Below are 144179 nucleotides of genomic sequence, written 5' to 3' on the forward strand. Positions count from 1 at the left end.
TTGGTGGGGGGGGGCATCAATGCTTTATTGAATTTGTCGGGAAATTCAATTTCGACACCTCCAACACCTCAGAGTGGGTCCCACTAAATATTTCCCGTATACATTCTCCGGCGCGGGTGCACTCTATATTATGCTGGATGTCTGCATCCAGATATCTGTCAAACAAGTGAGATATGATAATAGAATAGAGGGCATGTGCTTCAAGATAAAAGCAAGCCGAGTGTGACTGCCTCCATCTTGCTCAAGTAATGAAGAGGATTCATGATTGGCATCGCGGATAAAAGCTATGGATCACATAAGCACTCACACATTTTACACACACAAACACTTCAGAGACGTTCTTTCTTCTTTTTCTTCCTGTGCTTCAGTGCAATGAATCACCATGTTTCCTATTATATTCTCTCAGAAGAACACAAACACACACACACACATACACACACACACACCGATGCTGTTATCTGTCATCATCACCACGGTTGCCGCTCCACCACCGAAAAACAGTCGATACTGATGCAGCACCCACTCATTGTGTGTGTGTGTGTGTGTGTGTGTGTGTGTGTGTGTGTGTGTGTGTGTGTTTTGTTCAGATGGTCTTTTGTGATTAAATGGGGACTGCAGCAACGAGGGAAGTTTGGTGTTTTTGCACTTCCAGTGCTTTTTGTCAAATTAAATGGCTTGATTACAAAAGTGTCCTATTTCATGTAGGCTACCTATTCAGATGCATCACTTCAGTAAAGCATTATCAGCACTTCTATCTAGTTTTTTTACTCCAATGTCTAATGTGTCCTGAACTGTGAGTCTACCAAACTCTCTCTCTCTGAGCAAAGTCTATTGAATGTGCCTATAAATAGTTTTTTCAATATAGAACATTACGTTTTGTAATCATGATGATCATAAAGAAATAATAATAATAATGATAATAATAACAATTATTATTATTATTATTATAAACATAAACATACTATGGGAAATGCCATTAACTTCGCTGGTGTAACTACAGTGCATCTAACATTTAATGTGTACATGGCTATCTACTATAGAATGTGAGTGTGTCTCATCACACTTGCTAATATTATCGGCTTATTTCCACACTTCTAACTGACTTCTTTGACAAACTGCGTTGTTTAGCATTGTTTCAGCATTGTTTCATCTAATATCACTTTATTGCGTTAAAATGTATTGGCATTCATAAAATAAAGGTTCCATTGCCTATTGTCATTCTTTCTCATATATCAACAGTCCGTCTCTAGACCTTCACAAATCACGAACCCAGCCGACAAGTATGTGACGCTTTTCATCTGTTAGCAGTTGCAACTTGCGGTGTCTTGTTTTGAATTGTACTACGCCCTACGGCTTGATACCAACCAATCACAGCACGCGGCTGAATTTCTGGAACCAATCCCAATGCACGTAAACACAGAGCGGGACGCTGTGAATTTAGTTACAGCGTAGTTACTGGTAGAGGTGTTTACATTTGTTTATCGACCATAAATAATCAAACTTCGTTGAATATGGCGCGAGACGGTTTGCCCAACAAGTAGATTCAAGTCTATTCACTGCTGGTAATGAAAGGGGAAGTCTTTGTGGGTAAGTTTGAAGTCAAAATAACGAGAGCCTATCTAACGTAAGAGCTTTGTGTATCGCTTCCCCTTTAAACTAACACACTCGTGCGGCTACAGACAGCGCAATGTATTCAGTAACTTCCTTCACATGTTCTCGTGGCCACTGAAAATGTAGTCATTTGTACAGTACATTGTGTCTTGTTAACATTGACTTGAATACAAACAGAGGAAAGCCAGCTTAATTTATTTTAGGAGTAAACGGCTCTATTACAGAACGTTACAGTAACGTTAGCGTTAGTAATCCCAGCTGCCCCAGCTGAGTTTAATTAACGTTAAGTATCCGGGGCTTAATTTTGAAAACGTAAACTTCAAAATCAGCCTGGTTAAGGGTTTGCTGCTATTTTACAGTTAATGTTACACTGTTGTTAATACAAACACTCATTGTATAGCGTTAGTTGTATACCTTAACTCTAGCTACATGTCATTCTGTATCATGCTAACCATCGTTTTTTAAAATGTTTGTATTATTTGTCTTAGCATGCAGCTCCAGCCCCTGTGAGAGATGGAGGAGCTCTACACTTTAGAGAGGGAGGTAGGACGAGGCAGCTATGGTGTGGTCTTTGAGGGCCATATGGCCAAAACAGGACAGCGGGTGGCTATCAAGCGGCTGCCCTGTAGCAACCCGGAGTGCATTGAACTCTACCTGCAAGAGCTGTGGGCCATGAGAGCCACTGCCAAGAACCATGTCAATGTCATTGCACTGCACAGCTGCCTCCTGCAGACCGGGCCGAGGAGCCTGAAGCCCCTAAAACCAGGGAAAGTGCCTCCACGTCTGGTCGAGAGCGTGCTGAAGGGCAGTGTAGTCACAGCAGCACAAAGTCAGGAGAGGAATGACACCCAGCGGAGGAGCAGCTCTGTCTCAAGACTTCAGGACAGGACAAACTCTCTTCAGGACAAGACTAAATCAAGTGCATTTGATTCTCCAACCCCACACAGGCCTCAGAACAAAGCCAGGAAGAGACCGGCCCCGAGGGAGGAAGAGCAGCCGCCGACACCCCTGTGCTGCTTCGCCCTGTGGCTGGTGATGGAATACTGTGATGGGGGCGACTTGAATCAGTACCTGCTCTCCAGGCCACCGGACTGCCAGTGTAACCACAGCGTGGTGCGACAGCTCTGCAGTGCCGTGGCCTTCCTGCATAGTCTGGGTATCACCCACCGAGACCTGAAGCCCGACAACGTGCTGGTCTGCATGTCACAGAGGGGTCCAGTCGTCAAGGTAGGCGGCCTGTTGTGACGCTGACAGTGTTTACGTCAGCTCCAGTGGTGTTATCCCAGTCAGTACACACCTTTGAACAAATAATTACTTTTCTTTTGGGGTCTTCACAGTAGCAATGAACTTGAGACAATAAACAATATAATAAAGAGTAATTAAAAATAAAAATGCTGTCAGTATCCAAACGTTTGTACCAAAAACAATTGAAACACAAAATACTGAGACAAACCGTTATCTGGTTTTGTCAGAAGTTATACAACTTTACCACACCATCTCTAAATAGTGTATGATTAGGAATATATTGCACAACAGTGTAGTCGGTAAGTAAAATGAATTGTTTGTGAGGTAAATCCTTTATTATAGGGCTAAATGTAATACAAAAATACACCAAATGTATGTCTACCCCCGCAAGCCTTCATCTTAGACATCCTCGCATGCATTTGTCTGTTTTTTAGCTCTTAATAGTCGTGCATTTTTACTCTCCAGTCCACAGGTGCACTAATTTGGAATTGAATATTGTAGTCACAACATCAGGTCCATTTTCTTCCTTTTTCCTGTCCCCATGTCCTTTTGCTAATGGTGCACATGAAATGATGTTGTACTCTGTGTAGAATAGAAAGATGTGCTATAGGGCTGCAACTTGAAAAATAAACAATGTATCCGTCAATTGATTTCTGGTTTTAATAATGTCAGAAAACACACAAAAAAAAGCCTTTCCCATATGACCAAAGCCCAAATTGACATTGCAAATGTGTTGTCTGTTCTACCATCAGTCCAGAACCCAAACATATTCAGTTTCCTGTCATAGAAGACAATGAAAACCAGCAAACATTCACAGTTAAGAAGCTGGAATCAGAAACTATTTTGCTTTTTTTTTTAAACTTAAAATTATGGAAGCGATAATCAAACTATGCTGGTCGCTGATTGATTCTCTCTCATTTAAATTATCTATTTGTTGACTTTGTTTCGGCTCTACTGAGTGAACACTTCCATGTATTGCAATATACCTCCATACCTCAGCCCTCATTTACAAATCTTTACACAGCTTTTATCCAAAGGGAAAATGAAGCTTCGCGTTTCATCTCTTTTGTGTTTTAGCATTTCATTTTCAGTGAATCTGCCCGTCCAACCTCTAGGTGGCGGACTTCGGTCTGAGCAAGATGAGTGAGGGTCCGGTGGACGGTGAGCTGGCCAGACAGCACTTCTCCTCCACCTGCGGCTCTGACTTCTACATGGCTCCAGAGGTGTGGGGTGGACTGACCTACACAGCCCAGGCAGACATCTTCTCCCTGGGTGTGATGTTCTGGGCCGTCCTGGAGAGAATCACCTTTCTGGAAGAAGGGGCCACACAGGAACAACTGGGTGAGTACACAGTCGGTGGAAAAGACTAAATGCAAAGAGATGGAGAATACCTGATGCAGTGGTGGTATAGACTTACACATCATGTAAATATGTGAATACAGACTGGGACAGTGTTAACATCATGGGTCATAAAGTCATAGTGTGTCATTCAAATGTCATGTTGCATCCCCCCCTTCACCAGCTCACGGGAAGGTTGGAGAGCTCGAGTGTGTGGTCAGGCGGCTTGATGACGCATCGCGCCGAATCAAATCTGACTTAATTAACTGGCACATATTAAAAATGTCACATACCATACATCATATATTCATCAACCACAGATGGTACAATCATAGATCTAAATGGCAAAGAGATGGATGATTTATGCTGTGTACATTTTGATGTGGATGATAGTAGCTCCGCTTCTTGTAATACGAGCGGACAGCGTGTAATACAGCCTGCTCTACTAAAACGTGCTGTCGTTGGCAGCATGAGTACCAGTTTCTTTCATTTTAAATCTTTTCAAAAAACATGACAACATTGGTCCTGACCCAGTGCTTTTGATGACATGTCCATGGCAATGCAAAGATGCAGCTGTGTTCTCGTCAACTTCGTCAGTGTTTGATGTAATGAATTGGGCCCACAAAGCCTGCAGAACTCTGGCCAATTCAACATGAGCCAGGCGAGGCACTGTGCCAGCATTCCAGTATAGCTGTGAGCTTTAATCTCTTTTCTTTTTTCTATTTTCCTGTCAGGACCCATGTGGCCATAGGATGAGGGAGCGTCTTAATGGATGCAGGGCCCAGTTCTGCTCTGCGCTCCACTGTCAGAGTAATGAAATGGCTGTTTTACAGTTGTGTCATTTTATTCACAAAAATGGGCAGGGGAGATATGAACCATTATCCCCAAGTTTAGTGCCTGAGAACCTCCCTGAGTCATTGATACTCCATGAGACGGAATGAAACGCTTATGATTGGAGGGTGAGAGGGGGTTTCAGTGGATTCAAATTTTTAAAAAAAGGAAGGCAAAATGGGATTTAGCAGCCCAGATCACGATCCTCTTTGTCAGTGTGAAAATGGGTAGAGGCAGCTGGAGGCTTTTCACAGACCGATAAAATGGTCCATTATTTTACTTTATCTTCTCTGAAGACCCACACCCCCGCACAGTTATTTGAGGAGGCAGGGGAGCCGAGTCGAGGAGCAAGACACAACCTCCTGTGTTTGTCCTTGAAGCCCGGCGCCGCTTGTTAGCTTTTTGCTCCGTGAGGTTAGGAAGTCACTGCTGGCCTTTTACCAGGCCGGTCCTGCACTTGACTTGATGCACCGATCACACTTTTTCAGTCCCATACTGATACTGAGAGTACCGATCCGTTACCAGTGTTTAAATGATGAGCTGTGTGCCTCACTGTGTGGAGGTGAGTGGGATCATTCTTTTATGTGGAAGGCAACACCAGGCTTGACTTACACATTGTTCTCCTAACATGTAAAACAAAATGTAACAAATACAAATATATGAATGAGTGTAAACCTTTTTAATGCAACAACTAGTTGGTCAAAACTTAGACAGGAATTAAAATTCCAGGATAAATGTATTTACATATAGAATAGTTGTCACAGATACCAGATCCAGCTCTATGAGGCTACATCCACACTAATACGTTTCCAATCTTAAAACGGGGTTTTAAAGCGAAAACGATCTAACACGCCTGAAAACGAATATCACAAGACTGTTTACGTGCACTGGGCATTCGAGTGCCAGTGTAAACAGGAAGTACATTGGTTGCTTACTTATTTCCATTGAAGTATATCCAAGAGACATTGAGATTAAGTAACGATTAATGCATTTTAATTACTTTCAAGGATAATCGTCTGTCATTTTTTAGGGAGTTTCTACTAATGATTTTTTTCGATTAATCATTTAATCTAGAAAACGCTGAATGAAGACAAATGACCGATTCAAGTTTTATCTTTCTTAATTTCTGATCAGCAGCCAAACCCTGAATTATTCATGTCTTAACAGTATGACAGAAAGAAGAGGAAGCTAATGTTGGTACTTCAGCTTTGCCCAACTTCTGAGGTCGAATCAACCCGATGGGTTTCAAACAGCGGTGTGGTCGTCCCGCTGTAAAAGGTCCCTAATCCATACTATATGCCAACTCTATACAGACTAAGACTATTTTAATCATCAACTGCCACTATTGGTTTCATTTTTCCTGTAAAGGCTCCTCTGTTTCCTTTGTGCTCTGCAACACAACATACTCCTAACCTGCTTAGAATGGTATGGAATTGGGACCCAGCTTTAGGCTTTAACAATATTTGTCAGTTTTCAAATTGAACTGGATGAGTTCTATTATAAACCTACTCTAATAATAGATAATAAAAAAGCTTTTTCTCTCATTTCAGGTAAAATAAGAGATGCTTTAAGAATACAAAACATAACAGAAAGCTTTTGAAAGATGTCCATCTTGAAATAAAGTACTTCATTTTAGAAGAATAAATATAACTGAATTGTCCTGCAGCTTTAAATTCAGGTCTGATGTGATGTCAATTAAAAAGTAGATTATATCTTTCTCATCTTATAAAAAGCTAATTTATTTTTGTGCAGGTTATTTGCGGTTATTAAACCACTTGTTTCAGCTCGATTCCTCTCTAGTTACATCATTGTTGGCCAGTGAATGCATGTTAGGATTCTGATCACATTGGGCTCTTAGGTTTATTTTTCTGTGCTCTTCCCTCTGTGTGTCCTAGGATGCATGACAACAGGGACACAAATGACCGTTTAACCCTTCTGGATCACATCCCCAGTCACAGCGTGCACCTATTTAACAATATATTCAAACAACATCCAGCCGACGATCATTTTGCAACTTTTAGCGATGACGGCGGTGTGTGTGGAGCCACAGCCCTCTGTAGCTCTGTATCTTGCTATAAGCCCGCCCCCTTGTAAGCAGTCCAATCAAAAGCAAAGGATTTGATTTTAAATCCCTCTTGTAACTGTACACCACTCAAATATTCTGTGCCGCTGGGGAATACGGCACAGTAGAGAAGATGAAGATGCTCTAACTTCCGCTGTGACTGCTACAGTTGTTAAAGTTTAGCTCAACACTCCACATCCAGACTGAGTCAGTTCAACTGCAAACTGGTAAAGCGGAGAACTGTTTCTTATTAACAATAGCAACATGCCACTTAGCACACGATCCATTTAGAAAACACATCTGGTCCTATTTTGAATGTCTCTTGAAGTACTCAAGTTTTCAGAAGTTTTCTGAAAACTTTTAATACAAAAATATCATTGTCTTAATGTAAGTAATCTACTGGGGAAATCTCCTGGTGGTATTCATTAGTTCAAATGTGATTCAGCTGGAGTGTCTCCCCTTAACATCCACCAAGGCCTACTGCAGGAGACCAGTCCAGTGTGTGGCTGCTACACAACTAGAAGCAGCTCAGCCGTCTGACCACGTTTAAGGCACAGAGAGGCTTGTGGTGAGCTACTGATCACTGGCTGTTGCTCACTCTGGCTCTATTCTGCATTTCTTTTTATTGTGGTGACGGTTCGGCCCTCAGGCACTGATTATGTAGCCACACGCCAGTCACACAGCTGATGGTGATTAGACAATCATGCTCCACCACGGGGTGGAGGAAATCAATCCAGAGGCCTACAGTGAGCTGCAGACTCCTACCAGACATACACGTTCAATATTTGTTGTATAGATACACACATAGCTATATAGATATATATATCCACAAGAGCAAGTGAAATGATGTTTTTGTACAAAAACGTTGTGATGACACACAGTTTAATCTAACTTTTAAAGAAAGAAGGCTGCCCTCACACTGCAGTATTTCTAAATACTGCAGTCCGAGTCTTTTACATTTCCAGGTCAAACTCTCTTTGTCTTTAGAAAAGTACTTCACACACCAGAAGGCACTTACTTGACTGCTTGCAAAAACGAGCGTGGCCCACAATCACTGGCATGAAGTGGCCCCCCGCGGTCTCTGCTGCTGTGAAGCAGGACCCTCGTTCACCACGACTTAACGCCGTCTGCCCTCGTGTTCCCTCTTTAGGTGCCTACGTGTGCCGGGGTCGCTGGTTGATGCCGCTGGGGGAGGCTCTGTGGGAGAACGCCGACCTCCAGCTGTGCATCCCCATGAAGTTTAAGAGAGCGCCCCCGCTGCCCCCACCTCCCGGTCCCGCCATGAGCTCCCTGCTTTTAGACATGCTCGCCTCAAACCCGGACGCTCGGCCGCCGGCCGACCAGCTGGAGGCCAGAGTGAGCTCCGCTCTCGAAGAGGACACCCACTGACAAAGTGCACTTAAGAGACCACAATGGCTTTAACCACCGAAGCCACTACATGGAAATATTGACAGTGGACCCCTGACTGCGGTGCTTTCCTACATGTGTAAGCAATAGCCACTTTGCTGCCACGGGGAGGTGGGGATAAGAAATATGTATGATTACATGGGATTGCAGGTGCTTTTCTTTTTGCTGAAACAGCTCAATTTCTAAACTGTAGGAAACCACATAATGGGAAAAATACAAAATATGCAAAGATATTCAAGTGCATATAGAGATCTAGTGGGACTTTGTCGAGCTGTGTTTTGACGTAAGAGCCTTGAATGCTCAACATAGAAACTGTATTTAAGCGTGTACATATGGCTGAAGTGGAATGTAAGGGCTTACTGCTGCTGCTGCTTGTCTGGGGACTCCCCATTATCTCAGCGTCCTTTCTGCTGTTGATTTGCGAACATTAAGCTTTTTACTTAAAAAGAAAATATATATTTTGTGATTATTATCTGACTCAAATATTTCCACCACACAGTGATTCAAATGGATCTTCCAGGTGTCTTAAATATGGACAGTGAGTGGGGAAAAACAACTTGTAATGCAGTACAGTGACACAAAAGGTCTTCATTGTTGAAAGGTGTCAATTTATTTATTTATTTCCCACTGATATTGTTTGTTTTTCCTCCAAATATGTTATGTGTAAATAAACGAGTACAGCCTCAAAACGTGTGATGGTTTTAAGTCAACATACAAAAGTCTCACAAACGCTTTTCATACTAAAAACTTTTAAGCTTTCTACAAATTGAAATACAACTTGTGATAATGTTAGTGTTTTAATGTGTTATATTATGACCTCGTCATTTCACTAATTTGTTTTGAGTCCACAACATTTTAGTGCTATGAAGGACGTAGAGGGTTTTGACAGTGAGGTGAAACTGCTGCTGTGTGAGCATCTTTGTGAAAAGTCAGGCGGGCCAGCAGCACGACGGTGACTAACGATCACTAATGGACCGGCCCCGAACCAACAGGAAATGAAAGGCTCGCTGATCATATCCAGGCCCAGTTCACAGAATTTATTACTGGTCATCAGTCTTGCTCATTGACTGTCCATATCTTTGATGACTTATTTTTTGCTCTTATGCCTGAAAAGAATAGTGTCCAGAAATGCTTTTTAAATTGAGTGTCATTTAAATGAACCTGAACCTGTAACTTTATATGATGAGTAGTGACATATTATGTAAAACTCATGCTTTGCAGTTGTGCTGAAGTGAGGATAGTGACCCACAAAGAAGACCCTCCTAATAAATGCAGCATTAACATAAAGGTAACCATCCTCCCCCCTGTTCTCTCAGCCATCCTTGTGATAAGACTGAGCTCAGTGGCGTGGAGGTTTAAGCTAGGGAGGCTAGCTCAGCTAACCTCTGTGCTCCCAGCTCAATGACTGACCTCCTCAGGTGAGAGTGCTGGCCAGCCGGTAGCTCACTCAGACGACCTTTGACCTCCCTACTTCTCAAGTGAGTTTAGAGGAGTTGATGCAACCTTCGGGGTTGAATGTGTTACACGTACGTACGGTGGGAAATCGTCTTCATAATTAAAGGGCCAGTGTGCACGATGTGGCGCCATCTAGCGAGTGAGGTTGAAAGATGGCAGCCAACTGAAACTTCTCCCGTGTGACAAGCGTGTCGGAGGACTACGGTGCTAACGTGAAAACGGTACATACACAAAGATTCTTTTCAGCTGATTATACACTAAAGAAAACAAACATTATTATTGCATTCTGCCAATAAAGCCTCCTAAATGCTTCACACTGCTCCTTTAATCATGATTGGTACATTTGGGTCTGATGAGTGATTCGTGGATTTTATTTTTTATTTTTCCCCCCAGTCTGTCTCAATACAAAACTTGCATGCCCATGTGTGCATTTCAAGAATTTCTTTTAATCATTCCCTCCTGTCAATATTGTCTGTGAAGTTGTGCCCTGTTGGTGTGACTTCATTGTAAGAGATAAGGAACACAATCGGCATTCTGAACCTACAGTAGGAAGAGGCTTCAGCACTGTGAGCACCTGACAGAGTCACAGCTCTGTAGTAATGACTTCATGAACTTCTTTCATGATAAGATTATAACTATTAGAGAGAACATTAATAGTTTCCTGCCCTCAACCAGTACCGGTCTAGCCTCGAATCGAGTAACCTTAGAAACAGCTGTAAACCCTGATATACGTATGTTTAGATGACTTTACCCCCAACAACCTTCACCAATTGACTTCAAGAGTTTCTACATCTAAACCTTCTACCTGTCTCTTAGACCCTATACCGACTAGGCTGCTTAAAGAAGTTTTACCATTAATAAGCACGTCTTTACTAGATATGATCAACCTGTCTTTACTAACAGGCCATGTACCACAGTCCTTCAAAGTAGCTGAAATTAAACCTCTTCTTAAGAAGCCCACTCTCGATCCAGAGGTGTTGGCTAACTATAGACCGATCTCTAACCTTCCCTTCCTCTCTAAGATCCTTGAGAAAGCAGTCGCTAATCAGTTGTGTGACTTTCTACATAATTTATTTGAGGATTATTTTCAGTCAGGATTTAGAAAGCATCATAGCACAGAGACAGCTCTGGTGAAAATAACTAATGACCTTCTAATTGCATCAGACAAAGGACTCGTCTCTGTTCTGGTCTTGTTAGACCGTAGTGCTGCGTTTCGACACCATAGACCATTACATCCTGCTGCAGAGACTAGAACATTATATTGGCATCAAAGGAACCGCACTGAACCGGTTTGGATCCTATTTATTGGATCGATCACACTTTGTATATGTAAACGATGAAGCCTCGATGAAGACCAACGTTAGTCATGGAGTTCCACAAGGTTCTGTGCTTGGACCAATCTTGTTCACCTTATATCTGCTTCCTTTAGGCAATATTAACAGAAAACACTCTATAAACTTTCATTGTTATGCAGATGACACACAATTATCAATCAAACCAGATGAAACCAACCAGCTCACTGGACCACTTAACACAGTACCAATACGGATATTAAAAGGTGCAATATTGCAGCAAACAACTAACTATGTAAAGATATAGTGTAGTAATGTGCTTTGTGTACATAGCCACGCATGCTTTCAGTGCATGTTAGCGTGCCCCACTGGTTAGCTTACAACGGTCGCTAAGCAAATGCGCTCATGAGGCTCTACAGCTGATAACGCGGCCGGTCAGACGCTCCAACCCTCCGGTTCCCCCTCAGGTAAACACTGTTAGCAATGTTAGCACCGTTAGCTGCTAGCCGCTGGCTCAGCCAGTGAGAGGAAATAGATATTGTCCCCATCTTGTATATAGCACTTTTTTGAGGAACAGCTCTATGGTAACGCCACTATTTTGAGCTCTGAATATTTTTTCCGGTCTGTGTATTGAATGTATATTAAAAAGTGGTGACTCGTAGTGATATCAGGCCACCATTTCAGTCTTTTACTAGTAAGTCTAAGACTGCTGATGCATTACACTACATTATTCATAATGAATTGAAATTAAATAATGCATGCCTATGGGGAGCAGAATATGTACAGCATCACACTTTTTTTCTTCTTCTACTTGTAATTTTTGTAGACCAGTCCGTCATCCTTCACTAGAGGTTAACTGAACTTGCTATACTCCTGCTCTTGTTGCAGTGAAGATTAGACCAAACTCTTCCTCCTCTAGAGCACAAATCAGCTCGGCATAGTGTCTGAGCGGTGGGGGGGGGGGGGGGGGGGGGGGGGGGGAGTGGAGTCCTTTCACATTTCACAGCTGATAGCAGGAGTGAGCAAGCACAGAGAGAGAGAGAGAGAGAGAGAGAGAGAGAGAGAGAGAGAGAGAGAGAGAGAGAGAGAGAGAGAGAAAGCCCAAATGTGGGCCTGTTCCACAATGCGTCAGGACTGCAACACCAACACACAGCGCAGTCACGACGCAATAGCGATGGGTGGGGGGGGCATCCAGGAAATTCTGCGTGGCCGTTCAGCTTCAGTCACCCCACGCAGTTGGAATCCATAAGAGACACAGGTCACCGCATGGGCCCTCGGTGCTTTATAGCTCGCTATTTCTTTTTCTCTCAAATGATAAAAGGCGTTTCCAGTAACGGCGTGGCAGAACGTGGCGTTCAGTCATTGTTCAAGAGACGGGTAACCGATGGAGATGTAATTGGAAAGGCTGCGTCAAATGAGCCAGTAAAACACTCTCATAGGGCAATCATCAGGGGTCTCCTGCAGGGGCTGGCACCCTTGACATTGAGGAATACATTAAAGGAGCCTCTCTCACGATGTGACATTTCTTTGGGAGGCTTAAACCTTTTTGTCTTTTAGGTGGAATTCTTCAAAACGTCTTCACTCACAAAGCAGGACACCCAACAGTAACTGAAATATACTTTATTCCTTGAGAAAAAAAAACTATTATGTGATGTGTCTTAACATCTGGAATATACCAGAATACATGAAGCGTGCGTCAGGAACACAAGTAATAGGATTAACTGTCGGCGCTTTGAAAAGCAATTTATGTCACGCTAATATTCAATTTCCTGCCCTGTAAATCAAAATTGCACGATTCACAACATCTGCCCAGCGAGGACACTTCCCGCAGTTCATTCATCCACCGTCAGCCATTCAGGAAACGCTCGACTCGTGATGGTTTTCTATTCAGTCGCAGCACAAAACGTGATTAACTGCTAATCCTGGACGAAGACACAGGAACTATTTCAGGGACACCCAGACATTCGGGTGTTTCTTTACCAGACACATGTAAATAGAATTATTTCTTAAAATCGTCTCAGCGGGATAGTTCTCATTTCTTGTCAAACAATCATTGACAGGGAGCCGGTTTAGCAGACTCAAATTTGACCTTTCTTTTACTGCAGTAAAGAATGTTTGCATCTTAAATTGCACTCGTCCACAACACGCTCTGGCTTCCTCCCGAATAACTTTACTCCTCGCGCCCTCTCACGTCGTCTCCTTATCTAAATAAAGCAGCAGCAGGTCCCGGTGTGTAAACAAAAAGCACCCCCAACCATTATCTCCTTTAGCTTCACTAAAACACACTGCAGCAACCGTGTCCCTGGAATATTGTCTTGATAAATACGATCGTGTGTCTCCACTGTCCAGAATAAAAACACTGTCCAGGTTCAGTCGGTTCCAGGTCCGTAGAGGTCCTTCAACATGTACGGCCCCTCCAACTCGTAGCCCATCTTCCTGTAATAGTTCCTTGTTCCTACGCCTGCAAAAAAAAAAAAAAGGAGAAGTGAAACAGCCACCAGTGGAAAAAACACTGCTGATTCACATTAAACATGCATTGATCCTTGTGGAAACTTCAAGAAAGTATACAGATGTGTCTGTATTTTCTTAATTAATCCACCGCGTCGCAGCAAAAAGTGGCGTTTCATATTTATTTTCATGTCATTAAACTGTAAAACGCAGGCTGAATTGTGACGGGCTGGGATTACGCCGACGGGATCACGTGGACAGCCTCACCAAACGACGCATTTCCTCATTATTCGTGCCTCTATCATCATTGTACTAATTATCTGCCCACACCATCTGCCTCCGACTGCAGCTTCGTTCCACCATCCAGACAAGGATTGTCTGAGGAGAGGATAAACGATGCTCCCCCGTGCCGTTTGTGTTCTTACCTGAGATAACGGCCATTTTGCTGGAACCGTGTTCATCTCTGGCAATCCTCTCTGCCTCCTCCATCAGCATCATGCCAAAACCCTGACGCAGGAAGGAAGGAGGAAACGTTTGAGCTGCTTGTGCCTTATTTTGTGGTGAATCAGGCCGGGGTTGTTTGGGTGTCTTCTCTAGTGCCCGTGTACCTGGTGCTGGAACTTGCTGGGGTCCCGGCTGCTGACGGGGACGACGCTGCCGTAAACGTGCAGCTCGCGGACGATGGACACGCCCCCTTTAAGCTCCGGGCGGAAGGACTGCGGGGAGCAGCGGCGCAGGCGCAGCAGGCCAATCAGGATGTCCTGCTCCGGGTCCTCGTAGGAGAGGAAGGTCTCCCAGCCGCCGTTGGCCATGTAGTCCCTCCGCACCAGCTCCACCTGGACACACACACACACACACACACACACACACACACACACACACACACACACACACACACACACACACACACACACACACACACACACACACACACACACACACACACACACACACACACACACACTTTGTTAGGGAATGGAGCGGTTGTGCAGCAAACACACAGCATTTGGTAAATGTAAGCCTTCTTTTATGATCAGTGTGTTGAGCAATACGACTCCCTCTCCAGGATGCTGTCCGTTACCTGGTACGGTCTGACTTTGTGGTGGATCTCCTGAATGCCCACCTCTCGTGTTCTCACGTCTCGACACTGCACACAGAGAAAAGACACTCAAAATCTAACTCTATTTATGCTGGTTATTTTTCAGCAATAGCCATTCAGGGGATTTACATTCTGTAAACACCTCTTAAAGCAGTAGTTTTTCATTGTTCGTGGCAGGGTCTGCCATTCCTCCCTTCCATATTGCCTCCACATGCATGACAGGTTCACCAGAAATGATGCGACATGCAGTCTTCCAATGTTTTATAATTGTATGTCATTTACTCGCGTTCACACTCCTTGTTGACCCAACATCTCCTTCTGCCACTCCTTCACATTAAAAGCATTCAACTGGAAGAAAAACACTTTTATTGTGAAGCAGTCAAAAATGCGTGTAGAAAACACGACAATGGCCGTTTTAACCTTTTTATTCCTCCATCTAACTCCTCAGCAACGTTGCTTGTGGCATGATGGAAAAACACAGTTTAGTGACTGATGTCTCCAGTGGAACAATGTGAATTTGTTTGGCTGCACTGACAACAGAAACACCAGTTGCTCTTCTGTTGTATTTCAGATGTGAATGTAGCTGCTCACGGAGTATTTGCCGCCCTCAGAATTCTGGAAACCTGTAGCATTAAACCGAACTTGCCGTTGCCGTTAGAATCAACCAGGACTGACATCGTAAGGACTATTAGGCCTCGGTCTTTTCACGGAAAAATGACATTCTCAAAGCTCCACAAAATTCTCTGACCATTTGCATCCGCGTGGTTAGAAAACGTTGGAGGTGCACGTGAAGGCGAATACCCGCAACAAGGACCTCAATGTGAAGGGATGTATCTGATGGTGTGACGTCACTGTGACACAAAGCATAAATTACGCTTTACTTTAAAGGCTTTCAGATCATGGATGGACTGCAATACCCTGAAATAAAAGTGAAATCATGGCAAAATAGACCAGAATTCTGGTCTGTAAAAACAAACAAAGACTCTGTAAAAAGAGATTTTGCAAGTGATCATGAATTCATTAATAATTAGATAATAAAGCATAACGTTTTACCAGTGGGGGTGGTGGGAAAAGAGCAGAAGTTGCCACTGATCTTGATGTGGTCTTATTTCAGCCTGACGGTCAATAAGCGCCCTGCTTGTTTCTAACAGAACTCTTTACCCCATACGTGTTTTCTGATGAGCAGTCTTTTTGTGATGGGAGTTGGTACGGGGTCCTCTGCTCCATGCGCTGTGCTGGTTGGTTAGGTGCACCCCTCCCTGGTCATTTTCAGGCTGGATGAACTCCTAAAGTTGTCATCTACTTTTTACTTTCCAACATAAAGTCAATAAATGTCGTGGAAGAGAGGGTGCTCCAATTCTACGCTCCAACAGTTTGAAACTCTACTTCACTCATCTTATTCGATCAGATGTAAATGATTCTGACAGTCAAAGTTCTACGGTACCCGTTTGGATCGCGTCCCAGATGGATAAGTCTATAGTTTATTGGCTTCCTCACTCAAAAGTGAGCTGACACAGAGTCTTAGTTTGAGTCTCACCTCAGTGCCCATGTCTTTCATCCGGGCCAGGGCCAACTCTCTCAGGTTGCCGTGCTCCACTCCGGAGCTCACCAGCGGCATGGGGATGTCCCTGATAGGTGGTACAAGAGCAAGGAAAAGACAAGAGGATACATACAATGATGGAAGCTTTCAAATTGTATTTTACAAATGCAACCACAGAAACATAAATATATCCCTGAGGCTGTATTCACAAAATATCTTAAAGGGAACATAATGCTCATTTTCGGTTTAACACTTTTTTTATTTTGTGTTTCAACAAGCGCATCTTTACCTACTTTAATGTAAGTTCTTTCTGAATGTACCTGTAATCACTATGTTTGAAACGCTTTGTTTTACCGCCTGTCTCTTTAAGAGCCCCCTCCCAAAAAAAGTCCAGTGTGCTCTGATTGGTCAGTGTTTCCTGGTCTTCCAAATTCTGCGCTGTCACCCGCATCGCGGTGTCACTGCAGCCGAAGACTCACTGGTTGTACCAACTACACTAGTTTAGCATCTTTTCTACCGGTGACTGTGTCGTTGTGACGTCACATCCTTACAAACGTCCTGGCGGCTTGTTTAAAAGGCACAATGTCTCCATACGGGCTGGGTGCATTTCTCTGTGGATTGAGTGTATTGATATTTTCACAGTATGTATGTATATATATATATATATATATATATATATATATATATATGTATATATATATATATATATGTATATATATATATATGTATATATATATATGTATATATATATATATATATATATATATATATATATATATATATATATATATATATATATATATATATAGCACCTAGACCTGATTCATAATCAAATCAAAATCTCACTTTCTACAATATGGGACATTTAAGTCTATAAGTAGCTCCTTTCTGGCAACGTTTGAAGAAAAACAACAGGCTTGTCAGTTTTAACTTCTGTACTTCCTACATTTTTGGCTTAAAGGCCTTACATGTGTGTGTATATATAAGTGTATATGTCTAGGGCTTTTATTGTGAAAGGTAAGAACAGAAGGAGCGGATCTGGTCTGCCCTGCCTTCGTAAAGGTTGAACGGAGTAGTGAGGTTTCCCGTCTTGGTTTCAGACTACGGAACCTCTGTGTTCCGCACAACATGATTGGTTGATGCATTTATTAAAGCTCAGAAAAATCAGCCTCGCTCCAGAAAAAAATGAGGTTACCTTTTTGCCGTATGATAATTGCATTATGTGTTAAAGAACTTAAAAAACAACCATTTGATGTGCAATAAAAAAAATAAAAAAAATGTCTAAAGAGTAATTCTCAAAGCATTTAGAAGTATTCCAGAGGACTCCTGTCACTAAGACCTTTGTTGTCTCACCTCTGCACCCGGTAGACCCTTGTCCAGGGGGGCACCAGTGCCAGGATGCGGGCCACCAGGTCCACCAGGGCACTAGGCGTGTAGCTCTTGTACCGGCCCGTCTTCCACAGCTCATACAGGCCCGTACCTCGGATCACCAGCGTCGGGTACAGCTTCAAGCCATCGGGCCTGAACGCTGGGTTCTCGAAAAACTCCTGCAAGAAAACACGTAGATCCATGTGACGTGTTAAAGCCTAAAGCGAATGGCATTGCTCTGCATCCACATTGGTCTGGAGACATTACGGCTGAACAAAAAAAAATCACAAAGTCAGTTTGTTTCTCATTAACCTTCTGACACAATCTGAAATGAATTTAACACACTGAAGTACTTCAACATGAAGAACAGCAACGCATACATTTATTTGACATCATCTGTTTTACCTCACGGTATGGACCGACATTTACTGTCTGCAGGGTTGAATTTGAGACGTACGCAGCTTATTCTTTAAATTAACACAGCGAAAAAGAATGAAGAGGAAATGAATAAAGGTGGTTCGAAAAGAAAGCCTGAGTTTATTTTATTCATGGGGAAGAAAAGAAAGAAAAGGTCAATAAAAAGACTCCATTCGCAAAGGCACCGCCTCCTAAAATGTGAAGGAGGGCATCCACAGAGCTTGTGTAAAGCAGATATCAACCACGAAACAGCGTTGCGTTATTCAATTGCAGGGCCTTTTTCTGGGTCTGGTTTATCACGGCGAAGAGGAATCAGTGTGCTTTCCAGTCATCCTCCTCCCCTCTCTGCTCCGCTATCATGATCAGAACCGTGAAGATCTGGAATCGAGGCGCATTCTCCAAAATAGGCCGCATTATCGGTATCTCATGATCTCTCTCTCTCTCGTCACAGCTCATAATCACACGGGGACATGTCCCACATGGCCCTGCACTAAACCCCTAAAGGGAGGGATCGGGGAGCCAATCTGACAAATAACAATTCTTCCATACCCAAAAAAAGAAGAGATGAGACACTATTTTGATTCTGCACCTGCTCCTTTTTTTTTTTTTGGATCACATATCAGAGCTCCTTTGGTCGGTGGAGAGGAACCCTTTAAAGGGATGCCTCCCCCGGGACACGGAGCATCTGTATACGGGAGATAAGTGCGGGAGCATCTAAGGCCGGGAGGAAGTTGTAATCGAATTTCTTTATCAGGACAGCCATGATAGACGCGAGGAGGATGCAAAGCTCTCCTGCTGCTGCTCACTGCTGCTCCTGAAACGGGTCTGTGGTCCCGGCCGACATTAGGAATTCAGCTGGGATATGATCAGAACAACACACGCAAGAAAGATAACGGCTGAAGGAAGAACGCATGTGAACGAATGGGATTAATGCAAACTCAAAAACATTTTAAGAGATCCTTCCTATAGCTGGCAACCAGCCCTGAAGAGCTCTGTGTCTGAATTAAATAATTATTAACAATTTTTCATGGTTTTTATTTTCGAGTAAACATCCCTCCACTGAAACCTCAGCAGCTATTTGCATCATATTTGCAGCATTTGCTTCCCTTTCTTATCAAATTGGATACGGCAAGCAAACAAAACCTATAAGCTGGATTTTTTTATTCATCTGTCCACTTATTATATTCCCATGCTTAATCCTTTTAAGGGTCATGGGGCAGCTGCAGTCTTAGTGCAGGACGGGCTGCACAATTATAGCTAAAATTATTACCACAGATGAATTGCTCAGTCTTGAGATAAAAAAAATATTCATCCAGATTTTTTTTATCCATTCAACAAAATAGTTTTATTCCCCTGAAATAGTGTGTAGGATTGAGGTGGCTCTATGTTTTCATTAGTGTTTGCGTCACCTTATAGTAAGACTCGTCACATTTTCGTTAGCTTGGAATTAGCCATTTATATCTACATAAGCAGCGGGTCCTCTTCACGTAGTCCGCCATGTTGCACACAGGTGGCAACATTCTCTCTTGATTTATTACCTCAGTAAACATTGTAAACTTTGTCTCAATCTCTAGTTTCAAGTCTTCTTCAATACAGCATGATGTTCATTTAGTAAATTAAATTAACCCTTTCACAGTGAGTTTTCAGTTCAAAGTAAATTGTAAAATTTTTGTTGGCTAAAAATGTCTCATTCAGTCTTCGCTTGTACTTAGGTCCACCCTCTTGTGTCAAAAAACAAAATGGCAAAGGCCAAAAACCAAGACGGCAATGTCCAAAATGCCGAACTCTAGCTTCACAACCGTAGTCCACAAACCAATGGGTGACGTTGCGGTGACTACGTCTATGTTTGAACCAAACACTGGCTCTAGAAAGGGCCTTTTATGATTTTACATTCCCTGTAGGCCACCGTAGTTATCCGACACGCTTGGAAAGGGAAGTGTGAGCGGAGGCTTGTTCAGTTTATTGCAATCTGCAACCTCACCACTCGATGCCACTAAATCCTATACACTGCTTAATGAATGCATTCAAATTTCGCTAACATTATTAGTTTGTAAGATAGATATTTTAGTGGAACAATGTAGCTAACGTTAGCTAGCTAGCCTACAGATAACGTTAGTTCTCACTGGCCGAACAATCCTTTTAGCTAATGATACTTTTTCCGCCCAACACACAGAGTTAGCACACAGTTGTGTTAGCGTTAGCTTTATCTCAAGCCGTGTTTTTGTGTTGTTCGCTCCTCTTGCGCTTGTGTAGATTCATTGTCCTCAAACTAGCAACCAGCGTGAGCTTTGAGTCTTCGACGCTTCAGTACAGGGGGAAACAACCACCTCAACTAATTAGAATTTGGATGGCAGTATCCATTTTAAAAGATAGTTGTCACTATTGCATATTGTTCCTTTGACATCTAAAGTTAATTTTTGCTTAAAATGCAAGTTGCACACATCTGGATCCATTTCCTTTTTTATGTAAAATACGGTCTAGTTGAGGGTAACCGGTAAAGATGCTGTTGATTGTAAAGAAACAAGTTATCTTCACATCTTGACAAACCAAAATGCACTATGTGTATCATTGAGGTCCAACAATTATGTTAAATCCATTTCCTTTTTCAATTTTCAGAATATTTTAAGTCCTGCATTGTTTACATTATGGTGTACTTATGCATGTGCCTGATGCAAACAAAACAGGGGCCCACTCATAACAACATTGCTCCATAGCGCAACCAGTGGTCAAAACTCAATTAGGAACTTTAAATTGAGCCAACCTGAATATAATTAATTCTGTGGAAAACCTGTCATATTTTTTTTAATCTATTTTCCACTTCCCGTCTGACTATTACTAGACTCAACCTGTGTTCGAAGTGCAGCAGGGAAGTTTATGGATTCCGCTAAAAGAATCCTGAGATGCTTAGTTTGGATCCCGGAGTGAAGATGTTCAGGAAGCTGTGTATTTTCCCCGCTCACTGACACGGTTGCATGTCATGGGAGATTAGATGTGACAAGGAAGAGCAAAAGGGGAGACACACACAAGCTGTATGATCTGAAAGTGTCGGCGTGATAAGAGAGGAGGGAGGGAGGGGGAGGGGGGCCTGGAAGAGACAGACGAGACACAGACGAGGCGACGGGCGAGATGGGGGAGAAGAGAGACCGTCCGACAGAAGAGGAGTGAAAGCGTCGAGTGGAAAGTTACGATTGGAGAGGAGAGTGGAGGAAAAAGATGAAGCGAAAGATAATGGAGACGACAGAAAGAGACAAAAACAAGGAGACGGGAGAGAGAACACGCTGGAGAGACGAGAGACAGCAGAGACGAAGGAAGAAATGAAGTTCAGCAGGAGAAGTGACAGAGGAAGTGTAACAGGAAAGCAAAGAAAGAGACTCAGTCGGCCGAATACACATTTATTGCCAACCTGCTGCTGCCCCAACATTACACACACACACACACACACACACACACACACACACACACACACACACACACACACACACACACACACACACACACACACACACACACACACACACACACACACACACACAGGAACAAATCTGCAGGAAGACACAGACTCTCTTCAATATTTTCTTGTGAAAAATGAAGCACTCCGAGCTGTTGCTGCTCAGAAGATTGGAGATGTCCTGAGTGCTTGAATATTCCCATTTTCCTCAGTCAGTATTAACAACACACAAAAAATAACCTCGAAAAATGGTGCTTTGCTTTCGCACAACTACGACTTTTTTAGTTACAGCCCGACCGAAAGATGATCTTATCGTAGATCAGCATCAGCATACGTGTATATATACACACAGTAGTTTTTTTCCCACCAGTATTAACAAAAAAATAACAATCTGGATGGTCGTCTGTGAGTCGGACGGTCCATCACTTTGGTCCAGACTGAAATATGTTGGATGGATTCCCATCAAATGAATAGATTTATGGTCCCCAGAGGATGAATCCGAAGAACTATAGTCACTCAAATCACCGCTGTGTCAGAGTATAACCTCTCAGTACGGCTAGCATTGCTGCAGACTCAAGTTGTTATGCTAAGCTAACGTCTCCCGCCTCTATCTTCATACTTAATCTTCTCATCTTATTTCCAGCGAGAAAGTGCATCAACGTATTTCTGAAAATGTCACGCTACATTTTAAACTTTACTCTCACAAAGTGCCAAAACCCCAAATCCCCCCCCCCCCCCCCAAAAAAAAAAGCAACAACAAAACACAGAAACAGTTCAACTCACAGTCAAATAGAGAGGGATGTTGTTGCTATTGTTGGATCCGAGACAATGAGTGACATGTTTTGGTAAGAGTTACCGGTGTGCGTCAGATTCTCGCCTGCACCAATTAGTGAAAATATTTTCTTTTCCTTCTTTGTGTTGCTAATCACTTCATTTCTGTTTTCATCAGTGTAAAAAAAAAGAGAAAAGAAGCCAAATGAGCCTCAAACAGAGTCTTCATTTACATCCTACAGTCAGGCGTTTGTCTGGTCCCACACACTCACATTACAGCTGTGTTTCCAATCAGAGCTGTGAAGAGAGCCTGCTGCTGAGCCACATCTGACGGGATTCTCTACTGAGTCGCGCCACAGTTGAGACCGCGAGTCGACTGTCGCAGCTCTTCCGTTTTTCTATTTTGAAGACGCTACATGTAGGACTTACTTGTTGCTACACCACTGTGAAATAAGTAGCGGTGACGCACGCTGATGCCGAGCAAAGGAAGGAGATATGATTGCTAATGTCACAAACGCAATCATTGACTTGTTGCATGACATTTATAGTAACATTTGAAGTCTGTAGCCAGGCAGCAACCTCCCTAAAGTCTACCTGAACCAAATGACTCTAGAACTTTCTAGCGCTTAGCCCAATGCTACTGTACGCACAACATGTCTTGTGGTTTATTTTGTTACTCTGTTGGCTCACATATGGTATTATTTCTACGAAGGATTTCCTTCTCTAAATTCAAATCAAGATAGGGTGACGGTATAATTATGTATTTAAATAATCTGTTAAAATTAACAACAAATCATATTTCTGAAAGCTTACGATAAACTGCTCCACGTCCCTCTCCATGCCCACGTTGGGCAGGTCTGGCATCATGTGGGCGACCACCTTGAAGCCGGCGTCCTTGGAGAGCTGGAAAGACTCGCATACGGCCCGCACCGTGTGGCCTCTGGAAGAAACAAGCCCGGAAGGTAACAGAAAGAAAAGCACGTTCTCTCCATCACACGCCATCGGACCGGCTCCTATAATGGCCACGTCTGCTCATTCACTCATCCCTGTGACGTACTGACCTGTTGGTGTCTCGGGCCACGTCTTCAAACACACTCTGGACTCCTATCTCCAGCCGGGTGCAGCCGTAGCCCAGCATGTCGCTGAGGTGTCTCTTCAGGCAGTAGTCGGGCCGCGTCTCGATGGTGATCCCCACACACTTGGTGTTACTGCGCTCAGAGTACCTGCATGAGGAAACTGTCTCAGTCATTCCTGTCATAGATTAGTTCTGCTCTTAATAGTCTTATATCTTATAATATAATTCTTGCTTTGATATAATAACCTCTTTATTCTATTTATTTTAGTCCCACTGAGTATGTTGGAGTGTGTTTTATGCTGGGATCATTAAGCAACATCAATTTACAAGCTGGGAGTTTGCACGGCTCATTATCCAGACTCTGGCCCCACATTATGGACACACTAAAATGCAATAAAGGAAGCAGAGGATGGGGAAAAAAAAGATCATGTTTGCAATGCAAATGTGAAATGAGACATTAATGAGTGTTTACTCTGTGTCAAAAGCAAGTTCAATTCTGAGATTGTTCAGTTATTTAGAAGTCCTGAAGGGGTTTGGAGTTGTTCTCCTGCTGTGTTTACAGGTTGGTATCAGTGTCCGGCTAGACATGAGGAAAACAAACCAAAAAAAGATTGCTCTAATAACAATAGTTTGCTTACAATGGTTGTATGGGTTAGGGTTGGTAATAATAATAATTGAAGAGTCATCTCCCACATCACTTTTTCATTCCAAAAAAATGATCCATTTTGTGTCTTTTAGATGTGAACATAACTAGCTTTGTACACAACCAAAACATGACATCTTTAATGGAATCTAACTAGTTGGCAGTACCTCCACAGCTGGATGAAACGACTGTGTGCACTGTTCACCACATTAACTTCATGAGGTGATAATAGGTTTCCTCCAAAAGGGAGAAAAAAACAGTTCATGTAGGTTTTAATTAATCAATCAGTTCGTGCCGGTTGGACCTCAAGGGGCCGAGGGGCCCCTGAGCAGCAGGAGACCGCTGTAGCATTAATTGAACAAGCTATCCAACGATTTCCCATGAAGACTTTCAGTGAGTTTTCAATGACTAGTAATCCTCACGTTCATCTTCGTTTTCAACCAAACTTTTAAAGCGAGACTAAAATGAAACATGCACACACATTACGGGCGGGAGCACCAACTCATTTTACAAATGGGAAACAATGGCATCTGTATATTTGTCTGACTGAGAACACGATATTCTTACAAAAGCAAACGCGTCCAATTATCGGGCCGAATAAACTATAGCCCTCCCCAACTCTTCACTGTCTTATCTTTTACTTCTATACTACTTTTATCTCACTTCCCCAACCGATTCCCCAACACTAGGCCAGCTTTGCGACCGATCACAGAATGAGTTTTGCCTGCATGCCGTGGGACCATTAGCTCCCCTCATGGCGCCGCATATTCCTCCCGATTCTGTATCTGCCGGCGATAAATGTCCATCTTTTACAGTCTGCTGGCTGATTTACACCAATTACAGGAGTGTGTGCTCTGGAGAGGGTGATCAGATTGTGTTGGGTGAATCAATAAAAAGTCTATTATCTCGGCCGATTATCTCACAGTACCTCGCTGTTGGGATCAGATCGGGAGCGTGGTGACAAAAAACGCTCACCCCCGCACACATGCGAGATGTGAGACATCACAAACATCACAAACATCTCACACACACACACACACACACACACACACACACACACACACACACACACACACACACACACACACACACACACACACACACACACACACACACACACACACACGAGCTGTCCCCAGTCAACCGAACCAAGTTTCCTCCTTCACAAACTGAGCAGCAGCCACCGCAATTACCCCAATCACAGCATCTTAACGAAGGCTGCTGATAGCAGACACACACGGTGACAAACACATACGGGAAGGGAACACACTCACACACACTGGCCTCTCTGGTCTTATCGGACTTGAGAGAATTAAATAGCCCGCCCCCGCTGACAAACAAACACACAGCCTCGGTCCTGAGGAAAATGTCATTATTTGGTCAAATGGTCTGTATGACGTCTTTTCGACGAATGGGTATTTCTACTTTGTCTTTGAATTGTCTCCAAGTCATCTAAAAAGAAAGTTGCTGCTCATCCATACTGAGCAGACGTGCGGCTGAATTCACCTGGAGATCGATCGGAGGGAACCGAAGAGGACTCATTGAGAGAGGCCTCGCTTATCTTCCTGAGCGGGTTCATTCAGCAGCCTAATCTGTGGAGATGATCCTCACGCCGTGGCTTCCCACAGAATGTCTGGTGTTTAGCTGTGTTAAGTTTGATGGGAGGGGGGGTCAAGGGGATGTAAAACACATCACGGTGGAAAATGTTCAGGGAGATACGGTGCAATCTTTCCCGTGTTGTATAGCACACACAGAAAAGAGTTTTTCTTTTTGCACTGGGAACGGACGGGAGGAGAGGGATGTAGTGCTTATTCTTATAGTCGCTGTTTTTTATTTATGTTTAAAAAAATATATTTATGTTAAAAAAATGTCAACTTCATGATGACAAAGTGGAATTATGGATTATATGAGACAGAAAGATTAGCTGATATTTTTTATAATTAGTTCATTATTTAAGGAAATAAATCCTAATATTTTCTGGTTCCATCTTCTTACTGCAAATTCAATATCTTTCAGGTCCGAACTAAATAAATGACATTTGCAAAATGCAACCTTTAAGTTTCTGTCCATAAAACAGGATGATGTCACATAGTCATATGTCAGTGGGAAGGAAATCTCCAGCAGTGGAAAAACGCTAAATGAATGACTGTCCAGGAAATTCTACAAATGGTGGAGAAGCTCCCTCTGCTGGAGACGACTGTTAAATATTCTCAGACATGCTTCTTTGCAGTTGCAATAAACACAGAATGAGGTTAACCTTTTATTAAGAGGAAGAATAAGAACACTATACAAATATCAAAATTGCCAGAAATGTTGCTCCAGAACTGTATCATAGTAACTGACTCATCCATAGATAAAACCTGCAGGTGCGTCACAAGCATGAAACACTGGGGGGGTGGGGGGGTGTTACCTGACGGCCTCGGCCACATTGTTGGAGGTGTGTCCTGACAGGGCGTCGTGCAGGTTCCTGATGAAGTAGTCTCTGTACTCCTCGGGCAGAGCCATGAAGGTCCCGCCCATCACGATGAACTCCACCTTGTCCACGCTGTGACCCAGCTGCTTCAGCTGCAGGTCGACACACACACACACACACACACACACACACACACACACACACACACACACACACACACACACACACACACACACACACACACACACACACACACACACACACACACACACACACACACACACACACACACACACAATATATTATTGTATTGATATATATATATATATATATATATATATATATATATATATATATATATATATATATATATAGTATTGAGACATTTTACAGGCTCCTAATTAGGAGTACAATAAAGTAAAATAATGTTCATAATATCAATAGTAGTTATTAGGATTGAGCATAGTATCTTGAGAGATCAAGACTCTCTTGAAACTTGAAACAGGATTGCACATCAAGCTGACTTCCAACTGTCTGAACTCAATGGAAACAGAGGAGGACTGTGGCAAAGTGAGATTCGCAGATTGCTCCGCTGCATTAGACTAATGTGGCCATAAATTTAAATAAGGGCGTAATTGGGGTCGGGTCTTGGCAGGCGGGGGGGCAAAGCCATGACACTCATTACTGTGAACTAGATATATTATCAATGCTTATGATTTATACACGTGCAAGCATCGACGGTCACTGCACAGAAGCTGATTTGGGGAATTTGTTTTATGGTTTTTAGTTTTAGCACCTTGTGACTATATAAAAGACGTTCCACAGCTAAACTAAACAGAGGCAGATGTGTCGACATTATATATATATATATATATATATATATATAAATATTGTTGTGTAAAAGGTAACAGCCAAGCCTGGATTGAAAAGACACTGCAGGGCTACACTGACCTGCTCCACCCGGTGTCTGGTCTGAAGGTAGGGGTCGTAACGTGCTCGGATCGCTCTCATGGACGTTGGCTGTCAGAGAGAGAGAAACACAAATTATCAAAAAAAACATGGTAAAAATGAATATCTTAAAGTCAAAATTCAACCCAAAACAAAGACTTGATGAAACTACCTTACCTCGTAGCCGGTGTAAGACTGTGTGGAGTACTCGAAGTCTGAGTCCGGTCCACCGGGACAGTAGCTGCCAGAGAACAGATTGAGGGATGATTTAAAAAAGGGACAGTTCACCCCAAAATACTATAATAATAATTCATCCTCTTACCTGTGGCTGAATGTATCAATCTAGATTGATTGGATGCGAGTTGATGTCTCTATCCAGAAATCATGACACGGTTATTATGGTCGTTTCAACTATGGTTGAAAGAAAATAGTCCCTCCATAAAATGGCTCACAACAATATCTGTGGATTGTTTTGAGTAAACGGCTCATGATTTCTGGAAAGAGACACTACTCTCTAGTTTTTCAAATGGAATTGTTTTTGTAGTGCTTTGAGCACCACAAGCCGAGTGCCATATAGTGCCATTATATTGTAGAGGAGACTTCTATAGAGACATCTATACGGCCGATATCTCCAACACTCTGTAACTCACACCAAAACTATTTATATTGATAGATAGCACTACAGGTAAGAGGGGAAATATGGATTTTGGGTTGAACTGTCTGCTTGGAAGAATAAATGAATAAACATGTGATTAAAAAAAACAACTAATTGTTCTAAATGAGCCATAACAACTGGAACCCCTATCGGTGGTTTTATCAACATATCAACAAGTTCTTTGACCTGAACTTGTGCATGAGTAAATGAACATAATCATGCTCTGCTAACATCTGCAGTGCACAATTTTCAAATAAAAAATGTAAATGTTTCCACAACAGGATTAAGTAAACCTTAAAAATGCTGGTGAGGAGGACACCTGTTACTCACACACAGATGTTGCCCGTGAAGCTGATGTGCGGACATCTGTGCGGTTTGCACATCACAGCCACCACCGCGATCTGGAGAGGAGACGCAAAATAAGTCAATCAGACTACACATATTGCAGTGATGTGGCATTGTCTGTGACAAGTTATTGTATTTCTTTGGCTAAATGCAGCCAATGCCTTTCAGCTGTTTGGTTACAGCCCTACAGAGCTCAGCATTAAACTGCTGACCCCAGGTCAGGGCGCTTTGCAGGCTACTTACCCCGCTGGCAGTGCGGATGGGTTTGGCCTTTAGTTTGGGCACCAGAGCATGGCGGTAGTGTTGTGGAACGGCAGCAATGATGTCGACCAATCGAGGCTGGGCTTCAAGTCCATATTTCGCTGAAGTCTTAGTCTTCACTCTTTTGAAAAGAGAATCATAAAAATAAATATATATATATATAGCATAGTCTAGTGTACATGGTAGTAGGAGAGCATCGTTTTAGTCTTTTGTAATCCTCACGTTAATATGTAAAAGTACAAGTCCATGAACAGACACTCAAGTACAATTCAAAACGAGTCTGCCGCAAAGTTCCAATCAACGGGTCACAAACAACAATGCTTCCTTCTAATAACTCTTCCTGACACTTTACATTTAAGGGCTCTTTCTAAAAAAAGACAATGAAACATTAATTACATTGTTAATTAAACAGTTGTATTGTCATACTGCCAGGAGAAAATAGATAGAATTGCTATCAAAAGTAAAAACAATAATGACTGACGGTTGCTTCTTAAAGCTGATGTCAGCCTTTACACAGGCCCTGTTTCATACTCTTCAGCACTGAGACTTAAATCACAGGAGGAATCTACTGTAATCTGTACACATCCAGACAGCTTGCAGAGAACTGCAATAAAAGGCTTATGTGTTGTGTAGTGTACTTCTGATCACTCTGTGTGTATACATCTTGAGCACTTACTTGTTGAGATTGATGTCTTTGCCCTCTTCATGGGCTTCAACCAGCTGCGCGATAACATCAGCAATGGTCATCATCATCAGCTCAGCCCGGCTGAGATCACCTATCAAAGATAATCAACATAGTGTGACCACAATGTCTTTAGTGTTTCCATGCAGAGACGAAACACGGAATCTACAAGCTTCGGGTACAGCTAGTGTTAGCTCTTGCAGTTTGTAAAACCCGTTCTCAGGAACTGGATGAATTCAGGCTTAAGCACGAAGGATTTTCAAAAGATGTACGACTCGTTTTTAAGACTAAAAGTTAAAGTTGTATCGCTGTCATCGTGTTGTGAGACTTGGAAAGACAAGTTAGCACTAGCAACAAGCTAAAGCCAGCCAGACCGGTTTAGGAAGTCCTTTCAGATCATTTTAACACATTGTAACACACTCACTCTTTTTCTTTGGCTTTCCCATTTCTTCCTTTAGTCACACAGTCAAACTTCCAACGGATAGATGCTGGTTTGCAGGATTACAACTGTTTTTATCCAGTGGGGGCTGTCATAAATAGTAAACAACTCCACGTTGCGTCTAAACACGGCTTCTGTCGTAAGGCAGTCGACACTGCCGTAAAATGATGAAAAACACGCCTCTCAACGAAAGTAACTGCTGTTTTTTAAAGGTTTTAAAAGGTTCCGAGGCTAAAACAGTGCAACGGTTTTACCACTGTGTTGTATCGGGTTAATTAGCATTGACTGAGAATATTTGTTCTTATCATGTCTTCACGTGTTTTGGATAAATAACGAAAAGCACAGACTTGTAATGCACGTGGAGCCACACTGTGGCGCTGAAAACCCTCTCAACCCAACCGTGCGAGCGCGTGCATAGCAGAGCGCGACTGGGGAACCTGGGAAGCTCACTAAGTCTCACAGCAAATCCCTTTAGCTGAGAGTTGACATGGCTTGACTGATCTCCGGAGGAAGTTTCAGGAAATGCAACAGGTGGAGGAGCCGAGGGAATGAACAGCGTACTGTCGTGAGTGTTGTTTTAGACGTACACATTGAAACCAGGGTGTCATAGTACACTGTACTGGGGTTACGGTTACATGTATCGGCGGTCATTATGAAAGCATTTGACCCTTCTCTCTATGTGTGCTGTTCTCCAGCTCTCGTTAGCGTCCCGGGCTAGCTGCTGGGTGTTCTTCAAGGTGCCTGCGAGAGTCGGACAGCGAAACTACTGCGCACTCTTTTCCACACGGTTTGTTCACTTCTCTTTTAAATACACTTTGTACTTTAGCTTGTTATCTCTTCTTGTTCGTTTTTACAAGCTGCTTGGAGTTGGCTTTAAGTAATAATAGTGTTACAAGTAGCAGGAGTTACTAGTTTATTGGGTTTATTTATAGATGTTCGTATCTGGCGCAATGACGAGCTGTGTTCAGGCCTATGTGTATGTTCAGATTTAGTTTGAATTAACTCTACATACAGAGTGTAACTTGTATCTCTTGTGTCCATTCATATATATATACAAGTCAGGTGGCATCATGGATGACAACAGCCTGAACGACTCCAATGTAAAGGTCGCTGTTCGTGTGCGACCAATGAACAGGAGAGGTGAGTAACATGTCAGAGAAACACTTTTATCAGGTAGGAGTTGGACCGTACGGCCACTTATTAGTCTGTTTTTCACGGGACAAACAGTTATTTTTAACAACGATGCCCAGCTCCAAAAGGGCTGTTTTGGTTTGTGAAGCCAGGATTATTTTAGAGGTTTCATTCCTATGTGTTACACAGCTTGGTTCTCCAGGTCGGGCTCTGAAAAGCTCCATTCTGCCCCTCTTGTGGAAAAGAGTTCTGGCTGCAGTGCTGTGAGAGTAGAAATGGAAAGAAATATGGAAGGAACAGTGACATCACATCCTGACACAAAGGGCACCGTGTACAGTGTTGTGTTCAGTGCTGAGGACTGACAGGCCAGCTGACAAACGTTTTGTGTTGCTGAACAGCAGCTGCATCCTTTAACTTTCCTTTTCATTTCATGTAATAAATCTCTTTTCCAAGTGAGTTTCTGCAAAAGCTTTTAAAACTACAAATATGCCTAATTAAAGGTGCAGTGTGTAGAGTTTGACGGCATCTAGTGATAAGGTCGCAGAAGGCAGCACACTGAGAACTACGCTGGCCGACCGTAGACTGTATATAAGAAGTGGACGTATCATCGTGAGGTCGTTTTGAAGCCTCAGATTCAGCGTTTTGGCTTTCGCTATCTTGGATTACGGCCGTCACCATCTTGGCTTTTTTGCAACCGGTGAACGGAAGTGTCCATATTTGGACGATGGAGATGTGACGTGGAGACACCGTATACGGCTCTGATAGGGTAGTGACCTGTCACTCACACGGTAGCCCCGCCCTAAAGCATACTCTGCTTTACTGAAATTACTCTAAAATGAACCATCATTTTATATGAACATCATGCTGTATTGAAGAAGAGATTGAGACCATAAACTCATGTTCCCAATGTTTACTGAGGGAATAAATCAAGTGAGAAGTAGAGTCATTTTCTCATAGACTTCCATTCAATCAGACTTATTTTTGCAACCGGAGGAGTCGCTCCCTGCTGGTCAGAAGAGAGATGCAAGTTTTTAAGACACTTATGCGGCTTCACTCTTCAGAACCGGAGGTTGCCTCCTGTGGCCGAAGCAAAAAACGCAAATGCCACAACTTAGAGCCGGTTTGTCCGATCTGGGCTACTGTAGAAACATGGCGGCTGGCTCCGCAAAGAGAACCCGCTTTGTATGTAAATATATTAAAGGCTCATTCAAAGGCAACAAAAACACGATTCCTATTTTTAGGGAATTATAAACTAAATAAAACATACTTATTCATATTACATTCCATTTCTGCCAATATACCCGCTAAATGCTACACACTGGCCCTTTATGTGTAATAATGGAACATCTTACAACACACGTGCACCAAATCCTGCTCTGACAGGAAGTTTATCCGCCTTTTAAAACCTTATACAGTAGGTAGGAATGAGGAAGAGTAGCCCTGACTCTGCTTTTCCTTACTATCTGCTCTTGGAGTAGTAAAGTGGTTTTAGTGTTTGCACAGGCAAGTCCTGGGATGAATCACCAACAATAAAACAATTTCCTGCCTCTCCACGTTGTGCTGTTTGTGTTACGATCACGAGGACCTGTTATCCTGTGATGGCTGTTGTGTCAGTGACTACTACAGAAAGTCAGAATCACCAGTTAATTCAGTACACGGTCTTTAAACTGTTCAAACAGTACATTTTGGTGATTGGACAGCCCTTTTGCAAAAGCGACTTAGCACACTGTACAGTTCACTTTTTTCTTGTTGGCCTATTTACTTGTCAACAGTCTGGTTCTGTTTGTACTGCAGGGAAAATATGTTTACTGTTATCATTGACAATACAACTTTTTTCCTCCATTGACTTCTGTTTCGATCCAGAAAAAGACCTAAAGACCAAATGTGTGGTGGAGATGGAGGGGAACCAGACAGTCCTGAATCCGGCCATCACCAACGTTAGCAAAGGAGACCCCCGGTAAGCCGCAGTGTCACACACACGTTACCATCAGTTTAATGCAAAACCATTCAACTGTTGAAAGCTGGGTTATTTAGCAGTTATTTGGCTTTGTCTCTTACTCGTGACATTTTTTGATTGTTACAGAAGCGTTTGTGGCTTGAGTCACATAACTTGGACTCAAGTCAGATTCAAGTCATAAATCTGATGACTGAAGACCGGACTTAACAAAATAATGAAACTTCTTCTGGTGAGGAGCGTATAATCACTTCAACTTGTTTTAGACACCAACAAAAGTTTAGGACTTATTAGTCTTAACTGGGGACTTGACTCGGGACTTGTTGGTCTTGACTGGGGGCTTGACTCGGGACTTGTTGGTCTTGACTGGGGACTTGACTCGGGACTTGTTGGTCTTGACTGGGGACTTGACTGGGGACTTGTTGGTCTTGACTTGGGACTTGACTGGGGGACTTGTTGGTCTTGAGCGGGGACTTGACTGGGGGACTTGTTGGTCTTGAGCGGGGACTTGACTCGGGACTTTTTGGTCTTGACTCAGGACTTGACTTGGACTTGTTGGTATTGACTGGGGACTTGACTCAGGACTTGTTGGTCTTGAGTTGGGACTTGACTGGGGTCTTGTTGGTCTTGACATGGGACTTGTTGGTCTTGACTTGGGACTTGTTGGTCTTGACTTGGGACTATTTGGTCTTGACTTGGGACTTCACTGGGGGACTGGTTGGTCTTGAGCGGGGACTTGACTGGGGGACTTGTTGGTCTTGAGCGGGGACTTGACTCTGGACTTGTTGGTCTTGAGCGGGGACTTGACTCGGGACTTTTTGGTCTTGACTCAGGACTTGTTGGTCTTGACTTGGGACTTGTTGGTCTTGACTTGGGACTTGTTGGTCTTGACTTGGGACTTGACTGGGGGACTTGTTGGTCTTGAGCGGGGACTTGACTCGGGACTTGTTGGTCTTGACTTGGGATTTGACTAGGGACTTGTTGGTCTTGACTTAGGACTTGTTGGTCTTGAGCGGGGACTTGACTCTGGACTTTTTGGTCTTGACTGGGTACTTGACTCGGGACTTGTTGGTCTTGACTTGGGACTTGACTCAGGACTTGTTGGTCTTGACTTGGGACTTGTTGGTCTTGACTTGGGACTTGTCTCCAGACTTTTTGGTCCTGCCTTGGGACTAAAAATAGTATTGGATGTTTCTACTGGAAGCTTTCTTTATGCCATTATTTTGAACAAAATAATACCAAATCAGGGTCCACCTACTAGCTTTTTTTCAGGAGCTTTCAACCGTATCACAGAAGCTGATAGAAAGTGCTCAGATGGATCTGTTGACATGTGAGCGTAGCAGCTGTTTCGCCTCATTCAAGAGTATAAACATACAGTAATTACAGTATATGGGTTCCACTAGTTTCGTTCCCTCAGGATTGCTGCCAGAGAGTTTAGAGAGTCTGTAACCAGCCCGTCAAGTTAGCACCCAGTTGCTTAAAGAAGCTCGGCTCCAAACCTCACCCCACCCATCCTCCCTCTATTACTCCTTCCATTCTTCCTTCTCCCTCTGTGTCCTTCCTGAATCATTCCTCTCTTTACAAAGGGCGTGTCTGTTCCAGCTCAATCCTGCTCAGGTAGCCAAGCCACGATTTAAAAGGAATAAGAACAAAGTAGAACAACATTTAAGATCTCAGATGTTACATTAGAATGTATGCATCCAGTCTGGAAGGTTTGTCTTTGGTTTAATATTACAATATCACAGCTTTCATCTGTGTAATGCATCAGATGTCAGATGTTGTGGGTGCAAAATTTGCACTCATTGTGTTAAATTAAAGAATGTGCCACGGGGCACAGTGTTAGCTGTTGACAAAGAGTCAACAGCCAACGTCTTTCCTCCTCGCCGTGAGTCAGAGCAGCGCAGGTAGATGCTCTCTGGAGGTTCTGGTCCCCCTTCTCACGTTACCTTGTTCAGCAAAAATGCCTCAGGGCAATCCCCCCCAGTAACGGAGAGTATGAATCTTCCCCTTTGTAGAAAGAGAATGTCTCATATTCCATAGTTATGCTTTGTGTGTGCGTGTGTGAGTGTGTGTGTACCTGTGTCTCTTCTGCCCTGACATGCTTCAGCGGCGGTATGCTTCCCCTTTGGGGCTCAACGTGAACAGGTTTAACAGGCTCGGTGCAGCAAGTAAGCAAGTATTTTGAACTGGATCACATCGGTTTCTGCATCGAAGCATTCCTGATTAGTTTCCCAGTCGATTGTATTCTATTATGAGCACGGCCTGTTTTACAGAAAAGCTTTGTTTTTTGTCGGGGGGGGAGTTGGAGTCACTCGCCAGCCAATTCCAACAAGGTTTTGCTTAGTCAGCTCACTGCCTGACAGGTTTAACTGAACTGCCGCATGAGCCTCAGGGGGTGTTAATATGTAACGGCACCCTGGGTAGATGCAACCAGGCGGGGATACAGCGGGGGCTTGTCAGACCCTCAAGATGGTAGAGATTAATAAAGCACAAACTTTAGAACCCATCATTATTCAGCAGGCCTGTAAAACCATAGTTTACTGCATATGTTGTAAACAGACCTTGAACTGTAGCAGGAATATTTATCAGCGCCTGCAGAATAATGTTTAGAAAGTAAAACACCAACTGAGAGCCTTTCTTATCTGAGCTTTACTGCGATAAGAGCCCCACTTTGAAGAGTTTTTTGTATCCGTTTATGGCATCACAAATGTTTCTTGTTTTATATATCCTCCAGATTGTCGATGTGCAGAATTTGTAATATGTACCGAATCCACCCAATAGCATTATCAAAGCCCTAAGGCCTGTATGTTGTTGGTCCTAGACTTGCTGACCCTCCTCCCTCTCCTTCAGTGACTCCCGGGAGCTGCGAGGCTCTGCCAGTTATCTCAGGAATGTCCTTGCCAGCCCAGGAGAGGACAGGACTCAGTGTTGCTCTTTCATGGCCCAGCCAAGTCTCGCATAGGGAGGCCTTGTTTCTTTACAGCCCCCAGTGTGTGTGGCCATGGCTTAATTTACAGGCTTTCTTTTTCTTTTTTTTTACCCCAAATTGATATTTCTGCCTGAGTGAATACTGTGTGTTTTTGAGATATGTATGGTAGCACACTTCAAAAGGGGGCTTAAAATCTTCGAATACACGAATCACGAATACAATGTCAACTTGTAGGATGGCCATTAGAGAGAACGCCAGTTTAAGACACTTGCACATTCTCTTCCCTTTACATGACCAGAGGTTGCCACCTGGCTCATCACCAGAAGGGACCCTTTCCACATACAAGTACTCACGTGATCTGTTGTAAATATAGAGTTTTTGATCATAGCTGCTTTAAACACCAGTTACAAGTATAAGAATCCTATTTTTACGGACACGGAGTGACTCGTGCTGGTGTTATGAATGCTTCATTGCTGATGGAGAACACCATGAAGCTGCACCGGAGCATGTTTGGTAATTAAATTTGACGTTTGCTTGCTGGAATGTGGTGATGTGTTTGCTGACTGACGCAATGCGGATCTATTGTTTTTCTGCACTAAAACGCAGCGCCTGTGTTTTGAAAGTGCTCCGGTAAGAACGGAGAGCCTGTTGTCTCGGGGACCCTGGAAGCCTCTGAGGTTCTTTAGTGCTGCGTCACATTCTCCACTTGATTCACAATGAGCCAAAGAGGATTAGTCAACCTTGACAGATATTTAATCTTCGCCACCATTAAAACACCTTTGACTTTGTGTTCTTGAAACTCTCCCTTCTTACTCGGGGGTCGTGTCAGGTTTTGCGGTATTTGCTTGCTCTGCTGTTTCCTGCACTGCAGTGTTGTCCGCTGTACTTTTCTCTACAGAATGCATCTGTTAACACGGAGCAGGTCACAGCATGGACATGTCGTTCATTTGAATGAGTTAGCACTCATCCAGTGGTTAGTATTTAAGGGGAAAACACGATCATGATATCTTCACTCTTTGCCTTTTCAACAACAAATGTCCCTTCATTCATCTGGCTTAAGGGCCACTTCACCCCTCTGCCTGAGAGGGCCCACTTGGTAACGCATCCATGCAGCTAAGAACAGGTGTTTCTTTGCATTTGTTAGCCTTTTTATTTGTTGCCGTTTTTCAGCTAGATCATCCGTCCGGTCCACTCTCGTGGAACACCTGGAGGGAATTTCTTCAAAATGTGCACAAACTCAAGGATGAACTGGTTTAGGTTTTGGTGAACAAAGTTCACTGTGACCTCACTAAAAAACACGGTGTTGGCCATAGCTTGAGAATTCCTATGCTTATTATGACCATTTCACACAAATGTCCAATAGGATAAAATGATGCAGTGAGTTTACATCGACATTTTGGAGAAACGTGGATGTAAACTGCAACATGACGAGTTGGTGATTGTAGTTATTCATTATCCATGAAAAGTGCTGCCTCATCGCAGCCCTCAGGACGTGCTGCCTCTGCAGAGTGGTAAACAGCTTTTCTCCTCTCCAATTGCTTCATTTCAATGAATTATAAGAGAATAACTAGAGGCAGGTAACTATTTGGAAAAAAGATAGCGATGAATCTGAAAAGTAGACATTATAATACCTTTTTTAAGTTTATTTTCCCAGAGGCATCAAACAACCAACTAAAATTAGCTGCTGACCCAAGTGGGAACCTCTGGCCTGCAGGTTAGAGAAGCAGTCTTGTGAGCAAAGGGTCGATGGTCCAAGACTCCCCAGACCGGCTGGGAAGATGTTGGTGGGAAAGAGGAAGAAGAGGCGCATACCCTTCGTTTAACTACGACTACCTGGGCAGCTCCCAGGTGTGACTGTGTCTAATGTGGACTCAGCTGACTTTGAATGTTAAAAAGTGCCTCTTACCAGGACCCAGAATGTCAGATGACTGTGTGTTGTGTGTTGAAGGTGTTGCCATGTCAGAAGTATTTTTCACATGCTCTTGCCGGCGAGGTATCTCCTCTGGTATCCACAAGCCTGGGGGAGACTGACAATGAGACTTAAAGTAGTTTGTTCATGTTTTATTCAAGCACCGATTGTCAACTGAAATAGTTTTTTTCTTCTCTCTGTTGCCCTTTAGAAATCAGCCAAAGGTGAGTTTTAAACTAAACTCATGATGAATAAGTTTATATTTTATATTTTTCTTTGCACAAATGTCTTCTTTTCACTGTAGACATTAGGTGACTGAATGCTCATTCTGCCCGCTATCCATGCATGAGTTGTTCTGAATGCGTGTGTTCTCCTCAGGTGTTTGCCTATGACCACTGCTTCTGGTCGATAGATGAATCTCAGAAAGACAAGTTTGCAGGTCAGTTCACATCAGCCTTTTTGACCTTTTTGGTTCTGTTTTTAGCTTGAGCGTAACTCCGCTGCTTGGTGACTCACTTGTTAAACTTATCTCCTGACAGAATGTTTCCTCATCTTTTCTGAACTATTTATAGAGTCGAAGAAAGGGACCGTTCTGGTGTTGACCTCTAGATTAGTCCTGCGTATTGTAAAGGGGTCAAACTAAACCGTTGCCAGGGAGTTTCTTAACAATGCGGGGGGCATTAATTCACCGGCCTGTGTCGGATGTATTGGATGTGAACAAAATGCCCACCATGCCTCTTCTTTTTCCCTTGTATGCTTTGTTGCTAAGCGTTGAAAGTAGAGGTTCTGTTGCAGATCTTCCAGTGTGTTTTGTGCTGTCTGCAGGTCAGGACGTGGTGTTCCAGTGCCTTGGGGAGAGTCTGCTGGACAACGCCTTCATGGGCTACAACGCCTGCATCTTTGCTTACGGACAGACGGGTAATTCACTTCAAACCTGCTACCATCAGACTTAGGGGCCCTCGTTAATATTAATACAAGTCTGCCGTTGGCTCGTGGGTCTATGACAGAATCTCTATCTTTATATCCATAAACTTCATGGGAACTTCTTTGTTCATGGGGTCTTTCTCTGACTTTGGATTTACTGTCATCACATTTTCATAGTCTCAAAAAGCCACTTCATTTGCTTTTTATTCGAGTGTGTCTCATTTTGTGACGCTAACTCATCAGAATCTCTGCCTCTCAGACACGCATTTCTTAATCTCATCCTGGAGCTGGTACATCTGTTTAATCGTGTTGATTTCTTCCAGAATCATTAGCACTGCTCTCCAGATTACTTTATCATTAAGCCTTTTTATTATCTCTTACTTGCTTCCACAACTCCAAATCACTGAGATCTGTCATGTCTTGACAGAGAAGCATGTACATTAATGTTTCCTTTTTTAATATATATTTTAAACTGTTGTTAAATGGGCCCTATGGAGCTCTATTCATTGCACTGTTTACAGACGAAACACTGAATCGGATTCTATTTCCTCCTTCCCTCCTATTTTCCTCTTTGACGTTGCTTGGTTCTTTTTCCCGCTTGATGTCTGGATTTGTAAACTCCAGGCTCTGGGAAGTCGTACACCATGATGGGCTCGGCGGAGCAGCCCGGTCTGATCCCTCGGCTCTGCAGCACCCTGTTCAGCAGGACCGTGCGGGAGGCCCGGGAGGGAGAGTGCTTCACCGTGGAGGTCTCCTTCATGGAGATTTACAACGAGAAGGTCCGAGACCTGCTCGACCCCAAAGGGTGAGGAACCGTTTGTTCTAGCTGACTTCAAAACAGGGAGTCACATACATTACATATTCTTCTTAGGAAATATTCTTTAAGGAAATACCAGTAGATTTGTGAGTCTATGCTGTAAACTGTGGAATGTCATACGAGCCGTCATATTTCAGTCTGATACTGTTCTATCTTAACATATCAAATGGCTCTTAGTCTTGATCTTAAAGGGACAGTTCACACCAAAGTCAAAACTACATATTTGTCTTCTTTCATGTAGAGCTGTTTATCAGCCTACATTGTTTTGGTGTGAGTTGCCTAGTTTTGGAGATTTTGGCCGTAGAGATGTCTCTTTCTAGAAATCATGACCCGGTGACTCAAGATAATCCACAGACCTTGTTGAGAGCAGTTTCATGGAGGAATTATTATTATATTGAACATTTCAAATTCCATCTAGTCTGGCCAAAACCAATTTTGTCTTTTTTAGTTAAACCTATTTCCCGTATGATTTTATCTTCCCGTCATGTGATGGAAAAGCAGGTTGAATGATTGGGTGACCCTCAGTCCTCCTGCTCGTTAGTGATTCAGTCACACCCACTGAGCTCGCTATGAGAGCCGATCTACCATGTGAGATGCAAAGAGAGTGATGGAGAGAGGAGACGGTGGAAGGTGACGGAAAAAAAGAGACTTTGGTTATTTTTCAAGCTACATTTTAGCCTCGTGACCGTCTCGTCTTAGTCGTGGGAAAAAAAGGTTGTTGACGTACACAGTCATAGTTTTTATTAACACTGATCTCAAGTAACCGGGTGTTTATTATTAGAATAAGAAAATGCTGCTGAGTTTTTCAAACCACAAGTTGAGTGCCATCTAGTAAAATATGTATTTATTTTTATTTTGGGGTGAACTGTCCCTTTAAGACTGGTTGGTTGTACTGTTTCATTTGTTTGTTGACAAGGGAGGATTTCCTAATATTTACAAATGGATGATGGTTAGGTCTGAAGGATAAAGGATTAGTAACCGTCTCTTCTCTGTAGAAATCGACAAGCGCTGAGGGTGAGAGAGCACAAAGTCCTGGGGCCTTATGTTGACGGCCTGTCTCGCCTGGCTGTGGCCTGCTACAAGGTACTTTATGAACGATGTCGAGTGTCCGCTCTGATTTCATTTTGCTTTCATCACATTGTGTTGCCCGGGGTAACCAGTTATTTCATAAAGTCCAGGCACAGACAACAGACGTGTGTGTTTGTGTCTCTGACAGGACATAGAGTCCCTGATGTCGGAGGGAAATAAATCTCGCACGGTGGCAGCCACGAATATGAATGAAGAGAGCAGCAGATCCCACGCTGTGTTCAACATCATCCTCACACACACACTCACAGACCTAAAGTCTGAGGTACGACACCGGCACACACACACACACACACACACACACACACACACACACACACACACACACACACACACACACACACACACACACACACACACACACACACACACACACACTCGCTCAGCATCAACTAGTGATACAGAACAGGATCAGAACAATCCTCTCGTGTGCAATGTCTTTTGACACCCTCTATTATAATCGTGCATGTGATGATTCAGAATGTTGCCGTCACATGTTTTCAGAAGCCCAGGAAACAGGGAAACTTGTTTTTTATGTCCAAACAACCGCGTGGACCCTGAGACATTCAATTAGCTACGACAGAAAACTGAGACAAGCAGCAAAGAGGCTTGAAAGAGCGCATAGAAAACAGCTTCACTTGCCTGTTAGAAAGGGCTGTCTGAGTAGTGAAAATATTAAATATAGCGTTCACTTAAACTGATATCGATTCTTTTAGGTGTCTAAAATACGCCCACAGCAGTACATTAGTTTGGTCCCGTGCTGGTATTCCTGTTTTTTTTCTCTAAACTCTATCCACTGTAGTAATACACTGACTGTGGAGAAGTACCTCATACAAACTATCCTTTTAACGTCACCTTTTAAATCTCCAGATTTGCAACTGGCCTTGAGTGAAGCTTCTCGGCTGTTTTAAGATAAAGGGCTTTTAGAAACAAAGTTTAACGTCATGTTCATTCCTTTGTGCTGCCGCGTGTCCGCTCCAGACGAGCGGAGAGAAGGTGAGCAAGCTGAGTCTGGTGGATCTGGCCGGCAGCGAGCGGGCGGCGAAGACCGGAGCGGCGGGGGAACGTCTGAAAGAAGGGAGCAACATCAATAAGTGAGTCAACAGAAAATAGATATATCACACGACTTGTAACCCTCGCTGATCCAGATCCTTCTTCCATGAAGCGACCGGGCTGTATTCCTCAAAGCGGATTGCTGGCTGGGATTGTGTTTTTAAATTTGCGTCTATTTATACTGCACCGAGGCCAAGATTTCTTTGATGATTTTTTGTCTTTTTGTTCCTCTCTGTGCCATTCTGCCCACTAAATATCCCCCCCCCCTCACTGTGTCCCTCCCTCCAGGTCCCTCAGTACTCTGGGTTTAGTTATCTCTGCCTTGGCTGACCAGGGAGCAGGGAAGTACAAGAGCAAGTTTGTTCCCTACAGAGACTCTGTGCTCACCTGGCTGCTCAAGGTACACAGAGAAACCTTCATACCAACTTCAATACACGACAGGGTGCATTTCCTTAAACTGGACTTTAAAGTCCCTGAGTGATTCATTTTCTAGTGTGCTTTTTGTTGTTTTGCCCGTAGAGTTTCAAGGCTCTGCTGATTATTTTCATTAGCTCTGCTCAGTTGGAAAAGTGCTCCTTTTGCCAGCTTTGAGTCTTTAATGTGGGGGTTTTAAACGAGTCTTTCATTTGGCTCCTTTCAAAATTGTAATTGTGTTAAATGTAGCTTTCTAAAACTTGAATAAACACAGCACGACCATGAATCATTTGCTTTTCACACATTTAGTAATTCTTCCTCCTGGCTAAAGCGGTGGACTTTGTTTATTTTGCTATGTTTAAGGTTTTTTTGTGCACTCAAAGGTTTGAAATTGTTTTTACCTGCAGGACAGCCTGGGAGGGAACAGCCGCACGGCCATGGTCGCCACCATCAGCCCCTCCGCGGACAACTACGACGAGACGCTGTCCACCCTGCGCTACGCCGACAGGGCCAAGAGCATCGTCAACCACGCCGTCGTCAACGAGGACCCCAACGCTAGGATCATCCGAGAGCTCCGGGAGGAAGTGGAGAAACTGAGGGAGCAGCTCACGGAGGCCGAGGTTCGGATTGCTTCGGCCCGCCCGAGTATTTAGAATTTTGAGCAAACGACACGGTCAATTTGTGGAGTGTTGATGCTGCTTCTGTCCCTCTCAGTCTATGAAGGCCCCCGATCTCAAGGACAGGCTGGAGGAGTCTGAGAAACTGATCCAAGAGATGACAGTCACCTGGGAGGATAAACTCACCAAGACTGAGGCGATTGCACAGGTAACACACACACACACACAAACACACACACACACACACACACACACACACACACACACACACACACACACACACACACACACACACACACATTCACTCCCCTTGTATCAATAGAAAAGAATAGTTTAACTAATTCTTGTTACACTTAAACACAACTTAATTAACATTTCTGTCAATTTCTTGCACTCAAACAAATGCAACGGATAAGTTTAATCAAACGGAGGAGATACAATTACAATGTGAGTCGTTGCCGATTGATTTGTTTTCTGTTCATTCAGTGTGACTTAATTCAGGTTCAAAGGGTAACTTCTGTATTGTTCAACCTGGACCTTATTTACCCATGTTGTGACTAAAGGGGACAACAGTTCTGGAGATCGGTCCAGTATTGAGGGAGAAGGCTGTGGACGGCAGCCGCTAAGCGGGCTGCAATGTAATCCCGTCTGGGATCAATTTTAAATCAATTTCTGATTCGGAAAGCTCGCGAGATGTCACTTGTTGCCGGGAGACAACGGTGGAAATGTGTGGGAGAGTTGGAGAGAGGAGTGCTGGTGTTGTCAGTTTGTTGTGTTGCTGAACAGAAAGCATAGCTTAGTGTTAGCTAAACGATGTTTAAAGTCACCGCTCAATATCCAGATGATTTGACAATGTGGATGCTACGAGGCTTCTCTGAGCAAACAGACAGACGGGAAGTGAAAGAAAAAGGTTTTTATTTCTCCGTAGGGTTCGCTCCATAATGTTGTCCGACACTTCTATTAACAAGCTGAGCCTGTCGGTGGTTTCAGATGACCTACATTGACTGTGAGGAGTTGCACCGAGCGACTACATTGCAGCCCGTTTAGCTGCAGCGTTCTCCCTCAATGCTGGACCAAAACCCATTCTCCCCATCAGTCAGCTAGACACAGAAACATGAGTAAGTAGGGTCCACTCCAGGTTGAAGAATACAGAAGTTTTAATCAGTGTGGAGGTTATTTTCCCAGCATTCTCAGCTCCGCTCCTTCTCTTTTCACCCTCACGTTTCTTACATCAAGCAGCAGCTAAAGAATAGAATAAGCAATCGATCCATTCATGTATTAAATATGTATGAAATATGTTCCCTGCAGGAGCGTCAGAGGCAGCTGGAGAGTCTGGGCATTTCCCTGCAGTCCTCTGGAATCAGAGTGGTGGATGACAAGTGTTTCCTGGTCAACCTTAACGCTGACCCCGCCCTCAACGAGCTGCTGGTCTACTATCTGAAGGTAACACACACACACACACACACACACACACACACACACACACACACACACACACACACACACACACACACACACACTGCCTGACAATCGCAGGGCTGCTCAGATTCATAAATGCACACACATTAGTGACTGTGTCTCCTCCGTGTTGTCACAGGAGCACACGCGCGTGGGCTCGGCCGACTCTCAGGACATCCAGCTGTGCGGGATGGCCATCCAAGCGGAGCACTGCGTCATCGACATCAGCGAGGACGACGGCGTGGTGCTCAGTCCTCACCGCAACGCTCGGTAGGCTCTCGACCTCAATCAGCGACGCCGCAAGCCTCGCTTGATGGATCTGTGACTTCACAGGGGACCTCTCTGTGCACCGCCGGTTTTACCTTCTCATATATTATTAACAGATACTATACACCGCTGCATGTTCCATCACTTTGTTTGACAACGGAGAGGCTCTAAAATCACGTCTTTGGGTAGTTTTACTTTAAAGCTGCTTTTATGGGTATGTTATGTTAACAGTGGATCAAATAAGGACATACCATGTGAAAGGAGTCACCTTATTTTACTAACCCACTGAGAATTATCACCAGTCTCTGCGGCTCCCGTTTTAGGTCATTGTTATGGTTTTACACCCCGCAACTGTACAGTTTTGGTTCAGTCTGAAGGCTCTCAACACTCAATAACATCTAGTCTTTGAGGCAAATTATATCATTGGTGCAGGCTTTGTAATGTAAAAAAGATTCTTATCTATTCTTAAAATAATCTTTTTTATTTTTAATGAGTCGTTTGATTTTTTTTCTGGCGACCCCAGAAATGATTTTGCAACCCCTTGTTGTGAGTCATTGCACTAGTAACTGTTTGCTACCAGGTTTGTCATAAAAGTGTTTAATGATGATTAGGGCTGCAACTAACGATTATTTTAATAATCGATTAATCTGTCGATTATTTGTTCGATTAATCGATGAATCGGATAAAAAAACAAAAAAGCATTAATTTCCAACCCTTTATTCAAGAACAGAGCTGACTTCACAGTGCAAAAGATCTTCAGAAAGTGCACAAACAGGTTGCTCAAACATCCCTGAGCTGTTAAAGTAATAATTAAAAAAAATAAATGGACTAATATCAGGAGTGGGGTTCAGCAGGTTACCCACGCCTCTCGGTGAAGGGTAGACACACGCTGATCCACTCAGTGTGGCGCGCGTGCAGCCCCGGACATCTAAGGGCATCACAGACCTGTTATTGCTCAATCTCGTGCGGCTGAACGCCACTCGTCCCTCTGAGAAGCTGGACGCCGACCGCACGGGGCCGCGTAACTAGTTAGCATGCTGGAGTCTTGTTCGTTATCGGAATTAACCAGACAAATTGCTCCACCAACTAAGAATGGCCATGCACCACCACCCACAGAATGGAGAAAGAGCATCAATCTGTCAATCCTTGCCGTGTCCGGGCCGGGTGAGGTTTCCCCGGCCGTCCCTCTTAATCATGGCCCCAGTTCAGAGAAAAACCCACAAAATAGAACCTGTAGCCACACTGGTCATAAAAGAGTCCACGCTTCTTACTGATTCTCTCTCATGGAATACCGGGAAAACTAGAAGTAACAAAACAGCTTCATGTACAAACAACAAAGAAACAAATACTCTGTCTCTCATCACCTACAAGTATAACAGTACTTTAATGAGTTAACTGAATAAACTTTACCATGTTCGCCTGGTAGACCAGCTGTAGAATAACAGACGGGGAAGAAACAGTTCGCTGTTTTCACCGCCATTTCTCATCTTTCTGAGCTCCGCTTAACTTCCGGTTTAATGGTCATGTTACAAAAACAAAAGCTTGTCTATCATAAGTAAAACAACGGCAAAACGGTTACGAGTTTAACACAAGGTACCCAAAATGGCAGTAAATGTAATGTATTATAATTGCAGAAATAAACTAAAAAGAATAGAAATCGCGTAAATCAACTTCCGGTGTTGTCATGGCAACGTTTATACGCCGGTCAGCGGCAGCTACAGAACCGGAGTCCTGTTCCATTATTCCTAGCTGCGGTACTCAGGCGACCGGGCTGCTGTGAACACTCAAACATCTCCGCGACTTATTGAGTGGCGTAATAATCGCGCGACACAACGAATCGATAATGAAATTCGTTGCCAACTCTTTTGATAATCGATTTTTATCGATTTTATCGATTCGTTGTTGCAGCCCTAATGATGATACAATACATTGAGTGTTTGTACAAATATCTAAAGGATTTTGATTGTAATACCTTACATCAAGGAATAATCACTAAACTAACTAACTCAATTCAATCTGGCGTTATCGGCATGAAAGTTTAATAAAAACAACAATGTTGCCAAAGCATGAAAATACAAAAGTACACAATAATGATAATATGAATATTAACACTGAGTGGAATTAGTTTCAGTAACTGTTTTACATTTAATGAGGAGGTGCGTCTCCGTCTCAGCCTGTCCAACAGTGACCACATACTCAGTTTTTAGTGTCTCCCTATTTGGATTTCTACTTTGTGGTCACTGAGTCTGTACGTGGTTAGGATCTGTCTCTGTATTTTATCTAGGAAAAAATACCATCAGAAAATAAGAAGACTACCGATTCAATGCCACGTTTTTAAAGATTTGATGAACAAAATGTTTTCAGCTCCAGCAGCTGAGATGACCTGTTTTTCACTTGTATTGGTTCTATTCTCCGTACAGTGACTACAGTATCATCATTTCTCATCTCATATGTTCTCTCATGTGTTGTTTAAATCTTTTTTTTTTCCACCTGTAGAACATGTGTGAATGGTGCTGCAGTCTCCAGTCCAGTGCAGCTTCACCACGGCGACCGCATCCTGTGGGGAAACAACCACTTCTTCAGGTCGGTCCCTTTGAATCAGTACCCGTGGGGTGTTTTTTTATTTATTTTAATTTCTAACACAAACATGTCTCGACTGCATTTATTTACATGTGATCACAAACTATTCATTGTGCCTCTTCCTTTTTTCTCCGCTACATCACACTTCTTCCTCTTTTCCGTCTGTCTCACATCACATCTAACCACGCACAGGATCAACCTGCCGAGGCATATGGTCCACGCAGGGGGTGAGGACGAGGAGGGCCGCGCTGCGATGAAGACGTGTTTGAGCACAGACCAGCTGGAGGCGGACTTCGACACGGCCAGCGACGTGTCGAGTGAGCTGAGCTTCGGCTACGAGTTTGCTCAGGCCGAAGTCATGATGAAAGGCATGGGCAACAACGGTGAGTCTGACTTCCTCAGAGCATGTTCTTAGTGGTGCAGTGGTGGTAAATAAAGTGACTCAGCATTACTCAGCGTTTTTACACAGTTAAAATTCTCTCTTAGAGGATATAGAGACATTTTATATTACTTTGGACTTATTTGACTAAGATTTATTTAGTCGATAAGTAGTTTTTTATGCTTTTTTGTTTTTTTTGCTGAATGACCTATTTCCAAGAAACATATGAGCACATCTCTGGTAAACACAAGGTTTAAAGTGGTGCTTTTCTGTTTTTCTTTGTGGAGAAACTCAGTTTAACATATCTGTCGATTAAATCAACTAAGCGGTGAGCTGAATTTCTGTTCGAGGACAGCCCTACTATTTTGGTTGGATTGTCCTGTAAACTAGTCCTCTGTAACATCTTAAACTCTGTTCACAGATCAGACTGACAGACAGGATAAATGCTGAACACTGTGAATGTTTAGATTTGGATCTAAAAATACCTGACATGGGAGTGAAGACCTCTAAGGCAGAGTGTCCCCCTCGTGTTTATTCTGACCTCCTCACCTGTCTACGTCATGTCTACGTCATGTCTCTCTGTGGGCAGCAAAACAAATTCTAGTTCTGTCAGCATTGTCACAAATCACCAAAAGATAACAACTGTTCTAGGAAAAGACCAAAAGTAACAATCCGTTCCCTGCCATGTATCCTGGCTCTCAGCCCAAAGCACATTTGTTCCTGAGGATATAAATCCTTAAAAATGGGTCACAGAAAATATTATAGTTCTTTAACTAGACCTATAATCTACAGCCATGACTCATTGATGTGCTATTAATATGTTTTGGACAACAATGGAGCTCACAGGCACAGAGGAAGAAGATATATTGGGCTCTTGAAACACACAATAATACATTTGTTACCCGGTACTTTTTGGTCATTAAAATAGCTTTATTCTTTAAGCAGTTTTTACAGCTTTATCAAAAGGATGAAGTTACTCCAAACAGCTTGTGTGCTCTATAATCCAAATATTTAGACCCCAAATGATTCTGATGTGGATCCACGCAGTTCACTTACCCTTTAATCTGTCTTTTCCACAATGTTCGTCATGTTATGTTATGTTAAGCCTGCAATGCCCTGACGGAAGACAAAATAGAGATAATGAGTTAATATTAGATTTTTGGATCAACAGTGAGTGCAGTCCTGTGAAGCAGTTCCAACTTGTTTGGGGTTGACAGAGTTTTAATTTTAGGATGAACAGTTCTGATAGAAGCTAATTTTCTTTTGCTAAGAAAGGATGGTAAACTATAAAAGTCCTCACACTCTCTCCTCCTCTTTCTCTCGTCCTGCTCTGGCGGCTCCTCCTCAGACCCTTTGCAGTCGGTGTTACAGACCCTGGAGAGGCAGCACGAGGAGGAGAAGCGCTGCGCCCTGGAGCGGCAGAGGCAGATGTACGAACAGGAGCTGCAGCAGCTTCGCCGGAGGCTCACCCCGGAGAAACCCTCCCACCTCCTGGACCCAACGGGCCCGCCGAGCGGTGCGGCTGCTGCTGCGGCGGCGGCGTCACCCAGCCCCCAAAAGCGCGTGCGGCGCTGGAGCGAGGACAGGTGAGCTAAACGCGTAGGATGTGAGACCTTTACTGACCCCTGTTGGCAGTCAGCTCTTCGAAAGAAGAAAAAGAAAAAACTTGTTCTGTGTTTGCGGTTCAGAGAGGCAATGATGACTCGCAGCCTGCGGCGCCTGAGGGAGCAGATAGTCCGGGCCAACCTGCTGGCACAGGAGGCCGGCTTCATAGCCGAGGAGCTGAGCAAGAGGACGGAGTACCTGGTCACTCTGCAGATACCTGCTGCCAACCTGGATGCCAACAGGAAGGTAGGCTGTGAGTCTAACAGAGAGACAAAGTCCACAAAAAAGCCACTTACAGAAACCTCTATTTAATTAACAGAACAGCCACCAGAGGAACAAGACGTCAAAGCACCAAACACTTTCTTTGATTGACATGTTGTACATGCAAGTTCAGCTCAGAAGCAAGTTTAATAATGTCTTATTGATTTTCATACTGTACGTAGTGCAGAGAGTCTGACGCTGTGGGTGAATGCTGAGTGTAGTGATAAAGCGCTTTACAAGTACAAGTCCATTTACCAAAATGGCAACATTCAAAAATATGCTGAATAGGCTATTAGCTATTACTGTTTGCAATCGATGCAGAGACATCCACGAGTGGGGGACTTTGATGCTGAAGAAAACTTCCAAACGTGATGATTTTCAAACAAGTTCTGGCATGTTTCTTTTATTCCAAATATAAAAGATGTAATACTATTAAGAAATACAAAGAAAAAGTCATAGTGTAGTGTTTCTGAAAAAGTAAGAAATGTCATTGTATAGGAAGCCAAAACAAGTTGTTGCATAGTATGATAAAAACAGTAAAAAAAAGAAAGTGGTTTCAGTGACTACAGGTAATTAACATACAGAAAATATTACATTATAGAATAAGAGAACAAGGTTATGTTGTGTGTGTGTCCGTGTGTGTCCGTCCGTCCCCATAGGATGGATATCATGTGAAAGGGAAAAAGATATATGTATAGATAATATGAATTAATAGATAAATACATTAATTTACAGTTACTGCTCTGTTCTGGCAAGTTATAAAGAAGTTTTTTTTTGTAGGAGTTGTTTATCTTTGAGAGTGATATCCTCGGGTAGTGAGGACAGGAGGCAAATCACACTGCAGCTAGACTATTTGTGTCGTGTCAGATTTGAGTTTTGACTCTAACAAGGAGTACAAACGGCTGCTATTAGACACTAAGGGTTTTAAAGTCTCATAGCTGCCTTCTCAGCTGCTGCACACTGTTCCTGTCCTGGTAAACGGGGCTAATAGCAGCCAGGCTAATTAGCTGTTTTCTGTTCCCTCTTCATAGCGTGATGTAGTGTTGAGTGAGCCGGCCATCCAGGTTCGCCGTAAAGGTAAAGGGAAGCAGATCTGGGCTCTGGAAAAGATGGAGAACAGACTGGTGGACATGAGGGAGCTCTACCAGGAGTTGAAGGACTTTGATGAAGACAACCCTGTGAGTGAATAGAGATGAGTCAGCTTGATGCGCAGACTCAGACACATTTATTCCAGTATAATTTAGTGTTTTATTCAGTTTTGTATGTGTAGATATGTCTGTTGGTATCTGTCAGAATTAGCCTGCTTGCTTTTGTGTATGCCATTTTGCAACTCTGATTGATGAAACGCTTAAAAGAAGGGACACAGAACAAACCCAGTGAACAAAGAATATGCAGATAAAACATGGGCAAATATGCTTACCTCAGTTAAAGAGAAGAAAATTGAGATTTGCTCCAAAAAGTCCTGATGGATCTTTAGATCTAGTTGTGATTTATTTATTCTGTCCCTCCCCGTTCTTCCTCTTTCTCTCTAACCCAGGTGATGCGGTCCTATTTCAAACGCGCCGACCCGTTCTTCGATGAACAGGAGAACCACAGTCTGATCGGTGTGGCCAACGTTTTCCTGGCCTGCCTGTTCCACGACGTCAAGCTGCAATACGCTGTGCCCATCATCAACCAGACGGGAGAGGTAGGAGCCCACTGGGAGCCGGGGATCAGTTTGTTCTTCAACATGGATGATTCACACATGGACAGTTTAGATGATAATGTCTTAGTCAGCGTTTGGTTGTACTTCACTCCAGCCTTTCGTGTCACTTTGGTTGTAAAAATACTAAGATGGCGACGGCTAAAATGCCAAAGTCAAGGCTTTAAAAATGTACAAACACTTTAAATCATTAGATCCTATACGTTTGGATTCGGCCATTAGAGCATTTTTCTAGAGTTATTTCCTTCCTCCATTAATGTGAATGAGAACAATGAACGAGGCTGGACTGAGGGCGGGGAGGCGGGGTTAAAATAAATGTTACTGCGCATGCTCTCTGGGCCCCATTATGCAGAAGATCACTAGAAGATCAGGGTGTTATTGTCTGAATTTTATACTTGGAAGTCAAACTTTTTTTGCTTCATGCGCCACAGAGAAACTTTCATTACGAATGAACGGGGCGCTGCCTCCCTCACTGTATCCAGTTCAGTGTGAAATGTTAGAGTTCTGGTCTTCCTGTTGTCCCCAAGTGGGTCAAGAATTCGATTAGTTCACGCAGGTGTGAATGCAGAACTTTGGGACCAAAACAGGGCTAAAAGTGGACAAAACCTCCATTAATGCAGGTTTAATGTTAAGTGACAAATGTTAAGCAAGCTCATATTGACCCTTTGTAAAGCTGTAACCAGGATGCTTAGTAGATCATTTTTTTACTTGATAGAGTTGCAACGTTGTTTCTGTCTACTAATCATGCGAGTGGTAATCATCAATTTTGTGATGCCTTTTTAATTGTAGGCCGACAGTACGACTATCTTCATGGACATTTGGAAAGTTGAACAGTAAACAATTTCTTAGTGAACAAAACTAAACCGTAGAAAAGGCAAAAGAATGAAAGACACGCTGGCTCACTGCCAATGTGACGAACAGAATTGAGACCCTGCTGCTCTGCGTGTGCGTCAGGTGGCCGGTCGGCTCCATGTGGAGCTGTGGCGGGGAACAGAGGGCTCCGAGGAGGAAGGTCCAGGACAGTCTGACACCCAGCACAGCAACACGGACGGAGACCCGCAAGAGCGCAGACTGGACTGTGTGGTGAGAACGTGCAGATGTAGCGTCATTAACAGGCCTGTCGGTCACGTGATTTTAGTGAGAAATGAGCCAAAAATCCAGGAAACACCCCAACTGATAATGTGAATCCTGTATCTCCTCTCACTGATATACAAGTCAGGATCCTACATGCACTAGCTGCTCAGCATAAGTGAGTGTTGCCAGTGTTGCCAGTGGGGAAATGGCTCCAGATTAATAATGTATCTGGCAGACAGTCACATTGTTGTGTCTTCCTCTCTGTTCCTCCAGCTCACTGTGCTGTGAAATGCGACAAGTGTAATTACCTCTGGCTGTGCTTCTGCTTTTCTTATGATGAAATGAAATATCAGGAGGTCTTTGCTTCAAATTCTTACATATTGACCTCAGGCTTTTTTTGTGTATAAAGAACATGTCTTGGCTTCAGGAGAGAGACGAACTAAGATTTCCCAGACAGTTCAAAAGCAACAATGTTAGGCACTTCTATACATTCAAAGCTCTGTTTATGTCTGGTCTGCATGTGTCCTTTAAACCACGAGATTAAACCAACAGAAAGGTGAGAGCATTTCCTCGTCTCCTCTCCCCCAGGTTAAAATCCTCCACGCCAACGGTCTGCCTCGCCACCTCTCCAACTTCGTCTTCTGTCAGTACCACTTCTGGGGGGAGGAGGAGTCTGTGTTCATCGCTCCTGAGATGCAGCCGTCCAGCTTGTCCTCCTCCTCCAGAGACCCTCAGTGCACTGTGGTCTTCGACAGCGCCAAGGTGACATTCTCATTCTCACAGTGTCACAAATACTCCACCTTTTGAGAAAGAAACAATTCAATGAACAAAGCAAATTCATCACCAACACTGCAAGTAAACAACAACAATAAACAATTTTCATTATAAGAAGATGTAAATCTGAATAAATGACCTTTTTATAACTTTTGAAGGAGTTGTCGGTGCCAGTGTCCGAGGACTTTCTGGAATATTTGGCAGATGGGGCGGTGGCCATTGAAGTGTACGGCCACAAGCAGGCCAACCATCGCAGGAACCTGGCACTGTGGGACCTGGGAGTGATCCAGGCCAAGACCCGAACCCTCAGAGAAAGGTGAGGTGACCCGAACCATGCAGCCATCAACAATTATTCAATAAAGCTCACAAGTCCACTCCACTCAAAAGTGACATTTTCCAAGAAATGAAGGTTAGTTGTGTAACTTAACGTAAGTCTAGTTTCAGTCATCTGAACTATTGACATGATGTTAGTTTCACCCTCTAATGGTTCATTTAACCAGTAGACCTATCCTCAAAAACACCAATATCTACAAAACTGTCATAACGTATTCATATGATGTCAAAGGGATAGTTCGATAGGGATTAGAAGTGTGCTTTAATGAGGTTCTTCTCCATAGTGTATTACTACAGTAGATGGAGTTTGGAGAACCAGACAGAAGTACCAGCACAGGAGCAAAGTAATGTACTGCTGTGGACGTATTTTAGACCCCTAAAAGAAGCAACATCAGTTTGAATATTATACTATAATATTTTCACTGCTTCACCTTCCCGTCAGACAGCACAGTAACTGAACCTATGCTCTCTCTGAAGCCACGAGACGTCTTTGACAAAAACTGTAATTCTACCTGCTGGATCGGTTAGTTAGTTAGTTTTCTTGTGTGACTTTGGTGTTTTTTTTAAAGGGTTAGTTAGGATTCACCAAGTGTTACACCAGCAACTAACTGTTCTGTGAGGTAAAACAACTGGTGTTGTCAAAGAAGTCTTGTGGCTTTGAAGAGAGCATAGATTAGCATACATTGCTTTACTCCTGTCTGGTTCTCCAAACTCCATCTACTGCAGTAATACACTGACTGTGGAGAAGTACCTCATACAAGCACACTTCTAAACGTCCCTTTAAGCTTTGATCTGATGTGTCCATGCTGTGCCTGCAGGTGGAGTGAGGTGACCCGCCACCTGGAGTTGTGGGTGCAGCTGATGGAGCTGAACGAGGCAGGAGACTTCACAGCTGTGGAGGTTCTTCCTGCTAAAGATGTTTGCACAGGAGGAGTCTTCCAGCTCAGACAGGTATCGTGGATAGGTTTACTTTTATTTGTGGTTTGTACATTTGAACGGGGACACTGGTTGAAGGTTATTTTCTAATATTAAGCTGGAGTTTTCCATCTCCACTTCCTGTCTGCATTTTAAGAAAGAACCACGATTAACTGACGAATGTACTTGTTGCTTTTTGTGTGGCTTCATGGACATGTGGCTTCCATTGTCCTGTCACAAAAGTGAGCCTATTTCTTTCCCCTCATGTGAATCTGTTCGTCCAGGGTCAGTCCCGTCGGGTCCAGGTGGAGGTCCGTTCAGTACCGGACTCGGGCACCATGCCCCTCATCGCTGCCTCAATCCTCTCTGTGTCCATCGGAGACGTCAAGGTCCGACAGATCTCCAAAGGCAGCGGATCACAATGGGTGAGCAGGAAATACAATCAGCTGTTTGTATTAGTTCAAAGTATGTTGGACGAGGGATTTGTTTTTGGGAAATTGAATTACCTTGATCTTTGGTTTTCATGCCTAATTTGTGTATGTGTGAGAATGATTCATTTTGATTTCCTCAGACTCTCCCATCTGACTTAAATAGCATCTTTTTTTATCTATTGCTTGACTCTAATTGGTTCTCTCATTTTAAATGTCAGGGTGGGGATGACGAAATGGACAGCTACCAAGTAAGTAGATCAATTACAAAGAGCAAGATGTGTGATAGTTTGCTCGTAACAGAGAAAAGACATGCGGTAAATCAAACCGTCAGTACAACTGACACGTATGTGTATCTGTGTAGGAGGTAGACCTGGAGCGGATGAGGGAACACTGGCTGCACACGCTCACTCAGAGACAGGAGTATCTGGACCAGCAGCTACAGAAGATAGTTAGCAAACCAGGTACAGCGTTGGAACTCATACAACCCAAAAACACAGATTATCTGAATCCCACAGAAGCTCTGAGAGGAAAGTGAGAAAACAATATTTGTGAGGATCCATTTTCTAAGTCTAAGATCTGAATTGTTTCCTCTTCAGAACATTTGGGGGGAAAAAGGGTTTTGCTAGGATAATCTTTAAGTTTCTTTTTTTCCATCTGTGAAGCAGGTGGGAAAATACACTTGATAATACTGCAAATACATAAATATTGCAATACTTTCATCAGTGGGTTAAACGCTCAATCACCACAGTGTAAGGACTTATCCATATGAAATGATAATGGACAAATACTAAAAGTAATCTGTCTAATAATATCAGTTTAATGATGGGAGATATTTGAACGTATTCCATGAAATGAAAATCTTCACTTGTTAAAAACAACAACTTGAATAAATCATTTGTTCAGGTTTTGATTTGTGTGAATTCATTGATTTGGAGAACATAACACAGTATAATGGTATCACAGTACGGTCCCAATGAATGTCAATAGACCGTAATAATGAACTAGAATATTTAATATTGAAGTAACAGAAAATGTATCACATTGTTTGTATGTAATCTCAGTCTGACTGCGTTCAATGCAACACCCTCCACCTTTAAGATCAGTGCATCGGTGTGTGTTTGAGGTCTTTACTTCTTTGTGTGTGTGTGTGTGTGTGTGTGTATGTAGATAAGTCCGAGGATGATGTAGAAAGGGAGTCCCAGCTGCTGGAGTGTCGCCTGACGCTAACCGAAGAACGCAACGCTGTGCTGGTGCCGTCGGCTGGCAGCGGCATCCCCGGAGCGCCGGTGGAGAGGTGAGTTTGAAGGGAAATGAATTGATCCAGCAATTATTTCATTTTATTTTCCAGCAAAGATTTGCTTTAAGGACACAACGCTTCCTGTTCACCCTTTGGAACGAACCTCTAAAAATCGACAAAGATACTAGTGCTTCATTTCCATTTCATGCTACTTTATACTTGGAATCCATCACGTTTCTGAGGTGACTTTTGTACTTTTTACTCCACCCCAGAAAAAAAGCGACAGCTACAGTTACCTGCTACTTTACATATGAAGGTTTCCAATACAGAATACGTGGCATACTTATAAGATAATATATTTGTAGATTAAAGTGGCAAAAAAGTTTAAAAAGACCAGCTATGACATTAAAATACAACCACATGTGATATATAATACTACAAACTCTGAAAGAGGCTACTCTGCATAATCACACTTTTACTTTGGATACTTAAGTACATTTTGCTGATAATACTCACGTACTCTTACTTCAGTAACATTTAAAGGAAAGCAAGCAAACTTTACTTGTAATATATATATTTTTTTCTCCGTGGTAAAAACTTTTGCTTAAATACATAAATCTGAAAACCACTAAAATTCAACTTAATTTCCCATCACAGTTGTGTGAGTTGATCATAATCCCAAAACATCACATAATCCATCAGTACCTCATTTTGTACTCTCACTGAACTGGACTAGGCAGCTTTGTGAAGGCTGAATCTGTCGATGGTCATAATTATTGGGTAAAAGTCCAGTCTGGGTTAACTTTAACCTGAGCTCTTATTCCATGATTTATCTCACACCGCCACTGTGTTCATCAGATCCACTCAGTTCCAAAGTCGCTGTCCTCAAGCGACGCCGAGCACTTAAACCTCAACTCGGGATGAGTCCCGTCAGCTGTCAGCCCCTCTGTGTCCTGGACGAGGAGCGCTGACTGTGCTGTTTCTCCACAGGGTTCCTGTCCCCGGTATGGAAACACACATCCCCGTCCTGTTCCTGGATCTCAGCGGTGCGTCGCTCCTCGCCGTTCTCTCCGTCTCCACGAGCGTCCAATCGGCTTCTTATGCGCCGGTCTCACTCTTCCGTCTTGTCTCCCCTCCAGCTGATGATTTCCAGTCCAGTCTGTCGGGCCCGTTGGCGGTGGGGCTGGATGCTCTGCTCAGCGGGGAGGACGACGACGACTTCTTTGACCTTCATGTTGTGAAACACTATGATCCAGAGGTAATATGATTATAATATCAATGGCTTCATTTGGGTAGCACTTATCTCAAGAAGGTTACAAAGTGCTTCACAGAAGTATATACATATTTAAAAAACCTAACGATACAAAAGTGAGCTACAGTGATACATAATGACACAAAGTGCTCAGAAAGACAGGAGGATGACGACTTGTTTGACCGTTATATTGTGAAACATTAAGATCCAGAGGTCATTTATTAATAATAATATAGCACTTATCTAAACAAGGTTACTGAGTTCTTCACAAAAATATAAAAAAAATAGAAACAATAAGTAACAACACAAAATAAAGTTACAATGAAACATAATGACAAAAGAACAATAAAAACACACAAAAGCTACAAATCCAGTCCAGTCTAAATGAAGTCCCTATGAAGACACGTTTTAAGATCCGGTGACGGTTGATATTCAGGGTGGATTTGTGAGTTTCCCTCTCTTATATCTCATCTCTGCAAATCCCAACTGTGCCGCTGCAGTAGCATCCTTTAGCCGTTCATGTTCCATGCTTGTCGATGTGCTCCTCCAGGTGAAGGCGGAGGCCTCCTGGGACTCGACGGTCCACGAGTGCCCTCAGCTGAGCCGCGTGGCGTCGGCCGACCAGAGGGTCTACCTGACGGTCAGCGCGGTGGTTCAGCTGAGCCACCCGGCCCACATGCAGCTGGTGCTCAGGAAACGTGTCTGCGTCAACGTCACCGGGAAACAGGTGGGTGGCCCCAAGGCATGATGGGTAGGAGCAGTCTGACGCAATGGCGTTTTTTTTTTTTTTTTGCTTTCTCTCTTAGAAAATCACTCGTCCACTAATACAGTTCATTTAAATGTTTGTGTTTGTGTGGCAGGGTTTCGCTCAGAGCCTTCTGAAGCGGATGTCTCAGCGCAGCACCATCCCAGGCTGCGGAGTCACCTTTGAGATCGTCTCTAACATCCCAGGAGTAAGTACCGCGCCGCAAAGGTATTCGTTAGAAAGGAAATCAAATAAAACCAAAGTATTCTGTGTGAAGTGAAACCTGCTTTTTACATTTAAATGAGGAACCATCATTTGACCTCGGACCACCACTCAAGAGCAGGGTGTTTACTGTGCATCAATGGGTTATTAAAAAATGTATCATGCATAACACATTGTTTTTACACAGCTTTGTTGAATACTTGATGCTGATTGGCTACATTCTGTGGTCTTTGCTTTCTAACTAACTGACCAGAGATGAATTTTAAACCTTGCAGTAACTCCTTTGTGCTGCACATCAACAGTTTGTGAGGGATAGTCGAGTATTTAGCTGTGATAGGCAGCATGATGTAAGCGTAATGAAACCCCAGCAGGGTGCGTCAGGCACTACCCCTCCCCTTTACACCGTGTCTCCCTGCTCCCACAGGACATCCACGGTCCAGAGGACAGGGAGATGCTGGCCAGGCTGGCTGCCAGCACCGAGGACGACCAGTCGGCCGACAGTGAGGAGGCCATAGAGAAATACCTCCGCAGCGTCCTGGCTGTGGAGAACATCCTCACTCTGGACCGACTCAGACAGGTCAGGAAACACACAGTGAAGCACTTGGTATTCAGCATCATTTACCTCCCTCAGAATAACTGAATGTCTGCCCACGCTCTCATTTCACTGTGTTCCTTTGATTGGTATTTGTCTGAAGCACGAGCACATTAAATGCTCATCGGTTGTGTTTTTTTATTTTCCTTTCCACCCTGCCAGAAACGGAAACATCTCATCTATCCACATAATACAAAGCCGCCAAATAGAGAAACTGTGATAGTGTTTCCATAAGTGCCACAATTAGAAATGCTTACAAAACTGTGTGTGTGTGTGTGTGTGTGTGTGTGTGTGTGTGTGTGTGTGTGTGTGTGTGTGTGTGTGTGTGTGTGTGTGTGTGTGTGTGTGTGTGTGTGTGTGTGTGTGTGTGTGTGTGTGTGTGTGTGTGTGTGTGTGTGTGTGTGTGTGTGTGTGTGTGTGTGTGTGTGTGTAGGAGGTGGCTGTGAGGGAACAGCTGGCAGTCAGAGGCAAAGCTTCCAGACGCTGCCTGAGCTCTCCAAACATCAACCGGGTAAGAGAGTTCAGAGTTTCACTCCTGCTAACCACAAGATAGAGTAACTTTACGTCGGCTTCTTTGTGTTCGGGGGGTTTGTTTCGTCATGTGTCTCTGGTGTTAACCTGTCTCACTACCACCCTGGCTCTAACCCTCTAACCCATGACCCAGCTGCCAGCCAGCAGTCTGGATCTGTACTCCTCTACTCACAGGCTCAATGACTTCAAGGTGAGACACATAGATCATGTCTACTAATCTTCTCTTCCTGTCCCTTCTTGTGGCATGTCTCAGTCCTCACGGTCTGTCCTTCACATGAATTCTCTGATTGTGTCGTTCTCATTTGTAAGATTGTCTCCATAAAAAGACTTAAATGATGCATTATCTAAGCTCAGCATTTTTATGCACCGTTTGAGAAAGAATACATCGTTAATATTCAATATAGATACTTTCTGAAAAATCCAAAAGCTGAAACATGACAACAACTTAAAACACAGAGTAGTGATTCCTAACACGTGGTACTTGTACCTCAGGGGTACTTCTGAAGACAAGTGCGTGTGTGTGTGTGTGTGTGTGTGTGTGTGTGTATGTGTATATATATTATTACATCTGTAGAGGACATCTGTCAGGGTTGTTACAGTTCTTTCTGCTCACCAATAGAGGCTGTTAAAGGTCACAGATTACTGTAAGCCACATGTGTATTGTCCTCTTGTATGTGCAGGGCTGGGAGAGCCACCAGGACCTTTCTTTTGTGCCTCCTTCATCTAGACGCACACTGCCCAGCTCCATTTCCCAGAACCTGAGCCCAGAGACAGGTACTGATACAACCTTTGTCTTCTAATGGATTCCTTCTGTCGTCCTCTTTTTGCTTCCTTTGATGTCATCAGCTCTCTCTTTGCTTTATCCTGTGGACAACTATATCTGTCCTTTTTAATTTGGCACTTGTCTTCTTTGCCAAGGCACCTCACTTCCCCCCTCCCTGCTTCACAAATATAATCTTTTCCTCCTCTCCCTCTGCCCTTGTTGTCTCCGTCTCTGCTCCTGCAACCTCCTCTTCTCCTCCTCCTCTCTCCTCGCCTCCGTCAGTGCATTCAGGCTTTGCTGCGTCTTATCTCTCTCCAGTGAAGGCCATACCCAAGCTGCTGAAGTCGCTGCTTCCAGGTGGGAGGGAAGATGGTCGGGACCAGGCGGCTGTCCATCATCAGCAGGTACACTCACTCTGTCAGCTCACAGCGCTCTGGGTTTAAGCTTGTGTTCTGCACTCCGTCTTATCGGGGATTTCAAGTTTACATGCATCACTGCAGCATTAATCTAAATATCCCCTCTACTCATCAGCAGCTAGTCCTATTTCTCCTTGTTGCCATGGAAACAGAGCTTATGTAGATGGAAACACGAGCAATAAACTGATAAAGTGTGTAAATGCCTCAGTGCCCAAGGTGATAAACTTCCTCATAAACAAGTAATACAAACTGTGCTTTAGTGCAAAGCTCATATCACTTCTTTCAGGTTGTGAGGCAAAAAATAACCCGTTGCTATATTCACCATGTATGTGTGTATATATATATATATATATATATATATATATATATATATATATAAAAAGTAAGAAATCCCTATTAACGGCATTATGAATACCTAAATGTAAGTATTCCAATCTTTGTGATGAGAACAAACGTAACTGTCGTTGGCCCGGGTTACGACTGTAACTGTCTCCACATACAGCCCCAGTGATTGACGGGCCGTACGGTGTTTGTGATCGGAGCAGAAGCTCCACAAACAGCCCCCACTGGGACACAAGCTCTCTGCGTGTAGAGGAGGGTTCCTTTAGGAGCAGGTGAACCTCGTCCTCACCGCCTCCTCACCCACTGATCTCCAATCACATGCCAGGCGGGACCCGGGACGTCCGCGGCTTCTCGTTGCAGCCGAACACCACGCCGTCTGCTTCCACTGATTGGAGCCTCGAGCCGCGGAGGGGAAGCTAATCAGGGAACTGGTGTGCCGCGGTGTTCGGGGGGGAATGGAGCCTTGTTAGTGCATTGTCTGAGGCCGTCGCTCTAATGAGCTCCACCATGCCTGCCACAGGTGTTTGGAAAGGTCGACACAGAAACAAAAAGCTGTGGGTTCTGACAACATTAGCAGGCTGCTGAGGTGTTGGTGTGTCAGATGAATGTAACCCTGATCTGAAAAACAATCAGTGCAGTGGATGGATTGCCTTTGATGACTTGAAGTGGCCCTCAAGGGCTTGAAATTTGTCTCGGACGAGATCCAAAATACTTGACATAGATCTGACTGTTTTCATGTGCTGGATACATTTCTTGTTCCCTATTTAATAAACACAGCGTGCACCTGTCCATGCTAGAATATCAGGAGGCAGCTGTTCTTCTTCCTGACGCGTTGTGTTGACCTGCAGGTTTGTCCCGAGCCAGAGAGGGACAGGATAGACGTGTTTGACCTGCTGTCTGATGGCGGACACGCCGTCCCTGTAGGTCTTCGTCCTGATCCGAGCCAAAGCACAAAGAGACCCAATCAATTCCCCCATGAGTCACACAATCATCCTGACTCATATCCCAGTCGAATTCTCTTGATTTATTAAACTTCAAACACAAGAGCCTCTTCAAAACAAAAGAAGCTAATCACACACGATATTGATTCAGCTGGCAGATCATATGGAGCGTTGGAGGTGACTCGCATACTGAACAGGGATTCATGCTTGTGGATGCAATCGTAACTGTTTTTACCCGTTTATCATGATTATTTGATCTGATGAACAAATATTGTTATTGCACTTTCTGCATCTCATATTAACATCTTAGCTGCTGATCACTACAGTGACATCTCTTCTCACATATTGTGCAGCAACAACACATGTCTGTGCAGAGCCAATATATTGGAACAAGTGGCCGAGTTATTTATTCTAGTTTAGTATTCTGTGAGGCTGTCGGAGAAAGCAGTACAGAAGAATGTTCAGCCCACAGTATCCGACGTCTTTTCACTATTGTAGGTTCTGTCTTGCCGTCACAGCAGAGAATCACTTCATGCACTCCGTCTAACGAGCAGGTTTGGTTCTACAGGCTTAAATGAATATCTAATCTCCAGGTGGAACCGGACCGAAATGACACCGACCTGCTCGTGATCACGTCGGGAAATCTGCTCGACAAGCTTTCAGCGCCGATTTGCAAATTTCAGATTGTTTTATTTCAAAATGTCATTAACGGAGCGTTCCCTTTGTGCCGCAGAGTGTGCCTCGCATCATGGTGCAGTCAGCCAGTGTTGAAGAGGGCTTGAGCAAACATCAGCAGCCGGTAAGTTCTCCAGACCCACACGGTGTGATCGGGTATCTACCATCAGTTTGTGTTTCTGAACTATTGAATCCAACAAAACATAATATCTCAACAATTTTACTCTGAATCTATCTGGATGGTGCTTCACGTTGAAGAACTGTTGCACTTATCCTGCTGTTATTATTTTATTGTATTGTTTTCTATTTTGGCGTGGTGTCGGTTATTTTTTTACTTTTTGTGTGACATTTCTATTTTTTTAGTCATTGGAAACAAATGAGAGCGATAGCGTCAGAATCAGTTATGTGTAGCATTATGATGTCTCTGCAGGTTGGTCGAGATCTCTCTATTTTTAACGATGGATCAAAAGACTGTCCTGTGTAAGAACGTCTCTAACCTCTCAGCTGTATTGAGGGATTTTACCGTCTTGTTTTGGTTTTACATCCCACAACTTTACCGTTTTGGTTGACTCTCACGGCTCTCATCAACGTTGTTTTCAGTGTAAAGCGCTCCATGGTCAGCACCAAACAGACAGACCAGGTTAGCAGCTAGCTTGTGAACATAGTGCAGCATTCAGCAGCTAGGAGCCAGATATTTCCCTCAGGAGGTGGAAGAGAAGAAAACCTTTGCCAGCTGGACATGACTCCAAATAAAGAATGTTTTTTCCATATCTGTATATACTTTTCTAGGATGTCTTTACATGCTACACCCCATGTGGCCATACACTCAGCTGCAGGTCTAAGAGATTCAAATCAGTGATTCAGACCAATTTATCTGTGATTCTGGTCTAACGGAGAACAATAAAAGATCAGTGTGAGTGTGTTTCAAAAGCACCGCTAGAATGAAGAAACGGTCAACATTGTCAGGCAGGGATTTAGTCTTCTGCTGCCTTCTGAGTCACCAATACCTCTGTTGCCATGGTTTCCCCTCATAGGTTGCCATTGAGGAAATCATTCCTCCCAATTTCCAAACCGAGAGCCCCAGATCTATGCCCCTCCCACCGCCAATCATCCCGGAGACAGAAGAGCCTGCCCTCAGCCCGGTGAGCGAGGCGTCGAGCGGATACATGTCGACTATCCTGTCGACAGCCACGCTGTCAGACGTCTATACGCTGAGCTGGGACCTGCCCGTGTCATCCGGCAGCAGAACCAACGGCTTTGAGGTGGTGCCTGATGAAGAGGAAGAAGACGACGAAGTGACGCAACATGACACTTACTCCGAGTTTATCCATGTGGACCAATCGGAGCCTCGGGAGTCACTGCTGGTTTTGGACGATGAGGCGGCTGAAGAGAGGACGGACTCGCCCGATTCGTCCAAATCAGACGATAGTCCATCGGATTCCGACCTGAAGAAAGAACCTGATCAGTCTCTGTCGGCGCAGTTGATGGAGCAAGGAGAGCCTGATTCAGCTGCAGAATCCGATTTAATATGCCAGACCAAACAAATGCAAGACTCAGCCATTGACCATATTGGATCAGAACAATTAGACAATTCAGAGCCACTTAAAGATTCATTGTTAGTACAAGAGAAAGAAACCAAGCAGACAGAATGTTCACAGACAGAAGAACTCGAGCTAGCTGCCACAGACGAGACAGAAGCTGAAGTGTCTGCTCGAGAGGTTCAAAGTCAGTCTGAAACAATCGTCCCACAGCAGCCCAAACAAGACCAAACAACCTTCAACAGTGCTCAAGATCCAGCTCCACATCTGGTCCCAGTTGTGTCCGAGGTCCCGGCTGTGTCCGAGGTCCCGGCTGTGTCCGAGGTGGTCCCAGCTGTGTCCGAGGTGGTCCCGGCTGTGTCCGAGGTGGTCCCGGCTGTGTCCGAGGTGGTCCCGGCTGTGTCCGAGGTGGTCCCGGCTGTGTCCGAGGTCCCGGCTGTGTCCGAGGTGGTCCCGGCTGTGTCCGAGGTGGTCTCGGCTGTGTCTGAGGTCCCGGCTGTGTCCGAGGTGGTCCCGGCCGTGTCCGAGGTGGTCCCGGCCGTGTCCGAGGTCCCAGCCGTGTCCGAGGTCTTGGTTCCAGCTCCTGCCCCATGTGAAGAGTTGGTTCTTCTAGGTCCGTCCAAAGAACAAGCCACTTCTGAGGCCTCAAACCCAGGTGGCACCTCCATGCCGACTTCATCCTCAACCACAGATGAGGTCCAGCAGGAAACACCTGCCAACGCATCAAAGAAAGCCACCGCTGCTCCTTCTCCGCCCAGTGTTCAGACCCTCAAACCTGATGCCTCGGTGGCAAACCCCTTCAAGATCCAGAAAGTCAAGTCTTCAGACCTCAAGTCCTTCCAGCGTATTGTGGGCGTGGAGGAGGAGGAGAAGCCCGCACAGGTGGACCGGACCAGCAGCCTCGGGGCAGGCCTCAACCTGTCTGTGCCGATGGAAAGCCTGGAAATCATCTCCGACTCTGAGGAAGGAGATGAAGCCTCAGTTCTTCCCGACTGGCTGAAAGAAGGGGAGTTTGTGACTGTGGGGAACAATAAGAGCGGCACCGTCCGGTACGTTGGACCCACGGATTTTGCACAAGGTACCTGGGTGGGCGTGGAACTGGAGGTACCAGCAGGTGAGCACAACGAGCATCCAATCCTGCTTCTTGATGCATTCTACTAATCTCCATCACCAAACATACCTTTCTCTGTCTTTCTCCAGGAAAGAATGACGGCTCAGTGGGAGGCAAGCACTACTTCCATTGTAACCCCGGCTATGGCGTGCTGGTGAGGCCGGACAGGGTGAGCCGGGCCGGTGGCAAGCGCCGCCGCCAACATCAGAAGCGCCGTAGTGCCAACCTGTCCGGATCCAGCCCCAACCTGGCAGCCCTCACCGCTCTGGCCAAAGGCGAAGGTGGCGGGGCATCGACCGGCCGACCGAAAGGAGAGAACCGCAAGTCGTGGAACACTTGAGAGGCTCACTATCTGCTGAGTGGCTCACTGTGGCGCTCACGCATGCAGCAGCAGGTAGACTTTCAGATCGACTACCGGCTTCACTGCATCTGGTCCTTCACTGTAAGTTTGGGAGACTAAGGCTGATTCAGTCCACACTGCTGTGATGGGAGAGAGAACCCTCTCACCATCACATGTAGTACTGTATCATACCTGATGTACTAATACTGTTTTATCAGAAAATGTAGATGTTTTGTCGATGCAAAGAACACCCTTTTCTCAGATTAATTTCAAAGGACTGTCTCAAAATCAGCACATCTGTTCTTTTAATGTTATTCCACTTGCCAGGCAAAAGAATGTTAAACCGATCTAAACTCCAAAGGTTACACGACACCTTCATGTGCTCGTAATGTATTACACAGCTGCATGTATTGTATTGACTTCCAACATTGTTTAGTACCTCTAGGTATCGTTAGTTTTATACTTGTGCCTTGAAATACGACGACTACTCAGCCGATGTGCCTTCGTGATGTACCACCGACCTGCTGTTTAACTGGAGCTCATTTGGCTCTCGAATGTGTGATCTACTGTTTTCGAAAAAAATGATCTTGCACACGCTTTTCTGACAAATTCTACTGAAATTTTGCAACATTTTTAATCAACATATGTGTCAAGATTGATTGGAAGTGACTTCTTTTTAAATGGAATATTTTTCTCATATTCTGCTGTGTGCTTGGGGATACTTGAGTTATGTTGGAAAGAATTGGTATTCATTTGTTTGGTAAACCAGATATTTTATACTATGCCTGAATGCTTATTTATTTAAAGATGAAGACATATTGATGGTGAAAAGCAAAATCACCTTTTTATATTGTTAAATAAATTTCATTCTGCTCTTGTCATCCAATGAGTGATCTTTGTAGAAAACAAGATAATGAACACAGGAAGTCTCATTGATATAGCTTTATTCTCTTGTACATTATATATACATACATGTATACACATATATGTATATATATATATATATCGTACTAAAATAAACACAGGTTAAAAAAATGAACAAAGAAACTGTACAAAAAATGTATATATACTACATCTTAATTACAGAACAGTCTACTGTCCAAAAAAGGCACTAAATTCTGAAATGGGCAATACAGTAATTTTGAACATAACTAGATTGGAGATTGATACAACAGCTTTCAGTCCTCTTTATATATATATTGGGATGAAGTGGATGGTGTTTGAAGGACATGTAGACTCTGACGCACCACGAGAGGACCCTCCTCAGAGTAAGCTCTACCGCCCGGCTCAGGTTTCACGTCTCCACCGGCTCCTCCAGCACCTCAGGGTTCTTTCTTCCACCCTATGAAACATCTGTCGAGCCTGAACGCTCACACCAAATACTGCTGAATTTTTTTAAAAAGTGTGTACTTGCTAATTGGGCCGTGGCATCTCACCCACTGAGGCAATTCATTCAAAAGTGTCTTCTAGTGCGAGGAGAACCTCTAAATGCACTCTGTGACGTCTTCCACACGCGTTTCTAACACGCATGACTGTTTTGCATGGAGAGACGACGTCACGCCAAACTCCAGAGAAAAGATCTTCAAATGGAAAAAAAGGTTTGTCTGTCTGTTTGTCTTTTTCTGGCAAACTGAATTATATGGTAGTATGGCCACTGGAGCGCGCAGTAACCGTTACACCGCCAAACGGCATGCTGGGTACAGCTCGCTCTCCAGTAAGGACAGACCAGATATTCTCGGGACATTTGACAGTAATTTTCTTGAATATCGTTCATCGGATCAACTTCCCACTTGGCGGGTGTATTGCTGAGGAGCCAAGGAAGCACAATGTCGAGTGTGAAGTCGGTCCGATGAGCGGTTCTCCAGAAAGCTGCGAGCAACTAGTCCGTTTAGAGCGAGCACTGCACTCATGACGAGAAGTTCAATAGTACAGCGAGATGGAACTCTGCATTATATGTCCATACAAATCTAAAAGGAGTCAGTCTCTAGTCATAAATAATGTAATTGTATTCATGCTGAATGTAACTTTCTCTGAGCCATATTTATTATTGGTTTGTTCTGTGCAATGTTAAAATCAGACCTTTGACTCTGGAGTTTGGTGTGGCCTGGTTTCAGGGATAGAACATCACACCAGCCCGTCACAGCATACTGGACATTTGACATGTTTTAAGGAAGGGCAGGGAGGTCAACAGCCATTCTTATTCTAAATAAGGTGCATGATTTTTTCGCTTACAACCTCCGACGCACACAGGGAGACTGTTGTTCAGTCAAATAAGTGATGACATACAAGAAGAAAAAAAACGGTTTCAATGATCATGGAAAAATAAGTCAGGAGAAATTAAAACGCTCTATTAATTTAACAGTAAAATCATGTTTCATTTCAAAACATGTCACTTTTTTGTACATTACCATTAAAAAATGAGTATAAATACATATTGTTTTTATCTTTCAACCCTTTCTTTTTGAACACAGTTCCCAGTACCGAGTCACTGTATCCACAGCTTCGTACACACAGAAGCGGAATATTTAAATAGAGCTTTACTAGACTACAGACCTGGGAGCTGCTCTACAAGCACGATCCAGATGATCTGAAACACAATTAATGTCCATATTTGGCTATTTAAAACATGAGGCATTACATAACTGCTTTGTAGAATATTTTCCCAGTTCTACAAAACCACCACTAAGGCCGGGGTTCCCTTTACAGCAACAGTTTGACATTTGGAGAAATACGCTTATTTGCCTTCTTGCTGAGAGTGAGATGAGAAGATTGATACCTCTCATGCCTGTATGCTAAATACAGCTGCAGGGAGGACACAGCTAGCTTAGCTTAGCATAGCAACTGAAAGCAGGAGAAAGCGGCTAGCCTGGCTCTGTCCAAAAGTGATTTAATCTGTCAACTAGCACCTCAAAAGCTCACTGATCAACACGTTATATCGTCTGTATAAGTATTAAAAAATGGCAAAGAAATTGTTTCAGCGCACAAGCTTTTGGAAAACTTTACTCTTTCTTCTCTTTTTTTAAACTTCATTTTTTTGTATGGCTTTAAGTAGACGAAATATAAACGATTAATTAGTGAGCTCTAGAGGTGCTAGCAGGCAGATCTTTTCAACCTTTGGACAAAGCCAGGCTAACCGTAGCTAAGCTAACTGTCTCCCGGCTCCAGCTTCATATCAAGAAAACTGACATAAGGATCTCTCCTCAAAGATTGTTCTTGGGAACATTAAATGTCTTTGATTCCCTTCAGAGCGGTGCTTTTACCTTTAGATGTTATATAGACGACAAAAAGTCTTGAGACTATTAGAAAGAGGCAACGTCACAGAACAAGTAGTAAATAGCTTCGGGGAATATTGTCGTTATAATACTTGTGCCAACACAGGTCTGCTGTAGGGTCAGGTCTGCTGCTGCTGTAGGTGTCAGGTCTGCTGCTGCTGTAGGGTCAGGTCTGCTGCAGGGTCAGGTCTGCTGCAGGGTCAGGTCTGCTGCAGGTGTCAGGTCTGCTGTAGGTGTCAGGTCTGCTGTAGGTGTCAGGTCTGCTGTAGGGTCAGGTCTGCTGCTGCTGTAGAGTCAGGTCTGTTGCAGGGTCAGGTCTGCTGCAGGGTCAGGTCTGCTGCAGGGTCAGGTCTGCTGTAGGTGTCAGGTCTGCTGTAGGTGTCAGGTCTGCTGTAGGGTCAGGTCTGCTGCTGCTGTAGAGTCAGGTCTGTTGCAGGGTCAGGTCTGCTGTAGGTGTCAGGTCTGCTGCAGGGTCAGGTCTGCTGTAGGTGTCAGGTCTGCTGTAGGTGTCAGGTCTGCTGCTGCTGTAGGGTCAGGTCTGCTGCAGGGTCAGGTCTGCTGCTGCTGTAGGGTCAGGTCTGCTGCAGGGTCAGGTCTGCTGCTGCTGTAGGGTCAGGTCTGCTGTAGGGTCAGGTCTGCTGTAGGTGTCAGGTCTGCTGCAGGGTCAGGTCTGCTGTAGGTGTCAGGTCTGCTGTAGGGTCAGGTCTGCTGTAGGGTCAGGTCTGCTGCAGGGTCAGGTCTGCTGCTGCTGTAGGGTCAGGTCTGCTGTAGGGTCAGGTCTGCTGCAGGGTCAGGTCTGCTGCAGGGTCAGGTCTGCTGCTGCTGTAGGGTCAGGTCTGCTGTAGGGTCAGGTCTGCTGTAGGGTCAGGTCTGCTGTAGGGTCAGGTCTGCTGTAGGGTCAGGTCTGCTGCAGGGTCAGGTCTGCTGCAGGGTCAGGTCTGCTGTAGGGTCAGGTCTGCTGCAGGGTCAGGTCTGCTGCAGGGTCAGGTCTGCTGCAGGGTCAGGTCTGCTGCAGGGTCAGGTCTGCTGTAGGGGTCAGGTCTGCTGCAGAGTCAGGTCTGCTGCAGGGTCAGGTCTGCTGCAGGGTCAGGCCGCGTACGAGAGGACCGACCTACGGACAGAGCAGTTTTAGCCAAATGCCATCTTCAGATCCGCTCAGCCTCCTAGCTTGTCTTTTCCTTTGGCATGGGTGACGTTTAAAAACAAAGCACAAATCCCCTCAGTAGATAGCTTAAGTTTGCTTGATTATCACATTGACCCTAAATTTGATTCTCGTAGCCTCGAGTACTTAACGATAGTGTCACTGGGAAGCTAAATAGCGAGGCGAAATGATTGTATATCCGGTAAAAACACGGTAAAAACACACAGAGGGAGATGCAGGTGAAAGAACTAAAACTACTGCTGCTGTTGGATATAAACCCGAACATTGAGTTAGACTTTTATTTATTATGCATACTAAAAAGTTTATTGTTGTTCCTTGTTCTCAGGGAGAGAAAGACAAACTTAAAAAACCTGCTGTGTACTGCAAAAAAGTAAAGGTGCAGTTGTTAAGGCCAGCCTCGAGGTTTAAGGCTACTTCTTTCTACAGGTTTTCATCCAACAGCAGCTCGACTGAGGACTACAGAGGGGGGGTCTGCTGATGTGATCCCTTCTCATGAGAGAAGGTAACTCAGCATCCATCCTTCACCGGACAATAGGAGGCTGCACGATCAAAGGGTGAATCTTGAGGGGTACGTAGGTAGAGTGTGGCTGAGAACCATAAGAACTATATATATATATATATATATATATATATATATATATATATATATATATATATATATATATTATATATACAGTACACGCTATTATTCTGAGGTTGACGCTGAGGTGAGATAGACTGAGTGTCGGCTCAGACAACTAGGCTGGACAGGGAGAGGTATCCTGTGAGGAAATAGTGTGTTCAGGAGGGGACACACACACACACACACACACACACACACACAAATCACAGACGAGGGCCACCATTTTTGGGGGGTTAAAAGGCCTGGATTGCCCCCTTTTCTTCTTTCCGTGGAACATTTTCATGGAGATCAGAGGACGTGTGGTGATCCGTTCCTGCCAGCTGTGTCAGTATATATGGGGGGGGGGGGGGGAGTGGAGGAGGGAAGCCGAGAGAGAGAAGGGATGGCTGAGGGACAGATTCACAAGGTTTACTAAGTAGCATTATTTTTGTCTCTTTTTTTTTCTTTCACCTCCACGTTTCACGTTTCATTCCCCACCCCCCCCCCCTCTCGACTGTCGTCGTCCCCCAACCCCGATTTCCCCCGCGCAGTTCATTCGTCCTCCAGGGACTCGGTCTTGATGTCGTTGGGGGCCCCTCCGGTTCTGGACAGGGCCAGGATGGTGTGGTTGACGGCGGCCATCTCCACGGCCAGAGAGATGGGGTCCTGGTGCTCGCTGTGCGCCGCGCTGTCGTCCTGAGACAGGGAGAGACCAAGGGCCACGGTCAGGAATCAGCATGTGAGCAGTAGCACCCTACCCTACTCTGACTGAGCGGCAGGCCTGTCAAGCTGTGGACTTCTGGGTGTTGGCGTGATGTGTGTGAGGCTGTGGAAAGTAGTGGTAGTGTCTTTTCTCATCCTTTCCAAAAACACAAGAGCAAAAGTGTAAGAAATTCATTAAACAGCTAGTGTAAGCTATAAGCGTTAGCATATATGGCTAACTAGCTTAGCTGCAGTAGTAGCCCGGTGTTACTGCTGGCTATAAAGCCCTGAGCTGCTCTTTATTGAATTGGGGAAAGTTAACACTACAGGAACCGCTAAACTTGTAACCTAAAATAGTAAAGTCAACGGTTACTATGTTGCAGAATAAATGTCTGCTCTTCCTTATCATACTCATAGTGCATATTAACTCCTTTTAAAATCGAGTCAGCTGGTAACATTATGAAGACGGCGTCTTCAACCAACTCGTGTTAGCTTTTAAAATCGACCGGTGACAGTAGTCATCAGCTAGCAAAACAGGATACTAACGTGTGTACCGCTGTCTGAAATCCACAGCAACAAAGAATTGTAATTGGTAACTGTGTCGCAGTGATCATTGTGAAGCCCAACATGTGCAGAGCGAGAGAAGAGAAAGCTTGACAGGTGTAGCAACAGTGAGAAATGGGGGTGAGGCTTAGCACATTGTCAGTTGTGATCAACAGTTAGCTTAGCTTAGCATAGAAACTGAAAGAGAAAATATCTACTAGCACTTCAAAAGATCGCTAATTATATGTTATACGTCCTGAAAAGTATTTTAAAGAAGCCACAGGAAGTCACTTTGCCCAGCCAGAAAAGCGTAACCGTCTTTAAAACTACAACGTGTCTTTTTTAAACTTTATTTTTTGGAATGGCTTTAATACGACAAAATATAAAGAGTTAATTAGTGAGCTTTAAAGGTGCTAGGAGGCAGATTATTTCAAAAAGTTAAATAAAAATGCTTCTGGCTCTAGCTTCATATAAAATGACATAACGACGATCTCCGCTCAAGGATGGCAGTGGGAAAAAAAGTTAATTATTTAGAATATAGCCACTTCATGTCTTTGATTCCCTTTGAGGCTGAGTAGATAGATAGATAGATGATAGACAGATAGATAGATGATAGAGAGGATAGATAGATGATAGATAGATGATAGATAGATAGATGATAGAGAGATGATAGAGAGATGACAGATAGATAGATAGATGATAGAGAGATGATAGATAGATGATAGATAGATGATAGATAGATAGATGATAGATAGATGATAGAGATATGATAGATAGATGATAGAGAGATGATAGATAGATAGATGATAGAGAGATGATAGATAGATAGATGATAGATGATAGAGATGATAAATAGATATAGATAGATAGATAGATGATAGAGAGATGATAGATAGATAGATAGATGATAGAGAGATAGATGATAAATAGATAGATGATAGATGATAGATAGATGATAGATGATAAATAGATGATAGATGATAGATAGATGATAAATAGATAGATGATAGATAGATAGATAGATGATAAATAGATGATAGATGATAGATAGATGATAGATGATAGATAGATGATAGATGATAGATAGATGATAGAGATATGATAGATAGATGATAGAGAGATGATAGATAGATAGATGATAGAGAGATGATAGATAGATAGATGATAGATGATAGAGATGATAAATAGATATAGATAGATAGATAGATGATAGAGAGATGATAGATAGATAGATGATAGAGAGATGATAGATAGATAGATGATAGAGAGATGATAGATAGATAGATAGATGATAGAGAGATAGATGATAAATAGATAGATGATAGATGATAGATAGATGATAGATGATAAATAGATGATAGATGATAGATAGATGATAAATAGATAGATGATAGATAGATAGATAGATGATAAATAGATGATAGATGATAGATAGATGATAGATAGATGATAGATGATAGATAGATGATAGATAGATAGATGATAGATGATAAATAGATGATAGATAGATAGATGATAAATAGATGATAGACGATAGATAGATGATAGATGATAGATGATAAATAGATGATAGATAGATAGATGATAGATAGATGATAAATAGATAGATGATAGATAGATAGATAGATGATAAATAGATGGATGATAGATGATAGATGGATGATAGATGATAGATGGATAGATGATAGATAGATGATAAATAGATAGATAGATGATAAATAGATAGATAGATGATAAATAGATAGATAGATGGATGATAGATGATAGATAGATGATAGATGATAGATAGATGATAAATAGATAGATAGATGATAAATAGATAGATAGATGATAGATAGATGATAGATGGATGATAGATGATAGATAGATGATAAATAGATAGATGATAGATAGATAGATAGATAGATAGATAGATAGATAGATAGATGATAGATAGATAGATGATAGATGATAAATAGATGATAGATAGATAGATGATAAATAGATGATAAATAGATAGATGATAGATAGATGATAGATGGATGATAGATAGATGATAGATAGATAGATAGATGATAAATAGATAGATGATAGATAGATAGATGAGAGATGATAAATAGATGATAGATAGATGATAGATAGATAGATGATAGATAGATGATAGATGATAGATAGATGATAAATAAATAGATAGATGATAAATAGATAGATAGATGATAGATAGATGATAGATGATAGATAGATGATAAATAGATAGATGATAGATAGATAGATGATAAATAGATAGATAGATGATAAATAGATAGATAGATGATAGATGATAGATAGATGATAGATAGATAGATGATAGATAGATGATAGATGATAGATAGATGATAGATAGATAGATGATAGATAGATAGATAGATGATAAATAGATAGATGATAGATAGATGATAGATGGATGATAGATGGATAGATAGATAGATGATAAATAGATAGATAGATGATAGATAGATGATAGATAGATGATAGATGGATAGATGATAGATAGATGATAGATAGATAGATAGATGATAGATAGATAGATGATAAATAGATGATAGATAGATAGATGATAGATAGATAGATAGATAGATAGATGATAAATAGATGATAAATAGATAGATGATAGATAGATGATAGATGATAGATAGATAGATGATAGAGAGATGATAGAGAGATGACAGATAGATAGATAGATGATAGAGAGATGATAGATAGATGATAGATAGATAGATGATAGATAGATGATAGAGATATGATAGATAGATGATAGAGAGATGATAGATAGATAGATGATAGAGAGATGATAGATAGATAGATGATAGATGATAGAGATGATAAATAGATATAGATAGATAGATAGATGATAGAGAGATGATAGATAGATAGATGATAGAGAGATGATAGATGATAAATAGATGATAGATGATAGATAGATGATAAATAGATAGATGATAGATAGATAGATAGATAGATAGATAGATAGATGATAAATAGATGATAGATGATAGATAGATGATAGATGATAGATAGATGATAGATGATAGATAGATGATAGATAGATAGATGATAGATGATAAATAGATGCTAGATAGATGATAAATAGATGATAGACGATAGATAGATGATAGATGATAGATGATAGATAGATGATAGATAGATAGATGATAAATAGATAGATGATAGATAGATAGATGATAGATAGATGATAGATGGATGATAGATGATAGATGGATGATAGATGATAGATGGATAGATGATAGATAGATGATAAATAGATAGATAGATGATAAATAGATAGATAGATGATAAATAGATAGATAGATGATAAATAGATAGATAGATGGATGATAGATGATAGATAGATGATAAATAGATAGATAGATGATAAATAGATAGATAGATGATAGATAGATGATAGATGGATGATAAATAGATAGATGATAGATAGATAGATAGATGATAGATAGATAGATGATAGATGATAAATAGATGATAGATAGATAGATGATAAATAGATGATAAATAGATAGATGATAGATAGATGATAGATAGATGATAGATAGATGATAGATGATAGATAGATGATAGATAGATAGATAGATGATAAATAGATAGATGATAGATAGATGAGAGATGATAAATAGATGATAGATAGATGATAAATAGATAGATGATAGATAGATAGATAGATGATAAATAGATAGATAGATGATAGATAGATAGATAGATGATAGATAGATGATAGATGATAGATAGATGATAAATAGATAGATGATAGATAGATAGATAGATAGATAGATGATAAATAGATAGATAGATGATAGATAGATGATAGATGGATGATAGATGATAGATGGATAGATAGATAGATGATAAATAGATAGATAGATGATAGATAGATGATAGCTAGATGATAGATGGATAGATGATAGATAGATGATAAATAGATAGATGATAGATAGATAGATAGATGATAGATAGATAGATGATAAATAGATGATAGATAGATAGATGATAGATAGATAGATAGATGATAAATAGATGATAAATAGATAGATGATAGATAGATGATAGATGATAGATAGATGATAGATAGATAGATGGATAGATGATAGATAGATGATAGATGATAGATGGATAGATGATAGATAGATGATAGATGGATAGATAGATAGATGATAGATAGATGATAGATAGATGATAGATGATAGATAGATAAATAGATAGATGATAGATAGATGATAGATAGATAGATGATAGATAGATAAATAGATAGATGATAGATAGATGATAGATAGATAGCTGATAGATGATAGATAGATGATAGATGATAGATGATAGATGGATAGATGATAGATAGATGATAGATGATAGATAGATGATAGATAGATAGATAATAGATAGATAGATGATAGATAGATATATGATAGATAGATAGATGATAGATAGATGATAGATAGATAGATGATAGATAGATGATAGATAGATGATAGATAGATATATGATAGATAGATAGATGATAGATAGATAGATGATAGATAGAGAGATGATAGATAGATAGATGATAGATGATAGATAGATGATAGATAGATAGATGATAGATAGATGATAAATAGATAGATAGATAGATAGATAGATGATAGATGGATAGATGATAGAGGTAATAAAAAGGTCTGTGACTGTAGAGCTAGAGTTGATAACAGAGAAAATGAAACAGTTCAATGAGAGCTCTTCTGAAAACAAGTTTTCAAATGATTCCTCAAGATCAGACAAGTATGTTGTAATGTTGCGTATGCTATGCTAACTCAGCACATAATCGTCTGTATATCTGGAGGATAAAGTACTGTGATCATACAACCAAAAACAATAAATCAACATCACAATCATTTTGGTTGTAAAAAACTAACTGAGGGTGAGCGTTAAAGTGACATGATGCCTGATTACTGTAATCACAGAATAACTGAAGGGACAGCTCTTAACCTCTGTGTGAGTGCATTGGGAGTTTCCTTTGCCCTCTCTTTGGACGGAGCAACGTAATCACTAAAACGCTGCTCCCAATGGTCTGGCATGGCAACAAAAACCTACGCCAGGTTAAGGAGAAGCAGATCCTGCTACGCTACATGTGGGGAACATGTTGCAGTGTTTCTGTGTGGATGTACCTGTGTTGGCGAGGTGGGCTCCAGTCGGTAAAGGCCAAAAGGTCGACTGAGAGGTCTCTTGTCAAAATAGGGCAGGTCACATGCCTGGAGGAAATAACGGTCACCATTTAGCCAAGTAGAATAAAAATAAGAAAATACTCTGAATGGTCTTTTTTCACACTTCATGCTTCACAGATTAAATGTGCCCTCTGTTCATTACTCATTAGCTTGAACGGTCAACTTTAACTGTAGCTCTTTTTACTCCAGCAGCCGTGACCTGACAGGAGGGTCAGCATGTTGTGCAGTCAAGAGTAAAGCTAGAGGTCAGTTGTGGGTTTCTACAATAATACGGAGCGCTGCTACTTTCCATTGCTCCCGCTTAGTTTCCACTGGTGGCAGCAGAGCTTTTGTTAATTAATGTGCCTTGAGCAACTGTTTTGGGGAGCAATTCTTCACATTTATCTTTGGGGGTGAAGGGAAACAGCTGTTGAAATGTTTTTGTAATATCTCTGTGTGTGTATTTGTGAAGAGTGATGTGCCAGCGAACACCATAAGCTGCTGATCTCACTTATTAACTTTAACCAAAGAGAGGGGAGCTAATCAGTGAACTCAGCTGATGTAAACATTTGAATTGAATGATCACATTTGACTCATGACTGGAATACTGAGTCCAAGAACAGAGTGACCCGAGGATGTGCAGGGATGGGTGTGAACGGTTGGCTAGAGGCTGGTATAAAACCACAGCACAATCCCAAATGAAAAACCTGAGGCTTTGATCAGCCCTCTGGTTCACAGTGCTGTCTCCCTACCTGCTCTGAGAAGTCGTTCCCATCGATGTCGTCGCTGTTGGAGTGTCCCCCTGGACTCTGGACGTCTATCCCATGACTCTCCAGGATTGTGGCTTCTTGGAGGAAGAGGATGGATTGTTAGATTTACGATGGGTCACTGATAATATCCCTCATTACGTACTAATTTAACTATTTAAATAGTTAGCTAACAGTAACAGATAAATCATTTAAATAGTTAGCTAACAGTAACAAATACTACTACTCTGAACATTTTGTAGGAGAATGACCTGCAAACCTGACCACACCAACCTAAACATTAACATTTAAACTGAGACATTGTAAGATTATCCACTTTTATACAGTTAACAGTGATAAACAATCCATGTGCAGCTCGTCTGGCAGGACTGTGGAGGTTGGGACCCCCTGCTGTGAGGTATGTAAACTAGCACATTAGCACCGGCTTTAGCCAAATGATACTGAATGTCTTCAGTTGTGTCCTCGAGTCCCTCTGCTTGCAGGTTAATGGACGTTCTATTTTACAAATCTAATCACCAACTAGGTCAATGCTGGCGGCAAGAGGATTTTTTTTTTGTTCACAGCTGTTATGGGATGCCAGAAGTCATTAAACATATTAGGTGACCAATCAACAATCATCGAGCTAATTGTACTGATGACATGCATTAACGATGAGCCACAGTGCACTGCATTCAAAAGTCTTAATTGACATGTGTGGTCCTCTCCCCAAAGCCACATTACCAATGTTTGCGCGTCTCTTGATCTCTTTGCGGCGGTTGGCGAACCAGTTGTAAACTTTCAGGGAAGTCACCCTCTCCAGATCAGACAGCTTCTTCCCTGAAACAGATCACATGACACTCCGATCACTCAGTGCAGCTTGGATCGCTTTCTCACCATTCACACCATTTTCCCATTTATTTAGTTTTGTTCCAGTCTGTTCCAACCCTGTTTTGTTTTAATCCATCAGCTCCCTAAACTGTGCATGGCTGACTGGCTGATCACAAGGCTGTGTAGAGAGGGAAAATCTCCCCGGTAACGTTCAGAATATTTACATTATCTACAGGAGTATTTGTCACCAGCAAATGAAGCCATTATCAATCACACACGTCCAAACGTTTGCGTTCCATTGTTCTGTGGATCCCTGGTTTGGGGGTTTACCTGGCTTCTGAATGACAGCATTGCAGGCGTTTGCTATCTCCTCCCGTTTGGCCTCATCTGGGTACTGGTTGTCGTTGAAGTAGCTAAAAATAGAAGAGTCGCACTGATTAAATTAATTTCACTGCACAAGGTCGACGTGGACAAACTTGAGTTGCGTGCGCGGCACAAGCGAGCCGATATTAACGCTGTATGACAAGAGTCCAGACGTCCTTGCAGAGGGTAGCAATGTTTCCTCAACTCCATGTGGAAATAAGCGAGGAGTTATGAAACAAACTCCCATTCATCATCTTTAATCTACTGCTCTTCCTCCCCTTCTCAATTCCCCCGCTCACCTCTCCATCACTGCCAGGCACTCTTTTCTCCAAGTGAAGCGACTTCCGCGACGCAGCCGGAAGGTCCCGGGGGCGGTGGTGATGGGGGGCGGGGTTTGCCTCCACTCCATTTCCTCCAGAGGTAACGGAGCTGGCCGCATGTTTAGGGTGGCACCTGGAAGCAGCGGTACGTTACACATGGAGAGGGTACAGGAGGAGTCATCATACATCACACATACAGTCTGCGGGTGAGTTTGTGGCTCGGAAGCACCGACTGTGCCAGTTAAAGTCTAAAAACACGATGTAGTAATAACATGTGTAACGTGTACAGCCAGAAAGCCCAGAATGCACGGCGCCTTCTGCACACCTCATAACACATTGTGATGATAAACCCGACTGAACAGTGCTGACAAAGACTCGACCGCAGCAGAAAAGAAAAACACGCAAAAGATTTGATTTGCACTAAAAAAGAAAGAACCTCATTAAAGGAGCCCTGTAACAGCTGAGATATTTATCGTGCTCGCTATCATAACCTCATTGTGAGCGCGGTCTAACTGGGTCGCCCAGCAACAGTGCGGGTTATTGAGAGCTGCATAAACGGGGCGTCGCTGTTCCTCTGCAGCAGTGATGGAGGCCCATCTCCGTCTGGACAGAAATAGCATGGAACCGTTTGCACTGCTGTCGGTGTTGGCAGGGCTTCACTGAGGAACATGCTGCAGAGGACGGGGCAGGGGGGGGTCCGGCTGTAGGTCGACACGGCACACGTGTATGTGCACAGCGGGGAACCGAAGCCAGCGTGAGGCCTGCTGTTGACCAATAGCAGTGAAGTGTGGATTTCCAAGTTGTGTGAGACGACGCTCATGTGCGTCTTGTCTCCACAAAAACAAAACTACCATTACAGCCACCTGATCCAGACAAGTTCACTTTGGAGCTTCTATGTGTTTATTACCAAAACATTTGAGGAAAACTTGACGGACCAAATTAATGGAGCAAGATAGACGATAAAACAACACAACAGAACATTAAGGGAAAGAAAAAGAGCTTCCTGTTTCAGCAGCATCATAAAACTCATGTAGGTCTAGTCTGTCCCTGAACTTTCTTTAAGGAACTTCATCATTTTGCTCGATTTCACTGTCGCCATCTTGGATTACGGCTGTCGCCATGTTTTTTAGGTTACAATACTTGGAATGCAGAGGAGTGATTTAGAGACTCTGTATACGGCTCTAGTAGCCGCAGTAACCTGTCAATCACTGTGTAGCCCCGCCCTAAAGCATCCCCTGCTTTATGGTCTGTTTGACTCTAAATGGACCATCATTTACTAAATGAACATCATGCTGTATTGAAGAAGACTTGAAACTAGAGATTGAGACCATAAACTCATGTTTACAATGTTTACTGAGGTAATAAATCAAGAGAGAAGTAGAGTCATGTTCTCATAGACTTCTATACAACCAGAGGAGTCACCCCTTGATGGACACTAGAGACATTTGTATAAGTATTACGACAGTTCCGCATCGGCTTCACTCATCAGAACCGGAGGTTGTCGCCTGGGTGCAACTCAGCCTACAAACTGCTGCTGTTGTAACATCATCTTCCTTCGTCTCCACCGGCCTCTGATTCACATCACACTTCAACAAGCTTCCACTTACACATACGGAAGCAGAGGCTTCATATAATGTACATCACATCACATCACATCTCACTGCAGCACATCGAGCACAAGACGCCGTCTACTTCTACTTATCTCATTAAGAAAGTGCTGGCAGCGGCGTGTTTTCCTACTGTGCTTCCCTCTCTGCAATCCCCCCCCTGCTGTGATTAGTGAGCCTCTGCTATCTTAACATCAAACTTCAAAACTCTCCAACTTCGGCTTTAAAGTGTTCAGAGTAACTAAATGAAACTCATTTGTACTACAGCCTTGATGACTAGTGCATGCCTCTTCATCGCCCTCACTTCTTAAGCACAGCCGTTCAACGAGCTGCCCGACTGGGCCGTACCTGGTGTGGTCTTCTCCAGCGTGTACCAGCGGTAGAAGGCCCTCTTCTTCTGCTCGCTCAGGTCGGAGCCGTGCTGCAGCAGCCAATGGGAGATCCTGCTCTGGCTGATGCCTGCAAAGACATCCAATCACAACAGAGTGCTTTGATATTTGACGAGATATTTTTGTATTTATTTCACAGGACCTACTTTAATTTCTTCCTCTGAATTTCAATCTTTGCATTGTGAACTAAATACAGGGGGGGGGGGGGGGGGGGGGGGCAGCTGATGACATCTTCTCACTTTTCTGTAAAAGAAGCCGCCCCATCTCATCTTCTTTGTATTGCTTAGCATGTAAAACTAAAATAACGAGCAGCAGGGTGTCGGAGTGCGTCGGTGGTGCTACTAACCGGTAACTTGTGCCACCACGGCCTGAGAGATCCTCCTGTTCCCCAGGAACGCCTTGATCTCCTCTTTCACCAAGCTGCTGTCCCTCCTGCAGACACACAAACAGCAACAGCACTTAGCACAGCGTCGGCGGCCACATCTGAAGAGCCGGGCTGGGACTATGCATAGGGAGACATCCAACAGCATGTGAACGCACATTTAGTACGGTGAGGTGACACCTAACCGACAGACTGACATCTAAAAGATAAGTAGTGCAGATTAAATGTCCCGACGGCTTCCTTAAGGCCAGAAATGCACCTTTTATTTTCTCACTATTAACATGCATTTACACACAGCCAGCTGTGCTGCATCATTTACATCAAACCTCACCATATGTATCGATATTAATATGATATTGTAGGGTTGACTGTTAGGGATGCACTGATACTGACTCAAATAGCTGGATGGGGTATAGTGACAATGGGGCTGATCTATTCAATTCAGTTCTATGTTTAAATACCATGTACATTATGTACTAGAATGTTAGTTACAGTTGAATTGTGATTCCTCTTCATTTAGAAGATTACTCTCCAAGTTGCTGGAGTCTGATTATTTGGATAAATAACAATTCAGTAAATGTATAACAATGTATTTATTTGTCTTATTTTGTTTTAAAAGGTTATGAAAGTAATGTTTGAATCCAGCCTAACATTGCCTTCCACATAAAAGAATGGTCCCAGTCTCATCCACACAGTGAGGATACAGCTTATTATAAAGCTTATTACACAGCTTATTACACACTGGTATCAGGTCCGCACCGAGTCAGACGGGTGTATCCTTAGTTGTTGCTTTCACTAAATATTTACACAATGAGATTTTTGATAGGACATGACAGCACTTATGCCATATTATGATATTATGTAATCCAAAATCCAGGGCTGTCCACGACCAAAGACACTCTTAGTTGACTAGCGTTCGTTTTGGCAACTAATTGATTAGCTGATTAGATTAACAGATTATGTAAAACTCTTCACAGAGCACCACTTTAAATGTTTACCACAGAATAAAGTCTCTGAGAAAACAACTACAAAGTTGACTGATCGACTCAGGAGGGGACAGCCCCACCAAACTCTAAGACCGCATCCAGTCTCCCATCACAACATGGATCCACTACAGTTCTATTAACAAGCACTAGTTTGGTATATTGTACAATAGTCACATGTCAGATAATTCTACCTATTCATAGGAACACTACAAAGACCAATGAGTCCATCATAATCTACGGTGCATTTTGACAGCATTATCCGTCTGTTGTTCTTTTCTTTTATGTCTTCATCACATAATCAACGCAGCATACAGAGGAGAACAAAAGGGATGAACTTTTATTGAATTGAGCCACAATGTCAAAAATGTACTTGGTGGACACGTTCCCATCGCCTTAGTCCTCAGATGGTGAAACGGAAACACGCAGGGACTTGCAGGACTGGAGGGTGGTGAGTGAACGTGTGCAGTCACACTGTGTACCCTCCTGCTTTCTGGCTGGGAGCCCGATCCCCTCCCTGATGCATACACAGGGACACGCACACAGCCGCACACCCACGAGCACAGGGCTGCCTCGGCTTAATGCCTCATCCTGGTGCACACTGTGAACACCTGTCACATGGGTAGAACCGCGTTTATCCATTCCAACAATGCTGCACACTTTTACCGGAAGGCATCTCCAGTGGGCACCTACCTACCGCCCCCCCCCCCCCCCCCCCCCCAACTTTTAACAGCACTGGTGCTCAAACCCGACCATCACAGCATTCTTTGAACCCGGTCGGTATCCCAGATTCACACGGTCGAAAATGGAGAGTGCCCGAGTGCTCCGCTGGTGTATTTCTGAAAGGAGAATGCGTCACGACTCCTTGACATCCTGCATCAATATCCTCCACACCAGCCTCTTGCAGCGCAGCTAAAATTAGAGCTAAAAAAACGCTGCTTGTATCGACACCCGCTGAATCAATGGAGCACAAGCTGCTGTACGAGACTGAGGAGGAGGAGGAGGAGGAGGAGGAGGAGTGGGAAGTGGAGGAGGGAGGAAGGGGGTTGTGTGTGTTGTTGGGAGGCCAACTCAAAAGGCCAAACCCAGAGACACATAAAAGAGACAAAATCAGAAGGGCACCGTGGGACAGTTGACCCAAACCGCGTGTCCCGCCCCTGCAGCCCCGCCGGGCCGGAGCGTCCCGCAGGCGGAGGGGGCGAGGGCTTTCTGACCGCCACTTCACTTCAGACATGTGGTTCGATGCAGAGGCAGCGAGAATGAGCGACTGGGACGGCTAGCACAACGATGAGGACAGAGGCTGAGCTCTGAGTGTCTATTCTTATTCCCACTGTTCAGACGGGGCAGCTGGGAGGCAGCAGGAGGGCTGAGCGGAAGAGAGAGCGATAGATTATCATCACTGACATGCCACAATATCGGCTGTAAAAGAACATGTAATACCTAACTCATCTTTTCTTCCATTTAGAAACCATAGTCTGACTATAAGAAGTGGACCTATTCACTGTGACATAATCCGTCGGTTGGTGGACTACGGCTTTGAAGCCTCGAGATGGCGTTATGGCCATCACATCTTTGGTTTTTGGCCGTCCCCCTCTTGGTTTTTTCCAACGATAAGCGGTTGGAAAAAACTGAACACTGATATTTTTAGGTGACCAAAATGTTACAATTATCTCTCACTGACTGAAAACACTCTGTGAAAGGGTTAAACTTCTAAGACGAAAACATGGACAACTCTCAGGCCGGACAACGCCGTGTTTCAAGAAGTGCTATCCTGAGCCTTCCACTCAGCACTTACTGTATTCATACTAGTTTGTTGCACTTATTGTATTAGTTTGTTTCTGTACATTTGCTCTGGTTTATGCTCTTAGATGCTTGTTTAAAAAAAAGGAGATGCATTTATGACTTCTGGTGACTAGTAGTTCTCTTGAATACCTATGTTGAATACACTTATTGTAAGTCGCTTTGGATAAAAGTGTCTGCTAAATGACTGTAATGTAATGTACGTAAGCAACCTGTCAATCACAGTAGCCCCGCCCCTAAAGCATACTCTGCTTTATGGTCTGTTTGACTCTAAATGGACCATCATTTACTAAATGAACATCATGCTGTACTGAAGAAGACTTGAAACTAGAGATTGAGACCATAAACTCATGTTTACAATGTTTACTGAGGTAATAAATCAAGAGAGAAGTAGAGTCATTTTCTCATAGACTTCTATACAACCAGAGGAGTCGCCCCCTGATGGACATTAGAGAGAATGCAGGTTAAGTCACTTCAGCTTGGCTTCACTTTTCAGACCCGGAGGTTGCCTCCCGTTTGGTTTCCCTCAAACCTAATATTATTTTGATGTTACTTTTGTGATTCCATGTAATGATTTGGAGGCGCACGATTGTAAAAACTTCTCTTCTTTCCTTCTCACGAAAAGTCATCTTGAACCCCTGAAGGATTTTCCCAACGTTTGCAAGAGAATACTTCCCTGTTTTATGCAATAACATAACTATGCATGATCTCAACAAGAACGCCTTTCATGCCCGTCTGTTATTTTGATACCCCGTCACAGGACGTACATCTTTATGTAGCACACGCTGTACAAACAAATGTAGTACTCCTCAGGACATGTGATCCAGCACTCTGGAAAGAAAATGTCTGTGCAGACACTTCACCTTTTCTGTTTCTCCTTTATTCGTTGGCACTATCAGTTGCCATGTGCAATTCCCTCCTGGTTCATAAACACAGAAGTGAACGGCAGTAAATGCTCCATTCTGCTTCTGTTGTGGGGCTTACTGCAGGCGCTCAGCAGATCTAGAAGGTCTCGCTGTAGCTCCACGCTCCTCAGTAATGTACCTGAACCACCAGGGCTACATGGAGCCCCCAACAACTGGGACTGCTCAGCTTTGGTCATCTAGTAAGGACACTAGTGCACACCTTCTCCCACGTCGTTCCTTATCTACAGTACAGCCACTGCAGCACACCTTAAAGGTAACCTCTCTGCCCCATGTTCCAGCTGCATTTGCATCAGAGCAACCAAACTAATTTAATGATGCCTTGGAATGCATCAATTATCAGTTCATTTCATTACATGACCTCGCTCGCATAATCACAGACTGGATAAAAAGCTGAAACGTCTACTCCCAATAATGAAAACTGATGTAACCTCAAAAAGGTTCAAACAGACAAATGCACTTACTCTACCTTCATAGATTAACCAACCGCGGGCTAGCTACACTGTGAGCAGTCTTTTTTACTCAAAGCTCCAGCACAGCTACAAAACGTTTCCAAAGTCAAGAATGAACTCTGAACCTCAGCATTAATGCCGAAGCGAACAGAAGGAAAGAAAGAAAGAAAAGACATTTTAACACAAAAAAGAATTCCACTAAAAATGGCGAACTCCAGCTGCTGATGAAGATCATGTGATCTGATCAAAAGCTCAGGAACTAAATTAAATTTGTGGTGAGATTGTTCTCTCACCTTCTGTTTCCAAAGTCAGGAATTAACTTTTTAAAAACTACATGTACAATACCATAAACTTATTTGTCCCCACGGGGACAATTTGTCTTGACCTGGACCGCTGCACACATGATACGACGTATAGCTGCCTCCATAGCAGCAATAGCAAAGAAACTTGTGCACAAAGCAACACGCAATAAGCCCATCACACACACACACACACACACAGTCCTACAGCAGCTGCACACAGTGGAGCTTCCAGTTGGTCCTGTGTAGTTAACCCTAACATAAACTGTGCTTTCTTGCCTTATAGTTACAGGTATTATCGCCAATAAAGACGATCGCACCGACTCCAGCCACCGCAAAAAAAAATCTAGGAGAAAAGAAAGATAACACCCATTACGGTTGCACCTTTAGTGCTTTCTTGTGTGCTTTAAACACAAGAACATTTTGTGACGTTTGTTCATCCGCTGTTCATTTCACACAGCAAGAACAGTATACTGAGATCTCTGCAGTGAAAGAGGCATTTCAAATCAGCAAGAGACAACACATTTTAGCTAGATGACCACAATCTCGGACGATGATGTGTCTTTGAAAGTTGGACTAACTTATGTTACTTATGTCCAACTTAATACATTAACTAAAACTTTCCCAAATAAAGTTTTGGAGCTCACTTCACCTCCATCACCACTGACCTCATCAGCTCCTCCACCTTGTCGTCAATATCCAGGTCCTCCTCGGTCGCTTCGAACCCGAATGCTCGCGCTGCCGCCGCGCTGTTCACCGGGTATCTGGGCGGGGACAGCTTCCCGTTGGGCGTGGCAGCCAGGCTGTCCCGGCCGTTCTGCGACAGAGCCACCAGTGAGACCGGCGAGGGCAGGATGGCGGACGGCGGCGGAGGGCCCGGAGGCGGGGATGTGTCGTAGCTGTTGCTAGGGGACGGCGAGAGCCCGCCTCCGCTGCCAAACTGCGTCTGTGTGGCGGTGGAGATTTTGGACGAGGAGGAGGTGGCTGCCGCCGAGTGATCGCCGGCGACGCCCTCGCCTCCGTTGCACGTCACGGTGGAGGAGGTGGTGGTGGTGGTGGTGTTCGCCGAGGCAGTGTTGCTATTGTTGGCGTTCGAAGCGGAGTTGTTGGCGCAGCCGTTTGCCCCGCCTACTCCGTAGCAAGACGAGGAGGAGGAGGAAGAAGAGGTGCGTCGGCCGAACTTGTCGCCGTGCTCCCGGTCCAGCCGGTCCAGAGTGTCGAGCGCGTGCAGGATCTCCTGCTTGCTCATGCCGCTGCGACGCAGCCGCTGCAGCAGATCTATCTGCTCGATGGTGAAGCGCGGCTCCTCGCTGAACTCAGACATCCTGCTGCTGGATGAGAGACAAGACAGACAGGTTGTGAGACAGGGGAGACAGAGGAGGGAGGGGGGGGAGGAAGGAAACAGGAAATGCAGGGGGAAGTTAAGGAAAGCAAGTAAAGATGAAGAGAAATAGAGATGGAGAAAAGGAGGAAAGTCAAACAGAAATGAGACAGATGAAGGGATGGCAGAGGATTAAGTAGGAAAAGAGTGAAAAGGGAATGCAGTTGCAGAGAAACGAGAAGGATGGGAAGAGGAGGAGGGAGGCAGAGGGGGTGAAGTAGAAAGAGAGGGGTGGTGAAAACTGCTAGAAGAAAATAAAGAGGAAGCAAATAAGAAAAGGAAGACGGGAGCGAGAGATAAGAGTGTAAAAGAAAGAAAGAAAGAGGGAGGGAGGGGCTGGGCATAAAAATCTGCTATTTTTGGGAACCAGCCGGCAACGCGCGCAGAGTCACCTTGACAGCTGATGCTATCTTAACATTCTGACTGCCGTTCTTTAAGAGCTACAACATATCCCCGGCTCGGCGCGCCACCCACGCTTTGTGTTTTTCATAAGCAATTTGCAGTGCTCAAAATCAATGCGACTGGAATCATGACTGCGGCAGATTTTTTGCCAGCCCCGACCTGTGCTGATATGATAAACGGTTTAAACGGGGTCACAGGCATTTTGTCTTTCTTCTCTACATCTGTGCGAGTCCAAACTGTGCAGAGGACAGGAACAACCAAAAATGACTTGATTATGTCTGTAGTGTTTTCAAGTGATTGTGAAGGGAGCTAATGTGACTGTGGTGAATAGAATAAGCATTTAAAAGGGTCTGTACCCCAGAGCTTTGAAAAGGAAAAGAACAATCGGCAACATTTCAGACTCACACAGGAGGAAAGTCACTTTGAGTGGGCACTGAAATACATTACTTCTGTACCACAGGGTGGCTGAGCAGCCCCGGAGAACATTAACTAGTTTCTTGAGTGGTACATAGGCAGGACTATTAATGCCGTAAATCATTGCAAAACCTGTCACATCCAGGGGGTGAGACCACTGTCACACTGGTTACTTTAGCCAGAGCATGCAAGTGTATGCACTGACTGCTACAGAGCTGCAAGCAAAACTGAGCATTTGAAATCATTAGCCATCCAGGGTCAAGTATTTACAAAAGTTAACTATTCCATTTAGGGGGTTTAAGTGGTTGACACACACACACACACACACACACTCACTCACAGAGGAACACAGATCCAGCCTGAGCTGCTTTACTGTAGGTCACAAAACACAACACACACCGGTGATGAGTTTATTATGAGCGACACTAGTTCTACTCTAATCAGAAGACAAGAGCCACTGTAGAGGGCCTGTCTTTGACAGATGGTACACCATCACATCCCTGACGGGTTTGATCATCAACGTGATAACAGTGCAAACTAGTTCTAGAACTGTTCAAAGCTCACACCAGAAAAAATAAATCATAGATAACGACTGCCGACAAATCACGTTGGGTTTTGCATCATGCAAAAAAAAGAAAGAAGCTTTCTTACCTAAATACAGGGCGCGTGCATGATGTATCAGATGCTCCCAGTGTAAAGCTAACTCGTTTCTTAAATTGTCCCAACATTGACCACAGCTCGTGGCACCTCTTCCCCGTCCATGTGTGTTTGTTTTGCTGAGGACCGTGGGCCCCGCGGGGAGAGCGCGGATCCGTCGCTCGTCTCGACGCTGCGGGAGAGCCACCGGCTGATGCCAGCTTTCACGCCCTTTGCCCAAAAGCTAGCGTTAGCAGGCGTGTCTGTGACGGACGGGCAGTGCCCAGCGTAACGTTACATTAGCCAGCTCGCAACCCTCTAAAAACCCAGAATGATTCCCGTCATTCCCAGCAGCGCTGAGTGTATACCGACGACACCGGGCATCACAGAGGACGACTGGAAACGTAACATATGCTATGTCGCTAGCGCTCGCGCTGTGGAACGATTAGCATAACATGCTAGCCGTGCCAACGCTGATACTAGCTGATGTTAGCCGCCGCCGCTGGCTAGCGGGCGTTTGATATTAATAACATCACTTTCACTGTTGTATCTCTCTAAGTACACGACTTACCTCGGTTAAAATCGTCCACTTAACCATTTAACTTTGGCAACTTGAGCAAAGACCCGCGGCGTCTTTTACTGCGGCCGAACAATAACGCAATATGACTACAGTGCCCTGTCCGACCCCTTTCCAAGGATTTCTAATCAGAAGCGAATTATTTGCCTCTCTGCTTTGTCTGTCTGACAACAGCCATATTGACAACCAACACCTCCAAGTAGCTACGAGGGAACTGTAGTTTTACTCTCACGGAGGGTCTCTTCCACGCGCTGGCGTTCTTTACACTAAAAACTACAAGTCCCCGAAACAAGGGGCGAGACGGGAACTGATGGCTCACTGATCTACAGTTGTCACAGAGTGCGATGCAGTTTTTAATGCGACCACAGCGGCGGCTCCCCCTCTGCCGCCGCTGCTGGGGGGTGAACTGGGAACGCGGTCCGGCTCAAGGGCCACTTGTACCGCCCGGGGAGCACCTCAGCAGCTCCCCTACACCGCCAGACCGCTGAGGTTTGAAAAGTTGTTCAGGCATTTCACAGATATGTAATTTTAGTTTGGAAACAGATTGGTTGTTGATTTCAAATCCAGGAGAAGGCCATTGTATTTATTGTAAATGGAAAATGTTGGGCTACTCATTAAATTGGTGGTGTTGGTGTTCATCATGGACCCCTAAAGTGACACAAACTAGACCACTGTCCCCCATGTGTAAGAAACCAATGACCAACATAGTCATACATTCTGTCATTATGTTATTTATGGAATTATAGTAATAATATATGATCCCCCTTTTTTCCAGGGGCCCCCTTGAACCCCCCTAAGGACCCCACTTTGAATACCATTGCAGTAACCACCACTAGGATCAGGACTAGGAGAACCTCTGAAAACACACTATAAGCAGACATCCCATGATGACCCAGACTCTCCAAGAAGGCTGAAAAAAAGAAACTGAAAAAAGAGCAATCATAAGCAGAGCCGCCTATGTTTTATTTACATGACGGGGCTAAGTTACAAAACTTGCAAACGTATAGAGACCTATTTGCATATTTTTAGTGCTTAATTAATATGTTTCAGAAGGGGTCGATCGGTTTGCTCAGCTGGTTCAGGAGGAAGACGGTCAGCAATGAGGAGACATTAAAGCAGCTCTGGAGGGGGAATGGATCCAGGTCGCCAACTTTGCATGTGCATCAATTAGACATTTCGACTGAAAAAACAGCCCGTTTAAGTTAGCCATTAATATTTTTGCTGTGCTGCTTCTGCTTCATGTCAGCCGGCACCTGCTTTGCCCCTGCCCCTGAGTGTCTCTGGACACTCCAGAAATGCAGGTTTGGTGACAAGATGTCATTATGACTTTTAAGGGGAGACACTACAGGCATAAAAAGGTTTTTCATGCACCGGTCAATTTATAGATTTTGGGCTAACATGCCCTCTTTCAGACTAGTGGGAAAAAAACATATATTTTACTACGTTGTCTATTTGCGTCTGTAGATTTCTCCTAACTTCACCAAAAGTTACCGATAGATAAATGTCTTAATGTCAGTAATCAACTGGGGTCGTTTCATGGTGATATCTATTAGTTACATGTTTACATAGAAATGTATGTTATTTACCAAAACATATCTTTAAAAGTTAAAAATCTCCACTTCAGCAGCACTCACATACACCAAACTCTTTATTCCTATCTATGTTCTGAAGATTTTTACAGAGGGGTTTGTTAGTATATCATTCATTTATATACGACATATTATTACTAAAAACAAGGAGAAAATGGATGTCTTTTTAAGGCTGTTTCAGGCAGTATTCTCTAAGTTACGGATTGATACAGAGAGGTATTAAAAATGTCCTCTGTAAAAACATTTGACTCTAAAAGGTCAACAAAATGACAAAAGAATTTTGAACCAGGCTTTGCTGTGTTCACATTTCTGTGCTGGAAATACAGCAAATTAGCACACATGTAATAAGATAATGCTCCATTTGTATATTTAAACATAACATATCAGAAAACTAGTGATACAAAAAAATAATTGTCATAATTTATGTAATTAACCGTAGAAGTTTCATGGCGACACCTATCAGTGAAAACGTTGACCCTATTCACCTTAACCAAAGAAAGGGCTCAAATCAATGCTTACTTTGATAGTGATGGTCATAGGTAAGAGAGTAGGACACGCTCAGTGTCAGGTAAAACCGTGGTAATCGTCTAATGCACAGTTTGATCCAGAGGTCACGCTGTGGAAACCCCGAGCAGGGCAGAGCGAACGGTAAGTGCGCCGCTCTCCTTGAACAGTCAACGTGCTTTAGAACGAGACGGTTCGACCTCATCCACCTCAGTGCAGGTGTGAAACATTTGTACTGCACAAGAGACTGTGATGAGCAGTGCTGCTGGGAGAGCAGATGTCCTAACAGTCATGAATAATGCATAATGGACTGATCATATAAGGTGCTCGTATTTACATACAGCTATATGAGACAAACTAGCTTCCACGTAAATGAGTGCTGCTATGCAGAATCTGTGCCGTTCACAGAGAGGTAGTCACACTGCCCCCATGTGACAACTATTGTCCATAAATAAATCTTAAAGAACAGAAGAGTTGGTTTGTACTTGACATTGTTTGGTGAAGGTTGTGTCTGTGAGGGACTGAACCGATAGATACACAATCAGGTTATATTTTTAACAGCTGAATCAGTGCACAAACACTATCTTCAGTATGAGAAGGAAAACATGCCATAACATTTGTTCTGATTGGGCTAAAGCCTGCAAATCTGGTGCGGACATCTTTCGGGCATTTCAGTACCACTTCGACATTTTTAGATCACCTTTATTTTAATAGTCAAAGCCAGGTTTTTTGAACAATTTGAGAAAATGCTAACATTGTGTTTATCAAATATCAAACAATTTTTTTTACATTGGTGTGCATATATTTGATATTCAACTTATAATGAGTTCATAGATGTTTCTTCTAGTTTCAGACCTTTTCTTATCATACTTAGTCTTTGGCCATATACGTGTTTTTTCCAAAATGTAATGGAGTGTTTTGCAAAAAACAGTATTCCTATATGTGCCAAAAACTAGATATAGTATGATAAGAAAAACTAACTTGTGATAAAATTGTTTTTCAGAATTGCTCCAGACAACACTTAAGGAAATCAAAAATGTCAGTTGCGTGCACAAATGGTTTAACCAGTGTAGATATGTGGCAGACATCAGGTCAAATTGTTTTTAAAGCTTTGAAATATAAACAACGTTTTACACATAGTTTTGGAGTTTCTGTAAATTCAGTAAAAGGATAGTTTTAGTCTGGATTTTTCTTTCTGTATTAAATGTTGAATTAGTACCCTTTCTGTCACATTTGTGAAACTGACAACTTCATTTATATCATACAACTAGGTACGAGTTTTTTTTCCAAAATGATCACTTTGTGCTTTTTATTCTTTATTCAGAGAACCACCACATAGTACGATAATAATACATTATTACTATGGTTTCTTGTTGGAGCATAAAATCTCATTTAACATCAAAATCTAACTGAACAATTCATTATTTCCAGTTATCTGAGTTAAGAGTCCTGCTAGTGGGTATATAAGATCATTTATTTTGTCTGAAGGGAAAAGGACAACACATTTATAAATGTCAAGGTATTGCTCCTAGCACTGATGCTAGAAAATAAAACTAGGTTATAAGAGCCATGATTTAAAAACGTAACAATGTGTCCAGGTTGAGTATTGCAAATACACATCACATATAAAAACATTAGTTTAGCTGGACTTTTTATATGTGCTCATGTATATCACAGTAGGCTGCTGCACGAATGCTTTATGAAGGTGGTCATGTTCTTATGGTATCACTCTTATTTATCTTTTTTCATTGGGCATTAGAATTCCCTTTATTATATACTTTCAAACATCCTACTCTCTTTTATTAGTTCAGTAAAACTATTACCATCCAGGACGATGATCTCAATGATAATGTAATCATTCTGCTGTGGAACACAATCTGAACAAGGCATCAGTTGTTGGAGCAAATCTAATTATGTTTTAAGCCAAAGCAGGGAGCAGGCAGTGAGAGGTATGAGTTTAGCCTGAACCTTTAACAAAAAAACAACAACCATCTCAATGGCTTGTAATTTCTGAGAGTCGTGCCTTTGCCAGTTGTATACTTTATTATTCTTGGCTTCTATCTATTCCATTTAAAAAATATATATATATTTCTAAATGTATTTATTTAATAAAAAACAATTGGAAAATACCCTACAACATAAACTTGCAAACAAAGTTACATTTAGAGTGATGTGCGCTGTATTCTCACATAACCACGAATGTATCTCTTTGTTCTTATTTTTACTGATTTATACAGAACCCTTAAAATAACAAGAGTATGAGAAGGGTAGGCTGACAATACAATTAGGAAAAAACTACTAGAAGAATATAAAATGAGACTACATATACTTTTAGGACGTAAGAAGCTAGGGCACATTGTTTCCTCCTAGTGCCCTTCGAAGTTCCCTACATTTTCCCAGAAACCCTCCAAATGGCTTTCGTGTGCAAACTAGAACTCAGTGCGCAGCTGCCCACCCAACATGGTTTGATGCTTGGATAGTGGATTGATCAGCATCCGGCAAAAGAAAAAACTCAAGTGGGGGACCAGGAAAACTTTTTCTTATCGCCTGGTTCCGCTCGGCGCGTGTTCTGCTCTCGTGACCAGCAAGTGCCCGTGTGAGTATGCGGCTTGGCTGTTAAACGAACCAACAGAGAAACCGCTGTTGTTTAGCCAGCTGTTTTGGTCAGCGAGGTTAGCTGGCAGTGGCTAGTGGCGTCAGTCGGCTAACGCGAACTTAAGCTAGCTAGCTCGGTATGAGCGCATTCAGTCTGCGGGTGAGAGCAAACGCCCGCGGTGTATTGTTATGGGTCGTTAAAACCAAGCGTAGCGTCCAGAGTTTGGAGCCCTCGGCGAAGATGAATCGGCGCCTGAATGTTGTTTTTGGTTCACGTAGCGGAGCTTTGGTAACGGTTATTAAAGGTTGACGCTAGCTCGGGTGATAGGGTCTACTGTGATTTGACATAACGTTAAAGGCCGAAGCTGTAATGATAACGTCACCTGGAGTGACACGAGAACAGGTCACAGCCTCGAGCTAACGTTCACAACTCAGAAGCAACACTTACAATTCAGTCCCGATGAGAGCGCGTGTCCTGTTTTAGCTGTTTCTTCGTGACCGAGTGCGAATAAAAAGCACATTTAACGTTAACGCAAAGTGCATTTAAACATTTAAATGAGTGTGTCGTCAGTTTGCTGAAACATGTTGTGGAACAATACATCAGGGCTACAGTATTCTCCAGTCGGACATGTCGGAGCTCCGGTTGAACCATTCCTGTGCTCTCTGTGGGTTCGCTGGTGTTCTTGCAGAACTCCATGTCGGCTCACTGGAAACAGAGAGGGGTCCAGCTCGCTGCTGTTGATGCTTTCTTGGCTCCTCTCATTTATTTGAACACCTGCTTGTGTTCGATGGGACGTCCAGTCAGTGTCTGATGGGCCTTTGTATTTTACACCTATAGCTAAATTAATTCCATAATCTATAAATCCACTTTCCCTATGTCCTCTCCGTCTCTGAACACAGAACATAGCTGCCTTCACATCCTGCTCTCCTCTTTTGTCCAAATACCTGAAGTCTCCATGAACCTTAACTCTTATTTTTACAATGTGTTTATTAAGGAACATCAGGCTTAAACATTACTTTTCTAACTTTGTAAAACAAAATATAACGAATAGATACACAGTTATAAATGTATTAAATTACTTATTATTAAAGTAATGAATCACACCAGCAACTTCGTAAAAATAAAAGTATATAATGTACATAGTATAAACATATTGGATTGAATTTAATAGCCGCCCTATTTCTAAGTTTTCATTAGATCCGGAGAACAACATTAAGGTATTCCAAGGCTGCTGGAGTCTTTGTGTGTTGTCTCACTCAACCCACATTATAATGTTTGCTTTAGAGACAAGTGGACGACGCGTACTTATATAGTGACAGCCACAATCCAGCAACACCCAAAGAGACGGGGACACTTTGGTTTAAGCATTTCTTCATCAGCATCATAATTAGGGGTTCGACGGATCACAAAACTCACGGTTGGGGTTCTAGCACGCTTTTGAGTCCCGGATCGGATCAGCAGGAAAAAACTAACTTTTAGAGATGCACAGATGTTTTTTTTGCCGCAGTAACAATTGAGCCGGATCCGCCGATACAGATTGTTATTGTTTTGTTATAGCAAATCGTTTTTTTACCGACCGCCCTGAAGTCAGTGTGAATCATCAAATTCTAAAATGTTATCCTTTTACTTTGTTATAGTCATCTATACTAGTTATTTGCAAACAACTCTTATTTAAAAGATTAGGAAACAAAAGATTGTATTTTATTGACTTTTTATTTCACCAACTGCAATGGACCAATTGCACAACACAGGGTCGTAACGTTGCAACATGAAATCAAGAGCAGAATAGATCCAGTCTGAGAGAAGCCTCCTTTAGAGCTACATCACAGCATATCTGCCTCTTATTTTGACGATCATATATTACATTTAGCAGAGAGTTGGATCAGTGAGGGTAATGTGTGCTCCTGTTTCTCACTCCTTTCCTTAATAAAGACGCTCGTGTGACGTCCAGACAACGGGGCTCACTCAGGATTAGTTTCATTGTTGACTAATCTGTCGATCACTTTCCCGACTAACCGGGTAGTTGTTGGGACTTTTGTTGTCCACAACTTAAAGATATTCAGTTTACTGTCATAGAGGAGTAAAGAACGCAGACAACTAGTCATTCACACTAGATTCTGGAATAAGAGAATGTTCACTCCTTTGTCTTTTTAAAGGGACTCTTAAACCAGACACATGTAATCAGTGCAAGTGACTTGATGTACTGTGTAAAGTGTGGCATTTCATACAGGCCTATCCAAAATGTTTTATTGGGAAATGTTTTGTGTGTTTTCTAGATTGATGAAAAAAAACAAACAACTGTGATAAAAGTCTGTTGATGTGCTCTAGTTTTAGGGAAACTCTGCTCTGCGTTTTCTAAGTGATCGGTGCTTTTCTCTTCTCAGAGTTTGTCGGAGGCGACCAGGTCAGCGCAGCGCTGTCAGGAACACAGAGCTCAGCCAATCAGCTGAGTACCTGTTCACTCAACATCTGTCCAACCCACACACACACACACACACACACACACGCACACACACACACACACACACACACACACACACACACACACACACACACACACACACACACACACACACACACACGCACACGCGCAATTACACGTCACTGATTCAGTAGCAAACATTAGCAAAATGCTGTATGCATTTGTCAGTGTGTGTATACTTAAATATTCTTCAATTGTGCTGCTGAATATATATATATATTTCCCATCATCCCATGCGTCTGCGCCCTCCTCCCTGAAGCCTCCCTCTCTCTCTCTCTCTTTGGGATCCTCTTGTAGTTCCATGTACGATTCAGAAAAAGGCCACTAGGGGGAAGTCTTACGCTTACTAACCCAACATCAGCCCAGTGGTCCACTCCGAGCAGGGGGACATCCGGGTGGGATTTCATTTTTAGTGTGTGGACTCGTCATTGCCTTCATCAACACAGTCTTTCTAGAGGGTAGAGGCAAAAGGTCATGTGAATGCAGTTTTATGTAGTTATTTAGATTCTTAAATGACGTCAGGATGCCCACATACGCTATGAAACAACCACTCTTGTGTGAATTGAATACCTAACAATTGAAAAGTATGTTCTCATATAATGAAGAACTTTTAGTGAGAAATAATTACTACGTGCTTTTTTATTATCAATTTAGATGACATAATAGTGAATCTCGATGTATGATTACATCACAACACGATTCCATTGAAAGAATTTAGACTATCATGTTATTGCCCAGCCCTATTTCCATACTGTGACCACAGGAAAGAAGAACTGTAGCTAGAACAGACATAATAACATCCACTGTGAGGTATGTAGAGCCGCCATGGCTATTACACAGCACCATGTCTCCACCGTTAAACACTGAGGACTGATGAAGCTCCGTTATGTGGCGCATTCAATACTAACGGGTGATATTTAGTGGCAGAAACCTCCTGTTGAACACAAGTCTTTTTTTTAGCCATCAGTGGGAGGATTCTCCCCATGTCGTTTCCAGAAAAATGCTCAGGTATTATCTGTTGCTATTTTTTTCAATACGCCATAAATAACTTCGGCCGGTTCTCGGAGCAGTTCTCTGTTCAAAGAGCAACAGAGCTGAGTCTGAGCTTCTGTTTTCTACAGATGAGTGTGTCCCTCTCCTAAATGCCACACATTCATTTACTTTGAACTCTTTTCCCTCCCCCCTCACTGTCCCTGTCTGCTTGTTGTACTACACCCCTCCACCCAACCCCACACACCCTTTTCCGACATGTCTCTGAATCCCTCCATCCTGGCCTCTCGGCCCTTGTGAACAACTGGCCCCGGACAGCTGGCTCTTAACAGCTGCTTGCCATCTCGGTTTTTTGGCCCATCTCCATCTGGGCAACTTCTTCCACAGCGTGGTCCCTCTGTAAGCCGCCCTCTCTGTTTCTAAATCAGTCTTTGTGCTGTCTTCGTGCCATTCAGCAAAAAGTAGGTTACGTCCTCTAAAAGGAGCTGTCCTTTTGCGTTTGGATTCTGCCAGTGAACGTGAACAAAATGGTTATTTTCTGCATCTGTCATCAGTGTTTTCTTTTGCTGTGACACCACATTCATCTCTGTAACAGCCTGGTCTGATAATGTGCAGTAATCTCTTCCCCGATTCTAACCGCTGACATTTGGTGGAGGGAGATATTCCCGAGCAACCGCAATAAAGTTCAGTGAGGTAATGCACCAACAGTCTGAACTCTTTTTTTTGTTGTTGTTGCTTTGCCAGAGCTGGAAAAAGAGGATTTTCTTGGTGGGCCTTTCTGAAAAGCTTAACCTGTTTGATTTACCATGACCATCACTATACATGGCCTCAAACTGGAGCACCCAAATCCCCCGCTGACTCCGGTGACCTCGGCTGCTGCTGCTGCTGCTGATGTGCAGTTGTTGGCATTGTAACTCATCCTGCCTCGCTACGAGCCGTATCCCCTGCTTTTCTTTTCTTTTTTTCTCCTCTTCGGGGCGGCACAGGGGTTAATCGGACCGGGAGTCAGTTGCCTGCCACCGGAGACAGGACTGCACACTTGCCGTCCATAATTCAAACTGTTGCACTGCGTTCTTTGATGTTGAGCCGAGGGATGGAGACGCCGTCGGCTCCCGTGGACCCCGTGGCACCAGCGTGCCTAATCTCCGTCTGTCTCTTGTAGAGACCTCATCCTGCCACACAGTATGGATTTGTGTCTTCTGGTGGTGACAGGCGGCCGGCCAGATCCACAGAAGATTTCTGAGAGAGAGAGAGAGAGAGAGAGAGAGAGAGAGAGAGAGAGAGATGTTATCCACGCTCTGAGGGGACAAAGCCTTTCCTTATCTGGTCTGGGACATGGATTTAGATGAGTGTGTGATAAATATTTAGCTTTCAGTGGGGATGAAACCCAACCCGGGATTCAAATTTCAACGTTTTTGTCTTTTCGTGGGAAGACAGTCTAAGTAATCTGTGAGAAAGTCCTTTGGAGACAGGCTCTTGGGTGTTTAAGTCCATATTTAAACCTGCAATCACTTTTTGGCCACACGGGGGCAGCGGAAAGAAGTTGTGAACACAACAATGACACCTTTTAAGTTAATATGAAAAGCTGTTTGTTTCTGGGCAGGTGGTGAATGTAAGTCCAATGTTTAGTCTCTTTAAGCTTTGTGTTTTTATCTCTACCATCTCCTGAGGGAAATAGCGTGCTGCAGGAATGAGTCTAAACCCTGGAAGTGAGTCAGTCATTGTTGCACTTCTGGTTCCTTCGTTTGTATGTTTTCTTGGATGTGTTTTGGGTTAAATGCCTGAAATAGTCTGTGGTTAACACAAGCTTAATGATATAAAATGCGTCCGTAAATACCACTCTTGTGAATTTTGAAGCTTTTACACGTGTTAAAAAGTGCGGTTGCTAACAAGTGGGTCAATGTGACTAAACGCAAACTGTCCGCAAAATCACAAAAGTGTTCATTTGTGAACATTATCTTGCTGTACCAAACATGTTTGTATCATGAACGTTTGTTTGCCACAGGGCTTATTCTCTCCAATAATCCAAAATCCAAAATGGAAGAATCTTATTGTGTTTTTGTCGTGGGAACCAGGGAGATGCTAACAAACATACACAAATACATCATCCCTCCAGCACTCTATGTATCGGTCTCTTTAGCTCCACTATGTTCATAAGCTAGTCTCAAACTGTGTCTGTCTCTGCAGCTGTTGGTTTACAAGACGATCTCACCATAAGGGCTATTTAGTAGCTGATCTGGAGTCCTCTCAAACTCATGTACGATTAGATTAAGAATGCCTTATGACTTTTTACCAAGAAACTTTCTAAATTCATGCTGAACTCACATTAAACGTCTTAAGTTCCATACTTGTAGCTTGTGAACCAGCCCCTGACATGTGACTGTAGTCTTAGAAGCTCACCTAACTTAAAAGAAAAACATTTCCCTTTACAGAAACATGCAACCTGTGAATGTTTTAAGTAATGATACAATACATCCAGTCCAATGACCACTAAACTGAAGTTTAATTTCATGAGAAATTAGATATCATAACTCAAAATGTTATGGTATTGCAATTCCAATTCAGCGCAGCTCGTCCAGTTGTTAAATGAAGGACAAACAAGCAGCGTTCAGGTGGAGATGCCAAAAGCAGTAAATACGAAAGCAAGTGGAGAAGAGTAGTGTGCCGTTGCATGTTGAGTTTCATCAAAGTAACCATGGAGGTGGAGAGGACAAATAAAAGAATGACTAAGAGAAAAAATATGTTTTCACATTGTCTGTAACCTGCAAATAGATTTGGTTTTTTTCTGACTCACCAGATAACTTTCTAAAGTTGTTTTGACGGCTGATACTGGATATATCTACTAACTTCCCCCATTACATAAGGTGTAATTCAGAGGAAATCCAGCATGCAGGCTCCAGCTGCCATACGTCCTTTTTAATTTGATCTCCTCTTACAATTATTTCACTCTGACACTCAAGTCCTCCACTTTTCCAGTTGTCCTTTACCTTCAAACTAACTTAATATCCTCCAGGGATAGTAATTTATGTCTCCTAGGATGAATCCTACTGACTTTATTGGCTCTCAACTTTTCTTCTACCGCCACTAATCAAGTTGACATTTTTGGCTTTTCTTGCAATGCCTTGACAACTATTTGTTATATTATATGTGATATCAAGGATGCCCAGATGGAAGATACCCAAATATGTTAGTGATCCCATGCCTGTTCCTCTAGCGACACCAGCAGGTCAAAGTTTTCTTTTACAGACCTCGTAATTGAAAGCAGGCAGCGTTATAGGCCCTTTTCCTTTTGGTTCCCGGGCTTTAGATTAAAGACGCTGATAGCGCCTGGTGCTCCTCAAAATGCATATGTGAAATATTACAGGCTCTGGCCACTACACTTTTGCTTTCAGCCATTTGACCTGGACAGGGCCCTGTGTGGGAAGAAGTGCTCTGAGAAACAACCCCCCCCTGTCTCTGTGTTTTGCATCAGCCTTACCATATCACTGCCTGCATATCACTGCCTGTACCACAGCTGTTACTGTTTGTGTATTTGATATACTGACGGATGCCGACAAGGAACAGGTGTTGCGTATTAGTGTCACTATTTTATTCTAACCCCCCCCATTTGAAAAAAAAAGTGGACTGTGGTCAGTTGTCAGAGTGTATCACTGTAATATATGTCAATCTGACTTTTAAACTGAGCTTTGCTACAAAGCAGTACCTTCAGTTTTTCCTGAGAAAAAGGAAGAGGCACGGAAAGGGAAACTGAATTAATGTGGTTCAGGTGGACTGACCCCAAAGACGCATCAGAAACATGGGAATGCCTTTGAACGTAGACCCCTTTTTCCGCCCTGTCGTCTCCTCTCGGTACGTTCTATTGGTATTGAGTTTGTAGGAATATCAACCACAGATGGAAACTTCCATATTTGGTTTTGACATTTCCGTCCAATTTCTTGTCAGAAATGATATTATTAGACAACCCTGTCTGGTTATTATTTTGCTCTACATCGCAATGCTGCTTGTTGTTGCAGCAGTAGAATTCCAGTTATTTCAACTGCATATAAATCTTAAACCTCAGGCTTACGTTGTGGACTACCCAACTTTTTTTGTGGACTTATGGTTTCCTAACCTACTGCCGGTAGCTTAACCACATACATATTTTGTCATGGGCTACCACTCACATAACAGTCTATATTTTCTGGTTCATAACTTATGCCTTGATTTTCTGAGTGGACACATTGTTGATTCCTTTGCCGTGCCTCGGCCTGCAGAGCACTGCTCTCACCTCACCGCACCTGTCTATGTTTGTGTGTGCCAGACGAGAGAGCCAGGGTGTAAGCGAGTGGGTTGCATCACTGAGTCTTTCCTCGGTCGCTTAGCTCTTCAGACAAATCCCGGCAGACAGGGCCCCGGTTCCCCCCAACAGAGAGCAGCCTCATTAGGATTTGTTGCACAAACTGGGGAATTTGGACCGGCTGAGGGAGCAACAAGGCCTTCCCTCCGAGGGACACATGTTCCTTGCTGCGGCCTGACCCTGGAGCTCTGGGCCTTGTCGAATCATATTTGGCTCATATGGCTCCCGGTCAGGGGCTTAGTTACCCCTGGATCAACCTCACTCGTCCTCACTGAGGCCTGTATGCAAAAAACGGACCTGGAGGTTTTGATAAATGGACGGCTTGTTGAGGCAACATTGGGGCTGGTGTGGCCATCACGAGGTACGGAGTTTGGTGAATATCGCACCCTGCACTGTTACTCTATGGGTGCTAATTAGGTGATCCAGGCTCAGAGAGCAAACGGCACACAGTGCACAGACACTTTGGCTATTTAATTGGCTGTCGGCGCTCTCTGCAGCTGGGATGCACATTGAAACGGGGAGGTTATAGGAATAGCCTTTTATCATACATTATCTGTAAGAATACAACATGTTGAGGCTCTGTCTGTGTCATTTACGGCGGAAAATCGTCAAATTTGCTATTCATATTCATATTTGTGAATAGATGTTTTGCAGTTTGAACAATGAGAACTTGCTGGGCAATAGCTAGCTTCTAAAATACATTTTAGTGACGATTGCAAGTGATGAATAATTTTACAATTGAGGGGGTCTGAAGTGTCTATCAAGGAGTCTTGGACCCCATCTGAGACCCCCCCTGTCTCGCACACTGTGCAGATTGTACGCACTAGTTGGCTGCTGTCTGTAGTCTTTGCGGTGTGTTCTTGTGCAACTTTTTGCCCAAGACCCGACACGAGGCGACGCAACAGTCTGCCTTTGGTTCGTTACATCATGATGTGACACGGTAAGACAGAGGGGAATGCTATTCAATCACTCAGACCAGCCACCCAATATACTTTACTGAGGGCGTTGTGTTTTCCACTTTCTCCACCAACCATCTCAGCTTGATTGATGTGACGTCACTGTCACCCATGTTTTGGCACTGACAGTCTGATTAAAAGGGGTGGATGGTTAATGAGTTGGCAGATTGTAGTTCTCCTGGGCAGCGCAGCTGGACGGCGTCACCTCCACCTTGGATTAGCATAAACCAAAGATTGATGCAGAGGGTTACCATATCAACAACATCATGGAAAGCATCTGTTTGTTGGTGCTCTGACGTCTTCCTCTCTGTCAGCCCATTAGTGTTGGCTGGCTGCAAAGGGCTCGCCCCCATAGGGCCCGGTGTGAGCCAATGTTGAGTAATGGTGGACATATGGAACATGTAACTCGCTCAGTCTCAGGAGCTCTCAACGACTAGCCTCTGATTTCCAGCAGACTTAACATAGTTGATCCTTTTTCATCCAACAAAAACAATGGAGTTAAAAACATTTCACAAAACATTTACACAGATCCTGTTACTGTTTCTTGTCTCTTTACAATTTGTTGGTGACGGAACTAATTTCCTGATGGATTTTATACGGTTTTACAACACATGGAAAACTGTTGACAAAGTGGAGTGAACAAGCAAACCAATAACCTTGAGAGCCGTGTTCTTGGCCAGTTGGCACAGTTCAGAATGTCCCAAGAGGCAAAGAAAGGAGAACGAGAGGAAAACAAAAAAGCAAAATAGGCGACGGAGAATTCACACACGCTTCTCTGAACTCTGAACCAAAATGAAGTGAGGACACGTTTTTACTTGTTGCATTGAGAATTAAGTCTACTGAGGCGAACACAGTTGGATTCATGTCCTGTCACTCTCACTATTATTACATTGATGGACTAATATGGATCCTGCCAGCTTGCTTATGGGCTGTACTGACAACCCACCAGCTAAGTAAGAAATGACTCTATAGGAAATGCTCTGCTTCTGCTTGAGACAGTTCTGTAGGAGACTGACCATCCTGTGCACTCAAAGCAAAGTCACATGGCACAGGGACTGATTTCTTATCATTTTCGTGGTTTGAATTTTGAAACACATGGAAGCGTTGGTAGTTGTGTAGGATTACAGTATCAGTGGGTGTGGTAGGTGGTGGCATTATTTATGACCAGACAAATTATTAGTTTTCTTTGTTTGCAATGCAGTATGCATTGCACTCTGGTAGCTTGTACTGAATTGATCCGTTATGAAAATGAAATGAAATTGATTTTGAATCGCCCAAAATCACAAATCCTCAGAGGGCTTTACAATCTGTACAACATACAACATCCTCTGTCCCAGGACCCTCGCAAAATGTGCTAACCAGACTACGAAGATGAAATGACATATTTCTGTAAGATTTCGCTCTGGTGCTGTGATATCTGCTACCCACTGCTGGAAAAACTTGAAATTGATCGAAAAAGCACAGCGATAATGATTCAGCCCCTGACATCTGTGTCAGATGTTCCCGCTTCCACAATCCCAACTATTTCCATCACGGCCCACACTGACAGTTTGGTGTTGAATGACAACCGCTACCATACACATGTATACCAGGCAGCATCCTCCGGTTCCGTAAAGTGAAGCCGATGCAGAAGTGCCATAAACCTGCATTCTCTCTAGTGACCATCCTCTGGTTGTATAGAAGTCTATGAGAAAATGACTCTACTTCTCTCTTGATTTATTACCTCAGTAAACATTGTAAACATGAGTTTATGGTCTCAATCTCTAGTTTCAAGTCTTCTTCAATACAGCATGATGTTCATTTAGTAAATGATGGTCCATTCAGAGTCAAACAGACCAAAAAGTGGAGTATGCTTTAGGGCGGGGCTACCTTGTGATTGACAAGCGGAGTCTCTACGTCACTCCTCTGCAGTCCAAACATGGTCACTTCCATTCACTGGTTGCAAATAAACAAGATGGGGACAAATAAAACTCAAAACTCAAGTCCACAAACCAATGGGTGACGTCACGACAGCCACGCCCACTTATATACAGTCTATGATGTACAGTATATTTAAAAAAGAAAAAATGTAAAATCTTACCTTCAATACTTATACTAGACAACACATACAATTAGTCAGTATGTTATCTTACAAAGAGGGGGAAATTTAGCTTGGTAATGTCACAAGAAATGGCGCAGAACACACATTCACGCGCCATTTCGTGCACCATTGACCTTCTTAAGGCTGATGGACAGGACAAGTCCCAATTCCTCTAATACTTTACACCAAATTTCACCACACCGCCTGATCCTGACTGACGGGCCCCTAGCTGCGCCAGTCTGCCTGAGTAGTAGATGCAGTTGGCAGGTCACCAAGATATTACAGCGTTACAGGTGAAGGAAAGAAGAAGTGTGTATGACTAATCTGAATGAACCTGTGTTACCATCCATACTGGCAAATGCTGAAGAAAAAAAATGTTTGAAACTCAGGAATGTTCCAGATCAGACCGTCCCCTGTGCCCTCTCAGTTGGTTGGGCCTGGAGGCAGTATGACATAGTGTTTTGGAACACTGCAGATCTGATATTTGGACGTTTTCTATTCTGGTGAAAGTCTCTTTGTTCCGAAAAAGTCACATCTTGACTGACCTTCTCTATGAAACATTTGTTGTTACTCAATCTCCTAACACAATGTCTGCATTATTAGGCTGAACCCTTTGCTCTGAGTCCATTAGTTCCATTTTAGAGACACTGTAGAGACCCATAATACCTGAGGAAGTGCCCTGTGACAGAGCTGAGAGGCAGCAGGGATGGAAAACTGGACCTTAATGATCACAGATGGAGAACTGGCTTATCCAAACCCCTACAGAGCAAAAGAAAAGTTTTCCTCCTCTGACTTCCTTCAGCACTGCCAGAACATTGGTACATTCAGCAAGTGGTTTGCCATAAAACGTAGCTTTACCTCATGCTTCCTACGCTACTTCTCCAGGAACAATGGTTTTCAGAGGTGGCCCAACTAAAAGGGGCTCTTAAAGATCTTTTTAGAAGCAAAACATATAGAGTTCTTGTATTCTTTATGGCTGAATCTTCTGTGTAAACCTTGAGGTAACACAATTCAGCATAATGTGAAACAGAGTTATTATGATACATTAAATGTAAAACTCCTGAAGATCTTCTTCTCTGTTGCTCACCTCTGTGACAGACAAAGATATTCATGATTATATATGAGAGAGCGCAGCAACATGCTGCTATGGTGGAAGAAGGATTCTGACTTTAAGTAGCAATACTGTACTATAGAAATACTCCATTATAAGTCAAAGGTAATACTGTACTATAGAAATACTCCATTATAAGTCAAAGGTAATACTGTACTATAGAAATACTCCATTATAAGTCAAAGGTAATACTGTACTATAGAAATACTCCATTATAAGTCAAAGGTAATACCGTACTATAGAAATACTCCATTATAAGTCAAAGGTAATACTGTACTATAGAAATACTCCATTATAAGTCAAAGGTAATACTGTACTATAGAAATACTCCATTATAAGTCAAAGGTAATACTGTACTATAGAAATACTCCATTATAAGTCAAAGGTAATACCGTACTATAGAAATACTCCATTATAAGTCAAAGGTAATACCGTACTATAGAAATACTCCATTATAAGTCAAAGGTAATACCGTACTATAGAAATACTCCATTATAAGTCAAAGGTAATACTGTACTATAGAAATACTCCATTATAAGTCAAAGGTAATACTGTACTATAGAAATACTCCATTATAAGTCAAAGGTAATACTGTACTATAGAAATACTCCATTATAAGTCAAAGGTAATACTGTACTATAGAAATACTCCATTATAAGTCAAAGGTAATACTGTACTATAGAAATACTCCATTATAAGTCAAAGGTAATACTGTACTATAGAAATACTCCATTATAAGTCAAAGGTAATACTGTACTATAGAAATACTCCATTATAAGTCAAAGGTAATACCGTACTATAGAAATACTCCATTATAAGTCAAAGGTAATACCGTACTATAGAAATACTCCATCATAAGTCAAAGGTAATACTGTACTATAGAAATACTCCCATTATAAGTCAAAGGTAATACTGTACTATAGAAATACTCCATTATAAGTCAAAGGTAATACTGTACTATAGAAATACTCCATTATAAGTCAAAGGTAATACTGTACTATAGAAATACTCCCATTATAAGTCAAAGGTAATACTGTACTATAGAAATACTCCATTATAAGTCAAAGGTAATACTGTACTATAGAAATACGCCATCATAAGTCAAAGGTAATACTGTACTATAGAAATACTCCATTATAAGTCAAAGGTAATCCTGTACTATAGAAATACTCCATTATAAGTCAAAGGTAATACTGTACTATAGAAATACTCCATTATAAGTCAAAGGTAATACTGTACTATAGAAATACTCCATTATAAGTCAAAGGTAATACTGTACTATAGAAATACTCCATTATAAGTCAAAGGTAATACTGTACTATAGAAATACTCCATTATAAGTCAAAGGTAATACTGTACTATAGAAATACTCCATCATAAGTCAAAGGTAATACTGTACTATAGAAATACTCCATCATAAGTCAAAGGTAATACCGTACTATAGAAATACTCCATCATAAGTCAAAGGTAATACTGTACTATAGAAATACTCCATCATAAGTCAAAGGTAATACCGTACTATAGAAATACTCCATCATTAGTCAAAGGTAATACCGTACTATAGAAATACTCCATTATAAGTCAAAGGTAATACTGTACTATAGAAATACTCCATTATAAGTCAAAGGTAATACCGTACTATAGAAATACTCCATTATAAGTCAAAGGTAATACTGTACTATAGAAATACTCCATTATAAGTCAAAGGTAATACTGTACTATAGAAATACTCCATTATAAGTCAAAGGTAATACCGTACTATAGAAATACTCCATTATAAGTCAAAGGTAATACTGTACTATAGAAATACTCCATTATAAGTCAAAGGTAATACCGTACTATAGAAATACTCCATTATAAGTCAAAGGTAATACTGTACTATAGAAATACTCCATCATAAGTCAAAGGTAATACTGTACTATAGAAATACTCCATCATAAGTCAAAGGTAATACCGTACTATAGAAATACTCCATCATAAGTCAAAGGTAATACTGTACTATAGAAATACTCCATCATAAGTCAAAGGTAATACCGTACTATAGAAATACTCCATTATAAGTCAAAGGTAATACCGTACTATAGAAATACTCCATTATAAGTCAAAGGTAATACTGTACTATAGAAATACTCCATTATAAGTCAAAGGTAATACTGTACTATAGAAATACTCCATTATAAGTCAAAGGTAATACTGTACTATAGAAATACTCCATTATAAGTCAAAGGTAATACCGTACTATAGAAATACTCCATTATAAGTCAAAGGTAATACCGTACTATAGAAATACTCCATTATAAGTCAAAGGTAATACTGTACTATAGAAATACTCCATTATATATATATATACTGTATATATATATATATATATATATATATATATATATATATATATATATATAAAATAAAACCTTTTTTATTGTATATCTTCTTATTGTTTTATGTTTCTCATATTTCCACATTTATTTTCTTTTTATTTTACAGATGCATCTTTTTAGAGCACTCCTATGACTCCATACAATCCTGCACTCAAAGTATTGTTCAAAGTGTTATCATTAATATATATTATATATTAATGATGCATCAACATGTAAGTCAGATTGTAATGTCCATTTTAATCTTCATTTTGTACTTTGTACTCATATGCCAATGTAGTAGAAATACATCAAATGTATCATGACGTGATAATATTCAAGTAATGATGAGTATTATACCTAATATCAGTTATGAGGTAAATAATATAATAAATATTGATATTAGTATCAGCTGCTGCATTGAGGCCAGATCTTAACTATGTATACTGAATATACATTTGAACCTTGCTTATTAATGACCTTATGGAGGCGAAACGTGGCTGATGTACAAATATGATGAAATAGCTTCTTATTGGCTGGAGTTGAGCTTGGGTAGGTGGACACAGGGCTGTGCTCCCAATGCCATCAGTATATGATGTCCCATCATCATTATCATCATCATCATCATCATCATCATCATCATCATCATCATCATCATCATCATCATCATCATCATCATCATCCTTCCTCTGACTCTTCTATCCATCCGTCCATCTATCTCTGGCTCACTCTAGTTTTCTTTTCTTCTTCTTCTGCTTTATTCTCCTGAAAGGCGTCCAGGAGTCTGAAACATTAATTTAATAAGAGATAAATTAGAAAAATGTGCAAATGTAAGGCATATTTTTGGCTCGCTGGTCAGAGGAGGAACATTGGGAGGGTGCATTCCGCACTCCCCTCTTCAACTTAACTGCCCTCTCCCCTCCTTCATTCTCTCTCTCACTCTCTCTCTCTGTGCGCTGTAAATCCTCCCAGGGTTCCATCTGCTTTCTTGCCGTGGAACAGTTAAGAGACTGTTCATTAGACTGACACAAACCAGAGAGGGTTCGTAGGGGTGGGGAGGTGCTCCCAGGGAGGGGCGGAGGGAGGGAGGGAAAGAGGGAGGGAGAGAGATCTTGGCCTCGGCCCAAGCCGCTGACCCTGGAGGGGCCCGTTGTTTGGCTCACTACACAGAGGTGCAGGGACAGGTAGGGATGGAGGGACAGAGAAGGCCTCATCCGTTCCTTTTTGTTTCACTTGATGGAGACTTTTGCGTAGCTTGAGCCCATCCGTAAACCGCGCTATAAGGCTAACTGTTGAGCTGCTGCCAAGCAGAGCGGTTTAACATCCCTCCCTCGCTCCCTCCTCCCTCCCTCCCTGTCTCGTTGTCCCCGTCCACCTCGTTCCCTCTTGTCCACTTCTCATCTTTTTGTCTTCTCTCGCCCTGTCCCGAGCCTCCTCCTTCTTCCTCTCCTCAGAAAAAGTACTGCAGCAGTTGTGTTTTGTAGATCGTCGGTGGCGGTTTAGAGATAATGTTTTGGTAATTTTGTTTTGTATTTCATCTGTCTCTGCCAGCGAGTTTCCTTTCTTCCACGTGGATTAAAATGGACAAAAGCCATGTTCACTACTCTGCATGCCAGTTTGATAAAAGTTATATGGACACATGTGCATGCAAACAATCCCATATGGCACATACAGACACACACACACACACACACACACACACACATTAAGGCTCTGGCAAGGCTGTCTGCCTGGCCTCTGTGTTGGGGTACATTTACTAATGGTACTCGCTCTATATGGTCTCTGTGGTTCGCACTGCTTCCCTGTGTTGGGTAGAGGAACGATGTAGTACTAGTTTTTTATTGCATTCCTGCCCTTTTCTTTCCTTCCATATCTTATTTTAAAGTAAGGGTGCAACTGACAATTATTTTCATCACTGATTAATCAACCAGTTCTATTCTCAATTAAAAGATCTTCAATTCAGTTTTGTAGAAAACAAACACATTGTGGAGGGAAACCAGTGAATGTTTGCCACTTTTGCCAAAAAGAAATAGTACCAAATGATGAATAGATGATCAAAATAGGATTCATTTTCAGTCGCTCAGCTTATCAATTTATCAACTACTGGAATCTGCTTTATTTGAAACTGTTGCCTGTCATTGTCCTAGCCACAGTCTAATTAAATAACATATCATTATGTCATTATTCTCAGTTGACTATGTAGTTTTGATCTTCATGATGTACGCTATCAACACAGATTTGATTTCCTTTTTTTCATGTAAACATTTGCGGCCTCATTAACCAGAGATCACTCATTCTAAACAAACCGCGGACCTTTACTGGAAACAGAATATCTTTTTATTTCCTTGTGTGCTTAAGTTTACACAAGGAAGTAACGGACATAAAATGTTTGGCTCATTAAAAAGCTTTCATTATATGGCTGTAGATAGGATTGAATGATTTGCTGGGTACTTTTTGGATTTTGAAAGTAGAAGTAGAAAGAAACAGTCTTTTTTCTTTTTTCTTTTTTCTTTTTTCATTTAGAAATGATGATATATATGATCATTTGATATATGATCATATGATGATAAATATGACAATGTCTTTGTGTGTCTCTTATTAAAGACCAGTTAGTTGCTTCATCGTCGTCTTAAGAAACTGGCACATTAGTGCGTGTGGCTTGAAGCACTAGAGCCCATACATGTGCAGCAGAATGCACAGGACTCTTGGCAGGTCTTACGTCACCCTGCAGGACTCCTCTCTCGATCGACCCCGGCTGCCAGCGCAGACGTGCGTCCTCTCAGGATGTCCTCAGCTGTCAAGGTCGACTCCAGAGTGTTTGACTCCAGGTGTGTGTGTGTGTGTGTGTGTGTGTGTGTGTGTGTGTGTGTGTGTGTGTGTGTGTGTGTGTGTGTGTGTGTGTGTGTGTGTGTGTGTGTGTGTGTGTGTGTGTGTGTGTGTGTGAATGCACGTCTGTTCCTCTCCTTGTAGTCTGTGTGTACCAACACATACTTTGTGTTAGGGTCGAGGTTTGATGATGTCATACTGTCCGCAGTCTTTCTGAAGACTCCACATTAACACTCGAAGAACCAACAGAGATCAAGACGTATGATACAGGATGTGTGAACAGTTCTTTATGAATCGTTCTACTTGTGCTGATATTGAAAGTGACACCAAGCGTTGTAGATGTGCTTGTAAAAGCTACACTCCCCACATGTAGATCATTCAATGGATTCACAGATTAGGAACATTTATTAAAACAGCAGAGTTGTCAACAGCAGACTTGTATATAAAAGTACACGCTATTTAGTAATGTTGACAGTGCAGTTTTTAGTTGTATAGCCCCAATACTATATATTTATCGTAGCCCAATCAATACTTGATATTTGAGGCTGATACAGATTTCAATATTTGGGAGTTTAAAATAAAATCAATGATATATCGACATCAACACTTATGTGTTAAACATAAACATTCAGCTGCATTATGATGCGTTCACGCTCCATTCAGTACAAATGAGTATTGTGTAAAGGTAACGTTTATTTATATATATATATATATATATATATATATATATATATATATATATATATATATATATATATATATATATATATAAATAATGTGTTCAAATGTGATCTTGTAAAATGTATTTTTTGGTGAGAAACTTGAATACATCCAGTTCTTTAAGCAGATGTTTTCACAACAAAATACAATACATATAATCGAGAGAATATGACCCGTTTAACCTTCCAACACCAGCTCTAAGAAGCTCTTAATGCATCTTTCAAAACTGCTAATGCCAACATTTCCATTTAGAATTGTTGACTGCTTACAGTGACTTGGGGACCGTTGAAATCTTTTGTGTATTTACTATTGCTCCTTAATAAAGCAAAAGTATTTTTAACCTGATTACTCGATTAATCGATGGAATAACCAGTTACTAAAATAAGATATAGATGCTATAGAGTATGTAATTGGAACACAGTCTAAAGGTCCTGATAACAGTCCTGACTCAATAGACCACTAAGTGGTCTGATGGACTAACTTCGAAGATGATTTCCACAGAGTAAATTATGTGTGTTTTGCATTCTCATCACTGCCATCAATGTTTGTAGTTTGAGGTAGAAAACACAGAGTGAAATACATCACCATATGAAACCACAGTAAAAAGGATAAGAATGACTGTAAATGATTCTTTACAAAGTGTTGTGTTGGAGCGTAGCCCCACTGACTGACTGTATGTAGAACTACTGCTCTCGTTACGAGTCAGAGTGCACTTGGGTCTGGTCTGCGTCAGCTGTCAACAGTCCTCTGGCAGGTCGGACGAGCCGTGCCATCCCTTCTGTTACCGTGACAGCCGGGCCTGCTGCTTCACTTGGTGGACCTAATCTCCGGGGTCCTCCACATGCTCATTTATCCACTGACCAGGGTTTCAGGTTAATGTTAATGTGATTTTTTTTTTTTTTCCCGGCGTGTCGAGCATTGGTGCATTTTTTTCAGTGATGGCGCTTTGAGTCCGATTCCCAGCATTCCCCCCCCCCCCCCCCCCTTCCCCAAGAAGCTTTGAAAACATGATAAATGCATCGGCGCATATTTAGATTTTGGAGCAAAAGCAGACGCCGCAAAGCTATGCGGTTTTCACATTCACTGTATGAAAACATTGGCGTAGCTCCTACATGCACATCTGTGTCTTGTTTTGGTGTGAAGTCTTCCCAGAATGCTACAGCATAATGGACTTACTATTAGTCCAAGTCAACCTAATAGCTTATTAACGGGGGGGAGTTATTTCTCCCGATTCTCGTGAATTCTTCAACAAATGGCGTATAATTGCGAACCTGCTGTCAGGCTCACTACGCTGCCATCATCGCCCTTCCTCCCAACATTCTCTCTTATTAGAGAAACACAACTAGCTTTGTTTTGGGGATAATCACTTGGGCCTACAACACATTTCCAAAGCTTTTTAGGTCGCAACAACTTCCCCCTCTGGGGGTTTGATGTAAGTGGCACTTAGGCTCGCTACTGTAGCTAATCAGAAGGATTTATAGAGTGCATCACCAAGGGGCTGGAGGACCGAGGAATGTTTTCTGGCACCCCGCTGCAGGTGTTACAGAACCCCCCCCCCCCCCCCCCCTTTTTCTTTCGCCCTGTCTTTCTTTCTGTCGTCCGCTGATGGAAGGCAGCTGGAAGACCTCGCTTGTTCTCCGCTCGTTGGGTTAAAAGGGGATTCTGTTGGTGGAGCACGTAATGCTGGCAGCACCACCCTCCTCCTCCTCCTCCTCACTCCCCAGTCCGGAAAGTCCTCCACGTAAAGCTTTGATAATTACATTGATCTTGAGGGGGGGAGGGGCTTTTTACGACCTGCTGACGCATTCAATCACATTTCAGCATGGCCCCTTGTTAAGGGCTGCTGTGTTTTTTGCATATTCCAAGTTCATGTTCAACTGTCGTCACTTTGTCTGGTGGTCTGGAGTTTTCACATGGTCCTGACAGAGAGGGGTTAGGGATGGAGGAGGAAGCAAACAAGGGAGGGAGGGAGCAGCGTGGATGGGTCGTTGCTCAATTGAGAGACAGTCAGAATCTCCAAAGACATGCACTACAAGATCCAGATGTTGTAACCCCCCCCCCCCCCCCCCCCCCCCAAACATACACCCAACCCCATCATGTCTACTGTACGTAACCTCATTACATCTCATCGAAGGCACTGCAGCGCTCTCTGCTAGCTCTCGTGTTCGCAGCGTCGTGCGCAGCGCCTCTCCGTTTAGTTTTCCAGGCTAAACACAGGAAGTCATTATTAGGCTCTGCTTTATCCGAGGAAACGTATCGGTTCCCTCGCACCCCTCCCTCCTCTCCCACCCTCTTTTTGACTCTCCACCCGATCACGTCTTCGGTCTGGGTTGAGTGAACGCAACAGCGGGCCAGAGCTAATGAGCTCGCTGTGATCTTAAAGAGCAATGCCATCTATAGGCATGCAGCCCTGCCTGGTCCACAGGCCGAACTCTGAACCTGGAAATGGATTAGTAGGAGAAGAAAACCTTCACAATAGAACCTTGAAAGGAAAATTCACAGATTTTCAACCTTATCTCTACCTATCCGAGTTGGGTATATAGTGTGAAAAACGCCGGCAGTTGTTACTGATGTTCTCTGTGTCTCCGCAGCTACAAAAACTGTTGTTCTTCCGTTAGTGGAACTTGGGATGAGAAAGAACTACAGAGTGCTCCTCTCAGCTTTGATAGCTGCATGTGGGGCGCAATGTCACTTAAAAATGTCCTTGTTGTCGTCGCTTGTGTTAAAAGCAGATATGGCATCCAAAAATACGAGTGTTATGGATGAGGATTCTTTTTTACAGTGTAGGTTTGACAGTGTTATGGCTCACTGGGATATTCAGCCAAAGAGAAGCGGCTCCAAGCTGGGCTCACTGTGGGGAGGCTATAGCTTGTCCTCCGATGCTAACAGAAAGCTACATTTTTTAGTTTAGGTGTAAGAATATTTAGTTCTTGACATTAAGCAAATTAATTTTGTTTATCTGTCAGATGTTGTGAAATCGTACATGGAGGCCCAGCACTGCAGCAGGACAGATCAGCTTCGGCGGTCAATAAAGCTCGCACTGGGGCATTTATTTCTTCACCGGACTACATTCACCATCAACACGGATTGGACATCCACATAAAAGATAAAGAATTTTATTTGGAGAATTTGAATCAGATTATTTGCTGGTTTGGGCCTCAAGAAGAGTCTCAAGGCAGTCCAGGTAGTGCGACTCAGGAGTGTCAATCCAGAGAGAAATGGTTTTCATAATGGATGACGAGGTTAAATGTAAGTGAGGGACGAGACCGGAGGATGGTCTCACCTTCCCCGCTCCTCTTTCTCCTCCTAAACCCCCCCCCCCCCCTTCACGAAGTAACCTTTGGCATGAGAGGTCAGCGTTGTGCTCCAGCAGCATGACCTTTGGTAATGAGGAGGGCAGGTTAGCGGGCGACCTGGAAGCGCTTTGTCCGCCTCTCCTGGGAACACAAACAGTGACGGCACCAGGGCACACAGGACCAGCTGCACGGCCGCCGCCTCGTGTGACCCGGCCCGCTCCGACGCCCATTCGTCATTTCACTAACAGAAGACAAATCTCTATGACTGATTCTCCTCAGGTGTCGCCTTCCCATCTTATCAGATTCTACGGTTGAGAAAATGCTGCAGTCTGAAAATGTATTCAGAATAGGAGCTTTAGAGTTAACTTTGCAAATAGTTTTCATGTTAATACGTTATTTATAGATGATATCAGATGACACATTCACTTGACATGAAAACAAGTAAACTCTGTGGTCGGAAAAGTGGAATGACTCATTCAGTTGTCCGATCGGACAACTGATAAATGAATGTTATCTGTATTAGGGGCCAATATTCAGGAAGAATATGGAATCAGGAGATTATTATTATATTCTATATTCCCATCATGCTGCTCAGAGTAATCACTGTCCCCGGCTCTTCTGCCGACAGCACGGATTCTCTCTCTAGCACAGTCCTGCTTATAACGGAGCTAACAGCTAATGGAGGGAGGTTGCATTGAGTTACATCATGGCGCGTTCAAGATCCAAACAGTAAAAATGAGTATTGGGTGAAGGTCAAATGCAACGTTATCACGATGTGTTCAAATGTAATCTTGTAAAATGTAGTTTTTGGCAAATAATATGTCCTACTTTACGGAGCTAACAGCTAACGTTACCGGAGGTTACATTGACTTACAGAATCATGCGTTCAAGCTCTATTCAGTAAAAATAAATATTGAGTGAAGGTAAATTATAATGTTACCATGTGTTCAAATGTAATCTTGTAAATTAACATTTTTGGTGAGAAACGTATAGTTTGATGGAGATGTTCTCACAGCAATACTGTATTCATTTAGACAGAGAATGGTGTCTTGTTAACCTCCTAACATTCGCTCAAAACAGCTTATGAGGCATAATTCAAATGCTTTTAAATCAAAGCAATTATTTAAATGAAAATAAAATGTTTGATTTCCTTATCACTTGAATTGTCTGTTTTAATGCAAATAACCCCTATAGATGACATTAACAAAGAAAAAGAATACTTTTTTTTTGCACATTTGTCCAAATCCCTGTTGATTTTATTTATTTTTACATTGACCTATATTTTACATTCAGACAAGTTTTGTCTATCGGGAGCCTTGCCTCTGAAAAGCTGCTTCTACCATCCTGCTCCTCTCTTTCTTTGGGTTAGATGTTGTAGTAGTACCGGAGTGAATGATCCACCTTCAAGAGAAGGAGGTGACAGGTGTGGGTGTGGGTGGGTGTACACTATTCATCTGTGTTTTATACCGCCAACACTCTGCTCAAAGTTTTCTAAGAGCCTGTGAAGGTGGGTTCAGTTTGTAATGGGATTAAAACTAAAGGCTGACTTGATTATAAAGTTCATTCATCCCTTTTAACCCCAACTACCTCATCCTGTGATCTTTTAATTAGTTTAGTCCACATTACCATAGCCCGTCTACCCTCGCTGTTGCCATTTACTCTCTCTCTGTCTCTCGCTCTCTCTGTTTCTCTCTCTCGGTCTCTCTGTCTCTCTCTCTCTCTCTGTCTCTGTCTGTCTCTCGGTCTCTCTGTCTCTCTCTCTGTTTCTCTCTCTCTCTCTCTGTCTCTGTCTGTTTCTCTCTCTCTCTCTCTGTCTCTGTTTCTCTCTCTCTCTCTCTGTCTCTGTCTGTTTCTCTCTCTCTCTCTCTGTCTCTGTCTGTTTCTCTCTCTCTCTCTCTGTCTCTGTCTGTCTCTCTCTCTCTCTCTGTTTCTCTCTCTCTCTGTCTCTGTCTGTTTCTCTCTCTCTCTCTCTGTCTCTCTCTATCTCTATCTCTCTGTCTCTGTCTCTGTCTCTCGGTCTCTCTCTCTCTCCATACTCCACTGCTTTTCTCACTGGAGATCTACCGTGTTGATATCCCTATCCCGTCATTTGATACATGCTTTTTTTTTTTTTTTCTTTGGCATTTAAAATCCGAATGGTCCCGTATGAGCTCCTGTGTGACTTTCAGAAGCAATTTACATATCTGGCATGAAATGGAACAGCTGAAAAAAGACACAAGTGGAGAGAGGAGCGGGTAGATGCTTTTTGGCTGCCATCCACCAAGGACAAAGATTGCTAATCTGCTTGCACAGCCGACTCCATTTCGCTTCTTTTTTTTTGTTCATTGACTTTGAAGCACAATAAGAAAAAGGGCATCCTTCAATGCTGTTTAAACTGCTCTCAGTATTTCACTAGTATGACACATCATTGACCCAGCAGTGGAAAATATCAGGGAGGGCCAGAGAGAGTGAGGGAGAACGAGCACACAATGGCGAAGCGTCGTTGATCTCCTGTTGAAGCAAAGTTTTATCTCGAGGCTGCTTCAGTTTGACTCGATCACATCGTGGAGCGAGAGAGAGCGCAATCTCTGGCTTTTCACGCTTTTCATTTTTTTTAACTTGGAAGCGGCGCAGTTCCGAGGCCACTTTGATCCCTTACAAATCGGGAGAGACTTCCATTTGTGCAGAAAGAGGCGGTAAGCCCTTTGGAATCCCGTAAGCAGGCAGTCGTTCCTGCGAAGTACAACACAACATGATCTTTGGAAATGATAAAAAGAGCGGGGATCAGGGCGCGCTCAAAGGTTGTTGGGGGGGATGAATTTATCGTCTCGATAGCCAGCGATTGGCTGGCCGCTCATCATTCAGACAAAACAAACAAGCGAGGAGTGACGGCCTTTCATTCATGAGTCCGAGGTCGTTGGAAAACATAGTTCCGTGACTGATTGAAAGTGTATGGACGCTTCGTGCCATTACACGTTTGCCGCTTGTTATGAATAAGGGTTAGAATACGTGAGTGTGTGACTGACATGGAAACAGCAGCGTGTTACATGTCTGCAGGACGCTGGGCGACCTGGAGCCAGAGGTGCGGGACTAAAGCCGACTTCACCGCTGTCTCTTCTGTCTGGAGACGGCTCTCCCTCTGAGGAAATGAGTCTACGATACACAGGCATTGCTCAAATTCCTCCCCTTGTGTCATCGCCGCTAAAGCAAATAGCGGCTTAGGGGGGAAAGGATTCCGCCACTGAATCAACAGATTGTTTGCGTCCTCGCAGGCTCAAAAGTGAACATTTTCAGAATTGTGGAGAGGGAGGAATTTTGGGGGGAGTAGTTCCTTTCAGCCCATTATTGGGAAACAAACGAGTTTCAAAGCTTAGTGTCTTTGCCTTTTTAAACTTAACGTTTTGAAGGGGGGGTTCGGTATTGGGAGGGAGAACTCTGGACTCCAATCCCCGGCTTTTGATTGACTCCTTTGGAAATGAGAGCAGACTGTGACTCGAGCCATTGGATTAATTGGTGCGCACATGCTCGGCCATGGGCTCACCACTGACCTGGGGTAGATGGGAATTGTCGGCGAGATGGTTGCATGCGAATTAATGAGGGTCTTTCTGGGACTAAACCAGCATGGAGGCCTGGGCCTTTCCACTCCAACACACCGATGCCTCGTGTTCATAGTAAGCAACACTGAAGGACAAAGGAAAGAATCCACATTAACTATTCTCTATTATTCTGAAGATATTTCTTGTCTTATTTGGCTTCGTCCTGTTGATCCCTCTTTTATAACCTCCTCATCTTCAACAGTTCCTTCTTTTCACCGTCCTCCACTACAGGCAGCACTCTACCATCACCCTAGTGTTTTCATTTCTTGGAGGAAACCATTCCTTTCTTTAAAGATAGGGAGGTTCATTTAGCTATTGATTAGTCAGAAATCATCAATCAAAATCTTTTCTATGACTTTTTGAGGACTTTGTTATCCAAGTCCGTCACTTCTTTCAGGGTCATGACCCCGACTTTCCAAACAAATTCTCGGTTTCGGGCTCCGATGATCTGCTGGAGAGCCCTTTTAACTCAAAAAGGGATGATTTCAAGAGTAAAAGGTGACTGCTGTATAGCTTCTTCTAAGAACATAACTCTTCCGAAGGGTTCCGAAGACATTTGGAACCCTGCTCTACATAGAGGTGTAAGATATACTCTAATACAGACGCGAGTTGCATCAGATGTCGTAATGAACCCCCACCAATTTACCCCATATGTTAAACCCATACAGTCATGACCTGCTCTTGCAACTTGCTGATCTGTGATCTTTAAAACGCTATTGGAGGCATTTCATATTGATGAGGTAAATTCGTACTATGTGTACCATATTGAACTCTGTCCTGCAACCCGAGGTCGTTACTCTAAATTGGCTGAAAGTCCCTCCTCTCCTCATCTGTCCACATTTGAACTCCCTCTGTTGCTACCACTCTCTTCATCTTCTCCCTATCGACGCACACCTTGGTAATTGGTGATGTGGACCATATGTCGGCTTTGAATGGCCTTCTGTTCTGTAGAGCCGTTTTGACATGCTCAAGGAAATATCATAACCTTGTTATTAGGCTACTGGTACTTTCCTGGACTGGCGTCACAGGCGGGGGGGGATGAAGTCCCCTGGTTCTTTCACCTCTTTCATCCTCTTCACCACCGCCAGCCTTTTTTATAAAATACTGTCAGTGGTGTCCCGTCACCTTTAAGTGACCTCCTCAGACCTTATTCAGGGACTGAGGGGAGCCTTCAGTGGTGTGACCTTTCAGGTGGAGCGTCAGTGTGTTTTGAAGGCTTTCGTTTGGCACTTTGGCTGACGCCATCTTGGTTTTTCCCAATCCGAAGTGACACGAGGGGGTGGAGCTAAGTAGGGCTTGACCATAAAATTAAAATGTTGACCAAAATACCACAATATTGATATTGCAAAGACACTGTACGGTTGACCATTGGTGCTTTCACAAAATATTTACACAGTGAGACCTTTGAAAACTAAGAATTGGTAATGTGGATATAATGATTAAATGGATGAAGGCTAGAATAGTCTAGTAAGTCTGTACTGTAGCCTCTAAAACAATAATCAGGATACCGATTTATTATCGATATAGCCTTAGAGCTGAGCACTACCGAACGCTGAACAAGATTTTTTTGTTTAGGGGACCAAAATATTAGTTGTCTTTCATGAACTGAAGACTCACTGAAAGAGTTGCCACGCCCTAAAGCATACCCTGCTTTATTCTTCTCCATCACTTGTTTTGCAGGCTACTGTTTGAAACTGGAAAGCTTTGAATTGCTTGTTTCCAGAGGATTTTTATGGAAAATGAGCAATATATATACAGTACATATATATTTTGTCCTATTTTTAAAGTACAAATGCAACCGCTGAAGTTTTACCTTCTACTTTCTTGCTACAGTGCTGTTGATCCTTAACTCCAGTGCAGCGGAATCTTTTTTTTTAATGTATCGTGAAAAAGAATAAAACAATGACGGATGAGTCTTATCTCTGTGTCTCTTTACAGATGAATGTGTCTCTGTGAGGAGTTTGAGAGTCTGAGCGCATGAACAGATGCAGAGCATGGTCCTTTGTCATCCTACAGGTAAGACATGTGACACTGTGATACACGAGTTACTGCATCATCTCCTCTTTAAACACATAATCCACGTCACGCATACAGTCATGATGGACACATTGACGACTGCTTTTTGTGGCCCATGCTTGGACTTTACAGTAGATTACATTGTCCAGAGAAAGGTGTAACCCAATGTTTAATGAATTAAATACATTTTTAGCAACACACTTATATGTGTTATAATCTGCTTATTGCACTGTATAATCATAATTATAAGCACTCATAGATGTACATAATGCTTTAAAGCGATAATCATAAGCATATTATAATGACTTAAGGAGACAAGGGAAACATGGGAGAGAGTTAGGAACCCCCCCACACCTCTGTCTGGCGAGTCCAGGCAAGCCTCCGGTAAAAGGTGAGGATGTTTATTCTCCACCTCGCTACAGCTGGGTCAGTGAGCGAGGGGTAAAGGTGTTTACACACGGCTCACAGACCTCTACGATGCATTCATATTCCAGGAAGAAGTAGACCGTATCGGGGGGGGGGGGGCATGCATCTATCTCCAAGCCACGTTTTAACGCAAATCTGGGGTCAATCCAGGATCGTTTAACACTCGAAACCTGCTTGTTGGATGATTTGTGGTCGCGGCCGCGTGCGATGGAGTGTGACTGTTTGCAAATTATCCTCACCAAGAAAAATAGTATCAACAGTTCCCTTTACCTCCTCCCAACGCATGACTTCATGTTGAAGTATAAATCTGAACTCTAAAATCAGCGGTGCAGCCTGGCATGCACAAGTGATCTCACACACACACACACACACACACACACACACACACACACACACACTCACACTTCTCTCTCACACTCACTCAATCTGTCTCTCGGCTCGCTGTGACCTGACCTGCTGAAAGGCTTTCAGGGCCGCGTCAGTCAGCTCAACAACTCTCTCTGTTCAGAGCCTCAGCGGGTTCAAGTTGGACGCCAGTCTGTCCTCCCTCCTCATTCCTTCACATTGGCTGCCTTGTCATGTTAACATGCAGGGAACACATGCACACCGGTGTGTGTGTGTGTGTGTGTGTGTGTGTGTGTGTGTGTGTGGGGGGGATGCGTGGGTGCGGACATGCGTGCGCAGCTATGCATAGAATAGATGCATTCAGTTTACAGGGATTTGTTCGTGTTTCGTTCCCTTTCGTGCACCTTGTCGTGCGTGCACTTGTGTAAATGCTTAATGTGTGTGTGCCTGCCTTCATTTATTATTGTGTGCGTTCATCATGCGTGCGTGTGTGTGTGTGTGTGTGTGTGTGTGTGTGTGTGTGTGTGTGATCAGTAGTGCGTTTTGAGCGCAGCTAGAACGGAGCAGCTGTGGCTGCTTTGTAACACGGACAGCGTCTGTAGTTGATTCTGCCCGGCTGCCTAGGCCTAGGCCTCGGCACTGCACGGCGCAGCTTCTCTCCCTTTCTAACGGACTGCACAACCTTTTTGAGAAGCTTTCTGGAGCCCTGGAGGAAGTAAACACTGACCTTAGTCCGGGGCCAGCTCCGTGTAAGCCAGGTCATAAAGTGGAAATCTGCAAATAATAATGGTGAATTATTCGATTTTCTTGGCGGTGTTGCGACTTTTCCTCCGCATGTGTTCCCCCCTTCGAGTGTCATCATTTCCTACAGGAAATTGTGGTCATAATCAAGTAGACTGAAATCACAGGGGAATAAAGCGGCGGTTGCACAAGGGAAGTAATTTAAGGTAGTTGGTAAAAGATCTAAAAAGTAACTGTGATCAACAAATTATACCATTAGTCAAATTATTAGCTTTACTCAATGCAATGTTAAATGCTCCTCATGAGTCCAAGTGACTAACCATTACCTTTTTTGGCTACAATGCTTTGCAGTAAGATTGAAATCTTGGATTAGGTTTATTAAAAAATAAAATAAACGACAACGAACCAACAAAATGTCCCACTAAAAAAAAATAACAATCCACATTTTCATTTAGAAACTAATGTAATCCGTTTTCCCCTGATCGTGACTGATCAAGTGACTTGGATTTCTTTTTTTCCAACTCGTTCAAACTATCATTCTCAGATGGATTCATTCAACAGTGGAACAACGGACGGGGCAAATAAACACAACACATACCAAATGACTGATTGAAAAACCAAAAGAAGGTGGCGAGAGGGAAATAAATGTATTTTTAAAAAAGCCTTCATGAAGGATTTGGTGGTTGGTCCTAATGCTCCTTAGCTTGCTGACTCAAACCAGTCTGCCAGTAACCAGCCAGTGATCCTCCGCTCCCTGCTCTCCTGCCAGCAGCTGTGTTGACTGTCTAGTAGTGCATGGGAACCCCTGATTACTAGGCAGACTGTACAGTTGGGCTGTGCCCCCCCCCCCTTCCCCTCCCCTCCAACACACAGACAAACACAGCCCTCTTAACTTTGATCGTGGAGAGCTGTAAGTGACTGCTGCTCCGTCATCCAAGGCCTCCGGTTATCCACCGGGCTTTATTAGCCTAATGAGTGGTTGGGAGATGTTTATCTCTGCTACGGTGCGTCTGTCTGAAAACGCCTCTGGCAGCCGTTTCATGTCCTACAATCCTCATGTTGGCAGACAATAGCGCGTCTTTTCTTGTTCTTTCTCTCACGTCATTAGAAGCGTCAGCTGCGACGGCTCGGGATGATGTCTTCGTTAAAGTTTATGCTTTGTTGATTTTTAATAATCTGTTGCGTTTGTTGAGGACAACGCCGCTCCTCCATGTAACAAGACACAGGTGGAGTGAAATGACATCAGTGCACATGATCGGACAGAATATGATTTTACTTGAAATGCGTCCACAGTTCGATTTTTGATCAACCTTGAAACCACATATTCATATCAAGGGACAGTAAATGTGATGAATAACTGTTATTGTTTCAACATTTTGGGATTCATATATAGAGTCCTGCTTTGTGAACAATAACAGATGCTTTTCAAAATCTCAGAATTGGTTTTCCAAATATTTTTTAACTTGTTGAAATTGATTGTAAGCATATAATAACTATTAGCCCACATATTTGTCCAATTCTGTCAGTGAATCTATGGCCAGTTCATCTCTTTCTTTGCTCTGATTCGGGCATCACGTCACTTACGATTTGGAGCGGAAGCGTGATTACTTAATGTCGGCAGCTTTATCATCCTTTACTTTTTTTAAGCTTTAAATAAGCTGTTAGTAAGTTTTGGCGAATTTTCAGGCGACAAAGTAGTTAATTAGTTAGTTTTGCCAAAATGTGATCAGTTTATCTAAGTAATGCCTATTTGGCAATTTACGTTTCCAAATAGATAATGTACAAAAAGCACATGTCGACCAGCGTTCTAAGTGTCACCAAACCGTGATTACTGTTACAATATATCGATATATATATATATATAGACACAATCCATGTGGTTTGACTTCAGGGAAAATATACAGTATGCTCTTTGAAGTTTAATAAAGCGGCGAGGATCATCAGTGTCTTCATTACAGATGCTCACGTCATCATTGTGTTCTTGGATCTTGGACTCCTATTTGATGTCCAGCCAAGTTTTTATTCTGCACGATAATGGTTGTAATGTAATCCACATTATTGCAGGCTTTCTTTTTTGTTTATCTAATATCTCAACATCTATTACATGGATTCTCAGGAAACATTGTCGTGCATGGTCCCCAGAGGATGAACCCCACTGACCTAGTTGATCACCCTACCGCAAATATCGTCATTTGTAGCATTTTCACACACTGATGTTGGCATTTGGTTTAAAAAACATTGCTGTGCAACTTTCTTTTCATCGACTAAAATGTGACCAACTGTCCAATACAACTGTGTTGGACGAAGACACTTGTCTTAGAAACTAGGCTTGTATCACACAAGATTTCAGGATATCTGGTCAAGAAGAAGTTAACAAGCCAAAATATCTGATCAAACATTTGAAGTCAACGTTTGATAGTTGACATCAAGTTGCAATACTTGCAGTGAGGTTAAATACCCAACCGTACAATTTGAAAAATCTGAATTGAGAGGTAAAAGATCAACAAGGTCTTGAGTTAAAACGATGAATCCATCATCAGACGAGGATTTGGAAACCTTTTTGATAACTGATTAATCTGTTCAGCCATTTTTTAAGCAGAAATGCTTATGTTGACTTGTTCCAGCTTTTAGAATGTGTACATTTGATTCTTTGCTTTGTCATATATGACAGTAAACTGAATGTATTTGACTGTTATGTGTCTGTTTTAATAAAAAGTCTGTGAAAGAGTAACTCACAAACCACCTGAGGGTCACACTGATAGTAAAACCCAAACAGTGTTTCTATGTGGCGTAGTATCTGTCTTCTAGTCTCGTAGATCCACAGTACGTATTGAACCGGTCTCGTGTATAATTCACGCCAATAGTCGGAGAACCATTTGCTTTGAATTCACCTCCAGCTCTCTGTTCATTCTGTAGCTGTGTCCAGACAGGAAACAGATCTTCTAGCCAGGGAGCAGGAGAGGAAATTATAAATGAAGGCAAGGCACGGACGCACGGCTTCAGATCAACGCAAAGCTGAGCTCTGTTTATTGTTGTAGGACCTGTGGTTTTGTTAAAGATCGACCGGCTTTGATCACAGCGGTAGGAAGTCCAACCTTTACATCTGTGACTGACACCAAGCTGACCCGCTGCACATGTATGTGCGAGTGTGTACACAAAAGAATATTTCTTCAGTAACAGATATCCATACACATGGATTTTTATATTACATTTCTGGATTTCCTGACTGACTTTCCATAGAGCTCTTTAATGGAGTTAAAGGGTAAGGACTTACTCGTGTTCTTTCTCACTGGTTTCCCACAAACCACGACCAGCAGAGATTCTTTTCTCTTTTTTTTCTTTCATTTTGTAAAGAAGTGTAACTAAACAAATATTGTTGCTTTGACATAGACAATTTCAATTTGGCCGCCCCTGGAATTGGGCTTTTTTGTTGTGATTCGGAAGAAATGCCTATTGGGTTCCTTTTGTGGAGAAGTGGGTGAGTGGGAGAGATGAAGCCCGGAGGGACATGTGTATTCATAACACCAGTGCCTCCTTTCTTTTAGTCGCCATTGTCTGGTATTGTGGATCCTCTTTGCTCTATTGTCTTGTGAGTTCCGCTGGTGGTCTGTCATGTAAACAGCTCTCAAAGGGGAACCTTCTCCACTCTCCTTTTCAAAGCGTCTCTCTCTGTGGTCGTCTTCTTGACTGTCTGTCTGTCTGTCTCTTGTCCCCATCCCCTTCCATTCGGAGTCCCAGTCTGAATAAGACACACACACACCAACTGCTCTAACCATTACCGGCATTGCGTTGGACCCGGTGCGAGGCCTCGTAGTGTATTGGGGTTTTAGGTGCCAGTGGGGAAGGAAGGACCCTGCTGGCTTGTCAGCGTCTCTGACCCCTCTGTCACAATGGCTCCTTCTCCCCTCCCACTCATTTCCCTGCCAAGCTGGGAAGAGTAAATATTTATCATCCCCCGCAACAATGGCCTGCTTGGAGGAGAAAGAGACTTTGACCGGAGCTCATGCGAGCCCCGTAGGCAAGGCCTGTGTCTGCCGGGGCCTCAAGATTGGTTGCAGGAAGTTTAAGATGGAGCAATACATATTCTAAGTCAGTGGTTATGTCACATCATAAAGGATTGCACAGAGTTCGGACACTTAAAGTAAAGCTGCATCCAAGACTGAGTTGGTGAAAGCAAGAGTTTGATTTAAATTAAATTATATTTAGTTTTCAAACTCATTCTCTTTTTTCACCACTCTACTGGTGTGGTTCTAGGGATGGCGAGGTTGATTGCTCAGCAGGTCCAGACTGCAACATCTCAACATCTGTTGCATGGATTGCCGTAACATTTAGTACGATCATGCATGGTTCCCAGATGATGAATCCTTATGACCTTGGTGATTCCTGGACTCTTCCTGTGGCACCACCATGAGGTTGACATTTGTGGTTTGATGTATTGGGATGGACTGTCATGAAATTTGGTTCAGACATTCATGGCCTCCTGAGGATAAATTGGGACGTTTGGCGAACGCAGACATATACACTGCGTAACTGTTTACCAGAGGGAACTCAAATACAGTCTGAGCATCTCGCTAAAAGGAAACTCGATAAAGTAGCGTACAGTAGCTTAGGCTATACAACAGTTTAGCTTAGATGGACTGTCAGACGCTGCTCTGGGTCAAAAGGATCCTGGTAGTTGGTCCTATGCCAGCACGAATCTATTCAAATCTTTTATTGATAATGTGCTGCAACTGTCGCAAATTCGCATCGCTGCCAGTATAGTTTTAAATTTTTCTTGCCTAATGCCTCACTATTTAACATAGTTTTAGCTATTCAGATTAGCCAATCTGCACATTTGCAACCACAACAAAAAGAAACCGAATTCTGCTTGTTCACTGTGGAGGAACAAAAGTACAAGGACAATCCGACTCTTTACAGCACAGTAGCTACTGTATGTAACAATAAGTTCAAGTCATATTTAGAAACAGATGGCAGACAAACGGTAGAGTTCTATGGGAAGATTTGCGTTATGGACGTTCTCTTTTCCCTGCCCCTGAAACACATTCAGCTCCTCCCTCCTGTCTTCTTCTGAGTAGGATTAGGAGAGGGCCTAGCTGTATGGAAACAGACCATAGAGAAGAGGTCCTTTGTTCCCTCCGTCACATGCCAACACTCTAGTGACATCAAAGGTCTGAAGGCCTGGCGATTGGTGCAGAGGCTGGCAGATAGATGGACCTCACATTGTCATACAGTACATGTGTACAGAAAGAAAGATCAAGACAGATTTTGAAGGGGACAAAAGAAGAAGGGAGCATGAGCAAAAACGATCGGGCCATGTTGTCATTCATGCCTGTTAGACTCTGACTAATGTGAAGACATAAGGACGTACAGCATAGTCTATCATGGCACATGGAGGGCCTGCTATTCACTGCAAGCAGACACAGTAAGATATACAGTAGAAAGAACACTATCCCAATTAAGGCTGTCACCATAACCGTGGCCAAAAGAATTTGTGATAATGATATTATCGCAATATGTAAATAAATATATTATATCATATATGGCTTTGTAGTGCGTTTTGGCTCTTTTTTTGGCAAATTAACTATACTCAAGATAGGAGTGTTGGGGGCTGCAGATAAAGTATGTAACAATAGCTGTCTACATGAAACCCTTCAAAATAAAAGGCCTTAGAGTAACTGTTAACAGGAGGCTGATGTGGCTTAACATGCACCATTCTAACGGGACAACGCCCCTATGGGAAGCTCAGTCTGAATTTGTCTCTGAACCCCCCCCCCCCCCCCCCCCCCCTCTCTCCCACCCACCCCATGCCTTCAACTACTGCGATTTTCCCAACTATTCCTTCCACTTCCCCTTCTTCACACAGATTACAGCCAGAAATGCAGTGGAGCGTCAGCTTTAAAAAAATTTTAAATATTCCTTAGCTCTTATACATATACAAAACTCCATAGTTTACACAATATTATCATATGTGTATTATTAACGTGGTAATATTGTATTGTTAAATATCAGTTATTGTCAAAATTGGTCTTTAGGCAGCAGTGTTCGAGCATCCTTGCTGCATCTGTCGGGAGATGAAGCAGAAATTCCTTGACTATAATTCAGCCCAGAGTGTCATGTAATATACGATCAAGGAAACACCTGTTTAAATGACTAACGCAGAGCATATTACAAGCAGATGTTTTTACACATGTTCAGTTTGAGGCATAATTAGGCAGTTAAACATCACTCATATTCATGTGTAGAAATGCTGGACCAAATAAATATTTTGTCTGTTGTGACTCAAAGAAGATTCTTTGTGATGTGATGCTCCAATTCCATAAACACACATTCATCATGTCTTAGCTAATGACAATGCACAGCCTGTGAATCAATAGTAATTAAAAAGGCAGAATCCAAACGAGGACATCAGCTTGTTGACCCGCTCTGCCTCGCCGTCGGCTTGATGATAAGATGAGTTTGGGCTGAGATCCATAATGAGCCTTTAATGTCAGATATGGTGTGAAATGGCAGGAAAACTGCATGTCTGTGAGACTCTTGACTTTTTCTCTAGTTTTAACTCTCTTTGTTGGAAACGTGTTATTTCATGTTTTTGTTCGTTTTATATTTCTCCGGTACATACAAAGTTATACATTCATGGATAGTGACCAGCATCAACCAAATTAAGAGGCTGGATCTATGACGAACGTTGTGCTCTTGTTAACAATGTTGTGCTCTTGTTTTAGCAGTGGTCGACTGTAACTAAGTACATCTACTCAAGTACTTTACCGAAGTACAATTTTAGTTACTTGTACTTTACTTGAGTACTTTCATTTTGATATTGAATTTGGCCTGTTTTTAAAGGCTATCAAACAGGATGACACAGGAAATGATTTAGACAAAAACAATGCAAGATCCGACTCTTCCAAAATGTAAAGCATAATAATACAACAACAAGAAGATGTGCCCTAAATCAAAATAAGAACAAAGAAACGATCCTACACTAAATGCTTATGAGTATAAATGACAAGCTGGTTTGATGATCTTAAAAAGGAGTAACTCAATTCATTAGAAAATCATCAATCTTTCTGTTTCTGTAATCTAGGCTACCTGAAAGGTCCTACTGACCAGGTCCTTTCTTCTTCATTGAATCAGTGCATAACAAATCAGCCCAAAACACATGAGAACCATTCTTCCCCATTGACTGCAATTTAGCATGAATGGAAGACTGCAATTACCATATGCATTAGTATAATGTTGCTGGCACATTGTGGATGAAATCGAAGCTGTGCAGTGTGGGAAACATCAAGAACAACAGTCTTGGCAGATGGTTGAGCATTCAGAGATCAGATTCGGAGGAAGTACTTCTTTCCAAGCCTTCTGGATTTGATTCATCTCACAGCCTGTGTATCTCTCTGCCTAATGTGGAAATAATTTGTAGAACAGGTAAACCAGAAATATGCTGTCTAGATCAGAAAACATGTGATTCGTCAAATCTGCTTCGGCCTCCCTTCAAAAGCCACATGCAGGCTTATTAGGATATACCGCCCCTCATTGAGTCCTCCCACGGCCTGCAAACTACCCATAGACTGTATATAAGAAGTGGACGTAGTCATCGTGGCGTCACCCATTGGTTTGTCGACTGTTCTTTTGAAACTTCAAGTTAAGCGATTTCACCGTCGCCATCTTCGATTACGGTCATTTCCATGTTTGTTTGTTTGCAAGTGATAAACGGAAGTTACCATATTTGGAATGCGGAGGAGTGACGTAGAGACGCCATATACAGCTCTGGTAGCGACAGAGACCTGTTAATCACAATAAGCCCCGCCCTAAAGCATCCCCTGCTTTATGGTCTGTTTGACTCTAAATGGTCCATCATTTACTAAATGAACATCATGCTGTATTGAAGAAGACGTGAAACTGGAGATTGAGACCATAAACTCATGTTTACAATGTTTACTGAGGTAATAAATCAAGAGAGAAGTAGAGTCATTTTCTCATAGACTTCTATACAACCAGAGGAGTCGCCCCGTGATGGTCACTAGAGACAATGAAAGTTTTATGAAACATCCGCATTGGCTTCACTACAGCTACAGGTTGCCGCCTGGAAAACCTTTGCAAAGATGTGCCATATTTTTCTTGCAAGCCAATCAAAACAGACTTGGCTTTTTCAGGAGGGGGCTCTTAAAGAGACAGGCACTAAAACGGAGCGTTTCAGACAGAGGGTGAATAAAGGTATCTACAGACAGGAAGTATGAGAACAATAATGGGGTTTTTGAACATAAAAGCATGTAAACATGTTCTTGTAGAAAGTATGAACCTGAATATGAGCATGAAATGTTACCTTTTAAGACTTGGCGAATGAGCATCGATCCCAAAGCTACAGATATCATTAGTGTACCTCTGGTCCTCCCATTATAATTCCTTATGGGGAGGCCCTTTGACCCAAAGCATGATGTAATTCCAAAAGCTTGTCACTAATAATTTCCCCCTCATTTTAATGACTCTGAAATGAATGCCAGGCCGACACTGGGCCCGTCATTTTCAGGGTGTGGAGTTTTTTTTCCCCCTCGTCTGCTTTTATAGCAATTTTACACTGTTTATAAATATTTATGGCCATATACAGACTGGTGAGAAACTGGACAACTTTCCTCTTATTTTCATTTTTAGAGCATTACTGTTCCCCTCCGCCGCCCCGCTTCCCGCTGCCAAAAGAGCTGTACCTGCCATTTAAGTCATAATGCTAACAAGTTGTTTTCTCACATAAGAAAGAGAAGAAAAATTGCAAACAGAGCCCTCGGTCAGATGAGTACACCTCCACACAGCCTCACCGCTGTGTCACACACACACACACATACACACCTGTACACACAAAGACACCTGTTGGCCCTTTCTTCCCTTCGTGGTACTGTATCGGTTTTCCGTTTGATGTGGAGTTTGTTTTTGGTCGTCGAGGCTCAGTGGCCGCGGAGGAGTCAGATGTTGTGTGAAGCGGACGAGCTGTCGGGACGAGAACGAGGGCACCTTTATTGTCTCCGTGTGTTTACTCTTAAATATGTCATCTTTGATGATCACAAAGATCTGGCCTTTAGGAATGAGAAAACACCCACTTTCGCGTTCTCTCATGGTGTGCGCCTCTTCTTTTTTCTCCTGCGCACGCACGCATACACACACATTTCCTGCCCAGGATCAGAGCCAGCTGTGTGTGTGTCTGTGTGAGAGACAGAGACAGGAGTACTTATATGGGATTATTTCTATGGGTCCATTTGTCAAAGTGCACATTTATCATGGAGCCCACTGGTGTCAGACCTGCTGCTTTCCCACCACGTCTCTATTACGCTCTGCTGCTACTCGCTTTGACACTCAACACCTGACCTGACACACACACTTAGTCACACACAGGCGCATGCTTTTGCACAAAAAAACAAAACGTGCACACACACATTTGCACATAATAGCTAGATTTCCAGAGCTTGAGACCCAGCCGCAAAAGATGAATGCATTGGGAGAAATGACCGAGAGTGAGAGACAGTTCACAGTCGTGCCCTGAAAGTCAAGATGCATTCTCCACATTCGTGCTTTGAGCGTTTTCTCTTCCTTCCCATGCTTCAGCAAACTTCCTCTGGACTGTAGATGCACTGCAGGCTTGTATTGTATTCAGTCCCTGCAGTGTGTTTCAGTAATGAGACTTGATTCCACCATGTTTTGTTTTTTTCCCACAATTTCCACATTGTGCTTAAATGATCTTGAACCAGAACCATGAACTCAGAAAGCATCCGTCAGCTGCTCCTCAACCAGACCAACGGGGCCCCAAGCTGTCTTGACAGCAATCATCTGCTGAATTGCCCTTGAGCAACATGTTGTCCTTGCAGAACTGTCCCTGTGAACAGTTTCTGTTGCATATCTGTCTCTTTTAAGCTGCTGTCCTCTAGAGCCGTTCAGGTTGAATGTGTTTCATATGTGTTACCATAGACTGTGTATGTGAAGAGGACGTAGTCATCGTGACGTCACCCATCGGTTTGTGAACTGTTGTTGTTTGTTGTTTTTTTGCAGCCAATGAAAGGAGGTTACCATATTTGGAATGTGGAGGAGTGACGTAGAGACTCCGTTTAAGTCTCTGGTAGCGGCATCGACCTGTCAATCATCACTACAGATTGAGCATTACAATGTTTACTGAGGTAATAAATCAAGAGAGAAGTAGAGTCATTTTCTCATAGACTTCTATACAACCAGAGGAGTCGGATGGTCCTGATGGTCAGGAGAGAGAAATCAAGTTTTAAGACACTTCCGCAAAACTGACAAACACTTAAACAATTTTTCTTGGTCATGGAAAATGTCCTGAAAAATCTATTCCTATTCTCCTATAGTAATAATGAACTACTAAGCTATCTATCTGAAAAGAGCTAAGTTATATGTTCAGGATCACATTTCTGTTCAAATGGTAGTTTATGGAGCAGAGTATTTTGAATCATCTGTTATGTTGTGAAAATGCTCACCCAAAACATGTATTTGGCCATAACTCAAGAATTCATATGCGAGTTATGACAATTTTCATACAAATGTTTAACAGGATAAAATGATGAAGTGATGACATTTCGGACAGACGTTTTCTCCGCTTTGCTCTCAAACTTGAGGCAAACTGCACAATACATAGCTGGACTTTGGCCCACATCCTCCGCCACCCAACCGATAATAGAAATGTTCGCTTGCGCTTCAGCTCATAAACTTTGTGTTTTCCCGCTGCCATCTTTCTTGCGAGTACGACACAGAGATGAGAAGGAAGTGAGACGGCTCACTCCTTAGCTGCTTCCAACGTCAGCTTCGGAAATATGTGTTCTTGCCAATAGTTCAATTAAATGGTTAATTAACCATCAAAATTGCCTCTTAAACGGTCAACCACTGTGGTTTACTTATCTGACAGTTGGGAAACAAAGGAGAGAAGAAGTAAGACACTTTCATGTTGTCAAGCCCATATGTGTTCTGTGTTCAGGGTGTGTGTGTGTTTCCTTTGTTCATTCATGCGGCACTTGTGTGCACTTTATCACTGCCGTTTGTTCAGCGTTTCCTTTTGTCTCGTAATTAATGCAACCTGTAGTGCAGCCTGCGTTTTGTTTTATCGATCTCAGGGGAGAGAGAGAGAGAGAGAGAGAGAGAGAGAGAGAGAGAGAGAGAGAGAGAGAGAGAGAGAGAGAGAGAGAGAGAGAGAGAGAGAGAGAGAGAGAGAGAGAGAGAGAGAGAGAGAGGGAGGAACGTTCGTGTTGGACTGGCAAGTGTGTGTGTGGAGGAGAGAGCAGCTGCAGAGGCCCTGGTTCCCGTCTTGCTGGCGCACACCTCTCCGCAGGGAGCGGGAAGGGCTCCAAGTGCCCTGGGCTTGGCTCTAACCGGCCCCAGAACCAGACAACACACACACACATGCATACATACCCCACTTAACATGCATACATGCCTCGTAACAACCTCTAGCGCCCTGTCACTTACTTGTTTTCTGCCTTACTTCCTCTTTACTTCAGTATTTCTGGCCCACTGTATCACTTTCAGCTCAATTCATCAAGCTTTCTTGGCATGGATTAGCATCCAGGAAGAATGGGCTAAAGGAGAACAATTTAGCCATAACAATAGAGTAGATGCTGTATAAATGTGTCTCTCTGTCTAACAAGCACATAGTCCAGCTATCTGGAGCTAGAAAGCCTTCTCAGTTGGTCCAGTGCAGCTGCCTCCTACCCAGCTCTGTACCCCAGAGGGCCCTCCAAGAGCCCACTTGTCCCTCAGTGAGATGACAAACAGGATGAAGTCACTCCGTTTGCCTTGGCACCGGTGTTTTTGCTTCAGGCACTGCGGTGATGTGCCAAGGGCTGTGTTCTCACAGCAGAGCGTTGTGCTCAGTGCTCTCTGAGAGGGACAAAGCCATAACAACTCCAGTGTCCTCTGTGTAGCACGACACATTGCAGCGTAGGACGGAGCGGGCCAAACTCAAGCGGGGCAGGAAACATTTTTTTGTCGCCTGCCATCCGCAGGGGCTAGTACGTTGGAACAATTCAACTACAGTAAATTGCCATTTGCCCAGCGAGCCACATTTAAACAGAATACGGTATGGTTAGAAACTGATATCTGATTGCCTCAAAAGATCAAATCTTCCAGCATGTGATTGGTGGTAATTGTAGGTTTAAATTCTGGCTCTAGTTGCATTTGTTGATCCGGTTCCAAGTCGGTAAAATAATATGATTTATTCAAACAAATTTCTTACTGAACCTTCTTCCTCTTTTTTGTTGTTGTTGTTAGTATGAAACATTCAGATGCTCTGACTCGCCTGAAAGGATTAGCGAGTCTTTTTACGAAAATTTGAAAGTCTTAATATAAAGAAATATTATATTAGGCTTATAATGCTTCGGGAAATTGAGCCATGTCGCTTCATCACACTGCAAAGGCCATGTATGTAATGAGGTACTACACCATTAAACGGGTTTTTATTCAGGCGTTACGTTGCCTGGTTTAACAGTCCGTCCAGTTCATTCTTGTGAATTTCTTCAACATCCACCTGGAGGATGAACTGATTAGAATTTGGTGGTCAGAGGTCGCTGACCATGACTCATGATTTGATACGCTAATTTCTAAATTCTAAATTTCTAACAGGATAAAATGATGATCTGTTGACATTTTGGACAGACTGCAAACTTGACTGGTTGGCAGAGGCATAAAACCGCACGGCCGTAATTCTACTTTAATCTGTAATAAAATATGACTGTGCTGTGCTGAAACGCGTCAATGCTGGAGTAAATATTGACATTTCTTACCAACTTTATAAAAACCTGCATTTCAGGGGTTGCAAATAGCTCAACGAGCCCTCGACTGTTTTAAATCAAACCAGCCAGGAGAAGGCTCGTGGAGCAGCCTTGGGTCCTAGCTGGGTTAGCTTAGCTACCATCCCGCTTCTGGTGGCTTTTGGTCTGGCCCAGTGATCGGAAGACGCCTTTGGGTGGTGATCGTCTCAAGTTTTGATACGAGTACCTTCGCTTCTCAACAGGTTTTGTGGCGGTGGAGCCCAGATGTGGTAAAACAATAGTAAGCATTTCTGCTATACACATATTTAAAGGTTTAAAAGCTATACCATAATGGTTTAAATGAGGTATTTGACACATTTCAGATCTAATAAGCAGATTCATTACTGGACTCCGATTCAATAAAATGATGCTTAACTGGAACACTAGGTAGATGGCTTGTTGTACCTGTATATCTTAATCTCAAGGGTCGGAACGCAGACGGTCCCTGAGATATTGCTAAGCATTCCCTGAGCTAACATGACATCCTCTGTCCCGGGACCTCACATCGGAGCAGGACCCCCCCCCCCCCCCCCCAAATAAAAAACCTTTAATGGTGAGAAAAAAGGAAGAAACCTCATGGAGAGCAACAAAGGAGGGATCCCTCCATCAGGTGATGGAGGTGATGTGGTGAATGGAGATGAATGTTTTGTGGTGAGCTTGTGTGATGTTGTGATGGTCGGACACAAACACTATGTACTGTTGGAAAAGCTTGACGGTGATAAGATCGTAACACTTGATGGTAAACAGTCCCTTGCAAAAAACAGAGGAAGAGAGCATGTGATGAACGTCCTGTGAAGTGACGTTCAGCCCGTATATTAAGCTCATCTGTCCGGTAAGGTCGGCGGCGCGGAGACCCTCAGAGAGTAGACGATGACTGAGATGGAGAAGGTGCTTTGAAGTGGCCTGGAAGTCCAGGAGAAGTGTCTCTCTTGGCCTCGTCTGCATTCCAGCTGCTGAATGTGGTGACACTTCAGCGACGCTTCAGCTTCCATTTTTCTTTTACGTCTGGAGTTTGGAGAAAGAAAGGGAGAGTGTTTTTATCTCTTCTCCCCCTCCCTCCCTTCACCCGTCCCTCTTTCTCACCACTTGTTTCCTTAAACCCTCCTTTGTTTCGTCCTTCCCCACATCTCCACCTCTATCTCAGTATTTCTGACTGCCAACAGGTTTATGACAGCAGGATGTGATCTCACACCACCTCCGACATTTTCAACCACACACACACACACACACACACACACACACACACACACACACACACACACACACACACACACACACACACACACACACACACACACACACACACACACAAAAATCTTTTTCCCTTTTCTTCCCCATGGCCATCTAGTCCCCCACCCCCGGAGGCCCCCGCAGAAATCTGACACACAGATGCGATCTTTCAACTTTTATCACAGTTTTTCTTCAGAGCCATGTCAGCCCATTTCTGCTCCGCATTCATACTGTCAGACGTTACGTGCGCCAGGCTTTTATATGCTGCCTCAAACCGCCTTTGACTTTTCTCTTCATTCAAGTCTTTTAAATGTTTTTACATTTCACTTACTTTCATATTTTTAAAATGTTTTCCCACTGTCGCGTTCACCTGTGTAAGGATGTCTGTTTGGTTTCAGAGGTGGGGGAGACAGAATAAGTCGGGGGGCTCTTTCATTTGACAGAAAAAGCGTTTGTTAATGCTATTTCTTTACACACTGTACATTTATATTAACTATCAAATAACACATTTTAGTAGTGCTGAAACATCTGGTTAATTAAGTGAATAGTCAATCAATTTAATCATCGATTAATTATTTAAAGGACCAGTGTGCAGGATTAAGGGAGGACACTTGGTGCCAAAGTATCTATTATCGGTGAAAGTATCTATTATCGGTGAAACCGTGACAGTACTCATCTTCTACGGAGGTTCGAGACTAACAGCGTCTACAATCCGAAAGGACACAGTAAACGCACTAGCGTTTAACAATAACATTACATTGGGAACAACAAATCTGTATTGAATTTTTTAAGGAGCAAAGCTAGTGAACGTTAGCTGTTAGCAGCCGATGGGCAGCACAATCCTGTGAAGCTAACGGCTAACGTTTAAAGGATAGTTTGGTGTTTTGAAGTGGGGTTTAGCCTTTCTTTTAGGTGAGTTCAAATGTTTTTGCTGCTGCCCCCGTCCACAGCAGTACACTACTTTCCTCCGGTGCCGGTACTCCTGTCTGCTTCTCCAAACTGGGGCACGCCGACCACCATCTGCAGTAGGTAAACACAGTCTATGGTTAAGTACCTCATACAACCACACTTCCCAAAAACTCTAACCAACCCTTTCAGAGAGGTTGCATTGAGTTTCATTCTGATGTGTTAAAGCTCTTTTAGTTCACATGTTAGGCAGAGGTAAATTATAACATTATCATGACGAGTTCAAACGTTATCTTGTAAATTTTAGTTTTCGACGAGAAACTTTAATAAATGCAGTTGTTTAAAGGAGATGTTTTCACAGCAATATAAAATAGATAATAGAGAGGGAATTATGATCTGTTTAACTTCCTTACACTGTTCATTTTATTTTTTTTAACTTGGTATCGAATTTGGTATCAAGAGTCGTGGAATTTCACTGGTATTGGGATTGACTACTAAATCTGGTATTGTGACAACCCTAGTGGGATTTAGTGTCATGTAGTGGTGCGGTCGCAGATTGCAACCAACTGAATACCTCATCGCTCCCTTTCCAAGCGTGTCAGAGAACCTACGGTGGCCTTGAGGGAGATAAAGTAAAAACGGGAGAGGCCCTCTCTGAAGACAGTGTTGGGTTTGTCCGCTCTGGGCTACTGTAGAAACATGACGGTGCAACATGTCGGAAGAGGACCTGCTCCCTGAGAGGCTCATTCTAAGCTCATGGAAACACAACAATTCTTAGTTTCGAGTGATTACAAACTAATGAAAACGTAATAATGAATATTATATTCCATTTCTGCCGATAGAAAAAATCCTTCACACTGGTCCTTTAAGTCAGTTATCAAGCAGAAATGACAAACATGCTCTGGTTCCTGCTCCTCAAATGTGAGCCAGATTTTAGTCGTTGGTCGGACAAAAAAAGCAATTTAGAGACGATTTAATCGATTATTTGCAAATAGAATTAGCGTTAGATGGCCCTTATCATTATGCAATGTATCACCCTGCCATCTGTGACTAAAAAGGTGCGAGCTAAATTTTGGTGTTACATAATGTTTGTGACTTTTGTGACTCAGAAGAAATAATGCCGATGCATCCTTCCATATACTGCCGTTAACATGATGAGGCCGGCCCAATCGCACAAAAGTATGCTCCCTTCCCAGAGGTTGGGCTACAAAGTGTTTGTTGAGTGTGAGGGGGGGGGGGGGCAGAGTGTTAAAGGGCTTCAGGCTTTGTGTGTGTTTGTGCAGTTCCTAAAAGGCTGTTCCCGTCCTTATGAGCAAACGCTAACTTTGGTCCCCTCAAAGAGGAACTCTCCTCCATTAATTTGCACACACAAACATCTGTCCACCAAATTCCTCCTAAACAGCCCTTTTGTGTGAGTCGTCTGTCTCTGTCCTCTCTGCACGTCCGTCCATCTGCCTCTTATCCTTCCTGTCCTTGTGGCTTTCCCTCCTTCCGCTCTGCATAACTTCCCCGTGGCCCTGATTGTGTCCGAGATCAAACCAGGACTGTTCAAACAAATTAAGATCTCTTTTCTCCCTCTTCGTCGACGCTCCTCGTTTGCCGGACTCTTCCTTTGCGGCCCCCCCCCTCCCCTACTTGATAAGGACCCTACGTTTGCATACCACCACTCTCCCTTCTTTACTTTCTCCTCTCTTGGTCCATCCCTCCCCTCCCCTCGCCCTCTGAGAGAAAACAGACAGAGGAGTTGTGATTGAACTGTGTCTTTTTTTACAGAGTAGGAAGTTGCTCAGGCACTTGAAAAATGGAAGAGGTAGAGGAGAGCAAGGCGGGAGAAAGAACAGGGTGATCTTTTTTTGAAGAACGACAAAAGGCTGCTCCGAACCCCCTACCGCCATGTGAAATCCTCAGCAAAAACCGCCCTAATTAGAAGGCTGAGCCTCGCTTTGTGCCAAAAGTGTGGATGTTTTTAAATGTGATAAAGCAGTGAAACAACAGGCCTCTGCTTCGCATTTTTAAACATGGTCTTGTTCCTTTGCCAAATAATTGTAGCTGGCCTGTGATTCTGCATGCAATCGAAAACCTGATGCTACACTTTGGTGTTTGGCTCATATTAAAAATATAATTATCTCAATAATGTTGATTCTAAAGGTACATTTTACAATCAACGACGGGGATCAGCTTTTCAGTACAAAAACATCTTCCCCCCCCAGAGACTATGTAAGTGCTGGTAGCATGGCTCTAGAGATTCATGGTACCCAGATGATGACTCTCAATGACTTCGGTGATCCCCTGTCTTTTTTTTTCTCTTGCTCAGGGAGGTTCACATTTGTGATTTTAACTGACATTTCCGGACGATTATTGGATGGATTACCATGACATTTGGCACTCACATTCAAGATACATTTTAATAACGTTGGTTATCCCTGAACTTTTCGTCTGGCGCCGTCATCAGGTCAGATTTTTAACATGTCCAGTACTTTGGTTTTTGACAAAAACTAATGCTATTCGCATCAGCCTCAGCTGCACTTTGTGTCTTGCACAAACTTTGGCAAATGTTAGCATTTTAACGCTTTAAGCTCAGATGGGGAACACGGTAAATACCGGTAGATACCTGCTAAACAGGAGCATGTTTGCATTGGAATTGTGAGCCTATTAGCATGCTGACGTTAGCATTTAGCTCAGCGTCGCAGAGCTGCTAGCTCTATAACTAGACCTTTTAAATTGTTCCTGATCCCGCCAATTTATCATGCAATCGCTTAAAAATAGAAAGACACCTCAGTACAAGTGTTTACTGTGCAGCAACTATGCAGTTCTTCTTTTGTCACTGCTGGATTCATGCTCAGTGTTCTGTTATATTATCTGTACATATTAAATCAGCTTGTCACTTGCACAGCAGTTGGTCTTTTTGATCACAATATTGATTGAGTTAGAGAGAGAAGTGAGATTTTTCTGTCAGTGCAGAGGAATGATTCTGATTAAAAGGGTCTCAAAAGAAGGAGAGATGTGTACTACATTTTTAAATGTTTTGATTTTCTTCTTCTTTTTAATCAGATCATTTCAGCTCCGTCAGTTCTTTGCTGTGTGAGAACTGGTGATGTAGTGACGTACACGGGACGGCGCCTTGGCTCCACTTTGCTTCATATTCTCTCTCATTATTTTCAAATCACAGCACGTTTAAATCTTTTCATCATCTGCAAATCAACAAGTATCCTCGCCTTTGGGTTTTGCACCTGCCGAGCGTTGTGAATCGAACACGTGGCTGTCATGTTATTCGCACCTTGGAGCTGCCAGTCAACACTTTGGAGAAGAATGTTGACTAGAAGTGCAGCTCTGCCAGTCTCTTATAGTTGGAGCCAACGACTCCCACTTCTTTTTTTTTCATTTGCGCTCGTGTCTGTTATTTTCTTTAATCTGTGTGTGTGTGTGTGTGTGTGTGTGTGTGTGTGTGTGTGTGTGTGTGTGTGTGTGTGTGTGTGTGTGTGTGTGTGTGTGTGTGTGTGTGTGTGTGTGTGTGTGTGTGTGTGAGAGAAAGGGAAATGATAAGAAACAGACAGACGGGTCATCTGGATGCAGCATGTCTCTGCTCAGCCACAACAACATGGCTGCTACGTTCACTTGTTCTACACTGTGGACCTGCAGAGGGATTGATTTGGTTGCACAAGTCCTCGGTTTGATTACACTTCATTCAGACCTGGACAGACTGGCCCGTTCACACCTTACAGTGGAACAGCCAGAAGAGTAACTGCACATTTAAAAAAAGATCAAGCTGTAAACTAAATACAATGAATGTCCTGTGATGCAGCACATCAATGCTGGTGTCACATTTCTTTCCACATTTATGAAAAATCAGCTTTTTATCTTCTGTTTTAAATCAGACCTAATTTTGCATGGCCAGTTCTGAGATAGAGTCGACCGTTTGGGACTAATCTACGTCATGTAGACCGCCTCCTCGTCTCTCGTTTTTACTTCTTCAGTAACAACTGTGTAGCAGTACTATCACAGCACATACCTGTTCTCTCCTTTCTGTGGACTGGAAATGAATCTATCATCAGAACTTCACAACATCTGTTGAATCAGAGTTAATGGTTATCTGGTGATAGCGATGTGCTTTCCTAGCTGTGACAGGAGTGTAGATGAAGCTTTAAGTTGTTATAATTTTACTCATTTAGCGGCTGGCTAGTTAGCTAGATAATGTTAGCTTGCTAATTCCACCCTGTTTTCATGCTTACATCGTACTGGTGATTATAAAATGAGCAGAACAGCATGCTGGTGGTCACAGCTCCCCGCCATAAGGACACTACAGCCGGCAGGAGAGCAGAGCGGTGCTCCGGAGACGGTGTCAGCGCTGGCTGAATTCTAGTCGCTATAGCCCCGATAGTCCATCTCCAAAGCTGGCGAGGCAGAGGGACCACAGGGTGAAATTCCTATCTCCTAAATAGCAAATTCATTAAATTCTGTGCCACATGCCATAACACATTTACAAGTAATTGCAGCTGTCGTCTTCGTTGACGCTGCGGCGAGGCTTTCGTCATACGGAAGTGGGCGTGGTTTCATCTCTCAGCCTCTTGCCCACCTTTTTTTTAATTTGTTTTATTATGCAGAGGGTCGACTTAGCCTCAGACCTGTGGGCGAAGTTACCCTTAAAATATGTGGAACTAGAAGCTTTGTGACATAGTGACCACTTATTGGGCTAACAGGCTAACTAACCAAGAATATGCTAGTGCTAGTCAGTCATAATGTCTGTAAGACTTTCTCTTGATTTTGTCTCTACTCGGTCGTCTACTCCCACCTGGAATTATGTTCTTAGGGTTCATTCAATGAAAGGTTATCATACGAGCCTCGCTAGCCCAGTCTCTACTAACAGGCCCATAAGTACACATTTCATTCAAAAGATGTATTACTACCATTAAAACATACCATTAAAATCATTCTTCTTTTATGAAGCAAAGTGGATGATGCAACACAGCTAATAAGTTGAGGTAGCTTCCTCCATTGTGGACTCTCCTTAGTCAGGACGACTTGCTATTGTCAACGATGCAAATTTGGCAGGGAAGCAGCTTTACTTCACCCCAGTGAGTGAATCCACTGATTGTAGAGATACCGTTTGAAAATAATAGATTTTTGCTGTAAAACTTCACCTTTCTAAATGCTGATGTGACTGAGCCTTTACAGTTTGCATTGTCTTTGGTGCTGCTCTTGAAGCTTATTCTGTTTTAAGGGCATGCAGCATTTCCCTAGACATGTGTTAGAACATAACTTCACATAATGATTTAGACATCTGCCAAAACTCGACTATACACTGCGACCATAGACCCCAAACCAAACCAACCACAGGCCTTCCTAGTGTTGAAGTTCAAACTTACAGCGGGTTAAAGACAATCTGACTCTGCAGCTCCACAGTAGGCCATACATAAGCACCATTACTTCATGCAGCGTATGCTCCAGATGCACCCACGGTGGCTGCTTTGCTTGGAAACATTGCAAAGAAAACAACCAACAAACTAAAACATGTGCACATGTGTGAGACAAATGGTTCCTCATGAGTGCTAAGTCAAGTGTTCCTCATGTGTTCTTCATACGATGCATCAGATTTACAGAATACAGCAGAGCGGCAGAAATGAAATTGGACCCAAGAACCGGACAACAAGGCCTGAGTGAGCAGCACGTGACTGCTACAATACGTGTTTCTGCTGCTGCTGGCCCTTTATTTAAGACATAGAGTTAGTCTTTCATAATGGCCATCAATTATAGAATATTCCATTTCATTAAAAATGTCATTTATTTTAGAGAGAATATGCAAGAAGCGAGTGCTCATTTTGTTTTTGTTTTTTCATTTTTGCTCATTTTATCCTATTACGTTATGGAGTTGTGCAAGTACAAATATTTCAAAATAAAAGCATCGTGTTAACAAATGAAAGGATTGAGTCCAAAGAAAAACGCTACATGGCTTTTGTTTTGAAACTGAAACCAGAAGTGTTGAGTTAAAAATAAATGTTGACCTTTTTTTACGTCTGTGACATGTTCTACACATATAGACATTGAAACTGTCTGTTGTAATGTTGCCAGTATGATGTCAATATACTGTCAAAGGATCCGTTCCACGCGCTACTCATGCAGGATGTGTGGCTGCTAGGTGGCAACCTCCAGTTCTGAATTGTGAAGCCAATGCCAAAGTGTCTTAAACGTGCTTCTCTCTGGATTTCTTCCCTCAGTAAACATTGTAAACATGAGTTTATGGTCTCAATCTCTAGTTTCAAGTCTTCTTCAATACAGCATGATGTTCATTTAGTAGATGATGGTCCATTTAGAGTCAAACAGACCATAAAGCAGGGGATGCTTTAGGGCAGGGCTACCTTGTGATTGACAGGTCTCTACCAGGCATTGTCTAGTCTGGGAGTTAACTGTATTTTCATCTTACTACTTTAACCCTTTCACAGTGTGTTTTCACATCATGAAAGATGACTGCAACATTTTTGATTGCCTAAAAGCAAATACTAATCTTATTTAGCGTGCGGTTGTTCTTAGCTCCACTCTCTCATGTCACTTCTGGTTGCAAAAAACCAAGATGGCGCCAATGGGCTCTGAATAAAAAGCGAGAGGTTATGCGACGTTATGCCCACGCAGGCGCTGCGGCCCGGGCACTGCGGCCTCCCGTTCCTACATTTGAATGCAGGGTAACTTAGACGTTAGCTCTCGTTGGGGTTTTTCAGCCATTCCACAGCCCTCTTGGGTCCTCGCGGGTAGACGTCAGGGGGCTCGGCGCTAATCGGGTGGGAGATGTCCGTCCTCACCGCCGAGGTGTCGAAAGGATAAGGTTTCCCTGGTTTCCGCATCCCAGACCTACAGAAGCCAGGGAGCAATGTGAGCAGTGCTGCCTCTGAGCACCCGCATGCTTTCCCTCTGTCTCTTATTCAATCATTCTATTATAGTCGCACCTTTTTCTTTTCCTCTTTCTCCATTTAGTCATCCACACGCACTCTTTTAATGCACTCTTTCAAGTCTCACTTTTTCTTTCTAGGTCTCCCTCTTCCCCTCTCTGTCTCGTTGGCCAGACATTATCACACCAGGGGTAGCTGCACTGCTCGGAGGGCTTCTAGGGTTACCTGCCGCCTTCCTGCATAATACGTCTAAGCACATTACGATCCAGCATCTGAACGCTCGGCTATTAGATCACCGTTAATGTGCTTTCAAATCACACAACGAGTTGGATCA

General features: G+C 42.9%; 4 protein-coding genes across 12 annotated transcripts; 2 read left to right on the forward strand and 2 right to left on the reverse strand.

Annotated features, from left to right (window-relative positions):
* Positions 1 to 1463: 1463 nt before the first annotated feature.
* On the forward strand, positions 1464 to 9139 carry LOC306711869 (serine/threonine-protein kinase pdik1l-B). The gene is made up of 4 exons (XM_079180933.1): positions 1464 to 1587; positions 2100 to 2838; positions 3972 to 4197; positions 8238 to 9139. Exons 2-4 carry the CDS (start codon positions 2125 to 2127, stop codon positions 8474 to 8476), a joined length of 1179 nt encoding a protein of 392 aa, XP_079037059.1. The 5' UTR covers positions 1464 to 1587; positions 2100 to 2124; the 3' UTR covers positions 8477 to 9139.
* A 3706-nt stretch (positions 9140 to 12845) lies between these two features.
* Positions 12846 to 29915, reverse strand: elp3 (elongator acetyltransferase complex subunit 3). The gene is made up of 15 exons (XM_079180197.1): positions 29779 to 29915; positions 29349 to 29448; positions 28655 to 28793; positions 28397 to 28467; positions 27589 to 27652; positions 27415 to 27483; positions 26461 to 26615; positions 23394 to 23555; positions 23146 to 23272; positions 17682 to 17875; positions 16326 to 16416; positions 14771 to 14836; positions 14298 to 14525; positions 14115 to 14196; positions 12846 to 13702 (listed from the first exon to the last, which is right to left on the reverse strand). The coding sequence occupies exons 1-15, from the start codon at positions 29798 to 29800 to the stop codon at positions 13611 to 13613; spliced, it is 1662 nt and encodes a 553-aa protein (XP_079036323.1). The 5' UTR covers positions 29801 to 29915; the 3' UTR covers positions 12846 to 13610.
* A 338-nt stretch (positions 29916 to 30253) lies between these two features.
* On the forward strand, positions 30254 to 65992 carry LOC306711415 (kinesin-like protein KIF13B). 6 transcript variants are annotated; one of them, XM_079180356.1, is made up of 42 exons: positions 30254 to 30358; positions 30489 to 30580; positions 30852 to 30933; positions 32788 to 32881; positions 37928 to 37940; positions 38095 to 38155; positions 38542 to 38634; positions 39265 to 39445; positions 40453 to 40540; positions 40674 to 40808; positions 41525 to 41637; positions 41885 to 41996; positions 42418 to 42630; positions 42725 to 42835; positions 43936 to 44070; positions 44225 to 44355; positions 46849 to 46935; positions 47125 to 47315; positions 48660 to 48897; positions 49000 to 49162; positions 50209 to 50355; positions 50715 to 50864; positions 51834 to 51962; positions 52542 to 52715; positions 52886 to 53043; positions 53879 to 54011; positions 54260 to 54400; positions 54625 to 54654; positions 54768 to 54867; positions 55574 to 55700; positions 56634 to 56689; positions 56783 to 56901; positions 57446 to 57622; positions 57756 to 57848; positions 58287 to 58439; positions 58888 to 58965; positions 59119 to 59175; positions 59666 to 59759; positions 60031 to 60152; positions 62181 to 62246; positions 63157 to 64774; positions 64861 to 65992. In XM_079180356.1, exons 3-42 carry the CDS (start codon positions 30864 to 30866, stop codon positions 65109 to 65111), a joined length of 6402 nt encoding a protein of 2133 aa, XP_079036482.1. In that variant the 5' UTR covers positions 30254 to 30358; positions 30489 to 30580; positions 30852 to 30863; the 3' UTR covers positions 65112 to 65992. The 6 variants fall into 6 exon arrangements, with proteins under 6 accessions (XP_079036482.1, XP_079036484.1, XP_079036483.1 ...); XM_079180358.1 differs by having other exon boundaries at positions 60067 to 60152; XM_079180357.1 differs by having other exon boundaries at positions 30856 to 30933.
* A 4265-nt stretch (positions 65993 to 70257) lies between these two features.
* On the reverse strand, positions 70258 to 89202 carry hmbox1b (homeobox containing 1 b). Of its 4 annotated transcripts, none has more exons than XM_079180886.1 (10): positions 89089 to 89202; positions 86353 to 87012; positions 81192 to 81277; positions 80805 to 80915; positions 78829 to 78982; positions 78497 to 78579; positions 78080 to 78175; positions 77345 to 77439; positions 76557 to 76640; positions 70258 to 70842 (listed from the first exon to the last, which is right to left on the reverse strand). In XM_079180886.1, exons 2-10 carry the CDS (start codon positions 87006 to 87008, stop codon positions 70699 to 70701), a joined length of 1509 nt encoding a protein of 502 aa, XP_079037012.1. In that variant the 5' UTR covers positions 87009 to 87012; positions 89089 to 89202; the 3' UTR covers positions 70258 to 70698. The 4 variants fall into 4 exon arrangements, with proteins under 4 accessions (XP_079037012.1, XP_079037013.1, XP_079037011.1 ...); XM_079180887.1 differs by having other exon boundaries at positions 77345 to 77436; positions 86353 to 87015; positions 89089 to 89199; XM_079180885.1 differs by having other exon boundaries at positions 86353 to 87015; positions 89089 to 89199.
* Positions 89203 to 144179: the final 54977 nt, after the last annotated feature.

Source organism: Pholis gunnellus, assembly GCF_910591455.1.
Source record: "Pholis gunnellus genome assembly, chromosome: 19".
NCBI classification, from domain to species: Eukaryota; Metazoa; Chordata; class Actinopteri; order Perciformes; family Pholidae; genus Pholis; species Pholis gunnellus.

What these genes read in the sequence shown, in the direction of transcription:
- LOC306711869 (XM_079180933.1), top strand. Translation starts at nt 2,125, where the DNA reads ATGGAGGAGCTCTACACTTTAGAGAGGGAGGTAGGACGAGGCAGCTAT. An exon ending in AGAGGGGTCCAGTCGTCAAG is followed by an intron (nt 2,839 to 3,971) that starts GTAGGCGGCCTG and finishes TCCAACCTCTAG; the next exon opens with GTGGCGGACTTCGGTCTGAG. An exon ending in GGCCACACAGGAACAACTGG is followed by an intron (nt 4,198 to 8,237) that starts GTGAGTACACAG and finishes TTCCCTCTTTAG; the next exon opens with GTGCCTACGTGTGCCGGGGT.
- elp3 (XM_079180197.1), bottom strand. Translation starts at nt 29,800, where the DNA reads ATGGGAAAGCCAAAGAAAAAGA. An exon ending in AAAGACATCAATCTCAACAA is followed by an intron (nt 28,794 to 29,348) that starts GTAAGTGCTCAA and finishes TCTTTTCAAAAG; the next exon opens with AGTGAAGACTAAGACTTCAG. An exon ending in CCAGCAAGTTCCAGCACCAG is followed by an intron (nt 14,197 to 14,297) that starts GTACACGGGCAC and finishes TTCCTGCGTCAG; the next exon opens with GGTTTTGGCATGATGCTGAT.
- LOC306711415 (XM_079180356.1), top strand. Translation starts at nt 30,864, where the DNA reads ATGGATGACAACAGCCTGAACGACTCCAATGTAAAGGTCGCTGTTCGT. An exon ending in GAAAGGCATGGGCAACAACG is followed by an intron (nt 47,316 to 48,659) that starts GTGAGTCTGACT and finishes GCTCCTCCTCAG; the next exon opens with ACCCTTTGCAGTCGGTGTTA. An exon ending in GAGTCTTCCAGCTCAGACAG is followed by an intron (nt 54,012 to 54,259) that starts GTATCGTGGATA and finishes CTGTTCGTCCAG; the next exon opens with GGTCAGTCCCGTCGGGTCCA.
- hmbox1b (XM_079180884.1), bottom strand. Translation starts at nt 88,609, where the DNA reads ATGTTGGGACAATTTAAGAAACGAGTTAGCTTTACACTGGGAGCATCT. An exon ending in CGTGGTGGCACAAGTTACCG is followed by an intron (nt 80,916 to 81,191) that starts GTTAGTAGCACC and finishes ATGTCTTTGCAG; the next exon opens with GCATCAGCCAGAGCAGGATC. An exon ending in CAAGAGACGCGCAAACATTG is followed by an intron (nt 77,440 to 78,079) that starts GTAATGTGGCTT and finishes TCTTCCTCCAAG; the next exon opens with AAGCCACAATCCTGGAGAGT.